The following is a 144,179-nucleotide window of genomic DNA, read 5'->3' as shown; positions in this document are numbered from 1 at the left end:
AAGCTTATTGAAAAATTTATGTGACTGAACTTCATTTTTGAGCCAGTCTGCTGAATCTTGTCATAATGTTGTGTGTTAGTTAACGGTGTCGGAGTTGAAAGGTTTCGTCGGTTTAAATGAAGTATACTAGCAGGGCGACTCACAGCAGGTTAAGGGATTATTCACGTTACAATTGAATAATGTACTATATAACTTGGTTAATGCCATGAATCTGATAAAAAAGCCAGTGTCATGCAGGATTCTAAAGAAAAACGTAGGCCAATGAGAAGATTTCAATTGCATTAATTTAGTAAACTCACGGGACTTAGTGTGTTGACAATTGTAAGACATTCTTTCGAGAATATGTGTGGCCCTTAAAAGGGCCATTCTTTCCCATACGTGGGCAGGCGCTATGCGTGGATGGATCTTCTCAATTATCAGCCGGCTCCTCGTCACTCATGTCAATGTCGTCGATGACGAATTCGGCCAAGACGTTCCGCAGCCGCCCGATTTCCTCCACCTTCTGTGTGGCATAGTCGTAGTACATGTTCCGGATCCCCTCGACCACGGCCAGGCGCAGGCGCAGCGGGTAGCGGAGCGACTTCCGATTGTTGTTCCGAGCCTTCTTGTACCGGAACTGGCAGCTAAGGAGTCGTTCGTTCAAGATGACGATCTGGTCGCATGCGCGTCGAAACTTTCGTTCTGCCTGCTCGAGAGTTGCCTGCAGCTCGGCGATGGTCATGAGGTCCTCGAGAACTTCGGTAGACATGGTGATAGTCAGCTTGGTAGTAGTCTTTGGAGATAGAATTGTGTTTGAAGTATGGTTCCACTGCAAAAGTTTATATACCATATTCAGTAATTCCTAAAACAACAGACGGCTTTTTTAAATATATAAAAGTTAAACGAAGCCGAAAACCATGTTTAATCAATAGTTTGTATGAGTGTCGGTTCCATTCAAGTAGGCCGTCTTGGAGGTTCACACCTCGGCCGGTGAGAAGAGGCGAGTAGGCTCAGGGTTGGGGCCGAGTCGTTAAGGAATCCCGGTGTTGTTGATAAAATTTACGGTTTTGTAACACCTTTGCGGTTTAAGGCGAGACACGCGCCGAGATTTGACCATCAATAGCACATAGGTTTTAAAAATACAACTTTATAAATCAAAAGTGTCATTAGGAGAAAAAAATGTTAATTTTCGTGAAACTGAACAACAGAGATATTTTGGTTTCTTTATTGCCATCTCAGTTATATAACATTAACATTGAATCCTGCATACCGAAAAGGCACCAGTGTATGATTAACCACCCCGTGAGCTATATGCCTAACACTACAATGTCCTGTATAAACCTTCCCGTGAGATTATATACCTCTCCGTAAGCTAATTACCTTACACTACAATGTCCTGTATAAACCTCCCCGTGAGCTAAATGCCTAACACTACAATGTCCTGTAAAAACCTCCCCGTGAGCTATATACCTAACACTACAATGTCCTGTATAAACCTCCCCGTGAGCTATATACCTAACACTACAATGTCCTGTATAAACCTCCCCGTGAGCTATATAACTAACACTACAATGTCCTGTATAAACCTCCCCGTGAGCTATATACCTAACACTACAATGTCCTGTAAAAACCTTCCCGTGAGATTATATACCTCCCCGTAAGCTAATTACCTTACACTACAATGTCCTGTATAAACCTCCCCGTGAGCTATATACCTAACACTACAATGTCCTGTAAAAACCTTCCCGTGAGATTATATACCTCTCCGTAAGCTAATTACCTTACACTACAATGTCCTGTATAAACCTCCCCGTGAGCTATATGCCTAACACTACAATGTCCTGTAAAAACCTCCCCGTGAGCTATATACCTAACACTACAATGTCCTGTATAAACCTCCCCGTGAGCTATATACCTAACACTACAATGTCCTGTATAAACCTCCCCGTGAGCTATATACCTAACACTACAATGTCCTGTATAAACCTCCCCGTGAGCTATATACCTAACACTACAATGTCCTGTAAAAACCTTCCCGTGAGATTATATACCTCCCCGTAAGCTAATTACCTTACACTACAATGTCCTGTATAAACCTCCCCGTGAGCTATATGCCTAACACTACAATGTCCTGTAAAAACCTCCCCGTGAGCTATATACCTAACACTACAATGTCCTGTATAAACCTCCCCGTGAGCTATATACCTAACACTACAATGTCCTGTATAAACCTCCCCGTGAGCTATATACCTAACACTACAATGTCCTGTATAAACCTCCTCGTGAGCTATATACCATACACTACAACGCCCCGTATATACCTCCCAGTGCGCTAACTACCTTACACTACAATGTCTTGTATAAACCTCCCCGTGAGCTATATACCTTACACTACAATGTCCCGTATGTACCTTCCCGTGAGTAACAGAACTCCGCTTATATCTCCCCCTTAAGCATGTTTGTAACAGTGTCCCGTATATACCTCCCCGTGAGTGATATACCTTACAGCGTCCCGCATATACCTCCCCGTGAGCTATATACTTTACATCGCTCCTCATATACTTCCCCGTGAACATTTATACCTAACATTGTCCAACAAACACATCCCCGTGAGCTATATACCTAACATTGCCCGACATATACATCCACGTGAGCTATATACCTAAAATTGCCCGACATATTCATCCCCGTGAGCTATATACCTAAAATTGCCCGACATATTCATCCCCGTGATCTATATACCTAAAATTGCCCGACATATTCATCCCCGTGAGCTATATACCTAACATTGCCCGACATATACATCCACGTGAGCTATATACCTAAAATTGCCCGACATATTCATCCCCGTGAGCTATATACCTAAAATTGCCCGACATATTCATCCCCGTGATCTATATACCTAAAATTGCCCGACATATTCATCCCCGTGAGCTATATACCTAAAATTGCCCGACATATTCATCCCCGTGAGCTATATACCTAAAATTGACCGACATATTCATCCCCGTGAGCTATATACCTAAAATTGCCCGACATATTCAACCCCGTGAGCTATATACCTAAAATTGCCCGACATATTCATCCCCGTGAGCTATATACCTAAAATTGCCCGACATATTCATCCCCGTGAGCTATATTCCTAACATTGCCCGACATATTCATCCCCGTGAGCTATATACCTAAAATTGCCCGACATATACATCCCCGTGAGCTATATACCTAACATTGCCCGACATATTCATCCCCGTGAGCTATATATCTAAAATTGCCCGACATATACATCCCCGTGAGCTATATACCTAACATTGCCCGACATATTCATCCCCTTGAGCTATATATCTAAAATTGCTCGACATATAAATCCCCATGAGCTATATTACTAACATTGCCCGACAAATACATCCCCGTGAGCTATATACCTAAAATTAGCCGACAAATACATCCCCGTGAGCTATATTCCAAACATTGCCCGACAAATACATCCCCGTGAGCTATATTCCTTACATTGGCCGACAAATTTATCCCCGTGAGCTATATTCCTAACATTGCCCGACAAATACATTCCCGTGAAATATATTCCTAACATTGCCCGACATATACATCCCCGTGAGCTATATACCTAACATTGCCCCACATATAAATCCCCGTGAGCTATATACCTAAAATTGCCCGACATATACATCCCCGTGAGCAATATACCTAAAACTGCCCGACATATACCTCCCCGTTAGTTCCATTATGTTGAAAATATAGGGCATTATCTTGACTGCCCACTCAATTAATAAAAGTGTTAAAGTAGGTGTATTTCTTCATACAATCAGTCAAAACTCATTTACGGGTTACCAATGCATGGAAGCGTATATCGTATATACTGATGATGTGATCATTAAATTTTGTCGACTTGTTTTATGTGGACGAGTTATAACACTTTTTATATTAATAAAGTGGATGTATCGACTTAACATTAGTCAACAAACCTAGTTGAACATTATAGCAAGGTCACGGACAGCAATATACTAAATGAAAAATTCACGTTAAAATTAGTAAAATTCATGTTACGAAGAATGGCATTAACTTTTCTGTTTGTAATAAAACCAATATCAAATAACAAAATGCAGGCCGTAGACAAATGAGATTACTTTTATTGCCAAAATTGAGTCAATTAACTGGATTTCAATAATAGACTTGGTGTGGGATGTTGTGAAGGTTTTTTTGACAAGTGTAAGACATTCTTTCGAGAATATGTGTGGCCCTAAAAAGGGCCGTTGTTTCCATACTGGGACAAGCGTGAGTTTGAACTGGAGCGTCTCAATTGACGGCCGGCTCCTCGTCACTCATGTAAATGTCGTCGATAACATAAGTGGCCAAGACCTTTCGAAGGTGCTCGATCTCCTCTACCTTCTTCGTGGCATAGTCGTAGTACATGTCCCGGATCCCCTCGACCACGGCCAGGCGCATGCGCAGAGGGTAGCGGAACGACTTCCGATTGTTGTTCCGGGCCTTCTTGTACCGGAATTGGCAGCCAGAGAGCCGCTCGTTAAGGAAGACGATCTGGTCGCATGCGCGCCGAAACTTCCGTTCTGCTTGCTCGAGAGTGGCTTGCATCTCGGTGATGGTCATGTGGTCCGCAAGAACTTCGGTAGACATGGTAATAGTCAGCTGGGTAGAAGGTTTTGAAGATTGAATTGTAATTGAAATATGATTCCACTGCAAAAGTTTATATACCATATTCAGTAATTTCTAAAACAACAGACGGAAACACTTAAAAGGAGCCGAAAACCCTGTTTAAACAATATTTCGGATAAGCGTCGGTTCTCTTGGTGTAGCCCATGTAGAGCGTTCACACCTCGGCCGGTGAGAAGAGGCGAGTAGACCCTGGGTTTGGACCGATACGTTAAGGAATCCCGATGTTTTTGGTAAATTACGGCCGTTAACACCTCTGCGGCTTGAGGCGGGACACGCGTTCGAGAGTTGTCCAACAATAGCACATGGCTTTGAAATACCATAAATACGGCCTTTAACGTCTGAATGATTAATTGATTTATTGAATGAATGACAACAATAGCAAAAACAATAAAAATAATAATAATAATAAAAATAATAATTATTATACTGCTACTGCTACTGCTACTGCTGCTGCTGCTACTACTACTACTACTACTACTACTACTACTACTACTACTACTACTACTACTACTACTACTACTACTACTACTACTACTACTGCTACTGCTACTACTACTACTACTACTACTACGACTTCTACTACTATTACTACTATACATACGTAATAGTAAAAGTAATGGCTATTAATAAACATCAAACACCTTGATGCATCGTCACAGTCTCACAGACAAGAGTAAATGGCCCCAAAATTAGAAATTGCATTGTTGATATGATTTTTATAAATTAAAAAAAAAATGCCATTTTTAAGAATGTTTTTTGTGTGTGATCGTTTTTGTTTTCAATGTGTTACTTACTCTGTTGGCAGCGACGTGAATGAGGCCACAAACCATGGGAGAAAATGCTTGTAGTTATATGTGGAATTGTGCAGCACTGTGTCACCTCCCTTGATGAAATATGTACAAAATGGGACAAAAACCAGAATTCATCAAACGTTTCTTATTTTATTACGATACCAGTGTGTTTACCACGTGATAAGTTACGTCATAAATGCTACGTCAGAAGGCAACATTTTGCCCTTGAGTATGTACGGTTAGTTTTAGTAAATAGTTTGGATTCGCCCACAAATAAACGTTTGAATCGTGGTCACCTATTTTAAAGAGCTGAATACTGTTAAGCTCCTATTTTAAAGAGCTGAATAGTATTCAGCAGCTATTTTAAAAGCTGAATACTGTTCAGCACCTATTTTAATCAGCTGAATAGTGTTCAGCACCTGTTTTAAAGAGCTGAATAGTATTCAGCAGCTACTTTAAAGAGCTGGATATTGTTCAGTACCTATTTTAAAGAGCTGAATAGTGTTCAGCACCTGTTTTAAAGAGCTGGATAGTGTTCAGCACCTGTTTTAAAGAGCTGGATAGTGTTGTTCAGCACCTATTTTAAAGAGCTGAATACTGTTCAGCACCTATTTTAAAGAGCTGAATACTGTTCAGCAATGATGTTCTTGATAAAATATATTCAAAGTGTTCACAGTGTTGCATGCTGTAATGCGTGTGACATATTTGCCTTAAAGGGCCTCGCTCATGTGTTGTATATTGCAATCTTTTTCTGACGAAATAAAGTTTGGCAAATAATCAGGATTGTTAAAACTAATATATTGACGGCTGAACCATTTAATAAATGTTGATATATGCTCTAAAATTATCTTTGAAGTCCATGATTATGAATAGCGTTAGTAACGCTTTTCAACAAAATGCTTAAAGATCCTTGTGGGCGAGCGGTTTGTTGTCAGTGTTTTCTTATCTGAAGCTGCGTTGGTCCGCAACCCACTTAAGCCACATTGTTTCTGTTATTTCGGTATCAATGAGTTAAATAATTTTAATATTAGAGTTTTCAGATGCATTGTCGTGAAAGAAATAGTCCAAAAACCATGAGCGCGTCCCTTTTAAAATGCACTTATGTTTTAGGAATACACAACTTAAACGTTGTTCATAGGTTACTCTAATCAATAATCATGCAGTGTTTCATCAAATGATTTAGTAATCCCTTTTCTTTTCTGACAATGATTTGATTTCCGCAGCCTTATCCTGTGACCAGATGTTCGCGTCAAGCCGATTTCACGGGAAGATCTGCCGTATCTTGCGGCCGGATGTTCACGTCAAGCCGCTTCCACGGAAAGGGCTACATGTGTAGCTAGGAATTGAGTCGCACGCAGAACAGGTAGTAGATGAACACGGCGGCGAAGATGCCGAAGACGCAAGCAACCACGATTGCCGCTACCACCCCGTCGGACAAGTTGCCATCCCTACAAGAAATGACATTAACTGTTGCCATCCCTACAAGAAATGACATAAACTAGGTTATAAAACTTTTGGTCCAAAGGAGGAAAATAAATAGTTTGATTAAATTAATAGACTGAAATTAATTTATGATAAGTATTTGTGATTCATGTTGTTTTATCAACGGTTTGTGGGATGGGAAGAGACACGGCGGCCATGACGCTAAAGATGCAGGACGCCGGTCGCCGCTATCATCCCGTCAGTTTTTGTTGGACTTTTATCCCTAAATCAGACTGGTTTTTATATTCTTTTATATGCGCTAGTCATAAGTCCTTTAAAACTGCAAAAAAATAACATGGTTTTGCAACATATTACTACAATAGACCAATTTGCAGGCAAAATATCACTGATTTCCAGACCCAATATCATTTATGAGAAGAAAGGATTACTTGTGTACTACACATTAAATGATGTTAGAAATTTATTTGAACGTAACTAGTATAAATTCGACCACATCCGGTGTAGGAGTACAAACAATGCGGTGAAATGTAAACAAACAAGAGGGCCATGATGGCCCTAAAACGCTCACCTAAGCAAAGGGCCACAACTCTGTGATAAAGCATTAATAAAAATGTTATGTTAAGTGATGACGAAGCATTGTGTTATATTTGTAAATGGTCATGCAATGAAGCTACCTGTAAAGTTTCAGTGAATTTAGCCTGGTAATTTCATAGATATATTTAAAGCAAAACAGTAAGTCGATCATTATGTTGTTGTTGTTGTTGTTGATCAATCGTGACATCTTGTTGTATTTTTGTAGAGGGTCGCCCAAGGAAGCTTCCTGTGAAGTTTCACTGAATTCGAACTAGTAGTTTTAGAGAAGATGTTTTTAAGCAATTGTTGACGAACGGACGGACTGGCGGACGGACGACGGACAAAGACTGATCACAGTAGCTCACCTTGAGCACATCGTTCTCTGGTGAGCTAAAAAAAGTAGATCAAGTATACCTGTCATCTTCAGTCTTTTTGGTAAATCACAAACCATTCAGCTTCAAAAACTACGCAGATGTTTTGCGATGGTTTGATTCAATGGTGTGTGTTCAAAAGAATGAAAAAGGGCATGTGGCATACAGTAGTCAAGAGTGTGTAAATTGTCCTTAAGTAGTTGTCGTTAACCCCGATACTTAATTTCGTTTCCACCAAGAGGATATCCGACGATTGGTTCAAGTTAACTCAGAGTAGAATACAATTATTAGTATGAGACCAAGGACAGTATCAGAAGAAAGGTCCACTTGTGTACTTAACATAAAATAACGTTAGAAATTTGGTTGAACGTAACCATACAATTACAATTGTGAATATAATTATAGCATAAAACCAAGGACAGTATGTCTAAAATTTTACATTATACAACGATTGTAAAAAAGGTGTTATAACATTGTATTAATTACTTCCGTTGGGATGATTTTGCGCAAAAGTGTGGTCTTGTGTTGTTGGGGAAACCGGAGTACCCGTACGAAACCTTCTTGTCCGACTTCCTAGCTACAAATCAAACTCACATGCGATTAGGCCGGTAATCGAACCCGAGTCGCCTAGGTGACCACTGCGCTAACCAGACAACCAAGGACAGTACACTAGTACATACCCATCGTAGGATGATGATGACCTGTAAGATGACCTGTACCTTGACCTTCTACTTCCTCTCCCACGGGCCGCGCTCACCCCGGTGTCTAAAATGGGTTCAACGTACATATTTTCATATTAAGAGTTTGAACGTTGCAGAAAAAAGCCGCGTGAATAGTTGGTACACCATCACAAATAAAATTAGCGGCCATCTTGGACGCCAACATGGAGTTCTGTGTTGTGGCGCAGATTTGACAACCGCAACAAGCAGATCCAAATACAAGAAACACTAATGGTTATTTTGATATATAGAACATAACGTGGTATTTTAGACAACCGTCCCTTGTCCTAAATTCAGTGAAAGTTGAAGTACTAAATGTGGTTACGGAAGTGATCGTTTTGTTACCACTTTTACCGTGTTACCCGTTTTTATGTGCATTGTAAACCTTAGCGTACATTTATAATGAGCAATGTTAAATGAATGTCAAACACATAACTTAAGTTTAAAAGCTGCTTGAATTAATAAATCCATTCTTTAGGTATGTTATAAATACATTTTACTGAACATGTAAAGAGGAATGAATACCTTCAAGAGCAAGGAGAAAAAATACCAGGAATACCAGTCCTATAATTAGTCCAATTTTCATATTTCATAAAACAAATGTTTAACCTTCTTTAAATCATAAATATGGCCGACTAATTTTTTGAAACACCATTTCAATAATAGGAATTAAACAAATAATTGCACTGCGATTAGCAGTCCAGGGCGGTACCGAAAATAATCCACATTAATTCATTTAATAGCTCTTATAAAACAATTTGATTTTTAACACGTAAGCTTTATATTGGGAACTTTGAACATAATTATTTATTTGTACAAATCCACATCACTTAAGTTTTAGGGTAGGAACATTGGAAATATTTACATGTACAAATCCGAATCAAATAATTATGAAGCATAAAAAATATATTAGTTTATTCTTAACAATAAAGTGCTGGAGTCGATTGATTGTAGTAATGTGACTAGCTGTGATATTATTCCACAATTCCCTTCAATATAGAACAATTGGCATAATTATTTTGACATACAGGTCAGCAGACACTAGTAGATTTAAACCATATGGATGCACCCCTTGAGCGGTCATTGCGTAAAATGCATTTTAAGCGTTTTGACATCCCGTTTCTATTGTAGGTTTACATGTCATGTTGGAAGTTTGCTTAACACCAAGGTGAGTTGCCGAATTAGTATGTGTGATAATATTATTTCCAAACATAATCGCGACATTAGGAGGTTCACGTTTCTTGTTGTAAACAATTATTTCAGATTTTTTTCACGTTGATATCGATTCTCCATGACTGACAGTATATATATATATAGGAAATAATATTATCCATCGTTCGCTGTAGGTTGAGTGGAGACAATGTTATCAGAGCTATGTCGTCTGCGTATGAAGGGTTGCTAGTCTTGGTTATTGTACGGTGCAGCCATGGTTACTGTTTTTCTAGATCTTTTAGTAGTTGGTCCACGTATATTAAATAATAAAACGTGTGGAAATAAAGATAAATTGAGTTGAGTTAAGTTGACGTACAATTTTCAATTAAAAGTTGTATCTTCAGTGTAATACTTATGAAAATACTAAGAGAAATAGTAATAGTAAGAAAAATAATATACTGCAAATGATTTCCTTTATAAGAAATGTAATTTAATACATTAGAATAATGGATATTATATGATTTACTAAAACAGTTAAATAATGACACATTACTCCACGGGTACTTTTTTTAGATTTTAGATTTGCTAGTATTTAATTTATACGAGCATTGGCAAAAATCTTAGCGTCGCATCATTTTGCAAAATTCCATCAAGTTGATAATTGGTCACGTATTCCATCATTAAAAAACAAGAAAATCTAAACTATTTGGTATGAAAATAAAGAATAAAACAGATGTGCGTTTGGTAGGATGTACCAGCCATACCACCTCAGACGTCACTCTAGCCCACATTGTTTGATCTTTTTATGCATATTCGCATACTATCTCTGGCCAGTTCGATTAAGCACCAGTTAATTGTAATCACGGCCCCCAGGTCCGGGAAATAGCGGGGACTTTGACTTCCGGTCCAGCTTATCCCAGGTGAAATCCACGCCCTGCGGGGACAAACTGCTGGTAAAATTCTCGCCAAATACCCCGCATCCCGGGGTCACATATGTTAGGCCCATCCCCCCCCCTTCGATCGCCACTGCGGGGCCACATGAAAGGTTAAAGCACCGCCCATTTCCCCCGCTTTCCTCGTTATTACCCCGGACTGCGGGGAGTCGTGATTACAATTTACTGGACAGGGGCATTACCAATTCAAGTAAATGACGTCAGAGTGACACAATCTGGATTTATAGCTACTTATTTTAATATAAAACTTAAATTTACAAAATGTAAACACCTTTGATTTCCTAAAAGACTTGAATTGAAAACATGATTGCATAGATGGAAACACCTGTTCCTAATAAACACTCTGTGACAAATGCAACACCTCGTGTGACAAAACTTAATATAACCATTGGTGACACTTGGTAACTGTCTCGGGTTGTATTCAATATTGATCTTAACTAGATCTAAGATTGATGTAGCTAATCGGATTGTGTAGTATAGATACCCAACCTAAGTTAATGAAGCTTATGCTGTTTGACAATGAGATTGACCTAATTTGCACGTTAAATTTCACACATTCTCTTATTCGGAACATCTCGGCCATTCTCCATCGAAACCTCGGATGTTATGGACGCTTTACAATATCAGAAATCGTTATATTCAACTAAACTGCAAGTAGACCAACTTTAACTTATACATACAAAATTCACGTTAAAACACTACAACTAATTACTACGACTATTTTAAATTTTACGAACTATTTCTTGAACTGATGTTCCGGTATACATACGACGTTATTTTCGTTGAAAAATGGCCGAGGTGTTCCGAATGACCTTTTTTAAGACAATTTCGCAATTGGATGCAATAAAAGTATTACGGAATAAAATATAGCTGCAAATACATTAGGAGTGCTTCTAATGTAAATATTGTATTACCTTATGCATATTTATTTAACATACGTTTTCAAGAGTTGTAACTGATATACCTGAAGACTCAGGCCGCAACAATTAATGCCCCACACTCTGGTTTGGCCGTTTTTTGCTGGTATTACTGATCTAGCTGATGGCACAGAATGTGAACAGAAATGATTTAAGCGTATTGGAAAATGAAAACAAAAGTAAGGTTCCCCAGGTTCGGGGAATACCGGGGACTATGACTTCCGGTCCAACCAATCCGGGGTAAAATCCCAGCCCTATGGAGACACACGGCTGGTAAAACTCCGCCAAATGCCCCCGCTATCCCCGGTATACCCCCTGACCTGGGAGGGGGATGGGTGGGGGCGGGCGGGGGTTACAATTGACTGCTTCATTACCTAACGTTCCGTTTGCAAACTAATGACGACATAAAATAAGTAACGTCAATGACAGTGACAACAATAGAAACATGTTAAATAGGCTTGAACGCATCCTTTTATCATACCTCCTAATGGAAAAATGTCAACTAAAATGATGTGGCATCAGCGAAAAATGAGGAAGTGTGTTGTTTGTTTTGTTTGTGTGTTTTTGAAATGTGCCTCCTATGCTCGATGAGTCCAGCCCGCCCCTAAAATCGTCCAAGTGTACATTACTTTAGATAAAAAAGTAATAAATTACGCCCAAAGTGCACCATTTCAGCCTATTTTTAAAACACAAAAACAAATGTGTGGTAGGACCCCTATACACACTTTAAACTAGATAAATTTTCGTTCTGAGGGTGAGGCGCAAATCAAAATGTGACTTCCTTAAGCTACGCTCCCTCTTACGTCAAACCCTGGCCCATGATAATAAGACATAAACTTATATCACGAATTATTTTGTTTTGCCTTATATGTTATTTGTATTTGTACACGTAAATATTTCCAATGTTTCTACCCTACAACTTAAATGGTGTGGATTTGTACAAATACTTATTTTCAAGGTTCCTTACCTACAGATTACGTGTCAAATTGTTTAATAAGAGCTATTTAATTATGTACGTGAAGTTAGCGGCCTAGCGGCCTAGCGGCGTGAAGTTAGCGGCCTAGCGACCTAGCGGCGTGAAGTTAGCGGCCTAGCGGCGTGAAGTTAGCTGTCTAGCGGCCTAGCGGCCTAGCGGCCTAACGGCGTGAAGTTAGCGGCCTAGCGGCCTAGCGGCGCAATATGGTATTTTATTTCAAAGTATGAATATATGCCTTTTCTTCTTAAACAATGATTAATTAACTGATTCTGTGCACAAAATATCAATTTCAAGCCATTTTCAAAATATTTTTCAAAAAAGGTTATCAAACATTTTTCTATTTTATAGCATGCAAACATGCCTGCTCTGCTAACAAAATGATATATTTGCTATTTATATGCACTAATCATCAGTCTGAAGCGATTTTCAACATTTTTTCAAAGAAGTCGATCAAGCGATCCAGCGGTCTATGATATCATACTTCAAAGCATGAAAACATGCCTTTGCTTCTTAAACAATGATAGATGAACTGTTTTTATGCACAAATTATCAATTTGAAGCGAGTTTCAACATTTTTTTTAAAAAAGGTGATCAAACATTTATATATTTTGAAGCATGCAAACAAGCCTGCTCTTAAAAAACAATGATATATTTGCTGTTTTTATGCACAAATCATCATTATGAAGCGATTTTCAACATGTTTTCAAAGAAGTCGATCAAGCGATTCAGCGGCATAGTGGCCTGAAGTTAGCGGCCTCGCGGCCTAGCGGCCTAGCGTCCTAATATGGTATGATCTTATTTCAAAACATGAAAACATGCATTTTCTTCTAAAACAATGATTAACTTGCGGTGTTAATGAACAAAAAAACTCGTAAAGTTTCACACTTACTCGAATTGCCACTATCTGCATGTTGCAGTTGTCAAATCTGCGCCACAACACAAAATCCAAGATGGCGTCCAAGATGGCCGCCAATTTTATTCGTGACAGCGTACCAACTATTCATTCGGCTTTTTTTTACCCAACGTACAAACGCTAAATACTGTTGAAACTATTTTAGACACTAGTGTGGGCGCAGCCCGTGGGAGGAGCAGTAGAAGGTCAAGGTACAGGTCATCTTACAGGTCATCATCATCCTATGATGGGTATTTATGATTGTACTGTCCTTGGTTTCATACTAATGATATGGTATTTTTTATTTAGTTATAAAAGTTCAACTGACGGGATGATAGAGGCGGCTGACAGCCTACATCTTAAGTAGCTATCGAGTTTCTCCCCGCTCCACTCATCTCGGATAAACCAACATACATCAGAAATACTTACAGTCGAATCCCGTTGGTTCGAAATTAGAGACCGGCCTTAATACCTCGAGTCCCGGGAAATTCGAGCCAAGCGGGAATGCTTACGTTCAGTAATGAAATCGATCCTTTACATCCAGTTCGAGTCAAAGGGGAAATCGAGCCAAACGTGTTCGAGCCAACGGGGTTCGATTGTATCATTAACTATTTGATTCCATTAAGCTATATAATCAACCTATTTCATCCTTTTGTTCAAAAGTTTTAATATCCTAGTTAACGTCATTTTTTTCTAGCGGTGGCAACTTGTCCGTCGGGGTGGTAGCGGCAATCGTGGTGGCCTGCATCTTCGGCATCTTCGCCGCCGTGTTCATCTACTACCTCTTCTGCGTGCGACTCAAGTCCTGGCTGGCCCTTTATGTGAAAACGGTCAGACGTGACCATTCGGACGCCGGACATGGCATCCCCGTCCGTGATAGCGGCTTGACGTGAACAGCCGGCCGACGGATATTGTTGCGGAATGATTATTTATCAGAGTAATCTATGAACAGCGTTTTAGTTACGTATTCTTTGAATATAAGTGCACTATAAAGAAATTATGTCATGTTTTAAACACTATTTCTTACAAGTTGATGCAACTGAAACACTAATATATCAATTACTAAACTAATTGATACCGAAGAAAAATGCAATTAAAGTATGAAAAAAGATGGTTTTAGTTGGGAGTGAACCAATGCCAATTCGAATAAGAAAACAATCGAACACTGACAACAAAACCGTTTGCCCATGAGGCCTCTAACATCATCCGAAGGATAAATTAACCTTTAAGCATGTTGTTGAAAAGCGTTACTAACGCTATTCATAATCGTGGACTTCAAAGACAATACTTCAGCATATATCAACATTTTTGAAGGGTTCTAGCCGTCAGTATCATGGTTTTGATAATTCTATTGATTTGCCACACTTGATTTCGTTATTGCAATTTTGAATACATGAGCGAGTTCCTTTAAGGCAAATACGTCACACGCATTGCAGCACAAAAAGAGTTTATTTTACATGAGCGAGATCATTTCATATGTCACACGCATTGCAGCACAAAAAGAGTTCATTTTACATGAGCGAGTACATTTCATATGTCACACGCATTGCAGCACAAAAAGAGGTCATTTTACATGAGCGAGTCCATTTCATATGTCACACGCATTGCAGCATTAAACACTGTGACCACTTTGAAAATATTTAATAAATCAAGATAAGAATTGCTGATCAGTATTCAGCTTTTTAAAATAGGTGCCGAACAGTATTCAGCTCTTTAAAATAGGTGCGGATCAGTATTCAGCTCTTTAAAATAGGTGCGGATCAGTATTCAGCTGTTTAAAATAGGTGCCGATCAGTATTCAGCTGTTTTAAATAGGTGCCGATCAGTATTCAGCTCTTTAAAATAGGTGCTGATCAGCATTTAGCTGTTTAAAATAGGTGCCGATCAGTATTCAGTTGTATAAAATAGGTGCTGATCAGTATTTAGCCCTTTAAAATAGGTGCTGATCAATATTCAGCTGTTTAAAATAGGTGCCGAGCAGTATTCAGCTGTTCAAAATAGGTGCCGATCAATATTCAGCTGTTCAAAATAGGTGCCGATCAGTACTCAGCTGTTTAAAATAGTTGCCGATCAGTATTCAGCTGTTCAAATAGGTGCCGAAAAGTATTCAGCTGTTTAAAACAGGTGCTGATCAGTATTCAGCTGTTTTGAAATAGGTGTCGATCAGTATTCAGCTGTTCAAATTAGGTGACCATGCAAACCAGATTTTTACCAAAACTTACCGAACATACTTGTATCGTAGCAAAACGTTTAAAACGTTTGATGAATTATTGTTTTAGTCACATTTCGTATTAATGTCAAGGAAAATTCTGCGTATAAATACAAGCATTTTCTCCCATGGTTTATGGCCCAATTCATGTCATCATTTTACTGGCAACAGAGCAACAAAATGAAAACAAAACTCAATAAAATAGGATCATAATTATTATTATTATTATGTTTTTTTTTTATTATTATTATTATTATTATTATTATTACTATTATTACTATTATTATTATTATTATTATTATTATTATTATTATTATTATTATTATTATTATTATTTATATTATTATTATTTCATTTTTTTATCATCATGATCATGATCATCATCATCATCATCATCATCATCATCATCATCATCCTCATCATCATCATCATCATCATCATCATCATCATCATCATGTTATTATTATTATTATTATTATTATTATTATTATTATTATTATTATTATTATTATTTTTATTATTTGTTCTTGTTGTCATTCATTCAGTCAATCCTTTAGACGTTAAAGGCCGGGTGTATGGTATTGCAAAGCCATGTGCTATAAACGGACAACTCTCGTAAGCGTGTCCCGTCTCAAGCCGCAGAGGTGTTAACGGCCTTAATTTTTACCAACAACACCGGGATTCCTTAACGACTCGGTCTAAACCCACGGTCTACTCGCCTCTTCTCACCGGCCGAGGTGTGGACGCTCTACATGGGCCACATCAAGAGAACCGACGCTTATCCGAAATATGGTTTAACATGGTTTTCGGCTCTCTTTAAGTTTTTCCGTCTGTTGTTTTAGAAATTACTGAATATGGTATATAAACTGTTGCAGTTGAATCATATTTCAAATACAATTCAATCTTCAAAGCATTCTACCCAGCTGACTATCACCATGCCTACCGAAGTTCTCGCGGACCACATGACCATCACCGAGATGCAAGCCACTCTCGAGCAAGCAGAACGGAAGTTTCGGCGCGCATGCGACCAGATCGTCTTCCTTAACGAGCGGCTCTCCGGCTGTCAATTCCGGTACAAGAAGGCACGGAACAACAACCGGAAGTCGTTCCGCTACCCGCTGCGTCTGCGCCTGGCCGTGGTCGAGGGGGTCCGGGACATGTACTACGACTATGCCACGAAGAAAGTAGAGGCGATCGAGCACCTTCGAAAGGTCTTGGCCGCTTACATTATCGACGACATTTACATGAGTGACGAGGAGCCGGCCGTCAACTGAGACGCTCCAGTTCAAAGTCACGCTTGTCCCAGTATGGGAAAAAAACGGCCCTTTTTAGGGCCACACATATTCTCGAAAGAATGTCTTACAATTGTCATACTGCCTCCACACCAAATCCATTACTGAAATCCAGTTATTGACTCAATGTAGGCAATACAAATAATCTCATTTGTCTACGGCCTGCATTTTGTTATTTCATATTAGTTTTATTACAATCAGAGAATCTAATGCCATTCTTCGTAACATGAATTTCATTCATTTTAACGTGAATAATTGATTTAGTACAAAGCTGTGAGTGAAATTGCTATAATGTTCAACTAGGTTTGTCGACTAAAGTTAAGTCGATACATTCACTTAATAAATGTAAAAAGTGGTTCTTTAACTTGAAGACATATAAACAAGTCGACAAAAATCCATGATTATATCATCAGTATATACGATATACGCTTACATTTTAACCCGTAAGGTTTTTTTGACTGAAATGTATGATGAAATACAACTACTACATGTATTGGCAGTCCAGATAATTCCGTACGCTTTCAACATAATAGATGGCCAGACTGTGTCAAGATAATGCCCTACATTTGCATCATAATAGATGGCCAGACTGTGTCAAGATAATGCCCTACATTTGCAACATAATAGATGGCCAGACAGTGTCAAGATAATGCCCTACATTTGCAACATAATAGATGGCCAGACTGTGTCAAGATAATGCCCTTCATTTGCAACATGATAGAAGGCCAGACTGTGTCAAGATAATGCCCTACATTTGCAAAATAATAGATGGCCAGACTGTGTCAAGATAATGCCCTACATTTGCAACATAATAGATGGCCAGACTGTGTCAAGATAATGCACTACACTTGCAACATAATAGATGGCCAGACTGTGTCAAGATAATGCCCTACACTTGCAACATAATAGATGGCCAGACTGTGTCAAGATAATGCCCTACACTTGCAACATAATAGATGGCCAGACTGTGTCAAGATAATGCCCTACATTTGCAACATAATAGATGGCCAGACTGTGTCAAGATAATGCCCTACATTTGCAACATGATAGATGGCCAGACTGTGTCAAGATAATGCCCTACACTTGCAACATGATAGAAGGCCAGACTGTGTCAAGATAATGCCCTACACTTGCAACATAATAGATGGCCACACTGTGTCAAGATAATGCCCTACACTTGCAACATAATAGATGGCCAGACTGTGTCAAGATAATGACCTACATTTGCAACATAATAAATGGCCAGACTGTGTCAAGATAATGCCCTACATTTGCAACATGATAGAAGGCCACACTGTGTCAAGATAATGCCCTACATTTGCAACATAATAGATGGCCAGACTGTGTCAAGATAATGCCCTACATTTGCAACATGATAGAAGGCCAGGCTGTGTCAAGATAATGCCCTACATTTGCAACATGATAGATGGCCAGACTGTGTCAAAATAATGCCCTAAATTTGCAAAATAATAAATGACCAGTCTGTATCAAGATAATGTTTTAAATTGTCAACTTGATAAATGGCCAGACTGTGTTAATATAGTGCCCTACTTTTTCACATAATTAATGCATTCCATGGCCAAATTTTATATGGAAACAGGACGAACTTATTGTAATGCACTTGCAGATCTCTTCTAGAGCGATTGTTCACGTCTCATGCAAGGAACCGGACTACGCTAGCTGCCTATATATACATTACGCGTCCATGGAAAACTGGCTGGCTACAAATGCTAACTTCTTCCTAGTCAAATGAACTGAATCTTATGTTGAGGCATAATAATCACATCCGGTGGTCGAAAAATTGTCCTTTGCTAGGTTTGCGCATTCTATAACAAACATTATGTCCGCTAAGTCATTTGAGCCAGACATATGAAAACGATTGCTGTTTATAAACATTCCATCAATAACACAGCCAAATACTAGAAATAGTGAGTGTGTGCAAAATCCAGCCAATATCAAAAATATGGACAATCAGACAGACGCAGACCTAGTATCATTATTACAGACAGCTGCCAAAGCTACAGTATTAATGTAAATATATTTTTTAATGTAACAATCTTTGTTAAATGCGTACCTTTATAGTCTGTGTTCTTATTGTTTACGGTTATTTGGCTGTGCACTGTAACGTTAACAGTTGTTTACGGGGAGGTGTTTGCGGGGCGCTGTAACGTAAAGAGTTGCTCACGGGGAGGTATATGCGAGGCACTGATACGTAAATTGTTGCTTACGGAGATGTATATTCGGGGCACTGATACGTAAATTGTTGCTCACGGGGGGGGGGGGGGGGGTATCCGGGGCACTGTCACGTAAATTGTTGCTCACGGGGAGGTATATGCGAGGCACTGATACATAAATTGTTGCTTACGGAGATGTATATTTTGGGCACTGATACCTAAATTGTTGCTCACGGGAGGGGGGGGGGGGTATGCGGGGCACTGTTACGTAAATTGTTGCTCACGGGGAGGTGTAAGCGCGGCACTGATACGTAAATTGTTGCTCATTGGGAGTTGTATGTGGGGTACTTTAACGTAAACTGTTGCTCACAGGGAGATATACGCGGGGCACTGTAACGTAAACAGTTGCTCATGGGGAAGTATATTCACGGCACTGTAACGTAAACAGTTGCTCATGTGGAGGTATATACACGGCACTGTAACGTAAACACTTGCTCTCGGAAAGGTATATGCGGGGCACTGATACGTCAATTGTTGCTCACGATGAGGTGTATGCTGGGCACTGTAATGTAAACATTAGCTCACGGGGAGGTATATGCGGGGTACTGATACGTAAATTATTGCCCACGGGGAGGTATATGCGGGGCACTGTTACGTAAACAGGGCTCGCAGGGGGGTCTTATAAAATACTATGCTATTTTCTGCTTTTACAAGTGTGAAATATTTTGGATTTGCTATTATTTTAATGATGGAATCCTTGGCCAAAATTTCGATTTGATGAGATTTTGTAGAACGATGCAACGCTGTGTGCATCGTGAGTATATGTTTTGTAAACATTTTTTAGTAATTACTAATTAGTAATATTCAACATTTGTAACCAGAGAGGAACCAATACATGTTGATGATTTAGACTGCCCTTTTACGATCACAGAATTTTTTAAAACCTTTTCAAATTTAAAAAAACATAAAAGTCCTGATATGCAAAATAATGTTGCTGATTTTTTCATTGATTCTACGCATTTTATTTCTCCCTATCTTGTTAAGATTTTTTATTTTAACTTTGACAAAGGAATTTATCCTGAGGCTTGGTGTAAAGGCGTCATAGTTCCTACCTTTAAGAAAGGTGATCGCTCTTGTGCTGCTTACTATAGAGGGATAACTTTAGTAAATAGTATTGCTAAAATATTTTCAATTACCTTACGGAATAGAATAAATAAGTGGTGTGATTGTGAACATATATTAAACTCATCTCAGTTTGGGTTTAGAGATAGCCGTAGCACAACTAATTGTATTTTTATATTACATACTATTACTCAGAATGTTATTAATAATAAACTAAGTTGTATTGTGCATTTATAGACTACGAAGAAGCGTTTGATACTGTCATACATGAAGCGCTTTGGATTAAACTTTTTAAATCTGGTATGAGTTGCAAAATGCTTAAAATGATTCAAGCTATTTATCTCAATGTTAAGACTTGTATTAAAGATTCTGCTTGTATGTCATATTCTGAAATTTTAATGTTACTCTTGGTGTTAAGTAGGGCGAACCCTTATCTCCATTATCGTTTATACTATTTATAAATAACATTTAAGATTGAATAGATTTTACCAATCTTACGGAAAAGAATAACGCTAGCTATCCATAGTATGCCACTATTTGCTGACGATATTGCGTTATTCACTACCAGTGCAGATAGTTTACAATTACAACTAGACACAATATATCAATATTCATGCAATTTGGGTTTAAAGATAAAATTTATGTAAATAAAGCTAAAGAATGTAAACTAAAGTATGTGTTTTTGAGAAAAGGAAAAACATTTGTACATTCAATTGGTCTATCAATGGTATTATGATTGAAATTGTCAGTGAATTCTGTTACCTAGGAATTAAGTTTCATTACACTGGTAATTTATCACGGGTAATAAATACTTTAAATGAACAAGCTTTGAAAGCATATAACCATTTAGTATCGATATTGATGTTAAAACAAAACTCTCTTTGTTTGATGCGCTTGTTGTACCAATTATTTTATATGGCTTTGAGGTATGGGGGATTTACAACACAAATGATGTCGACAGGTTGCACTCAAAGTTTTGTTAATTGCTGTTAGGAGTTCGCCCCCAAACTTCAAATGCAGCTGTTTTGGTGAGCTAGGTAGACTCCCATTTGTCTGTCAAACAAAGAGCTTTAAGCTACTGGGTTATGAAATACCCAGATTCACTTATGATTAACGTTTTTAATAAAAAGGGTAATTTATATAATGGTTTAAAGGGGTTGTTTCACGTATTGGCACCAAAAAAAATAATTCTGTAACGAATCTCAGGACAATTATCTTATAGAATGTGCGACGCTTTGATATCATAATTGTAGACAAAAAGTACCAGAATGTAAAAAGTAAATTGTGTCGGAGACCGGGTTCGAACCCGTGTCGCCAAAATTGCAATCTAGCGTCGTACTCACTGAGCTACAAAGGCTTACTCTAATAGGGTGACATAATTAAGCTATACACCTACCTCGGTAATATCACGTGATAACACCGACTAGCCAATCACGCATAAGGAATGAATTCTACCTGGTAGACATACCCAGTAATCTTTTATAATGGAAAAATACGAAATAACTGCTAAACTTAAATAAATTGTAAACTATGGGGTACTTCAGTTAGTAAGTTTCAATGCATTGTACACATCGATGCCAAGTTTATGTCAGTTTTCGACAATTTTCTTTTTTCGCTATTTTATCATACGTGAAACAGCCCCTTTAGATAGAATTGTTGCTTATTACATAAATATAAACCTGTTTATCAGTCAAACGGATGTTTGAATTTAATGCTGATATCAATTATTTACCAAATTTGATGCAAAGACTGAGAGATCAACACGTACAACAATGGAGTGATATATTGTCTAATCAACCCAAAATGGAATACTACAAAACATTTAAATTCGAATGTAAATACGAAAAATACCTAGATTGTGTTTATAATACTAAATTTAGACAAAAGTTGTCACAATTTCGATTATCTTCTCATAATTTGGAAATTGAAAGAAGTAGATTTGAAAGAAGTAGATTTAATAATATTATACGGGCAGAACGTTAATGTATATTATGTGCACAGAATACTGTTGAGTCAGAAATTAGTTCACTTTCTACTATGTTGTTCCGCTTATAGTGATATATGAAGAAAACATGGAATAAAATCACACTGGCCTAGCTTACTTAAATTTAATAATTTATTTTAAGGTTATAAACAATGTTGCTAGATTTATTTTCCAAATTTTGGCTGCTTCTTAATTTTACTTAAAGAATAATTATAGTAATGTCAATAATATTGATTATAATTATAGTTATTATGAAAATGATAGAAATGACAATAATAAATCATGATATAGTTTGTATAACTCGTTAATTACTTAGTATATTGATTATTTCAATTGTCAATATATATACATTTTCATATGCATTTTATATCATTGTAATATTTGTTCATGTACGTGTCATGTGTCTTGGCCATATCGATATTTATGCAATGTGTAAATGGCCAAAAGCAAGATGCCGATTTGCCAATAAAAAACTTGTAAAAACTTGTATTATTCTATATAAAATACTGATTGATGATTTAGTTTACAAATTTACACCGGCTCATTGATTTCTAGTTATACGACTATACCCCAGCAGAGCTATTGAAAAAGTGTCTTCTTACGCTTGTAAGCGGATCGTGCACGAGAATTTCGATTAATCTCATCAGCCGATACAATGTATTAAGAAAGGCTATGATAATAATAATCTTATGTTTATCTTTCGGAAAAAATATTTCTATTTATCAATTTATAAATCTGTATTTATTCATTAGTACATTTATTTCCTCAATAGTTTATGCAATACACTTATTGTCGTATAAGTAAGATACAGTTTCCCGTTTTTTTCGTTATTTCGTCGAGAAAAACGTATAGTGTATCTATTACTTAGAAATCTCTCGAGACGAGGTAGATCCGTCAACAAGCCTTCAACAAAATAAGGACAGAAAGTAAATGTTAATTATTTCCACAGAAATCTTTTGAGTCAGAATTTCAGTTTCTACTATGTTGTTTCACTTAAAGGGATATACGTAGAAAACATGGAATTAAATCAAACTGGCCTAGCTTAGTTTAATTTAAAAATTATATCATATGCTATGCTGTTTTTTGGTCATGCACGTGTGTGTCTTGGCAATATAAATATTTAGTTTGTGTAATCGGCCAAAGGCAAAATGCTGATTGGCCAATAAAGACTTGTGACCTGTATTAAACAAAATAGATGGATACTTTAACTTCGCCGTACCAGGACAGTACACGCTATATTAACATAATTCATATAATCAGTGCCATGACAGCAACCACTCTAAATTTTAAATAACAGAAACTAAATTGACGGTGGAAGGATTATATTGTATTCAAACAATGTATTCTAGCCCCTGGACATGTGTACAATTAGGTTTGAGTGAACGGAGTCATATGTGGTCAACCTTGCAGATATATACCTGTGTTAGCTATACCTTGGTCTTTCTTTTGGGTTTTGCTTGGATTTAATATTGTGTTGGATTATGCGGAACTGTTTCCATTGAGTTTTCGCTATGTTTGACTTGCTGGTTGTGAAATAAATCGTTCAGAACATTGGATAATTCAAAAGGTACCAGGTAAGGTAAACAGTTTAATGGCGAAATATTTACAAGAATATCAGCTTTATCTACATTTTTCTGTCAAACGATTTTATAAATTAGTGCTCTGTCCGGAAGTATTTAAAATCAGTTTTATATAGTTCAAATAGTCGCTGACGTCTCTCCACCATTTATTGACGCACACCTGCACTATACGGATCATTTCCATGAAAAGTCAAGCTTGAACTGTTTACTCTAAATAGGTCACTTTATATTGCAAAAACTACAATAAAATGGGAAAAAAAATAATTGAGTACTCTTTATGTTCATAATGAAATCAATTTTTGTTTAAGAGAAAAAATAATCTTCGTTTTATTAATTAATAAATATATATATTGAATTTTAGAATTACAAGAATTGCAAACAGGCTTTATCTGTTGGTTTAAGAAATACATCAAGAAAAATAAACATTATACTATTTGTTTAATTAAACTTTTTATTGTATAAGTGACTGCTTCATGCCAATGGTTCATCACTTTTAGCATCAATGGTACCGGAATTGTCCAATCATCCAACTGGAAGTGATGCCCCTTGCAGTGGAGTTGGCTAGGTGACCAGATGGCTATGGGCGACAAGTCACTGATGATAACTGGGCTGTACCAGGTGAACAGTGTATCCTCGATGGGATTTAACAATCTTTTATAATATTCACATAGCATTTGCAAATTCTTACAGTGAAAATACTAAAAGATGCCAGCATACTTTCCCAATACTTCTTTAACCAAACCCGAGTAGCAAAAACGTTTTTGTATATGTCAAAATATAATATTTTAACTAAATGTTTCACATTGGAGAGGCTTCATTTGTACAAGTCTAAACGTGGTTTATAATAAACTGGTAGGAAAGGCTCATTAAATGAGAGTGCAAAGCAATATTATTAAACATTTTTAATTCATATTTATATATATTTCTAATAAACATAATTTAATTGGTTTTGAAATAACATTTCGTTATGACTACTTTTCACACGTTTATCAATTGCTAATTTAAATATGATACTTGCTTATTTAATTTATAAACCACTAATTGAAATAATTTACTGAATCGGATTTTTTTATCGATAACAATATTACAGCGTCAACGGTACCTGAAGTGGCCAACCATCCAACCGGAAGAGATCCCCTTTGCAGTGGAGTTGGCGAAGAGGCGTAATGCGGCTACAGTTGCAGTCAGGTTTGCGTAATGCTCTGTGGACAAAAAAGATAAGTATCATTTTGCTTACTTTTATGTATAAGTTTTGGTTTGCACTATTTGGCTCAGCATTGTTATTTTTTAAACAATTCATCTTAAAAGAATGTTTGCACTAAGTAGGTCACTTAATATTTCATAGCCTGATGATGAATTAATTAAAATATATGGTCAACATTTGTAAAGGTTCTAATTAATTACACTATTTTATTAAACGTATCAATGATTCTTCGAATAAATGATGCTTTTATCCAAATTCACGAAAATTGAAAAGACATTTTCTGTTGGTTTTAGAAATCTTACAGTGAAAATGCTAAAAGGTGCCAGCATCCTTTCCCAAGATTTCTTTAACCGAACCCAAGTAGCAGAAAATGTTTTACATTTTCGTGAATATCAAAAGAGAATATTTTTAAATCAAATGTTTCACTTTGGAGGGGCTTCATTTGTATGAGTCTCAACGTGGTTAATAATAAACTGGTAGGAAGGGCTCATGAAATAAGAGTGCAAAATAATATAAAACTGATTTAATTCATATGAAAATATTTGTTTAATGAACATAATTTAATTAAATTGGAATGATATTTGTTTATAACTACTTTAATTCACACGTTTAACAATAGTTTATTTAATTATGGGTCTTTCTAACTTTATATATAAACTACTTATTGAAATAAATTACTGAATCGGTTTTTATATCGGTAACAATGTTACAGCGTCAACGGTACCTGAAGTGGCCAACCATCCAACCGGAAGAGATGCCCTTTGCAGTGGAGTTGGCGAAGAGGCGTGATGCGGCTACAGTTGCAGTCAGGTTTGCGTTAGGCTATATGGACAAAAAAGATAAGTATTATTTTGCTTACTTTTATGTATAAGTTTTAGTTTGCACTATTTGGCTCAGCATTGTTATTTTTTAAACAATTCATCTTAAAAAGAATGTTTGCACTAAGTAGGTCATTTAATATTTCATAGCCTGATGATGAATTAATTAAAATATATGGTCAACATTTGTAAGAGTTCTAATTAATTACACTATTTTATTAAACGTATCAATGATTCTTCGAATAAATGATGTTTTTATCCAAATACACGAAAATTGAAAAGACATTTTCTGTTGGTTTTAGAAATCTTACAGTGAAAATGCTAAAAGGTGCCAGCATCCTTTCCCAAGATTTCTTTAACCGAACCCAAGTAGCAGAAAATGTTTTTCATTTTCGTGTATATCAAAAGAGAATATTTTTAAATCAAATGTTTCACTTTGGAGGGGCTTCATTTGTATAAGTCTAAACGCGGTTTATAATAAACTGGTAGGAATGGCTCATGAAACAAGAGTGCAAAATAATATAAAACTGATTTAATTCATATGAAAATATTTGTTTAATGAACATAATTTAATTAAATTGGAATGATATTTGTTTATAACTACTTTAATTCACATGTTTTACAATAGTTTATTTAATTATGTGTCTTGCTAACTTTATATATAAACTACTTATTGAAATAAGTTACTGAATCGGTTTTTATATCGATTACAGTGTTACAGCGTCAAGGGGACCTGAAGAGGCCAACCATCCAACCGGAAGAGATGCCCTTTGCAGTGGAGTTGGCGAAGAGGCGTAATGCGGCTACAGTTGCAGTCAGGTTTGCGTAAGGCTATGTGGACAACAAAGATAAGTATTATTTTGCTTACTCTTATGTATAAGTTTTGGTTTGCACTATTTGGCTCAGCATTGTTATTTTTTAAACAATTCATCTTAAAAGAATGTTTGCACTAAGTAGGTCACTTAATATTTCATAGCCTGATGATGAATTAATTAAAATATATGGTCAACATTTGTAAAGGTTCTAATTAATTACACTATTTTATTAAACGTATCAATGATTCTTCGAATAAATGATGCTTTTATCCAAATACACGAAAAATGAAAAGACATTTTCTGTTGGTTTTAGAAATCTTACAGTGAAAATGCTAAAAGGTGCCAGCATCCTTTCCCAAGATTTCATTAACCGAACCCAAGTAGCAGAAAATGTTTTTCATTTTCGTGTATATCAAAAGAGAATATTTTTAAATCAAATGTTTCACTTTGGAGGGGCTTCATTTGTATAAGTCTAAACGTGGTTTATAATAAACTGGTAGGAAGGGCTCATGAAATAAGAGTGCAAAATAATATAAAACTGATTTAATTCATATGAAAATATTTGTTTAATGAACATAATTTAATTAAATTGGAATGATATTTGTTTATAACTACTTTAATTCACATGTTTAACAATTGTTAATTTAATTATGGGTCGTGCCAACTTTATATATAAACTACTTATTGAAATAAATTACTGAATCGGTTTTTATATCGATAACAATGTTACAGCGTCAACGGTACCTGAAGTGGCCAACCATCCAACCGGAAGAGATGCCCTTTGCAGTGGAGTTGGCGAAGAGGCGTAATGCGGCTACAGTTGCAGTCAGGTTTGCGTAAGGCTATGTGGACAACAAAGATAAGTATTATTTTGCTTACTTTTATGTATAAGTTTTGGTTTGCACTATTTGGCTCAGCATTGTTATTTTTTAAACAATTCATCTTAAAAGAATGTTTGCACTAAGTAGGTCACTTAATATTTCATAGCCTGATGATGAATTAATTAAAATATATGGTCAACATTTGTATAGGTTCTAACTAATTACACTATTTTATTAAACGTATCAATGATTCTTCGAATAAATGATGCTTTTATCCAAATACACGAAAATTGAAAAGACATTTTCTGTTGGTTTTAGAAATCTTACAGTGAAAATGCTAAAAGGTGCCAGCATCCTTTCCCAAGATTTCTTTAACCGAACCCAAGTAGCAGAAAATGTTTTTCATTTTCGTGTATATCAAAAGAGAATATTTTTAAATCAAATGTTTCACTTTGGAGGGGCTTCATTTGTATAAGTCTAAACGCGGTTTATAATAAACTGGTAGGAATGGCTCATGAAACAAGAGTGCAAAATAATATAAAACTGATTTAATTCATATGAAAATATTTGTTTAATGAACATAATTTAATTAAATTGGAATGATATTTGTTTATAACTACTTTAATTCACATGTTTTACAATAGTTTATTTAATTATGTGTATTGCTAACTTTATATATAAGCTACTTATTGAAATAAGTTACTGAATCGGTTTTTATATCGATTACAGTGTTACAGCGTCAAGGGGACCTGAAGAGGCCAACCATCCAACCGGAAGAGATGCCCTTTGCAGTGGAGTTGGCGAAGAGGCGTAATGCGGCTACAGTTGCAGTCAGGTTTGCGTAAGGCTATGTGGACAACAAAGATAAGTATTATTTTGCTTACTCTTATGTATAGGTTTTGGTTTGCACTATTTGGCTCAGCATTGTTATTTTTTAAACAATTCATCTTAAAAGAATGTTTGCACTAAGTAGGTCACTTAATATTTCATAGCCTGATGATGAATTAATTAAAATATATGGTCAACATTTGTAAAGGTTCTAATTAATTACACTATTTTATTAAACGTATCAATGATTCTTCGAATAAATGATGCTTTTATCCAAATTCACGAAAATTGAAAAGACATTTTCTGTTGGTTTTAGAAATCTTACAGTGAAAATGCTAAAAGGTGCCAGCATCCTTTCCCAAGATTTCTTTAACCGAACCCAAGTAGCAGAAAATGTTTTACATTTTCGTGAATATCAAAAGAGAATATTTTTAAATCAAATGTTTCACTTTGGAGGGGCTTCATTTGTATAAGTCTCAACGTGGTTTATAATAAACTGGTAGGAAGGGCTCATGAAATAAGAGTGCAAAATAATATAAAACTGATTTAATTCATATGAAAATATTTGTTTAATGAACATAATTTAATTAAATTGGAATGATATTTGTTTATAACTACTTTAATTCACACGTTTAACAATAGTTTATTTAATTATGGGTCTTGCTAACTTTATATATAAACTACTTATTGAAATAAATTACTGAATCGGTTTTTATATCGATAACAATGTTACAGCGTCAACGGTACCTGAAGTGGCCAACCATCCAACCGGAAGAGATGCCCTTTGCAGTGGAGTTGGCGAAGAGGCGTGATGCGGCTACAGTTGCAGTCAGGTTTGCGTTAGGCTATATGGACAAAAAAGATAAGTATTATTTTGCTTACTTTTATGTATAAGTTTTAGTTTGCACTATTTGGCTCAGCATTGTTATTTTTTAAACAATTCATCTTAAAAAGAATGTTTGCACTAAGTAGGTCATTTAATATTTCATAGCCTGATGATGAATTAATTAAAATATATGGTCAACATTTGTAAGAGTTCTAATTAATTACACTATTTTATTAAACGTATCAATGATTCTTCGAATAAATGATGTTTTTATCCAAATACACGAAAATTGAAAAGACATTTTCTGTTGGTTTTAGAAATCTTACAGTGAAAATGCTAAAAGGTGCCAGCATCCTTTCCCAAGATTTCTTTAACCGAACCCAAGTAGCAGAAAATGTTTTTCATTTTCGTGTATATCAAAAGAGAATATTTTTAAATCAAATGTTTCACTTTGGAGGGGCTTCATTTGTATAAGTCTAAACGCGGTTTATAATAAACTGGTAGGAATGGCTCATGAAACAAGAGTGCAAAATAATATAAAACTGATTTAATTCATATGAAAATATTTGTTTAATGAACATAATTTAATTAAATTGGAATGATATTTGTTTATAACTACTTTAATTCACATGTTTTACAATAGTTTATTTAATTATGTGTCTTGCTAACTTTATATATAAACTACTTATTGAAATAAGTTACTGAATCGGTTTTTATATCGATTACAGTGTTACAGCGTCAAGGGGACCTGAAGAGGCCAACCATCCAACCGGAAGAGATGCCCTTTGCAGTGGAGTTGGCGAAGAGGCGTAATGCGGCTACAGTTGCAGTCAGGTTTGCGTTAGGCTATATGGACAAAAAAGATAAGTATTATTTTGCTTACTTTTATGTATAAGTTTTGGTTTGCACTATTTGGCTCAGCATTGTTATTTTTTAAACAATTCATCTTAAAAAGAATGTTTGCACCAAGTAGGTCACTTAATATTTCATAGCCTGATGATGAATTAATTAAAATATATGGTCAACATTTGTAAGGGTTCTAATTAATTACACTATTTTATTAAACGTATCAATGATTCTTCGAATAAATGATGTTTTTATCCAAATACACGAAAATTGAAAAGACATTTTCTGTTGGTTTTAGAAATCTTACAGTGAAAATGCTAAAAGGTGCCAGCATCCTTTCCCAAGATTTCTTTAACCGAACCCAAATAGCAGAAAATGTTTTTCATTTTCGTGTATATCAAAAGAGAATATTTTTAAATCAAATGTTTCACTTTGGAGGGGCTTCATTTGTATAAGTCTAAACGCGGTTTATAATAAACTGGTAGGAATGGCTCATGAAACAAGAGTGCAAAATAATATAAAACTGATTTAATTCATATGAAAATATTTGTTTAATGAACATAATTTAATTAAATTGGAATGATATTTGTTTATAACTACTTTAATTCACATGTTTTACAATAGTTTATTTAATTATGTGTCTTGCTAACTTTATATATAAACTACTTATTGAAATAAGTTACTGAATCGGTTTTTATATCGATTACAGTGTTACAGCGTCAAGGGGACCTGAAGAGGCCAACCATCCATCCGGAAGAGATGCCCTTTGCAGTGGAGTTGGCGAAGAGGCGTAATGCGGCTACAGTTGCAGTCAGGTTTGCGTAAGGCTATGTGGACAACAAAGATAAGTATTATTTTGCTTACTCTTATGTATAAGTTTTGGTTTGCACTATTTGGCTCAGCATTGTTATTTTTTAAACAATTCATCTTAAAAGAATGTTTGCACTAAGTAGGTCACTTAATATTTCATAGCCTGATGATGAATTAATTAAAATATATGGTCAACATTTGTAAAGGTTCTAATTAATTACACTATTTAATAAACGTATCAATGATTCTTCGAATAAATCATGCTTTTATCCAAATTCACGAAAATTGAAAAGACATTTTCTGTTGGTTTTAGAAATCTTACAGTGAAAATGCTAAAAGGTGCCAGCATCCTTTCCCAAGATTTCTTTAACCGAATCCAAGTAGCAGAAAATGTTTTACATTTTCGTGAATATCAAAAGAGAATATTTTTAAATCAAATGTTTCACTTTGGAGGGGCTTCATTTGTATAAGTCTCAACGTGGTTTATAATAAACTGGTAGGAAGGGCTCATGAAATAAGAGTGCAAAATAATATAAAACTGATTTAATTCATATGAAAATATTTGTTTAATGAACATAATTTAATTAAATTGGAATGATATTTGTTTATAACTACTTTAATTCACACGTTTAACAATTGTTTATTTAATTATGGGTCTTGCTAACTTTATATATAAACTACTTATTGAAATAAATTACTGAATCGGTTTTTATATCGATAACAATGTTACAGCGTCAACGGTACCTGAAGTGGCCAACCATCCAACCGGAAGAGATGCCCTTTGCAGTGGAGTTGGCGAAGAGGCGTGATGCGGCTACAGTTGCAGTCAGGTTTGCGTTAGGCTATATGGACAAAAAAGATAAGTATTATTTTGCTTACTTTTATGTATAAGTTTTAGTTTGCACTATTTGGCTCAGCATTGTTATTTTTTAAACAATTCATCTTAAAAAGAATGTTTGCACCAAGTAGGTCACTTAATATTTCATAGCCTGATGATGAATTAATTAAAATATATGGTCAACATTTGTATAGGTTCTAATTAATTACTCTATTTTATTAAACGTATCAATGATTCTTCGAATAAATGATGTTTTTATCCAAATACACGAAAATTGAAAAGACATTTTCTGTTGGTTTTAGAAATCTTACAGTGAAAATGCTAAAAGGTGCCAGCATCCTTTCCCAAGATTTCTTTAACCGAACCCAAGTAGCAGAAAATGTTTTTCATTTTCGTGTATATCAAAAGAGAATATTTTTAAATCAAATGTTTCACTTTGGAGGGGCTTCATATGTATAAGTCTAAACGTGGTTTATAATAAACTGGTAGGAATGGCTCATGAAACAAGAGTGCAAAATAATATAAAACTGATTTAATTCATATGAAAATATTTGTTTAATGAACATAATTTAATTAATTTGGAATGATATTTGTTTATAACTACTTTAATTCACATGTTTAACAATTGTTTATTTAAAACTTCTTATTGAAATAAGTTACGCAATCGGTTTTTTATATCGATACCAGTGTTACAGCGTCAACGGTACCTGAAGAGGCCAACCATTCAACCGGAAGAGATGCTCTTTGCAGTGGAGTTGGCGAAGAGGCGTAATGCGGCTACAGTTGCTGTCAGGTTTGCGTTAGGCTATGTGGACAAAAAAGATAAGTATTATTTTGCTTACTTTTATGTATAAGTTTTGGTTTGCACTAGTTGGCTCAGCATTGTTATTTTTTAAACAATTCATCTTAAAAGAATGTTTGCACTAAGTAGGTCACTTAATATTTCATAGCCTGATGATGAATTAATTAAAATATATGGTCAACATTTGTATAGGTTCTAATTAATTACTCTATTTTATTAAACTAATCAATGATTCTTCGAATAAATGATGTTTTTATCCAAATACACGAAAATTGAAAAGACATTTTCTGTTGGTTTTAGAAATCTTACAGTGAAAATGCTAAAAGGTGCCAGCATCCTTTCCCAAGATTTCTTTAACCGAACCCAAGTAGCAGAAAATGTTTTTCATTTTCGTGTATATCAAAAGAGAATATTTTTAGATCAAATGTTTCACTTTGGAGGGGCTTTATTTGTATAAGTCTAAACGTGGTTTATAATAAACTGGTAGGAATGGCTCATGAAATAAGAGTGCAAAATAATATAAAATTGATTTAATTCATATGAAAATATTTGTTTAATGAACATAATTTAATTAAATTGGAATGATATTTGTTTATAACTACTTTAATTCACATGTTTTACAATTGCTTATTTAAAACTTCTTATTGAAATAAGTTACGGAATCGGTTTTTTATATCGATACCAGTGTTTCAGCGTCAACGGTACCTGAAGTGGCCAACCATCCAACCGGAAGAGATGCCCTTTGCAGTGGAGTTGGCGAAGAGGCGTAATGCGGCTACAGTTGCAGTCAGGTTTGCGTAAGGTTATGTGGACAACAAAGATAAGTATTATTTTGCTTACTTTTATGTTTAAGTTTTGGTTTGCACAATTTGACTCAGCATTGTTATTTTTTAAACAATTCATCTTAAAAGAATGTTTGCACTAAGTAGGTCACTTAATATTTCAAAGCTTATGATGAATGAGTTAAAATATATGGACAACATTTTGAAAGGTTCTAATTAAATACACTATTTTATTTAAGTTATCAATGATTCTTCGAATAAATCATGCTTTTATCCAAATACACGAAAATTGAAAAGACATTTTCTGTTGGTTTTTGAAATCTTACAGTGAAAATGCTAAAAGGTGCCAGCATCCTTTCCCAAGATTTCTTTAACCGAACACGAGTAGCAGAAAATGTTTATTTCATTTTCGTGTATGTCAAAATATAATATTTTAAAATAGAATGTATCACATTGGAGGGGTTTCTTTTGTTTAAGTCTAAACGTGGTTTATGATAAAACTGGTAGGAAGGGCTCATGAAATGAGAGTGCAATATAATATAAAACTGAACATAATTTAATTAAATCGGAATGTTATTTGTTTATAACTTCATTTTGTACTTTAATTTACATGTTTAACAATTGCTTACAAAATGTATTTAATTATGGCACTTGATTTCTTTATATATAAACTACTTATTGAAATAAGTCACTGAATCGTTTTTTTTATATCGTTATCAATGTTACAGCGTCAACGGTACCTGCGTGGCCAACCATCCAACCGGAAGCGATGTCCTTTGCAATGGAGTTGGGGAAGAGGCGTAATGCGGCTACAGTTGCAGTCAGGTTTGCGTAAGGTTATGTGGACAACAAAGATAAGTATTATTTTGCTTACTTTTTGTATAAGTTTTGGTTTGCACTATTTGGCTCAGCATTGTTATTTTGTAAACTTATCAATGATTCTTCGAATGAATTATGCTTTTTTCCAAATACACGAAAATTGAAAAGACATTTTCTGTTGGTTTTAGAAATCTTACAGTGAAAATGCTAAAAGGTGCCGGCATCCTTTCCCAAGATTTCTTTAACCGAACTCGGGTAGCAGAAAATGCCTATTTCATATTCTCGTGTTAATATGTACTCATTTAATATTGCACATTGGATGGGCTTATTTTGATATTTGTTGATTAGCTCTTTAATGCATATGGTTAACATTTGTTTATTTGATGATGAAACTTGATTTAATTATATATTTAACGTTGTTGTTTTTAATATAGGTCATTGCGTACGTTCAATGTTTCAGCGTGTGTCCCACTATCCGGTTTGTAATCGATGCTCCATGCATTAAGCTTTGGATGACATATCATGTATGGTACTTGGACAGGAGCAGGTGAGCATTGTGTATAAAACTTGAGGTTGAAAGAAACGATATAACAATGATTCGGTTAAACATGATCCATTGTAATATTGATGAAAAATGCTAACAATCATGGTACAGTACAGGTGACACTAGTATAGTTGATTATCAATTCTGTCTTTCTGTGCTATACTTATTTAAGCATTGTTGTCAGCGTTCATACGTTACAGCCTTGTTTAGAACCATCGCACAATTAGGTTACATACCTCCATATCATACTTAATACTGATAAACCCCGGCAGGCATCGCTCCATACTGTATTTATCTTTATTAATGTAAAATATATGTAATTCATACTTACCTTTGTCTATTCATGGAAAGATATTTTGAAGTTTTCAAACCTTGGCATTTTAGGCCAGTGCTTAGCGCCATCCTGATATTACAGACGGGCTAGCCCTGTGTCCATCATGCCAAGATCATTAATAGTCACTAAGTGCTGTTAGTAATATTATCCTGGATAAAGTCCATTTTTTCAAGCATTGTTCATGCAAAATATTTAATAAGTACCAAGTTATTTAGTAAATTATTGATGTACAGGTTTAACATTATTTGCATAACATGTACTGATCTCAAACCTGTTGTTTTATGGCACTAACACAGCAAAACGTAATAACTCTTGTCGGGAATTTCACAAAGTTCACATATTTTCTTTGTAATTCAGCGTGTACACCGCCATTTTACCTTTGAATCTTGGGTAATCCTGAGATAGTTTTTGACCTTTCAAGATTTCAAAACTTGACAAGTTATTCTTACTTGAGCGTTTGAATCATGTCGTTCCACAAGGTGATAATGTCTCTTAGTTAATAATCCATTATTCACATGAAATGCACTGATAATTTATTGTTGTAATCCAGTGTGATGCTTTAAATCCTTTTTCGGAAACTTCACGGTCATTTGACAGTTCGTCCGCCATCTTGAATATTTTACAATGGCTGTCAGCCAATCGGGTCATTTGACCCGATTCTGGGTCATTTTCGGTCGGGTCAATTTGGGTCAGGTCATTTTTGACCGAGATTTTCGGGTCATTTAACCATAGGAGTATATAAGGCCGTGAATTTTCAGTCTCAGGACAGTCGAATTTGGATCATTGAACAAGCTGCCTGCATATTATTCTTAAAAGGTTAAAATCAACCTGAATATTTAAATAGACAATAAATAAGTAAATATAAACTACTTACAAGTAATAAAATAACAGGCATTGATTTTATATTGAGTTTGTAAACAACTTTATACTGATAATAATATTTTACTGTCTTACTACGACGTGCTGTGCCAACGTTCATATAAGCCAACGCGTTTTGCTGTGTACGGTGCCGCTGATTACTACCGTGTATTATATCTGATGTTTGATGTCTTGATGCATATATTTATTTGCTCCAAAAATAAAACGTAAAACGTTCATTGCGTCGTCATTTTGGCTAGGTCATAACAATTATTGCTTCAAATACTTGGTCACCCTAAAAGGGACAGTTGATAGCGTTGACGGACCACGGGGCTATGTCGTAACATTTATTGCTTCAAATACTTGGTCACCCTAAAAGGGACAGTTGATAGCGTCGACGGACCACGGGGCTAGGTCGTAACATTTATTGGTGGCAGCGGTGGGATCTGATATAATAGCAGATCCAGCGATACGAACTACGCCAGACGAAGGGGGTTGTAACATAGTCACGTACTAGACGCGATAGGTCAGGGGTTTAAAATTATCAAGAATTAAAGGAGTTCGCGTCATGACTGATCCAAGGGAGGTCGATAGCGGGGAGGTAATATTTAATAACCCAGAGGCGGCCGACGATGCCGACGAGTATGCCACACTGGACTCCGCGTCCGAGGACCGGGTCTACAACCAATGACCCGCCAGGTGATTGTGACGAGGGGCCATTACGCGAGGTTATGGTAGGTGTCACGGGGGCTTTGAAGGACGTCGTTAGGGAGTTACAGTCCATCAAAAGAGGGATGGCTAAGTGTAAAGATGGGTCGGGAGAGACGAGGACATTTTGCACAAATAACAGCAATGTAAGTGAGTATGACAGTAGTAATTCAAGGAACAATCGCAAGGAAGGTAATAAGCATATTTCAGGTCAGGCCCTTAACGCAGATGCTCCGTCTTATGTGCGCTGGGGGACGACGTACTACGGCGCCGGCCGAACGGAAAGGGATGTTGACCACACGTGGGATGCGGGTAACCCGACGGGGACACCATATGGCTACAACGCGACGGGGTCGACGCAACGGGAGGGATATGCTGTATCAAGCTCCAGGAACACGAGAGCAGGCGGAAGTAGTTGGGAATCGGACCGGATGTACCATGGGCCATACACGCAGCCTGATAGGATACGCGATGCCCCCTATTTTCGCGAAGGAACTGCGAGGTACCCACCAGTTAAGCTGCCGGTGTTCACTGGTAAAGAAGACTGGGCCACCTGGCTGGCGCAGTTTGAAGCCATAGCCAGTCGTTTCCGCTGGTCCGAAGACGAGAGGCTTGATCAGCTACTGCCTAGGCTGGAGGGGGCAGCAGCACAATTTGTATTTTCCCAATTAAAGCCTAACACAGTGAATAACTACAAAGAACTTATTATTGAGCTAAATAGTAGGTTCAGGGCCGTAGAAACAGCCCGGTCATATGCCGCTAAATTTAGCAGACGGACGCAACGACAGGGGGAGACAGTAGAGGAGTACGCATCGGACCTCAAAATGCTGTACGACAAGGCCCACGGGTTTAGAGACCGGAAGACGAGGGACGAGGACCTCGTGCGGCGGTTCTTGGACGGGGTCACAGACGAGGAAATGCGGTTCGAGCTGGAGTTTAATAAAGAACCTAGGACGGTCGATGAGGCAGTTTACTTTGCAGTCAATTGGTTACAGATTCGGGGAAGAGATAGAGCTGACAGAAAAGGGCGTTATCAAGCAAGAAGAGCATACGAGCCGCAGTGGGACAAGCATAATGGTGACCATAGGGTACCCGAACGGCGAGACACCTCAAGACAGTTCAATGGACAGAGGAAAGAGAATGGACTAGGGACAGATCAAAAGCGAGATGAGCTGCAAAATAGTCTACTGAAAGAACTGATAAACCGGCTCGAGCGTTTGGAAGGTCACGTTAACGCTGACACAAAGAAATTAGACACCAAAAAGAAAGTTGAGTGTTATAACTGTCACAAGCAGGGTCATTACGCACGTGAATGTCCGGACCGGAAGGAGCGAAGGGTAAATACCAGCCGACCGCTGTCAAACCAAAATGAAAACCGTTTAAACGACCAGGGACCACCCCGAATGGCCTAGGGGAGGTCCACATCAGCAGTAAAGCAGGCCTTAAAGTTACAGCCATAACGCAGCAAGAAGACGGTGAGGGGACGACAGTGGGGAGTGAAAGGACCGTGAGGAGGAGCTCTATTGCAGACGGGGTATACGTACGAGGGTCTGTTAACGGAGTACCGGTCACGTTCACTGCGGACACTGGCGCCTCACGGACGATACTATCTACACGGGCGTACGAAGCTATACCAAAGGACAAGCGGCCGCCATTAGAAAGGGCGTACTGCTTAGTGGGTGCGGGGGGCAACCCGATTAAGAAGGCAGGTAAAGCCAAATTCAGCCTGAGTTTAGGGACTCTGGAGCTTGAACGAGAGGTTATTGTGGCCGAAGTTGAAGACGACGCTCTACTGGGGTATGACATCCTAAGGGGAGGGGAGAGCGGTCCCGCAGACATTTTGCTTAGCCAAAATAAAATACTCTTAGAGGGAGTTGATGTGCCAGTATTTCAGGTGGGGCGGGACAGGAAAACCAGACGGGTTACTGTAGCCGACGACATCAGCGTCCCTGGACTTGCAGAGTCGGTGATAAGTGTGTATGTAGAAAGGTACGAAGAAGATGACACCGTGCAGGCTGATTTTATTGTTGAACCAGTAGATAACTTTAGGGACAACTATCCATTACAAATGGCAGCTACTCTAGTGGATGTAAACCAGGGGCCAACTTGTAAAATCAGAATTCTCAACCCATTCCCAAGCGATTTCTTGTTGCGACAGAACGCCGAAATTGGGAGAGCCGAAAGGGTTGAACGAGTGGTCAGTGTGGTTGCGGCCGCTGAGGACGACGATGGTCAAGGGAATATGACGTCGGTGAGAAGAATTAGGCTAGGAGAGAGGTCTTCACCGGCCACTAACCAATTTACTAGGGCAACGGAAGCGGAGGTACCAAAACACCTCGTCGACTTGTACCGGAAGTCCACGGCAGGGAAGTCGGACTATGAAAAAGGCGTGGTTGCCGGTCTCCTCCAGAAGTACCAGCAGAGTTTTTCCACTGCCGAATGGGACCTGGGGCTTACGCATTTAGCCGAGCACACAATTAAGACGGGCGACGCCCCGCCAATAAAGCAACGGCCGAGGCGCGTCCCACTTGCATACGCAGAGGAAGAGAAGAAGGCCATAGACGAACTGCTACAAAAGGGGGTTATCCAGAAAAGCACTTCACCATGGGCGTCGCCTATTGTTTTAGTTCGAAAGAAGAACGGTTCTGTAAGGCCATGTGTAGACTACCGACAGGTTAATGCGCTGGTAAAACCGGACGGTTTCCCGCTCCCGAGAATTCAAGACTGTTTAGACGCAGTCGCAGGAGCCACATACTTTAGCAGTTTCGATCTGACAAGTGGATACTTTCAGATACCACTCAAAGAAGAGGATGTCCCAAAGAGCGCTTTCTGTTGCAAATACGGGCACTTCGAAATGACACGTATGCCATTCGGTTTAAATAATTCAGCCAGTACCTTTCAGCGCACGATGGAGATTGCACTGCAGGGCCTCCAGTGGGAAACATGCTTGGTGTACATCGACGATATAATCGTCTACGGGACCACTTTCGAACAGCACATTCACAGGGTGGAGCAAGTACTAGATCGCATGAAACAGGCGGGGTTGAAGCTGAAACCCGAAAAATGTAACATGTTGCAGCACAAAGTCCTGTTTCTTGGTCACGTGGTTTCAAATGACGGAGTTCTCCCAGATCCGACCAACACCAGTAAGATAGTCGACTGGCCAGTACCTCAGAACACAAAACATGTGAAACAGTTTGTAGCCACGGCATCTTATTATCGAAGGTTCGTAAGGGACTTTGCCACCATGGCCCGACCCCTAACGGAACTTACCAAGAAGGACCGGAAGTTTGAGTGGGGAGATGCTTGTCAGACCGCCTTCGAGAATTTGAAAAGGGCACTGACTGGGCCGGAAGTAATGGGGTATCCATTGAATGAAGGGGGTATCTTCTACCTAGATACAGACGCCTCCGGGGTAGGGATAGGCGCGGTCTTGTCACAAATGCAGAAGGGGAGAGAAAGGGTGGTCGCCTACGCCAGCAGAAGTACGAATAAGGCGGAAAGCAACTATTGTATAACCGAGCAAGAGTTGCTGGCCATAGTTTACTTTATGCAGTACTTCCGCCAGTATCTTCTAGGCCGCCATTTTGTGGTTCGCACAGATCACCAAGCTCTGGTCTGGCTGTTTAAGCTCAAGGAGCCCAACGGGAAGATTGCAAGGTGGTTGGAAATCCTGTCCCCCTATGACTTCGCTGTTGAGTATCGTAAAGGGCAACATCACGGCAACGCGGATGGGTTAAGCAGATGTGAAGACCCGAGGGAGTGCCATTGTCACATCGTGGACATGAGTGAGCCGCTCAAGTGTGGCCCCTGTGCAAAGTGTCGGCGACGGGCGGAAATCATGTGCCATTCCGAGATTCAATGCGGAGGACCGGAAGTGAGCGTGTCAGATGATTTGGAAGATGCATGTGTACTCATGGACGCTGACGTTGTGCCTAAAACTCCGACAGGAGAGACTGTCACTGCTAAGCGGACGCTTGACGAAGAAGACGTTCCGGAAGGTGCTACTGAAGGGGCCGGAGCTCTGTCGAAGCCTATTGTATTAAAAATTGAGACCCCGCTACCAGCCATAGCTCGAGCACTGACGGTCGATGACGAACAGGAACCTGGCCCATCTAATCAGGGTGACGAGATATCGCGGGCGAATTGGACACATACGTATAGTCTTACTGAACTGGGAAGGATGCAAGATGAGGACGCGAGCATTGGGCCGGTTTTGAGGGCAAAGCGCGCCGGTGTGAAACCGAAACCGGAAGACATTGTTGCCATGTGTCCTGAGACGCGCCATTATTTCATGATTTGGGACAGTCTAAGGACCGTTGACGCCGTGGTCTACCGTAGCTTTTGTAAACTAGACCAGACAGATAACTACACGCAGCTGATCGTGCCACGCGTACTGAGGGAGGAGGTTCTTAGAGGAGCCCATGAACCAGTCACTGCCGGACATATGGGGGTTAAACGAACCAAGGGTAAACTCGCACGGAATTATTACTGGTTCGAAATGAAACAAGATGTAGAACTGCACATAAGATGTTGCGACGTTTGCGAAGCCGATAAAAAACCACCAAAGACGCCCAGGGCTCCCATGGGACACGTTAGAACCGGTGCCCCGTGGGATATAATAGCCCTTGACTTCATGGGTCCATTTCCGGTGACGAGCAGGGGTAACCGCCATATATTAGTATTGACGGATCTCTTTACAAAATACATAGAAGTTGTCCCAGTACCGAGCCAGACCGCTGAACAATGTGCAAAAATAGTGGTTGACCACGTGGTTAACCGCTGGGGAACCCCATTGGCCATCCACTCTGACCAGGGAACGGCTTTCGAGAGCCGGCTCTTTAAGGAGCTTTGCGAATTATTGGCAGTGAAAAAGACCCGGACTAGCGCACGTAATCCACAGGGAAATGGTCAAGTGGAGAGAGCCAATCGGACTATTGTCAAGATGGTTAGAGCGTTCTTGTCCGAGGAGCAGGACGACTGGGATGTACATCTTGGTTGTATCGCCAACGCATACAGGGCAACGCCTCATCAGGCTACTAAACTTAGTCCAAACATGTTGGCCCTCGGTAGGGAGGTAAGACTTCCGGCGGATCTTCAGTACCCTACAGTAAGGGACAGTGATGAGCATATCCGTAGTGAGGCAGAATACATTGTTAGTTTAAGACAGACTATGCAGAGGGCCCACGAGGTAGCGAGAACACATCTAGGTAAGGAGGCCGAACGCAGTAAGGAGGTGTACGACCGGAGGTTAGCTTTCACGAAGTACAAGGTAGGCGACATAGTATGGTGCCTACACGAGACTCGTCGGGTTGGGGTAAATCCAAAGCTCCAGAAGGCTTTCGACGGGCCATTCGTTATAATAGAAAGTCGATCTGCGTTGAACCACGTGGTTCAATTGGACAAACGCGGCGCAAAACGTTTGCTCCACCATAATAAGCTTAAGTTGTATAGGGGAAAAACTGCACCGAAGTGGGCTAGCCAGTTGGCATCGCGGTTGCGGACCAAAGAGTAGCTATAACTTTACGCTTTTCGCTCCCCGGTCGTTTAACCGTACTTATTCCGGGCGACTGAGATACATTTAACTTCAAAAATGACGGACTTGTGGCTAGCCGTTGGCACAGCATTGGTAGTATTTTAGGGGGCAAACCTTGCATTTTTATTTTATATTTTGTAGATGAAGGCATCCAACGGCGGTATTATGTGGCAGTGCGCCAGATGTGGCAAACAGGATAGGAAGAACCGGATGGCTGCACACATACTAAAAGACCACATACCTCTACATCAGGTGCCTTACCACTGCTTGCTGTGTCAGTTCAGATGCCAGGACAGTAGCACATTAAGAGACCATGTGAGCCGGTATTCACGGCATGTCAACCAGGAGAAAAACATGAGAAAGCCTATAAATTATGCGCAGTACCTGATCAAAGCAGAGCGACCCATCCACGTCACAAGCCATGACATGTTTCAGGTGGCCGATCGCTTGTCGATAGATCTCCTGAGGGATGATTCCGATGGGGAAAACCAACCACCGAGTATGTGGCCTTCCTGGATGGAGCCTGAATCACCGAGAAGCACGAGCGGACCAGTAGGCGCGAAGGGGGATGGGGTGGGCATACCAGACCTTGACCAGTTGATACGGGTGTTAGGAGTATGGCGAGACATCAAACGTCGGTGGGTCGTTTCCCGAGCTACGCCCAGCCAACAGGACGAATAACACCACTTACGCGGAAAGACCGCCGACAGGAAACCCTGTTAAAACGACCCCGGGAAATGTCATTTTTGGGGGATTGGATGGCCCATCACCGTCAGTCGAAAGAATGGGAACACCCAATAGGGCCCATACATACTCCCGAATCCAGGGTTCTGCCAGGTCGACGGGCGGTAGTTGTGACCAGGTTATTGAGGACACGGCGGTCCTCCCAAGTGCAGAGGACCATCTCGATCCGCTATTTTGTGGGTTTGACACTCTATCGCCAAGGACACCAGCGAAGACGCCGCCTCCGAAGTCACTGATGATGCCGAAGGGCCTAGGGGGAAGAGACCAAGCGACACAGGCAGGGAGCAGCCGAAAAGATGACACATCAACACAAACAACCCTAGAAGACCGCCTGGCTAACGTATTTGAGGCCGGCATGAAGAGAATAACGCAAGCAATAGATGAGGGGATAAAAGCTGTGGTAGGGTCACAAAGAGCTGCAGAAGCGACCCTGCAGGAGGTGAAGCGCATTGAGAGGAACGTTCGCTACCTATACAGATCAGTCGCTAAAGATGAGGAGGAAGAAAACACCGAGGAGCCGAAAGTCAAAAGCGTGGTGATGAAGCGCAAGTCTACCACAGAAGATGACCGTAAACACAAGAAAACGCGATAGAAATGACATTTATAAGTGAAATAACAGTTAAAGTGTTCATCTAGTTGTAGTGTTATTTAAGTTTTTTTTTATCTCTATTGTTAACGTCAAGTGCAAAAGTGTTAAAATGTTTATCATATGTATATCTCATACTATTGATCTCAATGTTATTAAAGGCAGCAGGAGCTTAGCCTCTATTTGGAGGGGGTATTGATAAACCCCGGCAGGCATCGCTCCATACTGTATTTATCTTTATTAATGTAAAATATATGTAATTCATACTTACCTTTGTCTATTCATGGAAAGATATTTTGAAGTTTTCAAACCTTGGCATTTTAGGCCAGTGCTTAGCGCCATCCTGATATTACAGACGGGCTAGCCCTGTGTCCATCATGCCAAGATCATTAATAGTCACTAAGTGCTGTTAGTAATATTATCCTGGATAAAGTCCATTTTTTCAAGCATTGTTCATGCAAAATATTTAATAAGTACCAAGTTATTTAGTAAATTATTGATGTACAGGTTTAACATTATTTGCATAACATGTACTGATCTCAAACCTGTTGTTTTATGGCACTAACACAGCAAAACGTAATAACTCTTGTCGGGAATTTCACAAAGTTCACATATTTTCTTTGTAATTCAGCGTGTACACCGCCATTTTACCTTTGAATCTTGGGTAATCCTGAGATAGTTTTTGACCTTTCAAGATTTCAAAACTTGACAAGTTATTCTTACTTGAGCGTTTGAATCATGTCGTTCCACAAGGTGATAATGTCTCTTAGTTAATAATCCATTATTCACATGAAATGCACTGATAATTTATTGTTGTAATCCAGTGTGATGCTTTAAATCCTTTTTCGGAAACTTCACGGTCATTTGACAGTTCGTCCGCCATCTTGAATATTTTACAATGGCTGTCAGCCAATCGGGTCATTTGACCCGATTCTGGGTCATTTTCGGTCGGGTCAATTTGGGTCAGGTCATTTTTGACCGAGATTTTCGGGTCATTTAACCATAGGAGTATATAAGGCCGTGAATTTTCAGTCTCAGGACAGTCGAATTTGGATCATTGAACAAGCTGCCTGCATATTATTCTTAAAAGGTTAAAATCAACCTGAATATTTAAATAGACAATAAATAAGTAAATATAAACTACTTACAAGTAATAAAATAACAGGCATTGATTTTATATTGAGTTTGTAAACAACTTTATACTGATAATAATATTTTACTGTCTTACTACGACGTGCTGTGCCAACGTTCATATAAGCCAACGCGTTTTGCTGTGTACGGTGCCGCTGATTACTACCGTGTATTATATCTGATGTTTGATGTCTTGATGCATATATTTATTTGCTCCAAAAATAAAACGTAAAACGTTCATTGCGTCGTCATTTTGGCTAGGTCATAACAATTATTGCTTCAAATACTTGGTCACCCTAAAAGGGACAGTTGATAGCGTTGACGGACCACGGGGCTATGTCGTAACATTTATTGCTTCAAATACTTGGTCACCCTAAAAGGGACAGTTGATAGCGTCGACGGACCACGGGGCTAGGTCGTAACAATACAAATTACCACTGGTAGACTATAGATTAACCTTGGGTTTATGTTTTGGGTACAGTGTTCATGTTAATTTTTAAGGGAAGTTTGGATTTTCACAAATAATTTTTATACCCTTCATTCAGTTGATACAATTGTTTACGGCCATCAGACCTCCATGTTAACGACGTAGAACTTTTGTGTTTTACTCAGATATGAAATGACGTTCATTAAATGGATTTCATTCTTAACGGTTGTACACAGCCATCTAACAATAAGATTACATAATTCCATATTATCATAAATACAAATTTTACCCTTGATCGATTTTATTTTTATCATCATGATGTTTTTTAACTCAATATTTCAGTGTCCAGGGAACCGGAAGTATCCCACCTTGCAACTCGAAGTGATACCTCTTGCAACCTGAACGATGCTCCGTCGGTGTCATTTGAAATGGTACGATATGATCAAAACATTGCCTCATTGAATTTGAGAACTTAAATAAAGATGATATTTAATGGAAAAATCACTCTAGTTTGTTCGAGTGGCATTCGTACAACAAAGATATAACTTTTAATTGATATTAAAGTTAATGAATAAAATTATAATGGAGATGATTATAACGATGATTGTGGTGCTGTTGGTGATGATGCTGATCTTGTTATGCTAAAGTATAATGACTTTGTCGTCAAGATACCTAAACATGATTGATAGTTTGTTGTTTAATACAATTTCAGCCCGAAGGCCGCACATACCTGTTTTCCATTAAGCACGATTGGCCCTGTGTGACGACTTAACTGATGACACAATGGGTAACACCTCACTGATGACACAATGGCTTGATTGCTAAACTGGATCCGGCCTTTTCACGGGAAACGCAATGGAAAATGAAATATTCAACACACTGATGCTGTATTTTTGGGCCTTGTGTTGATCGATATGACTTTTACATTTATGTGACAATCTTATATCCATGGAAGAGACATTATAATGGTTATGTTACATTCTTATACTGAAGTGACTTTCGTATGTTGATTTGACATTCTTTAATTGATGTGACATTTTCATGTAATGTGAATTCTTATATCAATGTGACTTTTTAGTCAGTTAAACAGTAAGTTATTGCGCGAGGTCTTTAAGATACAGACGTAAATTTTTATTATTCGAAAAAGGGATGTTTGATATATGTTTATACATGCATGCATGTCCGGATAGATACCGTAGTTCCTATATTCTGAGGAATGGATGAGGGGTTATCTTTTGAAGTTTAAAGTGACACTCGTTTTCAAAATCAATGAATACACAGGTATAACAAACATAAATTTTGAGTGATACACCTTTAACTACTTACTGAATAGTGCATTTAGGGAAACTATTAATTTTTAGTAACAAGATTGTAACCGTGTACTTAATAGCTGAAAACGCAAAAATATTAATAGATTGGTGAATGCTAAAAGATTTACAGTGATCTTCTACAGTCTAATAAGGTAGATATACCATGTTCTCTGTGCATTATTTCAAATTAAACTTAGTATCATTTATAAGAACCATTGTTTTCGAAATATATTCATCCTTTTTGGTATATCAAAACGATTTTTTTTAATTGTGGTAAAATATATTTGGGAGTAAGAGTGCATCTTTAAGCCCCGCGTGCATCGCTACGGTAACACGTTTCATCCACCGGGTGTTTTTCGTGGGCGGCTGTCATTCCTATGAAGGATATATGATCAAATCTGTATTACCAATAGTAAGAATTAAGAGGCGCAATTAAGACTCTTTAAAACTTTGTAATTATTTATTTTTGACGACTGGTAATATACAGGTTTGATCAGGGCATGTGCCGGATGGGCCGGCAATATTTAGACAGAATGGAACATTATGCTCGAGCTTTTCAGTGTTGTTAAAGTATTTATGTAGAGAATTTAAAAGAAAATATATGCGTTTGTGTGTGCCACACTGCTCCAACATGTGCCAAAATAAATATCGAAGTCTTGCCCATGTTTGTCTTTTGTGCGGAGGGACGTAAAGACTATCTTTTACAGTATTGTTTTGTATTTAACTATTTTGATTTCGTTTGAACTTAATAAATATTAAACTATGTTTTCGTTATGTTTAATTCTTTGAGGAACTAATATTTCAGTTTTTTGGAATACCCTATAAAGGTATTGAGAAAGGACCAAATGTGAATTGGTTACCCTACAGGAGAGGTGTTTGCGTGCAACTACTATTTAGCAAGGGAAATTGCCTCGTTTTAAGAAAGCCGACATGGAACTTGTAGTGGCACTCTTATGATAAATTTTGACTGATAAACCTTGAACTACTTACTAAATCATGCATTTATAGAAACTATAAATAACTGATAACAGGATTGTAACCGTTCATTAAATAGGTGAAAACGCACCCCAAAAAAGATTCGTGAGTGCTAAAAAATTTACTGTGATCTACTGTGGTCTCATAAGGTAGAAATACCTTGTTTTCTGCACCTTTCTTTTCAAATTAAACTCGGTATCCATCATAAGAACCATTTTTTTTCGACATTTATTCATCGTTTTGGTATATTAAAACAATTCGGTACATTGTGGTAAATCTTATTTGGGAGTAAGATTGAACGTTTTGACAACTTTTTTTATATTTTGTCTTGACAGTTGAAAATAAAAAAATCGCAGTTTTTTACATTTAAGAAAAAAAAAATATGCATTTTTTTAACCGTTATGTCATAAAACATAATTTTTCGAACAGAAATATGAAAATCTGCGATCTGATCTTTTGTCAGCAGTCGTTTATCATTGGTTTGCAGATACTAACACAAAAATGTACTCTTTCCAAGACAAAAAAAAAAAGTTGTAAAAACGGTATATCTGTGAGAAGGCAGCTTTAAGTAATTGTGTATACCAAAGCAATAATGTAGAAAAAAACATACAAGAGATTACACTTATCAACGCTCAACCCAATGCGAAAAGCGTGGACATATGGGGACTTTAGACAGCGCATGAATCCTGACAGGTGGGAATTTGAAATATAATAATCATATGACGCAGAAAACATCATTTAACGAATGCTCACTTCGCCATTCTTGAAATTATAAGTTATTGTCATGATTTAAGCGAATCTACTTGAAGTCTTTCCAATATACTTGATATGTGCAATCAGTCGAACGACCTTATAGAGCATTGTATAATCAGTGTTGAGTCATTTGGTTTACTTCTCTGGATATATTAGTGAACTCTATATATATTCACCTCAATGTACAGTGTAAGTATCAGTTATATAATAGATACAAACTATAAAATTGGTGTTCGTCCTAGCGAAACGGTTTCTGTAAGAAAAATCAAAATCTCATCTCCACCCACATTTAAAATAACTGAATGAAAATCTAGCAATAAATTCATATTGACAAAAAGGGACACATCTTGACATTCAAGTGATCAAAGCTGGTTATTTAATTTGCTTGAAAAAAAAACCTGACAACAGAGAATGAAACAAATTTGGCTGTCCTGGGGTGATGGGCTTTGTCTTGTTAGTTAAAGTTTATCAAGGTCTGCCCGCGCCCGTTGGCTGCATTATGGCTTGACCCCGCAGTGACCCATCACGACTTAAATTGTGTCTAAATGCTATAAGTAACATCAGATAGAAGTGACACTAATTTACAGTCAAATCCAGACATTGGAAGACTTGAAGGAATAGAGTGAGATACAAGAGATCCGGATGCGATACCCTAGCTCTTTGCGAAGAGACCTCTTGGTTCTTTAACGTGCTCGGTGTGAAGCACCGATACACGGGATACAACCTTTCTGGGTTGAACCAGTACTGAGTACACCACTTTTCCAAACACTACCCTTTAAATGCCAAGCGCCAGGCACGGGAGCTACTTGTACTAGCTTTAAACGTCTTTCGGTATGACGCGGCCCGGGATCGAACCCACGACCTCCCGCCCTGTAGGTTGACGCCTTAACCACAAGGCCACGGAGGGGTGATTGGGATGGGTTGTAATTCGCACACGTACAACGTCAATTCGGGGAGTGCGCCGATATGATTGTTATTCATTCTAGGTGTTTGGCGCATAATGCACAGCCCCGTTAAGAGCTACCCTGATCTTTCACATGCGCCAGCGTATAGCACTGTGACATGGAACCCTCATTCAACCTCCCATCTGGTAGATAAGTATATTTGAGTGGTGCCGTGGAGAATCAAACCTGCAACCCCTGGATTGACAGTCAAGTGTGTTATCACTAGACCACGGATCTGCTACTGGGGTGATAGAATATTATGTCCTTTAATGCATATGGGCATTCAAAATATGTACATGTACCTGTAGAGGAAGTCAATGCTACACTAGCAAAACGAAAGGTTCACAGCACGTTTTATTACAAGAAACACTATAAAGTTTGTATCACAATATAAAAAGGTGTGAAAATATGTCATTCATTCAAACTTTTACACATTTTCTTCATCTAAATATGTATTTCAGTTTTGCAATAATTTCCATTTCAAATTATGACATACAAATACATAAACATATGTTTAAGCTTGATATTTCTAATTTTAACACTTCCACCGAATATTTTGAATAATTTGTAAGCCACAGAAAGGTCATATTTAGTGTTCGAAATTATATTTTGTCCAATGGGATGGCAGTATTTTTTCAAACCTGTCGTATATTCATTTGTTAAATGAATTTTTATCATGTGAATCGGTAGATTTAAACAGAGGCTGGGCCAGTAGACAAATATAATTTAGATCACTAAGTGGGTTAAAGGGTTTTTATCATTATCCTTTTTCCAAACTTAAACTTAAATCATTACTTAGTTTCATTTTCAATAGAAGTAAACTACATTAATATTAGTACAAACAGAATTGTGTGAACAGGAAAATTTTAAGCGTGAAACAACACAGCACACACTACAGTACATTCTACACTACTTTTGTTAGTAATCTCATATACTGAATTGCGTATGGATAAAAAAGTTAGAACATTAAAACACACCCTAATGGTACAATATTTTGTGCTATTACCGGGAGGGCTTCACTCATTAGTAATATAACTTGAAGAAACTAAAGATTGGATTTCACATGAAAAAATCTGAATGGTACATGTATGTGAACATGTGTATATTCCAGTAATGGCTTGTTTTCTACAGCAGACATTTAATCAAAATTTCTGGCATGTCGATGTTGGCTTTAAAAATTATGGCAAAAAAAAAAAAATGGTATCAAAAATAATAATAATGGAAGTTGAAAAAAATAATGGCTTTGCAATGTTTTTTCAACCATAAAACCAGTGAAGTCTTTAGGACTGAAACTCATTTTAAAACGACAAATCTATATGTCATAATTATACATGCACCCTTTGGTGACAAAACATGAAACATATATCAAAATAATTTCTTTCAAATTCTCATTAAAGCATCACTCATATTTACGCAACAATTACACACAGTAAATTATAATACTCTTCCAGGTTTGTTCACAGAAAGCCAAACACACAATCAAAATGATTATAACTATATTGTGAATAGTCGTGACCTTGTGGAATGTTTGATATATGATATATTAATCACTGTATGCATGTAAAAAGCCATCAAGCAATTTGTTCCATCATTTTATGACGAGAGCATCTCAATTCTCCATTTAAGGGACTTGCTCAATTATATGATTTTATCATCGAGTTTAAAAAAAAAAAGAGTTTGAAAATAAAACTGACAGATACTCCTTTGAACAGAATGTTGTAAAACAAAGCCGAAAATAATTAAATTTTCAATATCGTTATCATGACTTTTGATGAAATATAGTATTTTTTTCCATATTTTTCAATAATTATAAACAACATGAACTTATTTGAACATTTGAATGTGTTTTATCATATCAATAACCATTTCCTTCATTTTTTTCGAACAATGAACAAGTCCCATTAAGTGAAAAAAACAACTCCCATGTAACTCACACAAATTTAGAATTATTCAAGAAATAAATATAAGTAACATGTTATTAAAGAAAAAAATCTGTGATGTATAACAAATAAATTAGAAAATATATCTATCTAAAGAAATGATAAGGAAAAAGAGAAGGTATTTGATACAAGGTTGGTGTCCCTGCCATTTGCCTCTGATCAACACGTAATACAACATTTTGCTAATGCATATTTTGTTCCGTTCGATGAGCACTTTTATGAGCTACCATTTATATATAAGTTTTTCATAACAGCAGGGATGATAATGAAACGAAAATCCTGATCCTGAAAATCAATTCACTGTAAGGATTAGATTTTATATCTTGAAATATCTTTAATGTAGTGACTTTTGACAGAAATTGTGTAAACAATTGTTAACACAATATTTGCAACATGCACGGCCATTTTAACCACAAATGCTCTTCTAATAACATTTGAACAATGTGATGAAGATTTGCAATCTCAGTCTCAATACATTAGTGTATATTGCCCCAGGGTTTAGGGTCTTAGATCCATGTTGAGATTGTTTTAAAAGTCATTTATATCAATGTTCTTTTTACTACGTTACATTTACTGCAAAAACATCCAGGAATAAACAATGTTAGAAAATTTACAGAAATCTGAAATAGAAAGCCGTCTGTCCTGATTTCAGGATCGATCCAGAAAATTATCATCGCCGTCAGTCCTGATTTCAGGATCGATCCAGAAAATTATCATCCCCGAATTAACACTTAATGACTCATAAACAAATAATTCTACAAACAATCTAACACAAAATAATTCGAAAATACAACTTAACCAGAAAAAAAAAAAGATTTCTTATCTAAAAATGTTCTTTCAACCAATAATTATACACAAACAACAATTTTCGCAAAATAAAAGCATGGCACATTTAACTTTTAGAACCTGATGATAATTAAAAACTGTAAACATTTCATAACAAAACTATCTGTAACTTTGTCTTAAACTTTCCGTAGCGCTGTCATGCAACAATAAATGTAAACCAACTGACATGTAACAATAATTCGGTAACTTACTATCTTCAACAATACTCGTTTTACATAGCGATGTCACTGAATACACAACGAAACTAACAAGTGAAAAATAAAAAGAGGACACAGATAATGGACTACTAGATAGTTTGAAATCATAGTTTTGCTAACAGTGAATATCAAAATACTACTAAAGACTTGTTTCTTAAAAAAGATGTTGCATTTGAATTTTCATTTTATTAAGGGCATTAAAAAAACATTTGGTTAAGGTCACATGAGCCTATCTACAAAATAGGCAAAGGGCGCAGACCCTTCTGTTTTTATAATCATTTGGTAAAAAAAATAGCCTCAGCCAAAATTTATAATTTTATAAAAGACAGGTAGCGCTTTTAAGAAAAAAACATTTTCATATACTGATTGCCATACATATATATGGCTACAACTAATATTTTAACCACAAACAACCAAAATATAAGTAACCTATACAATTTAACTTAACCTTAACAACCAGGTTGCATCTTAAAATTCATCATCATAAAACCTTGATTTCAAACTACTCAGTACACTACACATTGGATGGTTGATCACTGGACGTTTCTCGACTCTCACGTCGCGTCTACAGTTCGTCCTTCTTATCGATCCATTCTTTAACACTGTCTAAATCACTGTCAACCTCATCCTTGTTAAAACTGGGCAGAGCACTGAAATATAACATTGCATTATAATCATGATGTTTTTTTCCCTGCTTCACAGGCAAACAATATTAAAAGTTACGGGGTTAGTAAGTGACCGTATATGGGCTATACGGGGCAAAGGAAACCATATGGTTTCCTGCGAACCTACTAACCCCGAACATATATATCACGTCGTTAACCTGTTTACATGTTTCAATTATTCATTGGAATATTCATCAGAATTGGACAATAGACGCTATTTTGGTACGATATAAACTTGGTGACTGACCCAATATGGAAAAATATGGGGTCACCGTGTAACAAGCCGCGGTGACCAGTGGACCAATGGCGTTGTGTCATTTATGTTTGAGGCGTGATATAGGTTGATGAAAAAAAAGGTGACCCAATTCAGAAGTTTGTACTGGTTTTGTTCTTTAGGTGCTGTAGGTGTTTTTCTTTTGCTGTTTAAATTCCCTGTATTTAAAGTGACACTCTTATTCAAAAACAATACATTCACATCTATAACAAACATATTTTTTGACTGATAGACCTTTAACTACTTACTAAATAATAAATTTATGGAAAATATTAATTACTGATAACAAGATTTTAACCGTGTATGCAATAGAAGAAAGCTAAAAAATATTAAATGTTTGGTGAATGCTTAAAGGTTTACTGTGGTCTGCTATAGTCTTATAAGGTAGAAATACCGTGTTTTGTGCTCACTTATTTCAAATTAAACCCGGTATCCTTCATAAAAACTATTGTTTTCGACATATTTTCATCATTTTTTTAAATATTAAAACAATATTATTAATTGTGGTAAATCTTATATGGGAGTAAGAGTGAATCTTTAAAGGAAATTGTGAAATGTAAGGTGTGCATTAAAATCAGCTTCATTAACTAACTTTTTATAAAAATTCAGCATGTTCAAGCTTTATTAGGGACTACCATGAAAACTGGGAATTTAAAGGGACTAGAAACCAGATGATACAATTGGAAGAAAAAAAGAAAAAAAGAAAATTAAAAAAAAATACATAAAATTGATATTGTTGTGTACAATGCATTGAATCTTACTAACTGATGTATTACATTGCTTATGACACATGTAACATTCACATTTTTAAAGTATTTTCCAATTCAAATTTTATTTGAATTGTATTTCACGTAAATACCAGTAATTTTAAAATAGCATTGGTTTATGTATCTGTACTTTTCACGTGACTATCACATGCTAAATATACACACTATAAACTGGGAAAACATTATGCGCAACCATTTTTAAATGGGAAATTCAGCTGAGACAGAGACAAAATATTCTTTGAATCAGTAGAAGTGGCGTATTATCAGCCACATACTAGCTCATATCGATAATTCTAGCCTTGTTTTGAGGATATACTATATTTGCTTATTTTAGAGCATCTGGTCTCTAGTCCCTTTGATCATTTATTCCTTTGAAATGGAATAAAAATATATATGATGGCTGTTAGCAAACCTGCTGGTTTTTATATTTCTAGGCTTGTTTTGAGGAAATACTGACTCACTGTCAGACTGTATTTGCCAATTTTTGGTCCATCTGGTGTCTAGTCACTTTAATCATTTATTATATTAAAATGGATTTAAAATATATATATTCGCTGTTAGCAAACCTGTTTGCTGCTTTTAAACAATGTTTACTTACTTCACCATAGCTGCCGTGACTCGGTCCAAAATACCACCTACAAAAACAAATAAATAAATCTTAACTCACATACATTTGAAAAGACTATTAAATCTAATGATTACTTTTATTGATTTTCAAATCATTTTATCGATATTGTGTTATTTTAAAGGATGAAAAAGCCTTTGAAATCAATGTTTAACAATACACATGCAGAAATTTTCATTTAAGGGCTCACTAAGGGAGGCATGCATGAAATAAAACTTCTCAATGTTTACATGTGAACTTGAAAGAAGACAAATGTCTTATCATTATTATTTGTTGCAAAACATACCTTTTGTTGCTAAGATTTTATGATTGTTTAATTACCAGGGTAATTTGACACTAAACTTATGAAACAGATAAGCGGAGACTTAAATTTAAGTATAGGGCTGGTATCCATGAAACATCTTACGTCATTTCATTATTTAAGTCAAATTTTTAAAATATTTAGCCCAATTTAAAAAAAATATAAGTGATTTTCGAATAAAATTTTGTATATTCAATAACAACGTATAATGATAACGTATTTCAGATATTATTAAGAAATTATATCAAATAAGCAGTGAAATACTTAACTAAGGAAAATGACTTACCGGTACCGGTAAGTTAGTAAATGACTTATGTTTTATCAATATCGGACCTTGACTGATATTCATAAAAAATCTCAAGTCATTTTCCAAAATTATTTACTTCACTTGTCATTCACTTCACTTGTCATTTTATATATTAATTTCTGAAAAAGTGTATTTTCATCGTCTTTCTTCTAAACACATGCATTGATATTAAAGTACTTTTGGGTTAATTTGACTTTGAAATGTTTTAGAAACTGACTTAACGATATTTATGAATACCCAGGCCCTGATGATTGTTAAATTAAACAAACCTGGTTGGCATACAGCATCGCAGACCTTGCAGAGATGGCAGAACTTGCAATACTGAAATACAAAACAACATGGTAATAATTATAGACATTTAAGACATTTCCGTGTAAAAACCTTTTCTTTACAAATCAAATAAACAGTGTATACATAGTTTCGTTGTGAGATGCACAAATTCCATAATCATATTTGTGACAAACTGTGGGAGGCGCCAATGAAATTTCTTTTAATCAAACTATAGTAGAGTTTTAGCCAGGATTTAAAAGGACAGGTTGATGCAGGAAAGGGACAGGTTGATGCAGCAGGAAAGGGACAGGTTGATGCAGCAGGAAAGGGACAGGGTGATGCAGCAGGAAAGGGACAGGTTGATGCAGCAGGAAAGGGACAGGGTGATGCAGCAGGAAAGGGACAGGGTGATGCAGGAAAGGGACAGGGTGATGCAGCAGGAAAGGGACAGGTTGATGCAGCAGGAAAGGGACATGGTGATGCAGCAGGAAAGGGACAGGGTGATGCAGGAAAGGGACAGGTTGATGCAGCAGGAAAGGGACAGGTTGATGCAGCAGGAAAGGGACAGGGTGATGCAGCAGGAAAGGGACAGGGTGATGCAGGAAAGGGACAGGTTGATGCAGCAGGAAAGGGACAGGGTGATGCAGGAAAGGGACAGGGCGATGCAGCAGGAAAGGGACAGGTTGATGCAGCAGGAAAGGGACAGGTTGATGCAGCAGGAAAGGGACAGGGAGATGCAGCAGGAAAGGGACAGGGTGATGCAGGAAAGGGACAGGGTGATGCAGGAAAGGGACAGGTTGATACAGGAAAGGGACAGGGTGATACAGGAAAGGGACAGGGTGATGCAGGAAAGGAACAGGTTGGTACAGGAAAGGGACAGGGTGATACAGGAAAGGGACAGGATGATGCAGGAAAGGGACAGGTTGATGCAGCAGGAAAGGGACAGGGTGATGCAGGAAAGGGACAGGGTGATGCAGGAAAGGGACAGGTTGATGCAGCAGGAAAGGGACAGGGTGATGCAGCAGGAAAGGGACAGGGTGATGCAGGAAAGGGACAGGGAGATGCAGCAGGAAAGGGACAGGGAGATGCAGGAAAGGGACAGGGTACTAAGGGTATAAAGGGCACACTGAATCAAGCTATGAAACACTAGCACATTATGAATCTCACACAAAATGTTAGAAATTGTGTTTAATTGAATTAATATTTGGTTTCAACTGAAAGACTATCAAGTGTGTATGTATTCCTGTAAAGTGTGTATGTATTTATAATCTTATTATAAGTTTTAAACAAACAAAATAAATGCTTGACACTCATGAGCATTTTATTCTATAAAGGCAGAAGGGTGCCTTTGCTGGTCTCCATGAGGGCAGAAGGGTGCTCCTGAAAAAGGGCAGGGTGCAGGACCCTTCCATAATCCTTAAAGGGACTGTACACCAGATTGGCACCAAAAAAAGTTTTTTCTGTAACGAATCCCAGGACAATTATTTAATAAAATGTTTTATTCTTTGATATCATATTTGATAAATTGCTGTCGCCAAAATTGCAGTCCAGTGTTGTATCCACTGTGCTACTGAGACTTACCCTAAACATTTGGAATATTTAAGCTATATACCTAACTTGGTAATACCACGTGATAACATCGACTAGCCAATCACACATAAGGGATGATGTCTACTAGGTAGACATACCTAGTAATCTTTTTGAAGGGAAAAATACGAAAAAACTGCGAAAATAAACTAATTGTAAACTATGTGGTACTTCATTTAGCAAGTTTCAATGCATTGTACACACGATACTAAGTTTATGTCAGTTTTCGACAATTTTCTTTTTTTCTCGCTATTTCATCATACGGAGTACAGCCCCTTTAAGCTAAAACCCTTCCATTGACTACATTTATCCTAAACGAATAAAAGAAATATGGACAAAACAACTTATAGGGCCTCAAATAAGAAAGCATCCTTTCCCTTTCTTGCAGCACCCTCCTTAAAAACTGGCTTAAATCCTACTTCAAGTTTATAATAGTTACAAACTACAACAAAAGTAACAAATTACAATGTATTATACATGTACTCAAGTTCAAAACTGCAGAAAATTTCCCAGAGAAGCTAATGTAATTCAAAACAAAATGATATAAAAATATTATAACAATATGAAAACAATTCTTGGTAAACCGGAGCTTATAATCAATATGTAATGCAACTACAGCTAAGGCATATCATTTTTCTGTCATAAATTACTTCACAGCTACTTCACAATGCAAGTAACGACTCATTTTTCGAAATTCTTGGCCGTAATTATTAGACAATGATGTGAATTTGCCGTTAGATAAAAAGAATCTTGCATATGTTAACCTTGTGTGTTTGAGTGTTGCCACTTGACTTTGTTTCTCTGATCAAATATTTAATTGATTATTTCTGTGCTGCATTAATATTAAATTCACAGAAGTAACGAGTGAACGTAAAATAATAATATATTGAAAGTAATTAAAATGAAATAAAAATAAATAACTAAATGTAGTCGCATTAAATATTTCTCTTCCTGTATCTGGCAACTGGTGTTTTTTATGAGTGTTTATTTAAATTCAAACGTCCTTACAGTAATCACCGATTGCAAAAAACACACTTTAAATTGACTTTCAATGGCTTCATTACTTTATATCCTTGATGTGTGAGCATCTATTTAAATGACTGATCAAGCGATAATTGACATAGCTATCTGCGTTAACTGGCATATTGTCCCATTGTACTTATTGTCATTAACTGCGTGACGTAGATGACACATAGCACAAAGTTGGCGCATGGTAATTTTACATACGATTTAGGATCGCAGTTGAGATTTTTTTTAAAAAATTAAAATAAATCCACGATTTGTAATACCAACAATATTGTCCTTTTTAAAAAAAAGAAAAAAAAGTCACACTAAGTTTCGTGGTTTTTCAAAAAAAGGCCAATTTCGTGGGTACTGAAATTCATGGATTTTCTTTTTTTAGAAGTTTAAGCCCACAAATTAAATGTTTTCACAGTATAATCCTTACCTTGTACATATGGCTGTTAGGCTGGGAAGTAGGGGTCACACAAGGACACATATCTAAGAAGATCAATTTTATTATTCATAATCCTTACCTTGCACATGTGGCAGTTTGGCTTGGTAGCGGAGGTCTCACAAGGACACTGCTCATCACACAGTGTGCAGAACTGAAAAAATATAATCACATCTTTTTACATATACTGTATATGTGGGATCTTTGATTACAAATTCAAAAAGTTTCAGGACCATATCCAATGGACATTTACTCATACAATGCTACAACTCTTTTCTGGGATGAAAGAAAACTAGAAATGTATTGTATTTAGCGCTGATTTTTTAGGCCAATTTCCAATGCTTACACATATATTTTTATACTAAAGTTAAAAAGAAACTTTTGTTGGAAAAAATGTTGAGGACCCCAACCTTATTTTCTTATGGAAGACTGCGTTTTGTTAAAGAACAACTCCTTATAACATTAGTTTCTTTTTTGTCTTTCTTTTAAGTATTCTTGTTCATTTCTAAACAAAATTTGAAATCCCAACTTCAGTCAAAATGACACAACTTTCCCAAATAGAAAGACCATGACCCGCATCCCAAACTGATGGGAAAACAATGATTGTACATTTTGAATACTGTCAATGTATTCCATTATGATTGGGGCTTTAATTACATGTATATTAAAGGTAAATTTCAGATATTTTTTTCCAAATCAATGTCTGAATGATAATTGAATGAAAAAGTTATTTCATTGTTTTATTCTATTATACATGCATAAAAGCAATGATTAATAGATTTGCACAGTTGCAGCACAATTAGATTTTTTTTTACAAATATTTAACAGCTTAAATTAATTAAGATACAACTGCTTAATAAATTATTTTTAAATGCAACATGTCAAAGTATAAATGGATCAAAAAGCATACAACTGCTTAATAAATTATTTTCAAATGCAACGTGTCAAAGTATAAATGGATCAAAAAGCAATCAATATAAAAACCAATATTAACTGTCATGAAGACAAGTATTTACATGTACAATGTACATGTACATTTTACAATATAAAGCATGTCCAATGGCCTGTCTATTCTCAGCTCGATCTATTTTAAAAGAAATTGTCAGAATTTCTCTTATTTATTTTAAAATTAAATTAGAGAACATGTCCTGTCCATAAAGTTCCTTCAATATTGACATACTTGACTTCTTGAGCAAAAAAGGGATTAATAATAATTATTATCTTTCAAGATACTAAAGTCAATAGTATAGTGGTATGTAACCATGCGATATCCAATCAGAATGTGACACACTTTTAAGGTGTTCTCAAACTATAATTTTAAATCTCTTTCAAAAAAGTTTTTATCAAGTGTTTTGCCTCTCCAGTAGCACTGCGATTAAGTCAACATCAGTAATACATTTTATCAGAATTATTAACTCATCAAAGCATTTAAAACATTAGTATACAATGCTGATTTTGGGTAAATACTGTAAATAATTTTGAAATGACCCCCGAAGAGTCGCCCCTACCTTGCAGTGGTCACAGTAGGTACACAATGAACCCTTTGCATATTCTAACTTCTCCTCATCGACCTTCGCTTCCTCTTGGTCCATTTCTTTCACTTTCTCTGTCCCTGCCGAGTGACAGAAAACTATAAACACAGAAAACACAATAAGAACCACGGAAATCTTTGCGACGTTCATGTTGCCGGTTGTCAAGGTAGGCTACTCTGAGTGTAAGTAGCAGGCAACACTTCGAATATTTCCTCATTTTTTTTCTAAAAGACACGTATATATGCAACTGAACATGTACGTAGTCTCAAAGTTTGCTTGGGGTCTGACACATGTCATTTTTTCTTTTCTTTCGTAGCGATGGTCGAATAATGATACATATCAAGTATCTAGTTATAAAGTAAGTCACTATACTAGAGTAGCAGGTTATAAAATGTACATGCTTGCATGTATATTGTAGATTTATTGTATTAAATGCTGTACAGTACAGCTTACCTAATTGTGTGGTGGTAGGGGGGGGGGGGGGCGGGGCAATTTTCTTTCCCAAATATAGTTTAATTTAAATGGTATAAAGATAACATAGATTAAGTAAATATCGAATTGGTTAACAAGTAATCTAGTATACCTGATATGAGTCCTGAACGACTTTAAAGGCCTAGTTTAAGCCCTCTATAAGTGACCTTCACCCTGTTCTATATCTATGGAACGGACTATAGATAGACTGACCACGTATCTTCTCTTGTGGATAGGCGACAAAGGCCGCGACGTTCATCAAGCGTGGACTCTGACTGAAGCCGAGAAAAAGAGCCTGAAATCCATTTACAAGAAATTTCAAGCTCACGTCCCGCCAAAACTCAACCCAATTTTCGCGCGCTTCAGATTCAACAACGAAGTTCAAGGAGCTGACACTATCGACAAATTTGTCACTCGACTACGACTACGCTCACGTGACTGTAAGTTCAACGCAAACGAAGACGAAATGATCAGAGACAGGATCGTTTTCGGCACGAACAATTCAAGAATAAGGGAAAAACTCATCAATGAAGGAGAGAAGCTAACGCTTGACAAAGCACTCCAGATAGCTCAAAGCTTTGAGTACTGCCAGACTCAAATGGCAACCATGAATTTGACGTCAACGCAAACGGACACACCGCCAGTCACCCCAACACCCGTGGACGCCATACACAGACGTAACGGACGTAAGCCACCGCCAGACAACCACCAACAGCAGCGCCAACCACCACAGCAGCGCCAACAACAACGTTCATATCAACGATATGAGAAATCATGTGACAATTGCGGACGAGTGCACGGACCTACCAAAACTCAGTGCCCAGCATTTGGCAAATTGTGTAACAAGTGCCAAAAACAAAATCATTTTGGACATATGTGCAGAAGTAACCAGAATTACCACAAATCTGTACATGACATTGACGCTAGTGCTGTAGACGGTGCATATGGATATTCATGTGACACACCGGAATACTACATCGACATGGTAAGCACACGTTCTTTATCACAATCGCCAGACCGTGCCTTCGTTCCCATCACTCTTGGTCCTAGCAAAGTACCAATACATTTCAAAATTGATACAGGCAGTGAATGCAACATAGTTTCACATGAAACGTTCAAACGCCTAAAATTAAGTGCCCCTCTCGAGCCCCCCGACAGCAAACTGACCTCTTACTCAGGCGACCTTCTCAAGGTTCTTGGAAAAGTGAGTCTTCCCTGCTGCCACAAATCTGATACAATCATGGCTACAATCTATGTTGTTGAGAATCGTGCCCCTCCATTGTTAGGACTCAGATCATCACTAGAGTTGAATTTGATCAAGCTGACCTACTCTGTAGAAAACTCCCCCAAAGAGCCCCAAGTACTGACTAGGGATTCTGTAATGTCCGAATACAAAGAGCTTTTCCATGGAGTTGGGGAAATTCCAGGGTTTGCGAAATTACACCTTAAGGAAAATGCAGTCCCCGTTGTGAACCCCCCGCGAAAAGTGCCCGAAGCTCTTAAACCACGACTTAAGGACGAACTCGACCGCATGGTCAAAGACGGAATTGTCACTAAGGTCACCGAACCCACTGACTGGGTAAATTCGATAGTTTTGGTAGAAAAGCCAAAGACAGGTAAACTTAGGGTTTGCATTGACCCAAAGGCTCTAAATGACTCAATCCGTAGACCGCATTACCCAATGCCGACTTTAGACGACGTGACGTCAGAGCTATGTGGGGCTACACATTTCAGTATTCTAGATATTACGCATGCGTATTGGAGTGTCAAACTAGATCACGAGTCTTCCCTACTTACAACGTTCAGTACGCCTTTCGGCAGATATAGATACCTAAGGCTCCCATTTGGCATCACATCTTCAGGCGACATATTTCAGCAGAAATGCAATGAAATCTTTGAAAACTTGCCCAGAATTCATGCCATAGTAGACGACATTTTGATACATGGTCGCTCACGGTCAGAACACGACGAAAATTTGCGAAAAGCGCTCAATAGAGCACACGAAATAGGCATTAAATTTAATCCCGACAAATGCGTTATCGGAGCGACAGAAGTCCCTTTCTTTGGTCACGTCATTTCTAGTCATGGCCTCAAACCCGACAATGCCAAAATAGACGCCATTGTGAAACTCAAAACGCCGGACTCCCGCGCAGAGTTAGAAACATTCCTCGGCATGGTCAATTACTTGGCCAAATTCGCGCCAAAACTCGCCGAAACCACATCCCCTCTCCGGAGCCTCTTGCAGAAAGATATCGAGTTCTTTTGGGATGAGCCGCAGACACGCGCGTTCGAAAAGGTCAAGGAGACGATAACAAGCTCACCCGTTCTAGGTTACTTTGACCCAAAGAAGCCCTTAGTCTTAGAATGTGACGCATCACAAAACGGGCTCGGATGCTCCTTATGGCAGGACGGTAGGCCCATAGCATACGCTTCAAAAAGCTTAACTAATACTGAGAAAATGTACGCAAACATTGAACGCGAACTCCTTGCAATCGTGTTTGGTTGTAAGCGATTCCATCAGTTTACGTATGGTAGACACGTAATAGTTCACAGTGACCACCGACCGATTTCTGCAATAATGAAAAAAACCCTGTCGGCAGCCCCTCCCAGGCTTCAGAGATTGCTGCTATCTCTGCAAAAGTATGACGTAACAGTAGAACACGTACGCGGAAAGGACATTCCCGTTTCTGATTACTTGTTAAGGCACTCAGTAAATGAAACTTACCCGACACTGATTGAAGGTTTGGACACACACGTCCATTCGGTTAAAAGACAGCTTCTTGTAACCGACTCACGACTTGAAAAAATAAGACAGGCTATTAGAGACGATCATGACATGAAAGTATTGAAACGGACTATACTACAAGGTTGGCCGGAATCGCGGTCAGACTGCGAGTCCGCGGTAACCGATTTCTGGAATCACCGGGACGAATTGTCATTCGAAGATGAACTATTTTTCAGAGGTCAAACACTCCTCATTCCAAAATCCCGGCAAGTAGAAATGGTTAAACAGGTTCGAACAGGTCACCTAGGTGTAACCAAGACTTTACAGCGCGCCAAAGACTGTTTGTTTTGGCCTGGCATGCAAAGGCAGATCACAGAACACGTGTTGCAATGCCCTATATGTTTGACTCACAGAGATTCAAATACGAAAGAACCCATGATCTCTCTAGAATTCCCAGACAGACCGTACCAAGTTTTGTCAACAGACTTGTTTCATTTGGACGGCAGAGACTATCTACTTACGATTGATCATTATTCAAGATTTTTTGAAGTTGACCATTTGACAAATACACGATCTAGTACGATTGTTCACAAACTGCAGGCACATTTTGCTCGCAATGGAATTTGCGATGTTTTACATAGTGATAATGGGCCTCAATTTTCGAGCTCAGAATTCGCTGATTTTGCAAAATCATGGAATTTCAAACATCAAACGTCTTCACCTCTTCATCCCCAGGGTAACTGCTTGGCTGAACGCGGAGTAGGTATTGCGAAGAAAATTATGAAAAAAGCAAGTGGTCAAAATGTATACCTTGCTTTATTAGAATATAGAAATACTCCACTAGATTGTGGATACACCCCTGTTCAACTACTTTGTAGTCGCAGAACCAAATCAGTTTTGCCAATCACAAACAAAGCTCTATTGCCCCAAATAGTGAATGCTAGCAAGGTGAAACAGACGGCTATTCATACAAAATCGAAGCAAAAGCAGCATCACGATTCATCATCAAGGCAATTAAAGCCCATATCCATTAATGACTCTGTTAGAGTTCAAACAGGAAAAATTTGGGTTCCTGCAAAAGTCGCGCAACAAAATGGACCGAGGTCATTCACTGTACAAACACGAGATGGAAAAATTTACCGCCGAAATCGCAAAGTTCTACATAAAACAAATGAAATTGTGTCAGACATCCTGCCTTTAGATTACAACATTTCGGCTAGCTCTCCGATTTCCCCAGATGCGCCCCAGTCGGTCAGCTCAGGTCAAATTCCGACTTCAAGCAATTCAAACAGTGAATCAGGCTCCCCTTATGTAACACGGTCTGGCAGATTTGTGTGAAGGAATGTGCGCAACTATGATCAGAACTGGGTTAACCACTAATCAGCGATCAAATGCTGATAAGCACATTTTCCTTTACCTGTGCTTTGAACAATGTAGGAGCAGTGGTTAACTAGCACGATTTATTGTTTTTACATGTAATGTATACAACTAATCCACATTGGTATTAGCATCTCATTTTGTAATGCAATAACTTATTTTATTCCAGAACGAGGAAGATGTTCTATATCTATGGAACGGACTATAGATAGACTGACCACGTGATTGGCCAGAGCCCGCGGAGCCCGGCACGCTCCAGCGTCAGTCATTAGCTATAGCTCGATAGGATAACACGCAACTGTAGATTGTGTATTAAACTGTTAATTAGACATAGCCTTTTGTACTTGCCTTCACCCTTGTGTTGACTTTACATTAGCACTACTACAAATATAAAACACACCCCCCCTCCAAATAAAATAAATTAATTTAAATAAATCTGTGTACAGTTTACAGCCTATGTGTATTAATCCTGGGAGTAAGTATTATTGGTCCCAAATTAATCTTAATCTAATTGCCGTGTGTCCTCCTATCAGATCTCCGATCTGAGTATCCTGCTGTGCAGTTTTGGGGGGTTTATTATAGAAATGAACCCTATATGGCCCAGAGCTAATAAAGAGATATACAGAACATTGACCCCTACACCAGTGCAATTAGCAGGAGATGTACATTAGCGGATTGTCATGCCAAACATTCCTTAAACTAGTGCTTTAAAAAACAGTGACAACAAGTTTTCAAAATCTAAGAATGTATTATAAATAATAGTTAAGTAATGTAACGTGCGACGTCAGCAAGGCCAACAAGATCCATTTAGGGAAAAGCATACTCGACCCTGAAGGGGTCCACCGGTCTTTCATACAGTAAATTCTCAATCCACACAGACCCCGGGCTTTGCTAATTTGCATATTACCAACCAAGTAAACATACGTACTATGAACGTACTTCCGTCTATAACGGAATGTTATACAAAACAAAAAATTAAAAAGTCGTCAAAACGTTCAGTCTGTGAGAGCGCAGCTTTAAAAACGTGATCAATGGTAAAGGATTATTTACAAAGCCAAACCGATACCCTAACCGCTCGGTGATTCGCCACTACTAACTGTTGTGTGCTACCAAAAAAGGCGCGCCGGTTGAAGAATAAAAATAAAGTTATTGTTGTTTATCTTAAAATGCCGAATGTAAAACCAATGCGATATGCCCACAGTGATGGATTTACTGACGTTTGTTTTAACAGCGATGGCAGGTATTGGGTTATTATCTTTATCATTGCCTGAGCCTGGTTTACGGTGTGAACCAAAAATATCCGAATTATTTGATCCGAAAAGTAGTTAATACTTAAGTTATATATTTGTATAAACTAGGAAATTTGTATTAACTTATCGTATCAAATTAAAACGTGTTTTAACAACTGCAAATATGTTTTTAATCATTTATAAAAACAAATAGAGGATGAACCCATCAAGTATCGAAAATTTGTTGTTGAAAATTGTTTGGTGGTGGTGGTTTATCGAATTATGGCTTTGTTGTCGCCTATGATCTCAATGTGCTGTCGACTTTGTTCGTTGTGGTCGTCTTGGTGCTTTCATTCTCTGTGAACTTGAACTCTTTACCTTTTGTAGAAAAATAGAAAGTTGCTATTGAGTTTTATTGTTGTTACTATTATAATTTTTTTTTTATTATTATAAGTATTATATTAATTTTTCTTGCGGATTTAAACTACAGCCTGTTTGTATCTCACTGAAAGTCACACAATAAAGTAACCATTTCTTGCGCACTGAAAGTCACTCAATAAGTAATCAATCCTTGCTTAACTCCAGTTGCAATGTCACGCGCTTCCCCTGCCAGTATTCCTATTGTGATGACTGAGCATGAAACACCATGCCGACATAGAATTTTGTCCATGCACTGTTGGAGTCTATTTCTTGTGTCTGAGTACTTTGAGAAATGGAAAATATAATGTTCTGATGTATCTGGGAAAATATAATGTTTTGATGTTTCAATGTTCGTAGTGATTCCAGATTAAAAAAAATATATATGATAATTTTGATATGTATTTGATATATATTTATTTCCCAATTTCTTAATGATCTTAACTATTCTTAATTTAAGAATTCATATTATTTAAAAAAAAAAAAAGCAGACTTAATCACCTTCAATTTTCTCTCCTTTTATAGCATTGTTGTTCATATCTAGGCAAATTTCCAAAAAATCAAAATTTTAGATAATAAAAATAACACATTTTCCAAATCAGAAAGGCAATGGTTTCCTTGTGAAGAGAAATTACACTGCATTGGGACATTGTCAAGCGTTAATATTGCTCATAAAACTTCAGTTATGTTCCAGACTTCCCGAAAGTTGAAAAAAAGTGGCAGACATTTGGTCTGACAAGACATAAAAATCTGTCAGACCGAAAGGAAATCTGTCAGACCGAAACAAAAAAACAAAGTAATAACATTGCTTTATTCATCAATAGCAGCTAATTTCTTTATAAAGGCTTTATCATAATCACTCTGTCAAAATTCAAAAGTTGATCTTGATATTCAAAACACTCCTCATCAATATCGGGGTTAAGGTCCTGTTTGTCACAGAGAGTGTTAAATCTCCATTTCAAGAGCCTGATGTAAGGACTGTTTCAGTGTTGGACAGGGTGACAACCTCCTGTGATGACAATGGTTCTGGTGTAGTCTGTTCGATTATATGCAGGCACATCTAGACTCTGCCTAAAAGTACAAAATTTATCATGGACAGTGGATGTACAAATAAACTTTTATCAATAAAATTAAAAAAAAATCACAAATAAAATGCCTTTCACAACATGCCAAATATTATATTAGTGGTGAATTTAGATTACACTTTTATGCCTTATTATGGATTTAGTTTTTGTTGTACAGGATATTTTCTTTTAAATTTATAAAGGTAGAGCTATTTTTAAGATAGAAGTAATAATTGCCTACCAGCAAAGTGTCCATAACTTTCTGTTTCTGGAGGTTTGAGTTTCACCATCATCATCACAGGTTATTACTTCAATGCTTTTCTTTGTCAATAACAAGTCATTTCCTATTTATTTGCCATTTCGCAAAATAATTCTTTGATGACATTTCGTTTCATATTCATTTTCCTTTCAGAGCATTCATCGATTGATAATTTTCTCTTTATTAACTAGCATTCGTAAAATGTTAGAGAAGCCATGTTTGATGCGCAAATGACTGACAGTATATAACATGCGCACCGATTGGTTCTTCTACGGGCACTGTGCCGAAAGCGACCAATGAAAACTTGTGTAACGTTTTTCTAAGGCCCTCATGCAAAAACCCGGTTACCGGGATTTTATGATAAAACCCGGTCACCGGGAATAAAAAATAGCCGGACAGTCGGACCGATTTTTGTTCAGAAATCGTCAGACCGGATCAAAATTTGCCGGTCATGTCCGTCGGACCGACGACTTTCGGGAAGTCTGATGTTCATTATTTGTACACATAACAATTTTATGCATTGGAAAGGAGGCATAAAGTAGCGGCATCGAAGTCTGTCCATTACTGTCATGTGTCAGCAGTAACTTACAGGGGTGGCTCCAGATTATTGATGTAAGAGTGGGCGTAACTTAGGGGCGCAACCTTTTAACATGTGCCACTCCCTCAGAACCATAAGTATATGGTATATTCTGTTTGCATGGGGATTTTGGGCTTACTCCCTCAAGAAAACTTGTAGTTGGAAATGGTATATTTTGAGTGTATTTTATTACCTTTTTTTCTCCCATATTGATGAAAAAAGAAATCTTTGATGATTAAAAAGGAGGCACGCACCGGGTGCGCCTCCACTTTAAATCCGCTAGTGACTTATTAAATTTTATTCAAATTTTATTCAAACTCCACACAATGCACGCAGCATGAGAGGGTGTGTTGCACATTGCATTTGTGCTCTTGCTCAAAGTCACACTAAAGAAGTCATTAAATGAATTGACTATCATGGACAATGCCAATCAAAGTATTTGTCGCCTTCCTGTAACAGCTTTTGTTCATAATGCATTTAAATTAGTCAATTGCAACTGGGTTACATGTAACATTAGTGTGCACTTTTCCATATGTACCACATCAATATCGATGATTTATTGCAATGACCTCCCAGATTACTGAATTAGCAAAAGTTAGTTATAGATTTTTCCTCAGATCCGCAAAACCCCTGGACTATAAGTATCTTCCATGGCCAAGAGTGTAAGATGGGTTCATTCCGACCGGAGCGTAGGGTGTTTTGCGGAAACGAGGTTTACCGAGTTTCTGCAAAACACCCTGCGCGAGGGTCGGGATGAACCTATCTTACACGAGCGGCTATGGTAGATGCTTTTTCTCCCACCTCAGTTAAACAAAATAAAGTAAAAATGTATTTTTTTGCCAGAACTCTTTTGTGCTTAGTGAAAATAATTGCGTACGGATATGCAATAATTTGTGGTTGTCAAGGATATTCGCGCAGTGATTAAGAGTATGTAAATGGTCTGATTGGTCTTTAAATAGTTCTAAGAAGCATTATTTCTTGAAAGGTGCGTGAAAACTGTTTTCTGGTGACATTTGAAGCGAGAAATAATTAACTCGCGTTCTAAATATTGCCACAAGACAAGGTTTCCATGATGCGCTACAGACAACAGTCTTCAACAAGGGAGGTAATTACAATGTGGTGACCATTAAAAGAAGTTCCATACGTGTATTTTATCTTCGCCTGTGGACAAGATAAGAATTTCTAGCATTAAATTAATGGATCTACTTATCTGAGGTGGGAGAAAAATATTGTTGATTATTTATAATTTATTGTTTGTTCAATTCAGGTATATTTTAACTGGAGGGACTGACGGCGATGTGAGGATATGGAAAGGTATAGAAGATGATGATGCTATATCTCATAGATGTGGGGACAAAACATTTGCTGTGGCTATCAAGGTATTTAATTACTGGCAATATTGTCATGATCTTTCTTGCATAATGGACATGCATTTCATGTTTCATTCTCCAATGATGAAAATAACGTTCTTTTATAAAGCCTACTAAATAAAAAAAAAAGCCTACCTACCTTACCTGTTTTTGAAAAGGATCATGGATGTTTACAACCCTTAACCAAACCATTTTTTTGGGCCCAACTTATATGTACTATCATTATTGTACATGAACTGTTTTTCAAGACATGTCTGATTATCTTTTACTCTGTTAAAGGAACCTGTCTAGTTTGTAACGTTTCTTGTTTTGTTCCAGGACAATCGTTACTTTGCGGCCACAGACACAAATGTGATCCAGGCATACACGTTTCCAGATGGCGGCCCTGATGGTATACTTACACGCTTTACTGCCCCGGCCAATCATATCGTGGTCAACAAGGCCGGAACTACCCTGGTCGCTGGTGCAAAGTATGATTGAATTATTGAGCTGGTTAGGGAGTAATCTTTCATCATGGTTTTTTATGCTTATAGTTGTCTTGGCGGAAAACGTCTTAGATGTGAAATAAAACATGCTTTCAGTTGTTGAAATTAGAACAAGCCAGCAAGCCCTGTACTAGTGAGTTGTTTTTAGACTTGCTCAAAATCTTAATTTGATATGCATTAAGCTGGGCTTGATAAAAAAAATCTGCCAATTTGTAACGCAACAGTTTTGGCTAGTTAATTTAAAAGCGTACTTTAGATGGCTGTGCTTTTATCTTGTTTAAAAGACCTATCTTTTCTGTTCATTTGATTGAGATGGCCATCATTTCTATCAGTTTGTACAGTCAAAATTTCAAATCGGTTAACAACTAGATATAGTATGCAAACTAAATATGAAATTTTGTTTAACTGAATCACCTTTTCAAATTGGTTAACAACTAGATAGAGTATGCAAACTAAATATGAAATTTTGTTTAACTGAATCCCCTTTTCAACTTGGCTAACAACTAGATAGAGTATGCAAACTAAATATGAAATTTTGTTTAACTGAATCCCCTTTTCAAATTGGTTAACAACTAGATAGAGTATGCAAACTAAATATGAAATTTTGTTTAACTGAATCACCATTCTTAGTACTGTATTTTTTATGTTATAATATTAGAAAGAACTAGTTACACTAAACAATCACCATTTTAAGTGCTGTAGGTAATTTTTTTTATGGTTACACTTAGCTATCACAATTCTAAGTGCTGTAATTTAAGTTCATAAAAACAAAATGAACAATTCCATCATAAATTTCAGTGACTTCATGATCAAGATAGTGGATGTTGAATCATGCAGCACGAAGACCATCCAAGGCCATGAGGCTCCCGTGCTCAGTATAGCACTAGATCCTAAAGAAGAGTTCTTGGTAGGGAACAAGCTCAAGTTAGCGGTTTAGTTTGGTTTATAATGATGTATTTTGCTGGAATGTGACTATAGCTAATAGAATTTGACATGCAAGAGTCTGTTTCGTGGGTAGAAACCCAAACTGGTGTCCATTTTGACAGGGTATAAGAAAGCTACCTTGGAGGGGATCGATCCAACAACTTCTTGGGTAAAGAGGCGGCCACCTATAATAGAAGACAAAATTAAATAAACTATCTATGAACACTAACTTCATGGGAGAAGAAATCCACCTAAAATTAAACTCCAATTCAGATAATGATGTGTATGTCTGCAAGATATTTTGTGAAGACTGCCTATCAGACTTCTACACTACGTTTTCTTATGTTTACAAATCTAATGGCTTTAGAGGGTGAATTGTTATGACACATAAACATTGTTGTTGTTTTTATAACATTACATTTTCCTTACCAAAACAAAGGGGTGAACATAATGTATTGTGAGACAACTTAAGTTTTTTCAATACCAGCATTTTCAGCATTTGCAAATACATGTTTTGTGAGTACATTTTTTTTTCTAAATTCAATTCATGGCAGGTTTTTTGTTTGATTTAAACTGTATGATCTGAACTGCATTTATTGTAAGTGAGTAGTGTCAGCTGTATAAGGCCTAAAAAAAAAAATTGTTTGGTTAGGGTTACATCCTTAAAAAAAAATAGGTAGGGTAGGTAGGCTTTTTATTTTTTTTTATTTTATTTTTTTATTAGGTTTTATATAAGAAAATAATTTTCATCATTGGAGAATGGTGTTAAAGCTATCTTCTGTATAAGCATTTAAGGTTTAAACTTATTAAAAAGCAATTTAAAAAAAAACGAGATTTTTTTTTTTTTTTTTTAATTTTTCATAATTTTTTTTCAAACTGACTATAAAAACGGTAGGGTCGGTGCCTATTCCGTAGGTAGGGTCGGGTAACCCGAACCAAATGTATTGTTTTTTTAGGCCTAAGGTACTGCCAACAGCCTTGCTTTTAAGCTAGGTTTTTAGTTTTGGTTATATGCCTGCGGGAGAAATGCTCCTTGGTTCATTCCATTGTAGGGATACCAAAACTCATTCTTTCACTTTATATTATGACAGTTGAACAAAATACGCTGTTTCTTCTTTAAAGCTGTACTCTCACAAATATACCATTTTACAACTTTTTTTGTATTCGAAAGAGCAAATGTTTTCATAAATATCTGCAAACCAATGATATAAGATTGCCGGCAAAAAATCAGATCATAGATTTTCATATTTCTGTTAGAAAAGTAATGTTTTATGACTTAAACCGTTACTATCAGAAAAATGCATAAAAACATTAATTTTCTAACTTAAATATAAAAATCTGAGATCTAATATTTTGTCAGCAGTCACATTTAACTGGTTTCCTTGGATTTTCGCAAAAAATGGCTCATTCCAAGACAAAAAATAAAATAATTGTTAAAACGTTCAATTTGTGAGAGTGAAGCTGTAAATGTCATTATGTTATACTGCAGGCATCCTCCAGTTGTGATGGGACAGTGCGGGTGTGGAAGATGGAGGATCGATCCCAGGTTGTCTCCCTTCCCGTCCTGCCCAAGTGTAGTGATACAAGGTAGAGTTCATTGTTGAAATATATTCATCTATTATTTCAAAAATAAATATACATGGAAGTTGCTGTTACATGTAAGTTTAAAATTTCTGAATTAAAGCTGCAACAGAATGAGCGTTTTGATAACTTTTCTCTTTTTCTCTCTTGGAATGAACCATTTTTATGTAAATATGTAAAAATTAGTGAGATACGATGCCTTTCAAAAGATTAGACAGCAGGTTTTTATATTTACATCTGAAAAATGATATCTAAATGGGTAAAAGCATAACTTCTGGTTTAAAAAAAGAAAAGAAAATTTCGGCAGTTTTCCAAACAATTGAGATTTGTTCTATTGTGAGTTATCTTGCATGACTCAATTAAAGGCATTGATGCCAAAATAAGCTGATTTTGAGACATTTTTTTATCTAAACTGTCAGTCTGTAAGAGTGCAGCTTTAAAACCTGACGAAAAATGTCTTATTTCCCCCAAAAAAGTGCTGTAACTTTGTACATCTTAATTTCATTCGAAAGAAAAAGCAAAAAGTGATTACCAGGTACTCCCTAACCAGTCATATTATTCTCATGAGAAATACACATGTAGTACTGGCAAATTTATAAATACTTTATAATTTATGGTTCCTTAATGTTACTTGGCTTGTCTGAAAATTCAAATGGCAAAGAACGTCTTTCTAAATATTATGAAGACAAAATGTAGGTACACAAGGGGGTTTTAGCCAGGTTTTAAAAAGGATGGTGCTGCAGAAGAGGGACAGGGCGGTAAGAGAAAACAGATTGATTCGGGTTGGAAAGAACTGGAACATGGAGGAATTCAACATGTTGAATTTGACCAAATGTGTTAGAAATTGTGTTAAAATGTAATATTTGGTGTAAACTGTCAAATATATGTAAAGTTTGTAAGTATTTATAAATCATATTATAAGTTTGAAGCAAAACAACAAAACTATTTGACAGTCTTCAGTATTGAATTGTACGAGGGCAGAAGGGTGCACATACTGGGCTCCATAAGGGTAGAAGGGTCTTACCCAAAAAGGACAGGGTGCAGCACCCTTCCATAAATCTTTAGCTAAAACCCTACGATACATTATTAAGTACTTATGGTCAGCACCAATTTTCGCTTAGTCTCACACAAATGACATGAACTTTTGTTCCAGCCTTTCACGTACGGTATGTCGAATGTGCTGGGAGCCAGATAGGGGCCAGTTCCTGTACGTGCCTGTTGAGAAGGAAGTGCGGGCCCTGAAACGGGGAGACTGGAGCCCGGCTTATACATTCACAGACGCATGCTTTACTGAGGTATTTCCTGAGTTTCAGGGCTGTCCTTCTAATAATATTGGGGCCAAAATTTGGCCCCATTCCTTATGTTAAAAATTCTGTTGTTCAGCAAATTTGTGTCAAAAATCCCTTGTAGTTAGCCAAGATATATGCATTTTTTCACCTGTAATATTCTGTAACTAGACCCTAGAATTGTGAAAATAGCGACAAAATGCCTAAAATTGTGAATTTACCATAGTATATTTCTAAAAAAGAAACAAAACAAAGCCCCTCCCAAACCCCTTTAAGATCTTTGGTTTGAAGAATTTTAAAGGGACTAGACACCAGATGATACAATTGCAAGAAAAAAGAAAATTGTCATAAACTTACCTAAATTGATATTGTTGTATACAACGCATTGATTTTTACTTACTGATGTATCGCACCGCTTGCGACATACATATTTTTCGCTTTTTTTTCCAATTCAAAATTAACTGGGTTTGTCTACCAGGTATATACCAGTAAATGTAAAAATACAGGGTTCTCAATAAGTTTCAGTTGAACCGTCTCAAAGAGTAAAGTAACCGACCAGTTTCTACTAATTCTATTTAAAATTCATTTAGTATTCCAAATTTGAACCGGCCCAATTGCCATTTGAAACGTCCATTTTGGCCGGCAGCCGGTTCTTATTGAGAACACTGAAAATAGCGTTGATATATTGATCTGTACTGATCACCTGACTTTTACATGCAAAATATACACACTACAAACTGGAAAACCATTTACTCCTTTTCTAAAACAATTCTAGGCGTGTTATGAGAAAATACTGTATTTGCTGATTTTGAGACCACCTGGTGTCTAGTCCCTTTAAGGAATAAAATTGCAGTTAGACATATCTGTACTAGTTGAGGTGAAAAAAAAAATCATTTTGTAAGACTGAAAAAAATTTGAGTCCAATTCATGGAATTGAAAATATGGTTCAATTTTCATTTTAAAAAATAGCACTGTTATAGAGTAAGCCATATCAGACTGTCTAATTATGTTTCAAATGAACCGTATTTAACATGTTTCCAGTGTGTGTCTGTGGTGGCCGTGTCCCCTGATGGTAAATATCTGGCGGCAGGCAGTTATGATGGATGGATTGCAATCTTCCATGTGGACAGTCGATCATGTGTGGACAAGTAAGCACTACGTTTTTCAAAATATAGCTTTTAACAAAAAGTCATTGAAATGTTTCGTTGGGAGACTGGCTGATCTTTCATGGTATTTTAAAAAATGCAGTGATTAAAATCTGAGGTTTGAATAAATTTATGCATTGCAAGATGTCAAAAAGGATTGGAATCAATTAAAATGGTTTTTGCCAACCAAAACAGACAGTTCAAATAGCAATTGTGATGGTTCAAATTTGGAAAAATAGTGAATTTTAAGAAGAATAAGCAGTAGCTGTTCCGTTAATAGAGATGGTTTCACCGAAATTTATTGAGAACCATGCATTATGGTTCCATTTTCGATAGTGTCAAATTTGTACTAAAATTAAATAACGCTCGAAACTACCAGACTTGGCATGGTACTAACATTTGGAGGTGATATTATTTTGTAATTTTGTACACAGTAATTTTTCAAATGCAGGTACTTGTACTGGATACTTTTTTTTGTAATAAATACTCCTTGTTACAAAATTAAACAATTCTTGCTTTATAGTTGGTAACAAGTATCGGTGTCCTAACAGCTATGCCTCTAAGTTCTAAGTTATTGCTGAGAAAGCTCGGTGATAGAAGTGCTTGAGAGGCATCTAAAAAGAACTTTTCTTTTAATCACTTCCACCAATATGTTTCAGGCATCGGAATGAAAAGGGTATCTCGATCTCATCCATGGCTTGGAACCCACAAAACAACATGGAACTCGTCTTCTGTGATACCCAGGTACTGTTTTGAACTTGATGTTCATAGCTATGTATTACGTTGTTCGGTTAGCACAGTGGTTAGCCCACTCCCTTCTCACCAAGGCCACCTGGGTTTAATCCCCCGGCCTGGGCACTATGTGAGCTTAGTTGGTGGTCACTAAGTCGGACAAGTTGGTTTTCTCCGGGTACTCAAGGTTCTCCCTCATCACTAGACCACACTCTCGCGCAACATCGTCCCAATGAGAGTGACTTATTATAAGTTAATATAACCTTTTTCACAATCATTGTAAAAAAATAATTTATAAGGATGAGAGTGGTCAGAGGGTTCAGGTGTTCACCTCTAAATCAATAGGTTTTGAGTTCAATCTGCACCAGGAGTATGTTCTCACGCCCTTTCAAAATGGACAGAAAACAGACTTGGGCGTGATTCTATAAGCTTCATGTATATGACAAAATAAATAAGTTAAAACTGCTTAAATTTAAAACTATTCCTAAGGGCTATTTCATTTAAACATATAAACCCCGAGGGGAAGGCACTTTTAAATTATGCCACCCCCCTACAGAAGCAAATTTACCCTTTTGGGGTCCAAATTAGCAAATAAAGACACCCACATAATTTTTTTATATAGTTCTAAAATAATTGCCTTCCCCCCAGGGGCTATATGTATTTACTAGAATAGCCATGAGAAGTATTTTGTAGATGTTGTTTGCACTTTTTCCAGAGTACCTACACATAATCCACAGATCTTTTTTTCAATTAATCATGAATAGATAATTGTTATTCTTTTACTTGGATCAGGACTCAATCTTTTCAGGGTCAACTGGGTGAGCTGACTGACATCACTACAGAAGTGTCAACTGGAAAAAAGGTGAGCATGTTAAGGCCACATCGCCATCATAGCTGTGATTTTTGTGTCGCCTGAAAAGACGACATATAGGTGTTACTTTTGTCGTTGGCGGTGGCGGCGGCGTCTGCGTCCCATTTTCGCTTGTCCGGGGTATATCTCCTAAACTATTAGTGGTATCAACTTGAAATTTCATATGTAGATAGATCTAATTGAGGGAAAGTGCAGTGCACAAGAACTGTTGCTCTTGCTTCCATATTTTTAGAGTTATTGCCCTTTGTTAATTTTCATGCTTAAAGTTTTGTCCGGGGCATATCTTGGAAGAATGAAGCTTCCTTGGGTGACCCTCTTGAAGAATATAAGAGGTATCAACTTGAAACTTCATAACTAGATAGTTCTCATTGCGGGCAAGTGCAGTGCACAAGAACCGTAACTCTTGCTTTCTTAGTTTTAAAGTTATTGCCCTTTGTTAATTTTCATGCTTAAAGTTTTGTCCGGGGCATATCTTGAAGAATATAATAGGTATCAACTTGAAACTTCATAGCTAGATAGATCTCATTGAGGGCAAGTGCAGTGCACAAGAACCGTAACTCTTGCTGCCATATTTTTAAAGTTATTGCCCTTTGTTAATTTTCTTGCTTAGGTTTTGTCCGTGGCATATCTCGTAAACTATAAGAGGTATCAACCTGAAACTTCTTCCGTAGGTATATCTGATTGAGGGAAAGTGCAGTGCACAAAAACCGTGACTCTTGTATCTATATGTTCAGAGTTATTGCCCTTTGTTAATTTTCATGCTTAAAGTTTTGCCCGGGGCATATCTTGAAGAATGAAGCTTCCTTGGGTGACCCTCTACAAAAATACAACTAGGGGTCATGATTGATCAACAACAACAGCAACAACAACAAAATGGCTGACTTCCTGTTTTGCTTAAAAAAAACCCATCTCCTCTGAAACTACCACTCCAAATTCAATGAAACTTTACAGGAAGCTTCCTTGGGTGACCCTCTACAAAAATACAACAAGGGGTCTCGATTAATCAACAACAACAACAAAATGGTTACCTTCAGTTCAAATGCCACCTACACTTGGTTAAATGGCAACATCATTTTCTATAAATGAATGAAATGCCAATCTAACAGCTATATTGTCAACAGTAAATAATTCGTCAGGCGACACATCCGACTCGCGGAGTTCTAGTTATCAGATAGGATAATAGTCTAAAGTCAAGTCGAGGCTCTGAGCTACTAGGGGTGATCCATTGCTTAGCTGACGTGCTTAAAACCTGGTCAGCCCCTATTTAACTGGGGCTTGCCCCTCTATCTTTTCTTCACTTGGTTAGGTTACTCTTTTTTATTTAATTCATCATTTTTTCAAAACCATATTATGAATTTTCTTTGTGTTAATATGACACATGTTCTTCAGCCTTGGACTAATATCATGTTGGCTCTTTGCAGCTTGTAAGTTTAATATCTAGATGAGGGATCATATGTTTGTTTATACCAATTGTACATAGTTTCCCCATAAGTAAATGAAGGCGATAATGCATTTAACTCATTCTTCAGTTTATTATCAGTTTCAGAGTTTATTGGCGAATCAACATAATTGCCTTTGGCCATTTACAAACTATCTACTGATGGCCAAGACACAAAAGTATAATGATATACCAATTATGTAATGACAAAAACATATCTATTAACAGAAGCAGTATCCTATTAAAGCTGCACTTTCACAGATTGAAATTGTTGACAACTTTTTAAAAAAATTGTCTTGGAACTAGCAAATATTTGCATAAATATCTGCAAACCAGTGTAAAAAGACTGCTGACAAAATATCAGATTGTCATATTTCCGTTCCAAATTTTTTATGCATTTTTCTTAAACCAGTTAGTAACGGTTTAAGCAATAAAACATCAATTTTGGAATGGAAATATGAAAATCTGCGATCTGATCTTTTGTCAGCAGTCTTTTTACACTGGTTTGCAGATATTTATGCAAAAAGTTGTTCATTCTAAGACAAAAAAATAAAAAAGTTGTCAACACGTTCAGTCTGTGAGAGTGCAGCTTTAATATAATAATATATAACCAATAGAAGAAGCTAAACTGCAACTTTTATCAATACATTCTATGACCATAACTATTCAGAATGATTTCTGACGATGCACACCAATTCTTGTTTGTATTCGCAAAATCATTGGATGCTTGGTAAATCTGTTAACTCGTTTTGACCTTCACATCGACATTTTACATTGTGATTTATTATATGCCTATCAATTTCCTTTTCCATATCCAACAATGAGAAAACAGCATGCTGTATTGAAAAATCTGTATCACTGTCGTTTTCTGTTTCCGTATCATGCTAGTATGGTGTGTAGTCTAGGAACTTCTTTAGCGTTGCAAAAAACAGTGTGACAAAAAATCTTGTTTGGGTAAACACGTATCAATCTCGACCTGCAGTCTTGAGGGATACGTGTTTGTTTACACACCAAACTCAGTGTGATACAGGTCACCAGAAAAGCATTCTATCATATTTACACCTCAACTTCCATTCCTTAAATGAACTGCCTTTCGGCAATTGCGTTCATCAATCGATGAACGCAACATCTTCGGATATGTTCGGATCGTAATTCATTGCATAACGATATACATGAAAGCTATTGATCTTGTTATTGGTTGTATTGTGTCTGCATTTCCCGTAATATATAGATCAACATTTTTAAAAGTGTTAGTTTATTATATTTTAAATATAATGGTACAAGAAATGTTTAAATTTTACGTTTTAAAGTGATTTCAAGTGGTTGATCTTTTCCCGCGTTATTGTGACGTCATTTGAAAAAAATGTTTCCGGTTATAGTCGGGTCGTTCTATAATTTACAAAATGGGTAAGAACGGATTACTTAAAGGTTTTCTTAAATGAAATGAAGAATTTTTTAAACAATTCTTGAATGAAATAATGAACTATTGGTGTAAATATAAGGAATGAATTGCGTGGTTGATGTCATTATCGGGGATATGAACGCAATTGGGTTGGTCAAAGTACGCGTCGAGTCCTTCGGACTCCACACACATTGACCAACCCAATTGCGTTCATACCCCAATAATGACATCAACCCCGCAATTCATTCCTTAAATAATATCCCCTATATTATACATCACAAAATAACAAATTGAAATAATATCAACATCGTTAATTAGATATCTAAAATTTTACACTAATTTTGTTAATGTTTTCTAGGACAAAGACAAGGGTGTAGCGGCTGGTGTGTTTGATGATGAAGATGATGACTTTCTGATCGAAGCCTCAAACAGTGGAAACATCAGCGAAGATGACGGGGTCAGGATCGCAAAACCTGCGGTCATTTTCTCAGATGATGGTAGGCTTACATGATTATTTTCGGCATTTTTGTGAGATATGACTATTTATTACATGCTTTCTGTTGATAAAAAGATTTTGTCAATATTTCGAAGAAAGCTTATTTTAGAGCCAATAATATACTTGAGTAATTGTTCTAAAAAACGAATTATACTGAAGTACATTTTTGTCTGTAGAATATTCTTCCCTTGGAATCTTGATGAAAAGTTTTGATCAACATATTGTATGATAGAATGCGTTTTCAAAAGGTGTATAAACATCTATGAATTTTAATGCTATGTGGTTAAATAAGTAGAGACTGAGATTTGACTTAGGTATTAAGTGATATTCGGGTCTGGTGTTCATGGTCCTTCATGAGATAAGTTTTTAATTACATGCTTTCCGGTGGTTCAGTTTTATCAGTGAAATATAATTGATATTTCACTGTTTCAAACATTAAGAAACATGAGTTTAATATATTTCACTGTTTTGAAATTTAAGCTCGTTTTTACATCCAAATCAACTGTCAACAAACACAGGATGGGACACAAATTCAACTAAGACATCGAAGGAATGTAGCTATAAAATACATTTATAGCTATTATTTGTCATATTTTTTCCCTTGAGCATATTATGAGAATCTTTTTGTGTATTTCTGGTAAGATAGCAAATATATTTCAGCTTGTGAACACTAAAAGTAAATATTGCACGCCTCCAATGAATAGTGCTTTTTGTGCTCACTCAGATAGAAAAAAATCGTACAATCTTACGGTGAAACAAACAATTTTAACTAAAAAAAAAACATTCAAGATATTCAAATGAAACTTGGAATACAACTTGCACATGTATAGGAAGGTGTATAACTCTAGCTTTTATCATCGTTGATTTATGCCCTTTTTTCAACTGTTAACAGCTGCAAACAGGATGAACTTTGGCGTTCACCCCCCGCCACTATGTGTATTGCAAAGTGACTGTAGAGAAATGTGAATGGTTTCCTATCCACAGTTTCTGTAGTTAAACATGCAGCCATTCTCAATATAATGTTAAAAAAGCTTTATTATGAAGAACAATCTTTCTGGAAAAGGAAAAAAATAAAACCAAAAAAGTCACAAAAACAGATATTTTTTCCCAAATGAGTGGTTGGTATTTATTGAAATGAAAGTCAAATACTTGCGTTTGCAGACAGTATGCCAGAAATGCCGCTGAAGGCAGGTGATGATGATGATGACCGGTCAAGCGTCACATCAGACAGGTCCGAGTTGCCTCCACCAGCCCCCAGGGTGGAGGGGTATCGTCCCACCCCCCTCCAGCGACCATTCCAGCCCGGGTCAACGCCTCAGCACCTCACCAGCAGGTTTATGGTAAGGTTGATTAATTGCTTATTGGTTACTGCAGTGTTGTTATTACATCATTTAAAGCTGAACTCTCACAGATTGACAGTTTTGACACTTTTGATTCTTTCATCTCAGAATCAGCTGATTTTGGCATCAATGTCTTCCATTCAATTATTTAAGATAACTCACTTTACAACAGAACTCAGTTTTCATTTTACTTAAAAGTGTTAGTTACGCGTTGAGCCATAAAACACAAAAAATAAATATGAAAAGCTGTCATCTAATATTTTGTCAGCAATCTTAGATATCTGTTTTCCAGACATTTACACAAAATTGGCTCATTCCAAGACAAAAAATAAAAGAGATTGTCGAAACATCAATCTGCGAGAGTACAGCTTTAAGTGCTTACTACAATACAGTCATTAAACTTTTATCAGGTCAAGTAAAGTAAAGTTCCAGTAACGTGCTGAAAAAAACAACAGGCAAGGTTGGTAGGGTAAACGTTTTATGTTGGAATATTATTTTATTAAACACTTTAACAGTGGAGTTATTTAATCAGTCAATTACCATTCTGCAATTTATGTAAATCTGTTCAAATTACTGATAATGTATGCACATCCAGATGTGGAACGCAGTGGGTATTATCCGTCAGTACAACACAGATGATGAGAATTCTGTCGATATTGAGTTTCACGACACGTCGGTCCACCATGCTATGCACATCCCCAACAGTGCGGGCTACACGATCGGTGACTTCTCACAGGAGGCAGTGCTCATGGCTGCTGAAGGAGATTCCGACACACCGAGGTAATATTCGGGTCTCTTTTGGTTGTTTTTCTCAATTCACAATCCCAAAAATATTAATTTTGATTCACAATCTTTGCTATGCTTTTTTCACTAACATTTGATTCAAAATTCACAATCATGAAAAAAATTAAAAATTTATGACAAGTAGAAGTAATACAGATATGTTTAAATGCAGTCCTTTGCTCTCGAAATTATTCAAATCCATGATCTTTAAGGGGCCTATACTTCGTTTCCTTTTTGGTAAATTCACTATCTTAGGTATTTTGTCGCTGTTAATCAAATTATTATTTCTTTTTGCAATTTTCCAAAGGAAAGAAGTTTTGCTGTTTGAGTCTTAAACTCAGCCCCAAGACAAAAGTGAATATAGTATCTATGTGTTTCTGGGAGGGCTGAGTTGCTGTGGCTAAGAACTGAACATTACTGTTTATCATTTTCATATCATTGCAGCAAACTGACATGCATGCACTTTTCCTCATGGGACAACACCAAGGAATGGAGCCTACCTTTGCCAGACGGTGAGGAAGCCCTCGCCCTGTGTCTTGGGGAGGGCTGGGTTGCCGTGGCGACAGATAGGAGGAATGTACGCATCCTGACAGTGGCTGGCATTCAGAAGGAGATGTTTACTATCCCTGGGCCGGTTGTGTGTATGGCAGGACATACCAGCCAGCTGATGATTGTTTACCATAGAGCCATGGGTTGGTGTTTGTTTTGAATTTTATAATTTTGTGAAAATTTGGCTGATTGTTAAACTTTGTTATGCCCCCCTTCGAAGAAGAGGGGTATATTGCTTTGCACAGGCATGTCGGTATGTCGGTCGGTCCGTCGGTAGACCAAAGCTTGTCCGAGTGATAACTCAACAATTCCTAGACGTATGGTCATCAAACTTCACATGAAGGTTGGGCCTGACCAGTAGATGACCCTTATTGATTTTGGAGGTCATCGGGTCAAAGGTCAAGGTCACAGTGACCTTTAATAGTAAAATAATTTTAAAGCTTGTCCGAGTGATAACTCAACAATGCCTGCACCCATGGCCCTCAAACTTGACATTTAGGTTTCTGGTGACCAGCTGATGACTCTGGGTTTTGAGTTCATAGAGTCAAAGGTCATGACGGTCATGACACACTTTATCCTCACACTTTAATGGTCATAATCTTAAAACAGCAACAAATCAGCTGTCATTTCGGTCCATGCATATTTCATTCAATTGTCCATATAATCCTGACAACATGGCGCTCAGGGGGGCATAATGTTTGACAAACATCTCTTGTTATAGCTGTAGTCTCACAGATTGATCGTTTTGACAACTTTTTACTTTTTGTCTTTTAAAGAGCCAATTGTTGCGTAATTGTCTGAAAACCAGTGTTATAAGACTGCTGACAAAAGATCAGATCGCAATTTATCATACATATTAAAGTTAAAAAATTGATGCATTATGGCTTAAAGCGTTACTAATGCTTTAAGAAAAATGAGCTTGTCGGCAGTTCTACTAAATATTTAAGATTTGTTCTATTGTTAATGATCTAATGACTGAATTGAAGGCATTGATACCCAAATCAGCCGATTCTGAAACAACTTTTTTCAAAAGTGTCAACACTGACAATCTGTTAACATCATCTTTACTACTCAGTAAATCATGGACACACATGTGATCTGAAATATTTTGAACAAGATTTTGACAAGTGTTTCAGCTGTACTTGTTTTATATAACTTAATGAGCACATCATGAAATGTTCACCTTTAAAAGTTAACAACAATGTCATTAACAATGTTTTTAACTTTAGAAGTTCAGAATATTCAGCCCATTGTTATTATGAGTATCACCATCTCTGTATTTGTACACAACCTTTGTTAATTGATCTTAATCTAACTGCCTTTTTGTCTTATCAGATCTCTGATCTGAGTGTCCTACTGTGCAGTTCTGAAAATTTTATTATAGAAATTGACCCTAAATGGCCCTGAGCCAATAAACAAATACACAGGAAATTGGCCCCTACTGTGACACCAGTGCAATTAGCAGAAGATGTACAGCAGGAGATTATCATGCCAAACATTCCTTAAACTAGGCCTTTAAGGTTGTCAACTATAGGATCAGTCATCGAAATTAGACTTTTGTATAAACGAGCCCGAATTCTTATATTATTGCTTGGGATCAAATTTTGAAAAAAGCCCTGCTATATATAAAATCCAGAATTTGAGCAAGACCAGAAAGTATTTAACCAGTGTAGGGCTTGAGGGCTTGTGCTTATTTCGACCACTGTAGGATTACTGGTGCTATATAAAATCCAGAATTTGAGCAAGTCCAGAAATTATTTTACAAGTGTTGGGCTTGTGGGCTTGTGCTAATTTCGACCACTGTAGGATTACTGGTGCTATATAAAATCCAGAATTTGAGCAAGTCCAGAAATTATTTTACAAGTGTTGGGCTTGTGGGCTTGTGCTAATTTCGACCACTGTAGGATTACTGGTGCTATATAATATCCAGAATTTGAGCAAGTCCAGAAATTATTTTACCAGTGTTGGGCATGTGGGCTTGTGCTAATTTCGACCACTGTAGGATTACTGGTGCTATATAAAATCCAGAATTTGAGCAAGTCCAGAAATTATTTTACCAGTGTTGGGCATGTGGGCTTGTGCTAATTTCGACCACTGTAGGATTACTGGTGCTATATAATATCCAGAATTTGAGCAAGTCCAGAAATTATTTTACTAGTGTTGGGCATGTGGGCTTGTGCTAATTTCGACCACTGTAGGATTACTGGTGCTATTTAAAATCCAGAATTTGAGCAAGTCCAGAAATTATTTTACAAGTGTTGGGCTTGTGCTTATTTCGACCACTGTAGGATTACTGGTGAAGTCTTGGTATGTTAGTGTACCAATGATTGCTTATTATTAATAAGTCCAACAAATGTATTGTTGATTATGGTCTGGGGTTAACAAGTTATTGTGTTATATATTAATTACTGTGTCTTGAACGAACATGTATTTTTAATTGGATGTGTTAAGAATTTAGATGTGTGAATTGTCTGCCGATATCTATGATTATTTTGTCTCTTGTGTAAAAAAGAATAATCAGTTTTTCTCTTTTTTTTACTTGTACATATATAGTAAAATGCAATCTTATGCTCTTAATATTCTTCAAACTCAGAAGCTTAAAGGGACTTGATTCTAAAAATAGAACCGGATATCGCTAACTTCCCTCTGCATAATAAAACAACACAACACTCAAAGGAAATCACTGCTTAAGAGTTGTGATTTTACATTGGATAAGTCGCATCTTCGATTTGGTCAAGTGAGTGTTTCCACAGTTGTCAATTGATACAAGTGACAGTATGCCTTTAGGCCTAAAAAAAAATTTGTTTGGTTAGGGTTACATCCTTTTCAAAAATAGGTAGGGTAGGTAGGCTTTTTTTTTTTTTTTTATTAGGCTTTATATAAGAATGTCATTTTCATCATTGGAGAATGGTGTTAAAGTTATCTTCTATATAAGCAATTAAGGTTTTAAACTACATATTGAAAAGCAAAAAAAAAAAAATTTTTTTTTTTTTTTTTTTCAAACTGACTATAAAAACGTTAGGGTCGGCGCCTATTCCGTAGGTAGGGTCGGGTAACCCGAACCAAATGTATTTTTTTTTTAGGCCTTATAACAATTTGTATTGGTACCAATATGAACAGACATTTGATTGTGTGTCGTAATTGGCACATTTTTAATTGTTTTTTTTTCTTTTCAGCCTAATAATTAGACCCTTATCTGTAGCCCTGTGAATTTATATGATTATAGTTTTTTTGCTAATCGCAGGTGTTCCAGGAGAGCAGTGTCTTGGCGTGAGTGTTCTTGATATAAAGGGCTGGAGGAGGGAGCTGAATTGTGAACCCCTGCCCCTTTCACCAACCACAACACTCGCCTGGCTGGGGTTGGTGTTTAAAATTTTTGTTTTGTTTACCTTGATACAGAAGATTACTTTACCACAATTCTCTAATGATGACAATAACATTCTTACATAAAGCCTATTAAAAACAAAAAAACTACCTGTTTTTGAAAAGGATGTAACGCTAATCAAAACAATTATTTTCGGCCTAATCATGCCTGTTTGTTATCACCAAACTTATTGTCCATATTTGAACCTCATTAGCTCACCTGTTTTTCGAGAGAAAAAAAATCATACTATTTTGATAGCCATGTTCCCGTCGATGGCGGCAGCATGCAAATACTTTAACAGTAGCTAAACTCAAAAACCTTTCAAGATATTCAAATGAAATTTGGTACACATGTTGCCAGAGACAATACACACATGTATATAAGGGTGCATAACTCTTGCTTTAATAACAATTGAGTTATGCTACTTGATCGACTTAAAAACCAAGAACAGATGAGCAAATGTGTTTACTTTTCGGCTCTCTTATATCATTCTTTGAAATGCAGGTTTTCAGCTGAAGGGACCCCATTTTATATGGACTCAGAGGGCATTTTACGTATGTTGAACAGACAGGCTGCCAAGAGTTGGACACAGATTGCTAACATGCGATCACACGTATGAACTTACTACACTTTGTTTACTGTATATCTAAACATTTTAGCTGAAGCATTTAAAAAAAAAAGAGAAAATAGAGAGGTTGCAAAGTGATATTTGTGGAGCTTTCTCTTTAAAATCATATCGTGTTGTTCAATTTATTTCATTACATGGTGCCCTAAGCATAAAGTCGTGAAGCCAGTATTGGGGATCTGATTGTAATGAGAATGTTTGTGCGGGGAAAGTACTTAAACTTTAAAGGCACTATGTCATCAAGGATTGTGTACATTGTACAACTTTAAAATGACATTGACGACAGCATGAGGAAAGTGCTAGTGTTAACAAGCGTACATTCACACATGCATGTGTTTCCCAACCTGGGTATCTACATTTACCAGTTTAATTTTTGAAAAATTTAAGAAATCAACTTAAGGAAGGACATGACTGAGGATAATATATGAATGCTGCCCCTGATATTATTTAAATTGATAAATACATCAATAAATAAACAGGGATGTGATTTGTCGGAATTCCGCAGATCTAATGGCCCCCCCCCCCCCCCCCCCCCCACCCCCAAATAAAAATAAATAAATTTGTTTCAGTTAATTTTCCAGTTTGCTTCATATTTTAAGTCAGGAGAGCCCTCAAAAGAGCTTCTAAAAAGCCATTTTTTCTTCTACGACAGTGTGCTATTGACCCAAAGAGCGCCCCATAAACCCATGGCCGAAAAAGTTTCAGCCCTCCAGCTGCCAAGTCAATCACATCCCTGAATAAAAACTGCTAAATATCAAGAAGCCTAAGACAAAAATATTAAGTTTAATTTCGATAAAGAATGTCTGTATCATGTTTGTATTTCAGGCTAAAGGCAAGTCAGACCATCATTGGATTGTAAGCATCCATGAAAACCCACAACAGATCAGGTTTGTGTTCATTTATAGCATTAGATCATAATGATCAAATTTGAGTGTCATATACAATCCAAAGATGTTGATGGCAGATAAAGTTTGTAATAAAAAAATTAACATCACAAGAATCCAAAAGGTTTGCATTATAAACAGAGTCAGCAAAAAAAAAATCTATATTATCTGAGCTATCAAAGAATATTTCAAGAATTGGCGGCATTCTTTGTTTTCTTAAGTTATATTTTTTTACAACTGTTAAAATCTGTGGTCACAGTAAGCACAAGTCTACAAGCCCTGTGCAGGTTGCATGCTTTCTGGGCTTGCCCAAGTTTTGGATTGTATATATTGGGACAAGCTGGAAACATTGATGCCATGCACTAGCCTAAGAATTTAGGCTTGTTCGTCCAAAATTCTTATTTTTATGCCAAAAAAAACACTTTTTAACAGTGTCAAGTCTGAATATGCATTGATTTTTAAAAACTTGTGTATCATTTCTGAGCGCTAGGAATGTATAGTTTGACACTGTAACATGTTTATTTATAGATGTATCCCGTGCAAGGGGTCTCGTTACCCTGCCACTCTACCCCGCCCAGCTCCTGTTGTGCTGCCGTTTCAAGTGCCCCTTTGTGAGCTCAACACTGAGAAGGCCCAGTATGAGGTATGTTCTACCTTAGTTATAGGTGTATCCCCGTTTAGGGGTCTGGTTACCCTGCCCTGCCCAGCCCCTGTGGTTGCACTCTTCCAAGTGCGCCTGTGTGCGCTCAAAACTCAATTAATTAGGTGTTACCCCAGTAAAGGATCTCATTACCGAGGAACCCTGCCCCTCCCAGTCCCTGTGGTTGTACTTTTTCAAGTGGCCCTTTGTTAATTCAACACGGAGAGCACCCTGTATGAGGTATGTACTACCTTAACTGAAGGCGTATCTCCTGTTTGGGGTCTCGTTACCCTGCCCTGCCCTGCCCTGCCTCTTTGGTTGTACCCTTTCAATTGGCCCTGATACTTCTTTGCCTTTGATCATTACTACAAATAAATTATCACTTCTTGTAAAAGTTCCTTTTCGCATTTACCACATCTGTTTTTAAATATTCATTGTAGTTTATACAGTAATTTCTCCCTTTTGGAGTTGTTTGTTTACATTCAGTTTTACTCACATACTGTGGTTTCATTTAGTCATTAATGCCTGATGTAAAATCTATCTAAAGAAAAAATAAATATCTATTTTTAAATTTCGGGGGATTTTTATCACCCACTGGGAGAACAATGGAAGGATGAAATTCAGGGGGATTTTTCCCTCACCGGGGGATATTGCGTCTATGCTACTTCAAGAGATTATTGGTTACTGTTGCACCCTCATGTATTACAAACCTATTTTCTTAGTATTTCATTTGGTTTAATCAATTAGTAATGAATGTTAATTTGTAGAAAATTAAATTTCCAATCCAGTGATATAAATTTTATTATGCTGTCTAAGATATTCCCACATGATATTTATAAACAAACAGAAATACATGTCAAAATTTGATTAAATTTTATTTCACTTAAATTTATCAAACTTAACACAAATATTGAATAAACAACATATTATTATATAACAGAAATGAAAAGAATAACATAATTAATAACAAAGAAACACAGTACATCAAATATGAAACGAAAGAAATCTATATAAAAGTTGAACCAAAGTCACAGTATTACATTCGGTAATGATACAAATTGCAAAAACAAATATAGTTATTATTTGGTGTATCTCTGTGCATGTGACATCGAGGACCTAGTTCGCCATCTCAACATCTTAATCAACATCAGTTTCATCGAAGCCCAGTGTTCAGAATCGTCAGTCAATCAATAAAACATGAATGCCATTATTAATGCAATGTAGTTTTAAGGTATCAGCCATGTAATACACACTTTTTTAAAAGCTAAAACCATCAACATAGCTACAATCATGGTACACTATGGGACTTATATCCAAATTTTGAAGATTTTTTCACCATGAATTAAAAAGTTATTTGTGTTTTTTTTGTGTCCACTCTCTTAACTTTATAACAACACAGAATGATATACATGTACATTTTTTATACTTCCTTTAAATTATTATCTCAAAATCAGAGACATAAAAACAATATTGCCTGGTTAAATAAACATTAGCTTACAGGAAAAGAATGTTTATATGACAAATGTATTGTATTGAAAAAAAGGAAAAAAACACAACCTTGACTGATCTTTGCGCTATTCATAAAAAAGATTTTTTGATTTTTAAAAAATTATACCAATTTTACTAAATTCACTAAATTCATAAAAAATAGTTGTAAATAAAAGAATAGCTGATGAAAATATTTTAAATATTTTCTATGATGTCTATAGAACAATTAAAAAGAAAATTTATGATAGTTTACCATGTACTTTTAAAGAGAATATACAACATGTCAAGTAACCGCACATTTTACAGCTAAAAAAAATGCTAAAATAATCAACATCTATCTTGTTACATAGTGTAAATCTTATTTTACTATAAATGTTATGTGTTTTCTTCCAAATAAATGTATTCTACCCAAGAAATTAAATCCGATTACATTGTTTAAACAAAACTGGTGGAATCAAAACTAGAATAGGTTGAAAAAAAATGATTTTGACACCTGACATACAAATAGCCACCTAATCCCTTCATCAGCTCGCCAACCACGTTGTCGAATGTTAAAGGTACAGGCCCTAGTTGGCATTCACAGCAATATTTCAATTGTTCAAGTAAAAGACCAACTTCAACTATTCTCTGTCCAATTCTCCACCCACTTGTATCCACGTTTCGTGGCAGCTCGCCAACCACATTGTCGAATGTTAAAGGTACAGGCCCGAGTCAGCATTCACAGCAATATTTCAATTGTTCAAGTAAAAGACCAACTTCAACTATTCTCTGTCCAATTCTCCACCCACTTGTATCCACGTTTCGCGGCAGCTCGCCAACCACATTGTCGAATGTTAAAGGTACAGGCCCTAGTTGGCATTCACAGCAATATTTCAATTGTTCAAGTAAAAAACCAACTTCAACTATTCTCTGTCCAATTCTCCACCCACTTGTATCCACGTTTCGCAGCAGCTCGCCAACCACATTGTCGAATGTTAAAGGTACAGGCCCTAGTTGGCATTCACAGCAATATTTCAATTGTTCAAGTAAAAAACCAACTTCAACTATTCTCTGTCCAATTCTCCACCCACTTGTATCCACGTTTCGCGGCAGCTCGCCAACCACATTGTCGAATGTTGAAGGTACAGGCCCTAGTTGGCATCACAGCAATATTTCAATTGTTCAAGTAAAAAACCAACTTCAACTATTCTCTGTCCAATTCTCCACCCACTTGTATCCATGTTTCGTGGCAGATTAATGTGACTGTTGGCATTACACTGGCTTTTTAAACAAACCCCAGCATCGCAATTAAATGTATTCGTATAATTGTGGTCAATTAAAATTTTCTTACATATGTCCCAAATAATGATTTAAGGCCTTTGTTTAGCTCTTTTGTTTATCAAACATGGTCGACTTTTTGACATGATTCTGAACCATGACCTGTGACGTCATGCGCATGATATAGTTTTATTATTTGTTGTTAATTATAACTGGCAACATTGTGGAATTTCCACGAATAGCATAGAAACTCCTGGTCTATGGTTTCTTTCTACCATAGAATCTCCTGGCCTATGGTTTCTTTCTACCATAGAATCTCCTGGCCTATGGTTTCTTTCTACCATAGAATCTCCTGGTCATGGTTTCTTTCTACCATAGAATCTCCTGGTCATGGTTTCTTTCTACCATAGAAACTCCTGGCCTATGGTTTCTTTCTACCATAGAAACTCCTGGCCTATGGTTTCTTTCTACCATAGAATCTCCTGGCCTATGGTTTCTTTCTACCATAGAATCTCCTGGCCTATGGTTTCTTTCTACCATAGAATCTCCTGGCCTATGGTTTCTTTCTACCATAGAATCTCCTGGCCTATGGTTTCTTTCTACCATAGAAACTCCTGGCCTATGGTTTCTTTCTACCATAGAAACTCCTGGCCTATGGTTTCTTTCTACCATAGAAACTCCTGGCCTATGGTTTCTTTCTACCATAGAATCTCCTGGCCTATGGTTTCTTTCTACCATAGAATCTCCTGGCCTATGGTTTCTTTCTACCATAGAATCTCCTGGCCTATGGTTTCTTTCTACCATAGAAACTCCTGGCCTATGGTTTCTTTCTACCATAGAAACTCCTGGCCTATGGTTTCTTTCTAGCATAGAAACTCCTGGCCTATGGTTTCTTTCTACCATAGAAACTCCTGGCCTATGGTTTCTTTCTACCATAGAAACTCCTGGCCTATGGTTTCTTTCTACCATAGAATCTCCTGGCCTATGGTTTCTTTCTACCATAGAAACTCCTGGTCTATGGTTTCTTTCTAGCATAGAAACTTCTGGCCTATGGTTCCTTTTTCTCGTAGTGGCGCTTGGTTTAAGGGTTGCTAAGATTGGATCTTGGTCAAGAACTGCTTCTTTTGCTTCGTTCATAACCACTGGCTTTATTTCTCCTAAATCAAGTTCGTTGGAAATTATATAGTAGTCAATCACTTTAGTTTTCCGTCTCTGAAGGTTTGTATTTGCATAGCTTAAATGGTGGCACTACCAATTTTGATATTAAAGTCACCAGCTATAAGCATTGGCAGATTGTATTTTTCTTTGTTCTTTCTGAACATGAATAAAATGATACCTACTATCCTCACACTTTGAATAGTCATAATCTTAAAACTGCCTTAAAGGCATCCAATGTCAATGACAAGTCGGCTGTCATTCCAGTCCATGCATATTTCATTCAATTGTCCAAATAACCCTGACAACATGGCGCTCAGGGGGGCGTAAGGTTTGACACATTTCTCTTGTTAATAATGCATTTATTTGCTCACTAATATATGCAATACACATATCGTCATATAAGCCAGATACATCTATTACATACCCCTACTTCATATCTGCTTATTGGTTATTGTTGGAATATTGACCCTCATGAATTACAAACCTAGTTTTTAGAGACTTAGATTTCCAATCCAGTGACATAAAATTTTATTTTGTGGTCTTAATTATTTCCACATGATATTTATAAAAAAAACACAAAAAAAAAACGTCAAAATTTGATGAAATTTTAATTTTATTATGCCCCCCTTCAATGAAGAGGGGGTATATTGCTTTTCACATGTTGGTCAGTCAGCTGTAGGTCGGTTCGTCCGTTGGTAGACCAAAGCCTGTCCGAGTGATAACTCGATAATTCCTGGACCTATTGTCATCAAACATCACATTGAGTCTGGGCCTGACCAGTAAATGACCACTATTGATTTTAGGGTCAAAGGTCAAGGTCACAGTGACCTTGAAGGCTAAAAGGTTGTCTGAGTGATAACTAAAAATGCCTGCAACCATGGCCCTCAAACTTGACTTGAAGGTTGGGCCTGACCAGTAGATGACCCCTATTGATTTAAGGGGTCATTAGACCAAAGGTCAATATCACAATGACGTTGAACTCAAACTCAACAATTCCTGGACCTATAGTCATCAAACTTGACGTGAAGGTTGGGCCTGACCAGAAGATGGCCCCTATTGATTTAAGGTGCCTGCACTCATGGCCCTCAGACTTCACATTTAGATTCGGTTGACCAGTAGATGACCCCTATGGATTTTGAAGTCAGGGTCACAACTCATATTGGTCATTAAAATTATGTCATATCTACTTATTCCCTGTGGAATAAGAGGATACTTGTTTATCTGCATATATCAGTCATCATCTTAACGTAATTAAAAACTGTACCTACTCTCCTCACACTTTGAATGGTCATAATCTTAAAACTGCCTCAAAGGCATCCAATGTCAATGACAAATCAGCTGTCATTTCGGTCCATGCATATCTTTCAATGATTTGTTTTAAACTATGGTACAAAAGTTCATCTTGTCATACTATAGAAAGATTTAAGACATGCTTAATTTTTCTATCAAAGTCAATTTATTCCAGGAAAGGCATTCACAACCCTTTGGAATCCTAAAATCTCACAAGCTTCCAGGACCCTCCGGCATCCTGGACCCAAACGCTTCTTTTCTGGTTTTTCAAAAATTTCAACTTAGAACTTTCACCCATGCAAATATTATTTACCGTACAAAACACAAAGAGCAAAAACATTATCATAATGTTTATTCATTTATGTACAACTCAGTATTTTCATGGATACATTTTATGATTCATTCCCATTTTCAGTTTCGGTTATTTATACTGATTGATCGAAATGGCTAGTCCAAATATTGGCTTTCCCTATTCGACCGTTTTTGAAAGAGTTATTGCCCTTTGCTTATTTTACATTTAAAATTGGTTTCTTCTCAACTCCTCTTACGTTTTTCATGTGATTCCTAACAAACTTTCACAGATTGATGATCATAAAGTGAAGCAGCGCATATTGTCGGGCTTTCCTGATTTGACCATTTTTGAAAGAGTTATTGCCCTTTGCTTATTTTACATTTAAAATTGGTTTCTTCGCAACTCCTCTTACGTTTTTCATGCGATTCCTACCAAACTTTCACAGATTGATGATCATAAAGTGAAACAGCGCATATTGTCATGCTTTCCTGCTTTGACCATTTTTGAATGAGTTATTGACCTTTGCTTATTTTACATTTAAAATTTGTTTCTTGCAACTCCTCTTACGTTTTTCATGCGATTCCTACCAAACTTTCACAGATTGATGATCATAAAGTGAAGCAGCGCATATTGTCGGGCTTTCCTGATTTGACCATTTTTGAAAGAGTTATTGCCCTTTGCTTGTTTTACATTTAAAATTGGTTTCTTCGCAACTCCTCTTACATTTTTCGTGCGATTTCTACCAAACTTTCACAGATTGTTGATCATAAAGTGAAGCAGCGCATATTGTCGGGCTTTCCTGATTTGACCATTTTTGAATGTGTTATTGCCCTTTGCTTATTTTACATTTAAAATTGGTTTCTTCGCAACTCCTCTTACGTTTTTTATGCAATTTCTACTAAACTTTCACAGATTGATGATCATAAAGTGAAGCAGCACATATTGTTGGGCTTTCCCGACTCGACCATTTTTGAAAGAGTAATAGCCCTTTGCTTATTTCACATTTAAAATTGGTTCCTTCGCAACTCCTCTTATGTTTTTCATGCGATTTCTACCAAACTTTCACAGATTAATGAATATATAGTGACGCAGCGCATATTGTCGGGCTTTCGCGATTCGGCCATTTTTGAAAGAGTTATTGCCCTTTGCTTATATTACATTTAAAATTGGTTTCTTCGCAACTCCTCTTACGTTTTTTATGCAATTTCTACTAAACTTTCACAGATTGATGATCATAAAGTGAAGCAGCGCATATTGTCGGGCTTTCGCGATTCGGCCATTTTTGAAAGAGTTATTGCCCTTTGCTTATATTACATTTAAAATTGGTTTCTTCGCAACTTCTCTTACGTTTTTCATGCGCTTTCTACCAAACTTTCAGAGATTGATTATCATAAAGTGAAGCAGCGCATATTTTTGGCTTTTCCTGATTTGACCATTTTTGAAAGAGCAATAATTATTGCCCTTTGCTTATTTTACATTTAAAATTGGTTTCTTTGCAACTCCTCTTACATTTTTCATGCGATTCCTATGAAACTTTCACAGATTTATGATCATAAAGTGAAACAGCGCATATTTTCGGGCTTTTCTGATTTGACCATTTTTGAAAGAGTTATTGCCCTTTGCTTATTTTACATTTAAAATTGGTTTCTTCACAACTCCTCTTATGTTTTTCATGCGATTTCTACCAAACTTTCACAGATTGATTATCATAAAGTGAAGCAGCGCATATTGTTGGGCTTTTCTGATTTGACCATTTTTGAAAGAGTTATTGCCCTTTGCTTATTTTACATTTAAAATTGGTTTCTTCACAACTCCTCTTATGTTTTTCATGCGATTTCTACCAAACTTTCACAGATTGATGATCATAAAGTGAAGCAGCGCATATTGTTGGGCTTTCCCGATTCGACCATTTTTGAATGAGTTATTGCCCTTTGCTTATTTTACATTTAAAATTGGTTTCTTCGCAACATCTCTTACGTTTTTCATGCGATTCCTACCAAACTTTTACAGATTGATTATCATAAAGTGAAGCAGCGCATATTGTCGGGCTTTCCTGATTTGACCATTTTTGAATGAGTTATTGCCCTTTGCTTATTTTACATTTAAAATTGGTTTCTTCGCAACTTCTCTTACATTTATGACTATAAAGTGATGCAGCGCATATTGTCAGGCTTTTGCAATTTGACCTTTTTTGAAAGATTTATTGCCCTTTCTTAATTTTACGCATTTCTTATGTTCCTGAGAAACTACCCTTACCATTGATTGGCTTTCGTTACAAAAAATGCCCCATGAGGCGGGGGATATAGCTGTCCGTGACCACTCTTGTTGATTATGACTTTGTCTGATTTTCATTTTCAAGTTACTTCCCTTTGTTACTTTTCATTATTATCGATAGCGCTTTAAATTAAAGTTCATGGAAGAACCAAGTTGATAAATACATTGAGTTCAAGAGCAACATTTTTAACAATTTAAGACTGCCATGTAAGCTTGTATGCTGCAGAAAACTAAAATATCATGTTGTCCTGATTTTTAAAAAGAAGTTAATCCCAAAATGAACAAAAAAATACCCCCTCCACAGCATTGTCATGACTGGGTGGCATTTCTTAATATTTCTCTGCCATTTCCCATCAGGTCAGCCTTCAAGTATACATTCAGTGATAGCTATAGTTGCATATATTTGACTACATTTAATATGAATATGATATATGTTGAAACAACCTTTGGAACAAAACAACACTAAAACAAAATCTTGATTTGCTTGTTTGGTAAAGGACACAACAAGAAAACAGTAATTACTGATTTTATGTATTATGCTGTCTTTATATGATTTCTTTAAAACCACAAACATACTTTCACCTAACAACATTGTTCACTGTTCATTTGACATCATAGGGGTACTTGGTTCAGGGGCTGTTTCCATCTTTGAGGCACTTGGTTCAGGGGTTGTTTCCGTCGTAGGGGCTCTTGGTTTAAGGTTTGTTTCCTTCATAGGGGCTCTTGGTTTAAGGTTTGTTTCCTTCATAGGGGCACTTGGTTCAGGGGTTGTTTCCGTCGTAGGGGCTCTTGGTTTAAGGTTTGTTTCCTTCATAGGGGCTCTTGGTTTAAGGTTTGTTTCCTTCATAGGGGCACTTGGTTCAGGGGTTGTTTCCTTCATAGGGGCTCTTGGTTCAGGGGTTGTTTCCTTCATAGGGGTACTTGGTTCAGGGGCTGTTTCCATCTTTGAGGCACTTGGTTCAGGGGTTGTTTCCGTCGTAGGGGCTCTTGGTTTAAGGTTTGTTTCCTTCATAGGGGCACTTGGTTCAGGGGTTGTTTCCGTCGTAGGGGCTCTTGGTTTAAGGTTTGTTTCCTTCATAGGGGCTCTTGGTTTAAGGTTTGTTTCCTTCATAGGGGCACTTGGTTCAGGGGTTGTTTCCGTCGTAGGGGCTCTTGGTTTAAGGTTTGTTTCCTTCATAGGGGCACTTGGTTCAGGGGTTGTTTCCTTCATAGGGGCTCTTGGTTCAGGGGTTGTTTCCTTCATAGGGGTACTTGGTTCAGGGGCTGTTTCCATCTTTGAGGCACTTGGTTCAGGGGTTGTTTCCGTCGTAGGGGCTCTTGGTTTAAGGTTTGTTTCCTTCATAGGGGCACTTGGTTCAGGGGTTTTTCCTTCATAGGGGCTCTTGGTTCAGGGGTTGTTTCCGTCGTAGGGGCTCTTGGTTCAGGGGTTGTTTCCGTCGTAGGGGCACTTGGTTCAGGGGTTGTTTCCTTCATAGGGGCTCTTGGTTCAGGGGTTGTTTCCTTCATAGGGGCACTTGGTTCAGGGGTTGTTTCCGTCGTAGGGGCTCTTGGTTCAGGGGTTGTTTCCGTCGTAGGGGCACTTGGTTCAGGGGTTGTTTCCGTCGTAGGGGCACTTGGTTCAGGGGTTGTTTCCGTCGTAGGGGCTCTTGGTTCAGGGGTTGTTTCCGTCGTAGGGGCACTTGGTTCAGGGGTTGTTTCCTTCATAGGGGCACTTGGTTTAAGGTTTGTTTCCTTCATAGGGGCTCTTGGTTCAGGGGTTGTTTCCGTCGTAGGGGCACTTGGTTCAGGGGTTGTTTCCGTCGTAGGGGCTCTTGGTTCAGGGGTTGTTTCCTTCATAGGGGCACTTGGTTCATGGGTTGTTTCCGTCGTAGGGGCTCTTGGTTCAGGGGTTGTTTCCTTCATAGGGGCACTTGGTTCAGGGGTTGTTTCCGTCGTAGGGGCTCTTGGTTCAGGGGTTGTTTCCGTCGTAGGGGCACTTGGTTCAGGGGTTGTTTCCTTCATAGGGGCACTTGGTTCAGGGGTTGTTTCCGTCGTAGGGGCACTTGGTTCAGGGGTTGTTTCCGTCGTAGGGGCACTTGGTTCAGGGGTTGTTTCCGTCGTAGGGGCACTTGGTTCAGGGGTTGTTTCCTTCATAGGGGCACTTGGTTCAGGGGTTGTTTCCGTCGTAGGGGCACTTGGTTCAGGGGTTGTTTCCGTCGTAGGGGCACTTGGTTCAGGGGTTGTTTCCTTCATTGGGGCACTTGGTTCAGGGGTTGTTTCCGTCGTAGGGGCACTTGGTTCAGGGGTTGTTTCCGTCGTAGGGGCACTTGGTTCAGGGGTTGTTTCCTTCATAGGGGCACTTGGTTCAGGGGTTGTTTCCGTCGTAGGGGCACTTGGTTCAGGGGTTGTTTCCGTCGTAGGGGCTCTTGGTTTAGGGGTTGTTTCCTTCATAGGGGCTCTTGGTTCAGGGGTTGTTTCCGTCGTAGGGGCACTTGGTTCAGGGGTTGTTTCCGTCGTAGGGGCTCTTGGTTTAAGGTTTGCTAAGATTGGATCATGGTCAAAAATTATTTTTTCTTCATCACTCAAAACCACCGGCTCTATCTTTTCTAATATAAGGTCTTTGGTAATTATATAGTAGTCAATGACTTTTTTTTTCCGTCTCTCTGAAGCTTCGTATGGGCATAGTTGAAATTCATCTGGTACCGAGCCTTTAATTTCTTCCATACTGATATTAAAGTCACCTGCTATAAGCATTGGTTTTTTTTCTTCTTTTTTGAATTCTTGAAGAAGCGTCATAAATTCCTTAAAATACTCCAATTTTTTAGTGATTTTATTCGGCCCATGCCAGGAAACGCAGATGAAGTCCAGTGCTGGAATTTTATTGGCCTTTACACTAGTTAAGCACAATCTTGGAACAAGATCGAAGACTGCCAGAAAAGGCTCTTCTTTTTTCATTTTATCGATGACAGATGGTAGGTTATCTTTAACATCGAACATGTCTTTGACATACATAATACTGGCTTCTTTATTTCCTATATATATATGCTCTGCCCACAGTTCTTTCCATTCTAGGTCGGAAATGTCTTTCCATGGAAACTCCTGAATCAACACAATGGGTGCCTTTTGATCATTTAAAACCTTTACAATTGCCCTCCTTCTAGTGTCATATGAAGGTGAGGGATTATTTCCCTTTGTATTCATGATCATGATTTTTAACAAAGGAGTTTGACTTGATGCTGGCGCTGTTTCTGGCCCAGTGCCTGTTTTGTTTGATATGTGTTCTTTCCTGACAGATTTGGATTCAACCGTGTCATCTTTTCCATTTGCATTCCTTGCCGGGGATTTCACAGGAGTTTGACTTGATGCTGGTGCTGATATTGGCCTAGTAGCGCTTGTTTTGTCTGATTTGTTGACTTTCCTGCCAGATTTGGATTCAACCGTGTCACCTTTTCCATTTGCATTCCTTGCCGGGGATTTCACAGTAGTTGACACAGGAGTTTGACTTGTTGCTGGCGCTGATATTGGCCTAGTAGTGCCTGTTTTGTCTGATTTGTTGAGATTCCCTTCAGATTGGGATTCATGCACCCGTGTCACCTTTTCCATTTGCATTCCTTGCCGGGGATTTCACAGTAGGTGACACAGGAGTTTGACTTGTTGCTGGCGCTGTTTTTGGCCTAGTGCCTATAGTGTCTGGGGAGTTATTTTCTGAAGATTTTTTGAGTTTTACATTGGTTTTAGCTTTTTCTGGGCGGCTACCAATAGTTCACTGCAAAAAGTGAAAGTTTTAGAGAAACACAAAAAAAATGGCAAAATCCAAGTTCAAAAAGTTTGCCCTAATAACCAAATAAAAATCCACAAGAACTTTGTCTCAAATTTTATAAGAATCTTCTTTATTCATAAACTTCATTTTGAACAGATCCTGATAAATACATTCTAAAATATCACAGTTGAAAAAAATAGTTTACTTTAATGTACCTGGGTCACCTAACAATAGAACTAGATTATTAAATAATGAATCATTGAATTAAAAAGACAAACATAATTATGTAACAAATGTAAAGAATGATATTTAGATGCAAAATATAAAAATAATACTTACAGGCTATCTGATCTATTATTTAGAACTGCAATCTCACAAATGATTGGCAATGGCACAAATGACCGGACTGTTAGTAATGGTTGCTATCAAAGAGTAATATGATACCATATCAACCCCTGTATAACTTTTATATTATGTTTTAGCATGTTTTTCCAATGATTTTAGGTCTACAAAGATATGAATTAGCTCAATGTCTGAAGTATAATATTATAGGTAAATTGAGACTTGGAAATTTTCATAAACTATTATTTATTTTTTAAAGCTGCACTCACACAGATTTACTGTTTCATAAACTTCTTTATTTTTATCCCCTGCTGAATCGAAGGTTTCCGGAGGGGGATATTGTTTTGGTGTTGTCCGTCCATCTGTCTGTCCGTCCGGTACCATATCTTGGTAGGCATTGATCAGAAAATGTTCAAACTTGGTCAGAATGTTCCCCTTGATTAAATTTCAAGAGTGGGTCACATGGGGTTAAAAACTAGGTCACTAGGTCAAATCTTAGAAAAATCTTTGGAACATACTAGAGGCATTATACATGTTCAAATATTCATGAAACTTAATCAGAATGTTTTCCTTGATGAACTCTTGGTCGTAAATAAAACCGGATCACATATGATCGAAAATAAGGTCACTAGGTCAAATCTTAGAAAAATCTTGTCCGGAACCATATCATGGTAATGATTGGTCAAGTTATGTTCAAAATTGGTCATGATGTACCCCTTGATGAAATATGGACCACTTAAAAAAGTGGGTCACATGGGTTCAAAAACTAGGTCACTTAGTCAAATCTTAGATAAATCTTTGGAACATACTAGAGGCATTATACATGGTCAAATATTCATAAAACTTAATCAGAATGTTTTCCTTGATGAAATCTTGGACTTATTTAAAACTGGGTCACATATGATCGAAAATTAAGTCACTAGGTCAAATCATAGAATTTTTTTGTCCGGAATGAAAATGATTGGTCGGATAATGTTCAAAATTGGTCATGATGTACCCCTTGATGAAATATGGACCGCTTGTAAAAGTGGGTCACATGGGGTCAAAAACTAGGTCACTAGGTCAAATATTAGAAAAATCTTTGAAACACATTAGAGGCATTATGTATGGTCTAATATTCATGAAACTTGATCAGAATGCTTTCCTTGATGAACTCTTGGACATGATTTAAACTGGGTTACATGTGATAAAAATTAGGTCACTAGGTCTTATCTTTCAAAAATCTTGTTTGAAACTATTTTATGGTGGTGATTGGTCGGATTATGTTCAAACATGGTCAGAATGTTCTCATGGGGTTAAATTTCGACTGCGTTTTAAAAGTGGGTCATATGGGTCAAAAACAAGGTAAAATCTTAGAAAAAATATTTGGAACACACTAGAGGCAATCTAATATTCATGAAACTTAATAAGACTGTTTTCCGTGATTGTTGTTGAATAGTTCAAAACTGGGTCACATGGGGTCAAAAACCAGGTCAGTAGGTGAAATCTTTGAAAAATTGTGTCCCGAACCAAAACATTGGTATTGAATAGTCAGTTATGTTCATATTTGGTCAGAATGTTTGCCTTAATAAAATCTAACAAGAGATTTAAAATTGGTCACATGGGGTCAAAAACTAGGTCAGTCATTCTGATTAAGTTTCATGGAAATTAGAGCAGATGTATTGCCTCTAGAGATCCCAAGATTTCTGTAGGCAATACATCTGCTCTAATTTCCATGAAACTTTATCAGAATGTTTGCCTCAATAAAATCTTGGAATAGTTTGAAACTAGTTGGTCATGTGGGGTCAAAAATAAGGTCACTGGGTCAAATCTTAAAAAAACCTTGTGAACACTCAAGAGGCTACTTTTTATGTCCTCAAAGGTGGGCATATTAAAATCGCACCGTCCGTCCGTTTGTGTGTCCGGCTCAATAACTCGTGTCCGGGCTGTAACTTTCCCTTGTATGGACAGATTTTAAAATAACTTGCCACATGTGTTTCACATACCAAGACGGCGTGTCGCGTGCAAGACCCATGTTCATACCTCTAAGGTCAATGTCACACTTAGTGTTTATTCACATTGGAGCATAGGTTGTCGTGTCCGGGCTGTAACTTTCCCTTGTACGGACAGATTTTAAAATAACTTGCCACATGTGTTCCACATACCAAGACGATGTGTCACGTGCAAGACCTGTGTCCCTACCTCTAAGGTCAAGCTCACACTTAGGTGTTTATTCACAATGCTGCATATAAGCACATAGAGTATAGGTTGTCTTGTCCGGGCTGTAACTTTTTCTTGTATGGACAGATTTTAAAATAACTTGGCACATGTGTTCCACATACCAAGACGATGTGTCGTGTGCAAGACCCATGTCCCTACCTCTTATGGTGAAAGATACACTTAGTGTTTATTCACAATGGAATCATGAATATAAAGTCATTAGAGTGTAGGTTGTCAAATATGGGTGGTATTTTTTTATGTTCAGAGGCAATTTAAAATAACTTGCCATATGTATTTGACATGTAAAGGCAAGATCAACTTTTCATGTACTGACCTTGTTCATAGGTCAATGTCACACTCAGGGACATTCGTCACATACTGTGACAGCTCTTGTTTGCAATTTATTTGGACCAATCTTCATGAAACTCGATCAGAATGTTTGCCTTGATGAAATCTTAGATAACTTTGGAACTGGGTAACATGGAGTCATAAACTAGGTTTCTTGGTCAATTCTACATTATAAACAATATTTTTTTTATTTCAAATAGTTGTAATCAAACTCAAACTCATATATATATATATATTTCACCAGCAATTCTTGACTTAGCCCAATCAGGCGGGGGATATCAATTCAATGAATTTGCTTGTTTGTCTTGGAATGAGCCAATTCTTTAGTTAATATCTGAAAACAAGTGATATAAGACTGCTGACAAAAAAATAGGATTTTCATATTTCCTATCAAAACTAATGTTTAATGGCTAAAAGTTCTACTAATGCTTTAAGAAAATCCATAAAACATCAATGTTTTAACATAAATATGAAAACCTACAAATTGATCTTTTTGTCATCAGTCTTATATCACTGTTATTTTTGCAAACATTGACTTGTGCCAAGACAAAAAAAAAGTAAAATGTTGTCAAAATGTTCAATCTGTGAGAAATTAATGGAGCTTTAAGTTGTGTTTATATTTAATGTGTGATATTGATTCATAAATCAATGTTCAATTTTCTTAAAATTTTCATTATTAAGGAAAAGTTAATATGGTTTTAATTAAAATTTGTATTTTCAATGAAGTCTGTGAAAATCAAGTATTCCAGAAATTATCAAGTTCTTATAACTCATTACCAGAGAGAACATTAATTTAAGAAAATTACTTAATATTATTTTATTTATTGATATATGCAAGTTTACATGATGTAATAAAGGCTCTTAATTTTTTAAGTTCAGTATTTTAAAAGTATATATAAAGCTGCTTTAAGCATAACAAAAAACAACTGTGTTACAACATAAAACGCTTGAAATCCTAATTACAATCAAACCCACAAAAGAATACAATTTATGCCTTATTAGCCAAGCTTAAGAGTGTATAATATTGTCAAAATCTTGCAGAGGATCGAAAATATAATCAATAGTGTAAACAATGACTCTTTGTCAAGTATATCTACTGGTATATTCAGGCATTCAAAGTGAAAATAAAAATGCAGAAGTCCCCAATGCAGAAGTCTATTTTGCTGTATATTAGTTACACTGTTAGTAGCTGGGGGGTATGTGATGTACACCCCCAGTGGTTTCATATCATGCGAGAGCGAAGCTCGAGCGTGGTATGAAACCACTAGGGGTGTATATCACATATCCCCCCCAGCTACTAACAGTGTAACGAATATATCTCACCGAGTAACTTTAATAATAAGATTATATTAAGATATAATGTATGTGTTATGAAAATATTCAGCGACGCTTAAATATAGTCTCAAAATCATATTTTAAGAAATACAAAAAGTTTATGTTATCAAGTTTATTTGGAATAAATGCAATAACAATGTAAATATAGTAATAACATTGTTTGACAGCATATATATTTTCTCAGTAAGGTTACATTAAATTATAACTGTACAAGAAAGATGTATCACAGTCAATAAATGTATGAGTAAGAAAAACAGCAACAGTTAACTGTTTTTAACACTGTTTTTTTTTTCAACAATTTTTTGAAGTTAACTCCTCAGCACATTTGCAGATTTCTTGTTGCATCAAGAAGACTTTGTTCAATCATCACCAAATTTGGTCAGAATGTGTATGGGCAAAACATCTTGGATAAGTTTGATAATCACACATATTGCTCTAGTCACTGAAGTATAATCGCCCTTGAAATATAGAAATTGCCTAAACTTGGTCTTGTCTGTTCATTAACTTTAGAAGCCTTTGTCCAATCATCACGAAATTGGCTAGAATGTGTATAGGCCTTACATTCCGGACACGTTTTTTAACATGGCATATTGCTTGAGTCATTCAGAGTAATTTCCCTTTAATTATTGAAATAAGCTCAAATTGATCTAGTCTGATCAATTACTTTAGAAGCCTTTGTCCAGTCATCACCAAATTTGGTTAGAATGTGTATGGGCAGAATATCTTGGATCAGGTCCGCTATCCAGCCTCAGTCTACCAATGACAGTTTCTTTATTTGATTGCCTGTTTTAGGAATTATTATTGCATACTCGCTGGCTGGTCACTTTGATGTATGGGAGATACATTGGTAAGAAATCTATGAAGATCCTCATACAAAGGCAGCAAAACCAACATTGGAGGCACTCAAGAAGTTGACGGAATATTTCATTGTTTAATGGTCCTTTTCAGGAGCTGTTATGGCGCACTCGTCTGCTGTCTGGTCACTTCGATGTCTGGGAGAGACAGGGGTATGAAGTCGATGAGAATTCTCGTGCCGAGGCCAGCAAACCTGCACAGGAGGCGCTCATGAAACTGTTTGCTGTAGGTATTAGCAGATTAGGTTCCAGCATTGATAACTGAGTAACATGTCAAGGGGTGAATGCAAATAAGCAACATTAAATAAAGAAGATAGAACCTTTTCGCTTTCACCCCTCGATGTGTTCTCTCATTATACTTCACAATTTGTGAATCTGCATATAACTTGCACAAAATTTACGAATAATTAAAAGTGAATAAAAGAGCTTCCATCTGTCTGATTGTTCAGATCCCTGTTAACATCATTGTTGTTAACTTTTAAAGGATTAATTTTTTGCAACATGCTCATATATTTAGATAAAACACCTTTAGGTAAAATAGCAGTCTCAAGCCTGGTTAGAAATACTGCAGGTCACAAATGTGTCTAATTAAATGCCAGAGTGAAAACGTTTTTGAGTGATAACTAGACAATGCTTAGACTTATGGTCTTCAAACTTGACATGGAGGTTGGGTGTGACCAGTAGATGATCCCTATTGATTAGGGTTCATAAGTTCAAAAGGGTGATAATGACCATGTAAACGAAAATCTTGTCTGAGTGATAACTTGACAATGTCTGCACCGGTGGTCCTCAAACTTGATGTGGATGTGGAGGTTGGGTGTGAGCAGAAGATGACCTCTATTAATTTGAGGTCAATTTAGCTGGGATTTTCAGTTCATGCATATTGTTTTTAATTGACCAAATATTGCTGACATCATGGCACTCAAGGGGGGGGGGGGGTCATAATGTTTGACAAGCTTGTTTTGTATTAAGAAAAGCTGGAGGTTTGTCGTCTTTGATTTCAATCCAGCAGTGTTAACGTAGGCCATAACTCAAAAACTGCTCATTTGAAACTTGGTACACATGTTGCAAGACACATATTATACACATGTGAAGCAAGGCCAATGTCTCTGGCTTTAATAATTTATCAGTAAAGCCCATGGTTTGACTGAAAAAAACTACATTAGACAACAGACTGTGTTAATGTTGGATCAACGGTGCTCTTGTTGATTCTTAATTTTGGCTGTCATTTTCAAGAAACTTTTCAGGCATTTATCTTTGTACATTTCTGATTCTGTGAATGCATTAAATTTAAGTAAAAACTTGTTTTCTCAAGAATTCATACAGTGATAATAAAAGATAAAATACAAATCTAATTATGGTGATCTTAAATGTAGAGTTAATCGGTGTAAAGTTTGGATTCACAGAAGAAAAAAAACTGAAGAAAGTATTCACCAGTAACTTTTAAATTAATCAATTCTGATGTTAACTATTCAGCTGTCGGCCCGCTCAGAGCGTGAGTTCCGAGCCCTTGAGGTGTGTGAGATGATGCGTGACCCTCACACCGTTCAGCTCGCCATCAAGTACGCCAGCCGGATGCGCTACATGCAGCTGGCCAATAGGATCAGTGAGATGGCAAGCAGGCAGGCAGAGGAGGAGCAGGCTAATGTTGATAACCAGATGTAAGTGGCTTTATTCTGGTAACACAATCGGCTGATTGCTTAGAACTTTGTTAAAGTTAACAACGTGATTAAGGAATCAAAGTTCAAGTTAACAACCTGATTAAGGACATCATTGTTAACTTTTAAACATGAAATATTTCATGATGTGCTCACATATTTAAATGTTGACAAGTACATTTGAAATAGTTGTCTCAAATCTTATAAGACATACATAAGTGTGACCTTGACCTTTGAGACAAGAGCACACAGGGCTTTTTCACCAGATTGGGAAATTTAATTGCGTAAACGTCTCAAAGTGGGAAATTCCACATGAGGATTGGAGACACCTTTTAAACATGGGTCTAGGTATCCATATGAAACTTGGAACTCATGTTACAAAAAACAGGCTCATATCTTACATGTGAGTCTACTTCAAGCTTTTTAATATGAATTGTGTACAAACACTCCATAGGGTCAAGCTTGAAAAGTCTTAAATGTATGGACTTCCAATTGATGCACATGTAGATCTTATTTGGGGAGAATTCATGTCTTTGACTTCACTTTTTTAACATGACGCAATGACAAAAGAGGGAGAGAGATCAGTTTTATTCTTCATAGAGTTGATTCTAAATCGAGGGGAAGAATTGATAACGATATATGGACTAATTGGTCCTCAAATAACATTTAAATTATACAGCATTCTTCTGTTGTTAACTTAAAAGGTTACAAAAGAATAATTTGCTCAAACATAAATTTTTATTGTAAATTTTTGAAGTTAGATTTTCCTTTTTGGGAAAAATATCTTGGAATTGTGAAAAAAATATCTGGAAATTGTGAAAATATGCAAATTTTCCCAATTGTGAAGTAGCCTAATTTCGTCCCCTAGCAAAGAAGGTGAAAAAGCCCAGGCACATTATGTGGGTGACACACACACTCAATGAGCTTTACAATTGAGTGAAGTTTTGTTAAAATACCATTTATAATTTAGAAAGTTATCCCTATTGTATAACTTTGACCTCTAAGTGTGACCTTGATCAGAGCAACAAAAATCCCATTGAGCTGTACAATTGTTTGAAGTTTTGTTAAAATACCATTTATAATTCAAAAAGTTATCCATATTGTATAACTTTAACCTCTAAGTGTGACCTTGATCAGAGCAAATTCCCATTGAGCTGTACAATTGTTTGAAGTTTCATTGAGATACCATATTAAAATAAGAGTTATTGGAAGACAAAAGAATGTGTAATTTACAGATGGACGAACAGTGCGATTTAATATGCAGCCATGATAATAATAAGTCATTACTTGAAAGATTATTGTAGAAACATAAAGCCAATGATTAGAAAACAATTGCCGTATTATATCATGTATAGGACGCTATCATAGATAGGACGCAGGCAAAAAAATAGTTGAGAAAACGGGTAAAAACCCTTAATATATAAGATAGGACGCAGCAGAAAAATGTCAAAATCGGAGCCGAAAAATTGAGGTTGGTCAAGTATTTATAACATATATATTGAAGTAAAAAACAAACAAAAAATTGTATATGAGGCATATTTTGATAACTGTCTTGTGTATTTCGATAATTATCGTCGTATTTTGGTAATTTAGCGTACACAACAGTGATATATGTCTTGACATTTTGAGAACATTTACGCATATTATAAGACTTCTACAAATGCCGTAATAGTCCCGACTGACAGTCAACCGTTGCAACCGTTGCAATAGTCTCGACATGCCTTCTGAATGACAGTCAACAGATGCAACCGTTGCAATCGCAACAAAACTGATGATTGTTTTGATAAGGCTTGTCGCTGTGCGGATTAAAGCATGTCGGCATAATTAAGTGTCGGTAATTAGCCTTGCCAGCGGAAGGCACATCGGGTAAAGTGCGAACAAACAACCATAAGGTATTACCATCACAATAGTTTGTTCTATTGATGTTTTTCTAATGACAGACAGCGGGTGTTTTTCACACCTTCGCACATTTGAAAAGATTTGATAGGGACAATAATGCTACTTTGCGTTATGCACATTCCTTAATCATACATGTGATAATTTCTTGGGTCGATTCCGGGACACCCATCGTAATGTCAACGCACACTAGGGGGGTCCGGGGGCATGCCCCCCACGGAAATTTTTTTAAATGGGGAACGTCTGTGGTGCATTCTATAGCATATCTGGGGCTATTTTAGTCGTTTTTAACGTCGGGAAAATGTACCTATTTTGACTGCCAAGACGTATTTTTTACTTGACATGGTTGTTTTTTTTTCTGCATTTTCTTGAAAAAAATAAAACCACCAGATATTTTCCCAGGCTTTAAATGAAGTGCTAACCAGGAGGATATGCAGTCTACTTTCGGTTTCATCAAAACAGGAAATAAACAACTATACGGGCACCTGTTTTCCCGCGCTTTTGAGAACATGCGTTACAAAATATTTATTTTTTCATCACATTTAAAACGTTTGCAATTTATGACACACAATATTTTTCAGACGATAAAGAAGATTTTCCAGTCGATGAGCTTTTTTCCGTTTGGAGATGCATATAATTTTGATAGAGACGTGTCAACAATCGGCTGTATAAAGCGATCACGTGACTTACCATGGTCACGTGATTAAAGCACTCTATATAACCACCTGTAAACCCCATATCGTCAGTTTTATTTCGGCGTAAAAATACACACGATAGTTCGGAAAAAAGGTCAAAACACTAAAATTCCTTATGGACGCATATGTTGTTAAAAGTATAACGACGTATCGACTTTGAAATTTGAAAGGAATATGGGATGTTTTCCGTGTTTTAATTTTGTTTTTTTTACTCATTTTGTCACTTTCTTTGAACTTACCTTCATGCTCGTTTGTTGGTAAAATGTGTGAAAAATATCAATTCATCAATTAAAAGCTATCATTCATAAGACCAAACAAATCCATATGAAAACAATGAATTTGTATACAAGAACCCTTCCCCACTCGTTAAGCACAACAATAGGCCGATAGATCAATTATCGGGTGATTGACGATGACCTCGACGACACACGTACCAATTAACGGATTAGTGTCAACATGTCCTGTGTTTTACGACCAGTGTCCCGGACAGGCAAAATAGCTGACTTACATTGGTAAAATTAAGATAATCGATTCCGATTCCGAGATTTTTTTTTTTTTTTTGGTTTTTTTTTTATGACTCCGGGACAAACATGCACCCTCCGTGACTCCGTGACAGAGATACGATTTCCGGGACAATCCCGGACGTCCGGGACGTTATCACATGTATGCCTTAATCAATTTTTTAAAACAGTTACATACAAAATGTTTTGTAAAATATCGAAACATTAAAATCATAAACAACGATTAATTGATATTTACCTCCTTTCCCGATTTCCGTTACCGCTATAACTCAATCCAGTTAAAGTGCTGACTCACATCGAGATTTTGTGAGTAGCGTCCCTTTTATAAAAAAGTAAACACTCGTGTTTTTTTCAATTTATTTCTCAATAAATCATTTTAAAGTAAACATTCAATATATTTCTGCGTGTGTTCACTTGCGTGATTTTACCTATGTCAGTTGTTCTTTTCGGTGACGCAGTACAGATACTTACTATCACCGCGTTCTTCCCCGGTCCGATATTTTCGACCTGAAATGGACTTGGAAAAAAACAGATGAAATTCTAATAGCATAGAAAGGACGCAGGCAATTTTTAAGACGAGAATTGGGGGTAAAAAATGCGTCCTATGCATGATATAATACGGTGATTCAATCGATCAAGGTTCAAGGTTCAAAGTTTATTGTACAAAAGGCCTCCAGCCCACACACACACACACAAGAGCAAACAGATATGATACAAACATGATCATAATATAAGTTACATTGACATGTAATGGTATGAAACTTAAACTTCCATAAAATACTTTATTTCTTCAAATGCATAATATATAAACATTGCTACAGTAGGTATGATGAAGGCTTTTGTACTAGACATTAAAGTATCAAATATTTCAATAGTAGGTGTGTGTTTTAAACAAGCTACAAGAAATTAAATCAATATTGAACTAGAAAGGTGCCATTTAAAGAAAGCAATGTCTGCGCATGAAAATGCAAATAAAGGGAGGTAGCTCTAAGATGTTTGTCAAGTAATCTCCTCACATCAGTTACTTCCCCACATAGTTGACAGAAAGTGTTCAGCCTTTTTTCTGCACTTAAAAAATAGCGAATTCAGGTACATAAGAAATCAAAATGATATCGGTAATAACTTAAGCTGGGTGTGTTAGAACCCCATCCCTTCTTTTTTTATAAATTTTCAATCCACCACCCATTGCCAAAATTTCTTGTTAAGTCCAACAACCACAATTTTGACATTTTGACATTTCAAAATCCAACTGCCCATAATTAACATTTTTTCAGGTACCCCACCACCCATCAAAAAATAATACAGGTGCCGTCTGCCCATCCCATACAATGAGTTATTGAATCCCTTTAAGTAACATAAAGTATCATATTGAACCTATTTGCTTCCACCAATCAAAACCCTTGTATCAAGTTAAGATGAAGTGATCAGGTGGTAGAAGAACCTATTTGCTTCCACCAATCAAAACCCTTGTATCAAGTTAAGGTGAAGTGATCAAATGGTAGAGGTTTCCAAGTCTTGTATACATAATAATGTCACATTATTGCTAGAAGTTTTTTCCCTCCACCTTGTCCAAGGTGTAATAATGATTACAGTCATCAAGAGTGCAGGTGCCCAGCAGGCGGCTGTATCTGCACTGGTGGAAATAGAACAGAAGCCAGCACAGCTGTCAGGTACTGCATGAGCAGATACTTGTATACTTATAATGATATTTTCTGTGTTGCTAGGTATGAGGATGATTATAGCAGTCAGGTTGCAGGAGTCAGGCAGGTGGCTGTCACACAAGAAATGATGAGGTGGAAATGGAAGAGCAGCCAGCATTATCTTCAGGTCTCTGAAGTGAGGATAACTGTAGACATCTAATGGATATTTTCTGTGTTGTAGGTATGAGGATGATTATAGCAGTCAGGTTACAGGAGTCAGGCAGGCGGCAGTATCAACACAGGAAGATGAGGTGGAAATGGAAGAAGAACCAGCACAGCTATCAGGTATGTGCTACGTATAGGCATGTTTTTGTGATTATTGTTGGATTTTGCTGAACAATCTTCGTCCAAATGAACTACAAGTACAAGCCATTCAGTTAAGATCATAATGTCATTCAGACTGAGAGTCTAAAGGGTATGATACTTTAAGATAAAAGCTGTACAAGAACTATTATTAATAATAGAATGGTTATTATGTCAAAGGCTTCTTTTACACTTACCTTTACAGTTAAGTTATTGTTGTTTTTTGCTTCTGAAAATTATTAATTTTGTCACAATTCTAATGGCCTGGGGTGGTATATATAAAACTTCTTAAGTTATTTCCTTACTTAAGTCATTTTCCTAATTTTATTATCTCTTTATCTCTTTAGTAGTAAGAAATAAAGAATTTCCAAAATACATTGTTTTCATTGACTTAATTGAAAAAAATACTTAAATGTTAAAAACACTTGTATATTTCTTTTAAATTGACTATGAACATTTTAAGAAATTGACTTAAGTTAGGAAATGACTTAAGATGTTTTATAAATACCGGCCTCAGGGCCCCATTCACAAAAAAGGTGGAAAAACACACTGCCTTGTATTACTAAGTCCCGGGTACTGTCTCTCCAAGGAGTGTCAAAGAAAAAGATTGGCATTGCCTGTAAACCCTTTATTATTATTAAAAATATAATTGCAATTCAAATATTTCTTCAGAATTGTATATTTTGCAGGTCCATTATTAGCTACAAAGATCAGAGAAGACAAACAAGATCGGCCATCCAACCCATTTAAATCTCGTTCAAACCCATTCAAGGTACTACTGTATGTAGAACTGTAATTCGAGAGTGGTCTAGTAGTATAGGTGTCCGCCTCTCACCCAGGAGGTTGTGGGTTTGAACCCCATCATAGTGAAGGTGGTCTAGTGGATATGGTGTCCGCCTCTCACCCAGGAGGTTGTTGGTTTGAACCCCAGCAGAGTGAAGGTGGTCTAGTGGATATGGTGTCTGCCTCTCACCCAGGAGGTTGTTGGTTTGAACCCCAGCAGAGTGTAGGTGGTCTAGTGGATATGGTGTCAGCCTCTCACTCAGGAGGTTGTGGGTTCTAGCCCATCAGAGTGAATGTGGTCTAGTGGATATGGTGTCTGCCTCTCGCCCAAGGGGTTGTGGGTTTGAACACAATCAGGGATACTTTCTCATGTGAGTTCGAACCCCATCAGAGTGAATGTGGTCTGATGGATATGGTGTCTGCCTCTCATTCAAGGTTGTGGGTTCAAGCTCCACCATAGGTACTTTATCATGGCCTTTCTTAAAGGACACAGTACTGGTTTCTGCCCAGGAATCCGACTCGAGAGAGATTCGCATCAGCTTTCAGCTGTCTTTACAATCAAGCAAAGATAAATTTGTATAAACCAACTGTAATTTGTAACAGTTATACATATGAAATATATGTAACTTTGAAATATACAAAAAATAATTTTCAAAAGTCATTGACTCTTGTGTAATGTGAAGAGGATAATTGATTGTTTGGATCTTGAATTCTGTGATAAGCCAACCCACGAAATCCACTAAAATTAATATTCCACGAATATTTATGATTTCACAGTAGTTGTTATGCCCCCCTTCGAAGAAGATGGGTATATTGCTTTGCACAGGCATGTCGGTATGTCGGTCGGTCGGTCGGTCGGTCCGTCGGTAGACCAAAGCTTGTCCGAGTGATAACTCAACAATTCCTGGACGTATGGTCATCAAACTTCACATGAAGGTTGGGCCTGACCAGTAGATGACCCCTATTGATTTTGGGGGTCATCGGGTCAAAGGTCAAGGTCACAGTGACCTTTAATGGTAAAATAATTTTAAAGCTTGTCCGAGGGATAACTCAACAATGCCTGCACCCATGGCCCTCAAACTTGACATGGAGGTTGGGCCTGACCAGTAGATGACCCCTATTGTTTTTGGGGGTCATCAGGCCAAAGGTCAAGGTCACAGTGACCTTGAATGGTAAAAGGTTGTCCGAGTGAAACGTGACAATGCCTGCACCCATGGCCCTCAAACTTGACTTGGAGGTTGGGCCTGACCAGTAACTGACCTCTATTGTTTTTTGGGCTCAATGGGTCAAAGGTCAAGGTCACAGTGACCTTGAATGGTAAAAGGTTGTTCGAGTGATAACTCAACAATGCCTGCACCCATGGCCCTCAAACTTGACTTGGAGGTTGGGCCTGACCAGTAGATGACCCCTATCGTTTTTGGGGGTCATTGGGCCAAAGGTCAAGGTCACAGTGACCTTGAATGGTAAAAGGTTGTCCGATTGATAACTCAACAATGCCTGCACCCATGGCCCTCAAACTTGACTTGGAGAATTGGCCTGACCAGGAGATGACCCCTATGGTTTTTAGGGGTCATCGGGCCAAAGGTCAAGGTCACAGTGACCTGGAATGGTAAAAGATTGTCCGAGTGATAACTTGACAATGCCTGCACCCATGGCCCTCAAACTTGACTTGGAGGTTGGGCCTGGCCAGAAGATGGTCCCTATTGATTTAAGGGGTCATTGGGCCAAAGGTCAAGGTCACAGTGACCTGGAATGGTAAAAGGTTATCTGAGTGATAACTTGACAATGGCTGCACCCATGGCCCTCAAACTTGATTTGGAGGTTGAGCCTGGCCAGAAGATGGTCTCTATTAATTTTAGGGGTCATTGGGCCAAAGGTCAAGGTCACAGTGACCTTGAATGATAAAAGGTTGTCCAAATGATAACTCAACAATGCCTGCACCCATGGCCCTCAAACTTGATATGGAGGTTGGGCCTGACCAGTAGATGACCCCTATTGATTTTAGGGGTCAAAGGTCAAGGTCACAGTGACCTTGAAAGCAAGCATAATGTTTGACAAACATCTCTTGTTAAACAATGGTGTCACAACCCTGTGTTACTTATACAATAAGAATATCATGTTTTCCCTTTGCTATAGAAGAGAATGTAAATATTAAGATGAAATGATTGTATGATATCTTTTCTGCCCAGGTTTCCACCACCCCCTCACAGAGCCCCTCCCTGACCAAGGGCACCCAGGTGTTTGACTCCCTGTCGAAAAAGAAGGAGAAAGCTAGTAGCTCCATCTTCAGCCAGGAAATCCGGTCTCCAAAAATTGTCCTGAAAAAGGTATGAGATATTTTAGTGTTTTTTTTCTGACAATTTTGGGGCCAATATTTGGCCTCATTATTATTGAAAAAACATTGAAAAAAGAATATATTCAATTTTTCTGTTAAACAAAGCAACAATCTTTTCACAGTTTTGTTAATTTCTAAAATTAAATGAAATTCCCAAATTAAGTCCCCAAATGTCCCATATTTATACACATGTAATAAAAAACAACAACAGGACAGCCGGTTTACAGTGTCCATTTTGTTGTCCATGCTGTAACTCAAGCTTTTGTCTGATCATCACTAAATTTGAACAAAATGTGTATGGCAAGAACATCTTGGCCAAGTTTGATAGTCAGCTATGTTGACCAGTCACTCCAGAGTTATTCCCCTTGAATGGCTTAAATTCGACACTTAAACTTCAGGATTTTTTTGTCCGATCATCACCAAACTTGCACAGTATTTGTATGGGCAGAAATCTTTATCGAAAATGAAAAAAGGGAAATTTCTAATTTGACTTATGAAGAGAGTTTAACTTGCATTTAAGCAAAACATTGAACCTTGCTAAAAGTTTGTGTGTCGAAGAGTTTATGTATTCTTAAGTGAACAACCCTCATGACATTTTTTTTCTCTGTCCATTTCTAATAGCATATTATTTGAAATTCTACGATAAATAGAAATTCCATTATATTTTCTAAACAACACACTTTTTTACCCAATCAGAAAACCTCAGATCTTTTAGCTTCTGACTATTGTACTGTGGTAAACAAATGATGTGGGGAGGGGGGGAGGGGGGTATTTGAATAATAAACAGCAGGAAGTATCTCGGTATGAATATAAATCAGTTTGGAAACAATTTCAAAAGGGATTTTAGGGCTATTCCATTTAAACATATAATCCCCAGGGGGAAATCTCTTAAATTATGCCACCTCCCTACATTAAAATTTTACTGGGATGGCCCTTAGCCCCTTTACCCTGCATTGAGCATAAATGTGGCATACTCGAACATTCCACCGGCTATAGTTTTCAAAATTGACAAATATCAGGTGTGGAAAGGAAAATGCACAAATTTAGTAAATAACATTGCATTCTTCCCAAACAGAAAGGTGGATCTGACACTAGTACCAAAATGGTGAATTATTAAACGCTGCATATCTTTGTTGTAGGGCGGTCAGCCTAAACTGTTCCAAAAGAAAAAGGATACAAGTAAAACAACTACAGCAACACCTGCAGAAAAATCCGCTCCAACAGACAAGTGAGTTATGGGAATTACTTTGACACTAAATAGTTTAAAGTGGGTATATCAACAACTACAGCAACACCTGCAGAAAAATCCGCTCCAACAGACAAGTGAGTTATGGGAATTTCTTTGTAAGTAAACTTTTAAGTGGGTATGTAAATAAGTACAAAAACAAATTATGTGTCAATTATCAAACAATAATTCAACAAACCTGTATCATTCACTGATAAAAAAAGTGCAACATGTTGGTAACGTGTAGCTGACATTGCAATCTTCAAGACTTAATATTTTACGGCACCTATAATTCGCAAATGCTGTTTCCTAAAAATTGTTAATCCAAAATATCGATATTCCAAAAATTACCTGGGTCCCAACGACTTCCGATTAACAGTGTTTGAATGTATGTGTGTCATGGGAAGAGCCAACCTTATGACAAAATGTTCTTATTATTTTCAAAATCCCAAACAGAACTATCTTTCCTGAGAAAGAAAACACCAAAATAATATTTATAGCTTTCCTGAGATATAGACTTTTTTATGGAAATTAGATGTAACCTATTCATATTACCAATTTTATAGATTTTTACTGTCAATTGAATGCCAGGCTTCTTCAAACTTAAAATGAATGTATTCTTATAAAGGATATCACCAGTTTGTCTGAAAGTAACTATGTATCATCACTTAAGTGCAATAAATGCATATAGAAATAGGAGCAGATATTGAGTTCTTACACTAAGGTAACAGTATGTGTAACTAGTATTATCAACTTCATGCAATATTTCTTTCTCCCTGTGCCTTGAGGATGCAGGTCCAGATTTCAAGACGGACAATCCAGATATGGACAATGATAGCTTTAACAAGCTAGTTGCAGACACATTCCATACTATAACATTTTGCAGCAACATTTCAGGCCGCTGACTGCATTTTCCTTGTTCAGACCAGAGGATGCAGGGTCGGATCCAAAGATGAATAATCCAGATATGGACGATGATGACTTTAACTAGCTAGTTGCAGACACTTTCCAGACCATGCCTTATACTATAACATTTTACAGCAACATTTCAGGTCGCTGACCCCATTCTCCCTGTTTCTAGATGATGCAGTGTCGGATCTTAAGACGAACATTTCAGATATGGACGATGAGGACTTTAACAAGCTAGCCGCTGACACATTAAATTGCCTGCCTTTAACTATAACTTGTTGATAATCCAGACATAGACAATGATGTCTTTAACAAGCTAGTTGCAATTACTATCAGGATATTTGTTAAGAATATCAACATACTCTGTGATATTTTACATCCACATTCTATCTGTTGATACAGCATGAAGGGGCAGGACTAAGGGTAAACACAGATATGAACAACAATGGCTAAAACAAGCTCGCTGCAAATATTTTCAGGGTACAGACTATGTCTATCGACTCATTTTGCGATATTTCAGGTTGGTGACCCCATTCTCCCTCTGGCTTTAGGATCTAAGGGCAGAGAACCCTGACAAGGCTGATGATGATTTTAACAAGCAAGCTCCCTACACATTCAAGACTCTGCTTACGACTATATCATTTTTTTGCGATGTTTCAGGCCGGTGACCCCATTCTCCCTATGGATAGAGGAAGCAGGATCAGAACTTTGGGCAGAGAACCCTGACAAGGATGATGATGATTTTAACAAGCAAGCTCCCTACATGTTCAGGTCTCTGCTTACAACTATAACATTTTTCTACGATCTTTCAGGCCGGTGACCCCATTCTCCCTGTGGCTAGAGGAAGCAGGGTCAGAACTAAGGGCGGAGAACCCTGACAAGGACGATGATGATTTTAACAAGTTTGCTGCTGACACATTTCGGGCTCTGCCTAAGGAGGAAAAACAGGTAAGAGTGGCATTAAGTAAGTGGAATATTGTAACAGGTAGTATTTATGGGTTATTGAATTTGTATGAAAATGAATGCACAAATTCTAGAGCGAAGTAATATTGTGCGACTTCCGAGGAGCATTATTAATCTGTGCTAGTGGAAGTGCAGGTATTTAGTCATGTTTATTTATATTAGATATGTCTGATGGTAGTGCAACATTTCTTCATTAAATTTCTATGCTGATAATCATTAATTTGATCAAACATGTTTTTTTCCCAGAGAGTATTATATTTGTCAGTTAAAGGTAAGAGTTATGTAAGTCAGTTTTTAAAGGTTTCAAAATAGTTTTTTGGATGAGATTTCCTTTTTCTTTGGCAATTAAATATGGATCTTGGGTACTATTAAGCAAATGAGAATCAATATTGTCCCAATGACTGGAAAAAACCCATGTAATTTGCAATAATGTATGATGTTATTGATCAAATAGATTGCAAAACCGACTAGAAGAGAGGCGATATTATCATAACGCATCGACAGAGATATTTGTATATGAAATGGTCATGTTATTTAGTTTAACCATATTTATTTTACAACAATTGTAAAACAAGATATTACAACATTATATCAATCACTCTCATTTGCACGATTATACGCGAGAGTGTGGTCTTGTGTTGTGGGGGGGAAACCAGAGCACCCGGAAAAAAAACACTTGTTCGGCTTGGTGACCACAAACCAAACTCACATGAACCCAAGCTGGGAATCGAACCTGGGTCACCTAGGTGAGAAGCGAGTGCGCTTACCGGACAACCCTAAAAAGACATATTATTTACTGGTGCTTTTCTGTTAATGATTTTAAGCTCTTTTCCTTTCCTCTTGACAGGGTTACGTCCAACGAAGCAAGGAGCTGAATGATCGAAGCAAGGAAAACACAGGAGGAGGTGAAGACGGGACAGAAAACAGGAAGCGGAAAAGGGAGATTGACGAAACCGGTGACGCGAGCAAGAAGCTGCGGGATGAAGATACAGATACAGTGAAGAAGCCCCTGGGACAGACGGCTAATTCCAAGTTGGCAAACTTTGCTTTCAAAGGAGACAGCTGAAAAGTTGATTTAATTCAACTGGAAAACAGTTATATTATACTTCGGCCCTGTCTTATTCAACGAATGTTTAAACACAATCATTGTTTTGAATCATAAAACTCTTTATCGTAATGATACTGATTTTGAAACCAAATGTAAGAATTGTGGAATTGCCGAATGCTTGAAAAAATGATTTTTTTTAAAATTGTTATTTTTTCATAAAGAGTTTCATAATAATTTTCCTGATCTTATGATTGATGGTGAAAATGAGGTATAGACCCCATCTTGGGGTTGTTGAGAAAAATTATGGCGAGATCATATGCTATTAAAGTGCTCTTTTCTGCAATTGTATTTATTTGTATATACTGAATCTGACATATTCATTTAAAATAAATACTAGGAAAGCCAGTTTATGATGAATTAGACATGTATGGAAAGTTTTTTGTTGTTTTTTGGTTACTCGCCGACACATTTGCTAAGTTTTTGGTCACTGCTGCTGGAAAACAATTTATAACGATATTTTTCATTCAATTGTTGGCATGATAGCTAAGCAGTTTTTGTTATATATTCAACATGCTTTTAACATTTATAGCAGTAGGCATTAATTTGACAAAATCAAATTTCAGAATGATAATTGTTTTGTCTTTACTCTCACTTAAAACACGATTCAAAAAGCAAACTGTCTCAAGTTGGAAGCCTTTGATATTTATTTTCCCACATTCTTTTTCCGAACTACCTTACTTTTCTCTATGTTTCCATATACATCTATTTAGTTGTGCCCATTAATTTGACTAAACAAGAAAGACAACTCCTGAGGGCTTACCCAAGGGAAGTTACTCTTGTGAACAGAATAATGAAAAAAAATGTGTATTGTATTTCAATGTATAGTTAGAGTTTATTGTGTACTGTATATTATTAAAGAGTATGTGCCTATTTACATAAAAACATGCACATAAAATGAGTTTTTTGTTGAATTGTTTATAGCTACTCAGTTTTAAGCAAGAAAAACATACTTGCTACTGTGATATGAGAAGTTGTTGTTGGCTGCATCATGCAAAAACTTTACCTTGGTGCTTATTTATAAAACTCTTTAAAAAAAGACATTTCTTCACTTAAATTGATTACCTAAAAATTTTGAAATCATATTAAAGGAAACGTGTTTATAACATATAAGTACTGTATATTTAAACAAATCAAAGGAAATAAAATATTTCAAATATAGCTAAGTTATTGTATCACATGACTTGTGTTAACTTAAGAAATAGACTGAAGTTACGAAATAACAATGGGGTGGTTTTCATAAAACTGCTGAAGTCATTTCTTAACTTGAGTCCATTTCCTAGAATTTTCATAGTAATGTTAAAAGATAAATAAAAGTGTTTTTAGTATAAAAGTATGCATTTTTGATAAAATCAATGAAAATGAAGTATTTCAGATATTGTAGTTATTTTATCATATGCTAAGATGAAAAAAATTGGTTTCAACTGCCACATATGTAAAATTTGCTTGTGCTGTTCTCCATGAGGCAGAAGGTTGCTCGTGCTGTTCTCCATGGGGGGTAGAAGGGTGTTTGTGCTGTTCTCCATGAGGCAGAAGGTTGTTGTGTTGTTCTCCATGAGGGCAGAAGGGTGTTTGTGCTGTTCTCCATGAGGGCAGAAGGGTGTTTGTGCTGTTCTCGATGAGGGCAGAAGGGTGTTTGTGCTGTTCTCCATGAGGGCAGAAGGGTGTTTGTGCTGTTCTCCATGAGGGCAGAAGGGTGTTCATGCTGTTCTCCATGAGGGCAGAAGGGTGCTCGTGCTGTTCTCCATGAGGCAGAAGGTTGTTGTGCTGTTCTCCATGAGACAGAAGGTTGTTGTGCTGTTCTCCATGGGGGGCAGAAGGGTGTTTGTGCTGTTCTCCATGAGGCAGAAGGTTGTTGTGTTGTTCTCCATGAGGGCAGAAGGGTGTTTGTGCTGTTCTCCATGGGGGCAGAAGGGTGTTTGTGCTGTTCTCCATGAGGGCAGAAGGTTGTTGTGCTGTTCTCCATGAGACAGAAGGTTGTTGTGCTGTTCTCCATGAGGGCAGAAGGTTGTTGTGCTGTTCTCCATGAGGCAGAAGGTTGTTGTGCTGTTCTCCATGAGGCAGAAGGTTGTTGTGCTGTTCTACATGAGACAGAAGGTTGTTGTGCTGTTCTCCATGAGGGCAGAAGGTTGTTGTGCTGTTCTCCATGAGACAGAAGGGTGTTTGTGCTGTTCTCCATGAGACAGAAGGTTGTTGTGCTGTTCTCCATGAGGCAGAAGGTTGTTGTGCTGTTCTCCATGAGGGCAGAAGGTTGTTGTGCTGTTCTCCATGAGGCAGAAGGTTGTTGTGCTGTTCTCCATGAGGCAGAAGGTTGTTGTGCTGTTCTCCATGAGACAGAAGGTTGTTGTGCTGTTCTCCATGAGGCAGAAGGTTGTTGTGCTGTTCTCCATGAGACAGAAGGTTGTTGTGCTGTTCTCCATGAGGCAGAAGGTTGTTGTGCTGTTCTCCATGAGGGCAGAAGGTTGTTGTGCTGTTCTCCATGAGGCAGAAGGTTGTTGTGCTGTTCTCCATGAGGCAGAAGGTTGTTGTGCTGTTCTCCATGAGACAGAAGGTTGTTGTGCTGTTCTCCATGAGACAGAAGGGTGTTTGTGCTGTTCTCCATGAGACAGAAGGTTGTTGTGCTGTTCTCCATGAGGACAGAAGGGTGTTTGTGCTGTTCTCCATGAGGACAGAAGGGTGTTGGTGCTGTTCTCCATGGGGGCAGAAGGGTGTTTGTGCTGTTCTCCATGCGGGCAGAAGGGTGTTCGTGCTGTTCTTTATGGGGGCAGAAGGGTACTCGTGCTGTTCTCCATGGGGGGCAGAAGGGTGTTGTGCTGTTCTCCATGGGGGCAGAAGGGTGCTCGTGCTGTTTTCCTTGGGGGCAGAAGGGTGTTCGTGCTGTTCTCCATGGGGGCAGAAGGGTGTTCGTGCTGTTCTCCATGGGGCAGGGTGTTCGTGCTGTTCTCCATTGGGGCACAACATGTGATCATGCTGTTCTTCATGAGGGCAGAAGGGTGTTTGTGCTGTTCTCCATGAGGACAGAAGGGTGTTTGTGCTGTTCTCCATGGGGGCAGAAGGGTGCTCGTGCTGTTCTCCATGGGGGCAGAAGGGTGTTTGTGCTGTTCTCCATGGGGGGCAGAAGAGTGTTTGTGCTGTTCTCCATGAGGGCAGAAGGGTGCTCGTGCTGTTCTTCATGGGGGCAGAAGGGTGTTCCTGCTGTTATCCATGAGGACAGAAGGGTGTAACCGTGTTTGTGCTGTTCTCCATGAGGACAGAAGGGTGTTCGTGCTGTTCTCCATGAGGGCAGAAGGTTGCTCGTGCTGTTCTCCATGAGGGCAGAAGGGTGCTCGTGCTGTTTTCCATGGGGACAGTAGGGTGTTCGTGCTGTTCTCCATGGGGGGCAGAAGGGTGCTCGTGCTGTTCTCCATGAGGGCAGAACGGTGTTCGTGTTTTTCTCCATGAGGACAGAAGGGTGTTCGTGCTGTTCTCCATGAGGGCAGAAGGGTGCTCGTGCTGTTCTCCATGGGGGCAGAAGGGTGTTTGTGCTGTTCTCCATGAAGACAGAAGGGTGTTCGTGCTGTTCTCTATGAGGGCAGAAGGTTGCTCGTGCTGTTCTCCATGAGGGCAGAAGGGTGCTCGTGCTGTTCTCCATGGGGACAGTAGGTTGCTCGTGCTGTTCTATATGAGGGCAGAAGGGTGCTTGTGCTGTTCTCCATGGGGACAGTAGGGTGCTAGTGCTGTTCTCCATGGGGACAGAAGGGTGTTTGTGCTGTTCTCCATGAGGGCAGAAGGGTGTTCATGCTGTTCTCCATGGAGACAGTAGGGTGCTCGTGCTTTTCCCATTGGGGCAGAAGGGTGCTCGTGTTGTTCTCCATGGGGGCAGAAGGTTGCTCGTGCTGTTCTCCGTGGGGTCAGAAGGGTGTTCCTGCTGTTCTCCATGGGGGCAGAAGGGTGTTCGTGCTGCTCTCCATGGCGGCAGATGGGTGCTCGTGCTGTTCTCCATGGCGGCAGAAGGGTGCTCGTGCTGTTCTCCATGGGGCAGAAGGGTGCTCGTGCTGTTCTCCGTGTGGTCAGAAGGGTGCTCGTGCTCTTCTCCATGGCGGCAGAAGGGTGCTTGTGCTGCTCTCCATGAGGGCAGAAGGGTGCTCGTGCTCTTCTCCATGAGGGCAGAACTTGATACAAGTAATGGTATGGCTTTATAACAATTTGTATTTGTACCAATACCAACAGAAGTTTGATTTTATGTTGTAATTGGCGCATTCTAAATTGCATTTATAACAATATTGACTCTTGTATGTAGCCCTGTGAATTTAGATGTGTTTTTTTCACAGGTGTTCCAGGAGAGCAGTGTCTTGGTGTTACTGTTCTTGATATTAAGGGCTGGAGGAAGGAGCTGAATTGTGAACCCCTGTCACCAACCACGACTCTCGCCTGGCTAGGGTAGGTGGTTAAAATTTTGTTTTGTTTACCTTGATGGGGGTGATTCCAATCCCTGGTAAAAACCTTGATGATGTTCGGTATAGATAATTTATTGGATGAGTGTTTAAGTTTGTTAGAGCTGAATGTTGTGCTATTTATATGCCTCCATGGAGAAAATGTTTTATACATGATCATCCCTGTATATACCAGTCATAGCTGTTGTTGCGTTAATAAAGAACTGACAGAAATTATTTAAAAATCATCTCTAAATTGACTTATATTCATTCACTTATTTGGATTGCATTTATTTTTGTTTTGTTATTTCAACTCATTCTGATAAGATGAGTTATTTCCATTTTTGTCTTCCAATCTTTCATTGCTCAATTTTGACCGTCAAATGTTAAATTGGTTACTTTTATATTTTCTTAGGCCTTGGAAAAAATACATTTGGTACAGCTTACCCAACCCTACCTATGAAATAGGGGCTGACCCTATCATTTTTGTGTCGCCTGAAAAGACGACATTTAGGGGTTACTTTTGTCGGTGGCGGCGGCGGCGGCCGCGTCCCATTTTCCCTTGTCCGGGATATACCTCCTAAACTATTAGTGGTATCAACTTGAAACTTCATATGTAGATAGATCTAATTAAGGGCAAGTGCAGTGCACAAGAACTGTTACTCTTGCTTCCATATTTTTAGAGTTATTGCCCTTTGTTATTTTTCATGCTTAAAGTTTTGTCCGTGGCATATCTTGTAGAATATAAGAGTTATCAACTTGAAACTTCATGTGTAGATAGATCTCATGGAGGGCAAGTGCAGTGCACAATAACAGTAACTCTTGCTTTCTTAGTTTTAAAGTTATTGCCCTTTGTTAATTTTCATACCTAAAGTTTTGTCCGGGGCATATCTTGAAGAATATAAAAGGTATCAACTTGAAACTTCATAGCTAGATAGATCTCGTTAAGGGCAAGTGCAGTGCACAAGAACCGTTACTCTTGCTGCCATATTTTTAGAGTTATTGCCCTTTGTTAATTTTCTTGCTTAGGTTTTGTCCGTGGCATATCTCGCAAACTATAGGAGGTATCAACCTGAAACTTATTCCGTAGGTATATCTGATTGAGGGAAAGTGCAGTGCACAAAAACCGTAACTCTTGCATCTATATGTTTAGAGTTATTGCCCTTTGTTAATTTTCATGCCTAAAGTTTTGTCCGAGGCTTATCTTGAAGAATATAAGAGGTATCAACTTGAAACTTCATAGCTAGATAGATCTCATTGAGGGCCAGTGCAGTGCACAAGAACCGTAACTCTTGCTGCCATATTTTTAGAGTTATTGCCCTTTGTTAATTTTCATGCTTAGGTTTTGTCAGTGGCATATCTTGTAAACTATAGAAACTTATTCCGTAGGTATATCTGATTGAGGGAAAGTGCAGTGCACAAAACCGTAACTCTTGCATCTATATGTTTAGAGTTATTGCCCTTTGTTAATTTTCAAGCTTAAATTTTGTCCGGGGCATTTCTCGAAAACTATAAGAGTTATCAACTTGAAACTTTATAGATAGATAGATCTTATTGAAGGGGATCGCAGTGCACAAAAACTGTATCTCTTGCTTCCATATTAGAGTTATTGCCCTTTGTTAATTTTCATGTTTAACTTTACCTTGCACACTGTTTTAGCTCACCTTGAGCACATTGTCTATAAATGAATAAAATGCCAATCTAACAGCTATAATGTTGACAGTTAATAATTTGTCAGGCGACACATCCGACTCGCGGAGTTCTAGTTATTGTCAGGTTTAAAAAAATAAAATAAAAAAAATAATTAAATGTGTGTTCCCATATGTTGTTTAAAACCTTTAAAGCTTTATACAGACGCTTACTTTACCACAATAACATTCTAACATAATGCTTATTATAAAAAAAACTCTTTTTTTCCGGCCTAATCATGCCTGTTTGTTACCACAAAACTGATTGTTCATATTTGAACCTCATTAGCTCACCTGTCTTTTTTTTGAGAGAAAAAAATCAGGCTATTTTGATAGCCAAGGTCTCGTTGATGGCGGCAGCATACAAATACTTTTAACAGTACTACTAGCCATACTTGTAAACCTTTTAAGATATTCAAATGAAATTTGGTACACATGTTGCTAGAGACAATACTAACTACACTTTGTTCACTGAATATCTTAAAGTTTTAACTGAAGCCTTAAAAAAAAAAAATACAGAGGTTGCAAAATGATATTTGTGGAGCTTTCTCTTTAAAATCGTATCGTGTCGTTCAATTCATTTCATTACGTGGTGCCCTAAGTGTAAAGTTGTGAAGCAAGTATTGGAGATCTGATTTTAATGAGATTGTTTGTGCAGGTAAGTATTTTTAGAAATCAACTTTAATATGGAAATGACTGAGGATAATTTTTGAATGCTGCCCCTGATATTATTTAAATTAATAAATACATCAATAAATTATTATTTGATGTTTAATGCCAAATATTGAGAAGCCTAAGAAAAAAATATTAAGTTTAATTTGGATAAAGAATGTCTGTATCATGTTTGTATTTCAGGCTAAAGGCAAGTCAGACCATCATTGGATTGTAAGCATCCATGAAAACCCACAACAGATCAGGTTTGTGTTCATTTATAACATTAGATCATAATGATCGAATTTGAGTGTCATATACAATCCTGAGTTGTTGATTGCAAATAAAGTTTCTAATAAAAAAATTAACATCACAAGAATCCAAAAGGTTTGCATTATAAACAGAGTCAGCAAATAAAAATCTATATAATCTGAGCTATAAAAGAATATTTCAAGAATTGGCGGCATTCTTTGTTTGCTTCTAAAGTTATATTTTTTTACAACTGTTAAAATCTGTGGTCACAGTAAGCACAAGTCTACAAGCCCTGTGCAGGTTGCATGCTTTCTGGGCTTGCCCAAGTTTTGGATTGTATATATTGGGACAAGCTGGAAACATTGATGCCATGCACTAGCCTAAGAATTTAGGCTTGTTCGTCCAAAATTCTTATTTTTGTGCCAAAAAAACACTTTTTAACAGTGTCAAGTCTGAATGTGCATTGATTTTTAAAAACTTGCGTATCATTTCTGAGCGCTAGGAATGTATAGTTTGACACTGTAACATGTTTATTTATAGATGTATCCCGTGCAAGGGGTCTCTTTACCCTGCCACTCTACTTCGCCCAGCTCCTGTTGTGCTGCCGTTTCAAGTGCCCCTGTGTGAGCTCAACACTGAGAAGGCCCAGTATGAGGTATGTACTACCTTAATTAGGTGTATCCCCAGTGAAGATCATTCAAGTGGCCCTGATACTTACTGGCCTTTGATCATTACTACAAATAAATTATCACTTTTTGTAAAAGTTTTCTTTTCGCATTTACCACATCTTTTTTAAATAATCATTGTAGTTATGTCTCCCCCATTTATGGGGAGACATATTGTTTTTGCCCTGTCAGTCAGTCTGTACGTCACACTTCGTTTCCGCTCAAAAACTATAGAACGCTCAGACCCAGGAACTTCATACTTGGTATGCTGGTTGGTCATGACTAGTAGATGACCCCTATTGATTTTGTGATCAGTAGGTCAAAGGTCAAAGTTGCGGTAAACTTGAGGTGAAGAAACTGTTACCGCTCAGTAACTAAAGAACGCTTGCACCCAGGATCTTATACAGTAGATGTTCACTATTTAATATGGGTGAATACACCAAACTTCACTGTTAGTCCAAAATTACAAATTTCATGTCCATCATTTATTTTTTCTCATTTACGACCACACAATAGGAGAGACAAGCCCTTTTTCAAAAAAGCAATCTCTAGTTTATACAGTCATTTCTCCCTTGTGTTGTTTGTTTACATTCAGTTTCACTCACATACTGTGGTTTCACTAAGTCATTAATTCGGGATGTAAAATCTCTCTAAAGAAATAAAAAATATTTATTTTTATTTTAAATTACTGGGGATTTTTATCACCCACCAGGAGAACGGAGGAAGGATTGAAATTCAGGTTTATTTTCCTCACCGGGGGATATTGTGTTTATGCTACTTCATAGGAGATTATTGGTTACAGTTGGACCCTCATGTATTACAAACCTATTTTCCGAGTATTTCTTTTGGTTTAATCAATTAGTCATGTGGTCTAGGCCATTTCTGCATGACATGTCAAAATTTGATGAAATTTTATTACACTTTAATATATCAAATTTAACAAAGATATTGAATAAACAACATACATTATAATTTATTTTACAAAACGTGAATCGAAACAGAAATGGAAAAAATAACAACATAATTCATAACAAAGAAACGCAGTACATCAGATATGAAACGGAAGAAATCTATATAAAAGTTGAACCTAAGTCACAGTATTACATTCGGTAATGATACAAATTACAATAAACAAATATAGTTATTATTCTACTACTAAATGAGGCCTAAAGGTTGTTGTTTTCAAAAGTAGTAACATTAAGTTGGATGTCCAGGCATTATCGTTATTATCAAAATCCTAATCATTTGGCGTATCTGTGTGCGCATGATGTCGAGGACCTAGTTCGCCATCTCAACATCTTATTCAACATCACTTTCATCGAAGCCCAGTGATCAGAGTTATTTGTGGTTTTTTTGTGTCCACTCTCTTAACTTTATAACAACACAGAATGACATACATGTACATTTTTTTTTACTTCCTTTTAATTATTATCTCATAACCAGAGACATAAAAACAATATTGCCTGGTTAAATAAACATTAGCTTACAGGAAGAGAATGTTTCTATGACAAATGTATTGTATTGAAAAAAAGAAAAAACAAACAACCTTGACTGATCTTTGCCCTATTCATAAAAAAAGATTTTCTGATTTTTAAAAAATAATACCAATTTTACTAAATTCACTAAATTCATAAAAAATAGTTGTAAATATAAGAACAGCTGATGAAAATATTTTAAATATTTTCTATGATGTCTATAGAACAATTAAAAAGAAAATTTATGATAGTTTACCACGTACTTTTAAAGAGAATATATACAACATGTCAAGTAACCGTACATTTTACAGCTAACAAAATGCTAAAATAATCAACATCTATCTTGTTACATAATGTAAATCTTATTTTACTATAAATGTGTTGTTTTCTTCCAAATAAAATTAATGTATTTTACCCAAGAAATTAAATCAGATTACATTGTTTAAACAAAACAGATGGAATCAAAACTATGGTTTTTATTTATAGGTTGAAAAAATGATTTGAAAACTGACATACAAGTAGCCACCTAATCCCTACATCTGCTCGCCAACCACGTTGTCGAATGTTAAAGGTACAGGCCCTAGTTGGCATTCACAGCAATATTTCAATTGTTCAAGTAAAAAACCAACTTAAACTATTCTCTGTCCAATTCTCCACCCACTTGTATCCACGTTTCGCGGCAGATAAATGTGACTGTCGGCATTACACTGGCTTTTTAAACAATTCCCGGCATCGCAATTAAATGTATTGATATAATTGTGGTCAATTAAAACTTTCTTACATATGTCCCAAATAATGATTTAAGGCCTTTGTTTAGCTCTTTTGTTTATCAAACATGGTCGACTTTTTGACATGATTCTGAACCATGACCTGTGACGTCATGCGCATGATATAGTTTTATTATTTGTTGTTGATTATAAATGGCAACATGTGGAATTTTCACGAAAAAATACATGGCAGGTATGCCTTTAAACCTGCATATACAAATAAATGACCCTACACTATGAGTATGTAAAAATATGTATCTATGAAGCTATCGATAATGGGTGAAACAAGCATTAATGAGGCTAAAGATATCTAAGTTAGAATGCGTATCTAAGAAGGATTAGGGAAAAAAGACCTGAATAAAATGAAAATGAGAATTATGAGATATATGAGACCACATATCGTAGAAACTTCTGGTTCATGGTTTCTTTCTACCATAGAATCTCCTGGTCTATGGTTTCTTTCTACCATAGAATCTCCTGGTCTATGGTTTCTTTCTACCATAGAACCTCCTGATCTATGGCTTCTTTCTACCATAGAACCTCCTGATCTATGGCTTCTTTCTACCATAATCTCCTGGTCTATGGTTTCTTTCTACCATAGAATCTCCTGATCTATGGCTTCTTTCTACCATAATCTCCTGGTCTATGGTTTCTTTCTACCATAGAATCTCCTGATCTATGGTTTCTTTCTACCATAGAACCTCCTGATATATGGCTTCTTTCTACCATAGAATCTCCTGGTCTATGGTTTCTTTCTACCATAGAATCTCCTGATCTATGGTTTCTTTCTACCATAGAATCTCCTGGTCTATGGCTTCTTTCTACCATAGAATCTCCTGGTCTATGGCTTCTTTCTACCATAGAACCTCCTGATCTATGGCTTCTTTCTACCATAATCTCCTGGTCTATGGTTTCTTTCTACCATAGAATCTCCTGATCTATGGTTTCTTTCTACCATAGAATCTCCTGATCTATGGCTTCTTTCTACCATAATCTCCTGGTCTATGGTTTCTTTCTACCATAGAACCTCCTGATCTATGGCTTCTTTCTACCATAGAATCTCCTGATCTATGGCTTCTTTCTACCATAGAACCTCCTGATCTATGGCTTCTTTCTACCATAATCTCCTGGTCTATGGTTTCTTTCTACCATAGAATCTCCTGATCTATGGTTTCTTTCTACCATAGAATCTCCTGATCTATGGCTTCTTTCTACCATAATCTCCTGGTCTATGGTTTCTTTCTACCATAGAACCTCCTGATCTATGGCTTCTTTCTACCATAGAATCTCCTGATCTATGGCTTCTTTCTACCATAGAACCTCCTGATCTATGGCTTCTTTCTACCATAGAATCTCCTGATCTATGGCTTCTTTCTACCATAGAATCTCCTGATCTATGGCTTCTTTCTACCATAATCTCCTGGTCTACGGTTTCTTTCTACCATAGAATCTCCTGATCTATGGTTTCTTTCTACCATAGAATCTCCTGATCTATGGCTTCTTTCTACCATAATCTCCTGGTCTATGGTTTCTTTCTACCATAGAACCTCCTGATCTATGGCTTCTTTCTACCATAGAATCTCCTGATCTATGGCTTCTTTCTACCATAGAACCTCCTGATCTATGGCTTCTTTCTACCATAGAATCTCCTGATCTATGGCTTCTTTCTACCATAGAATCTCCTGATCTATGGCTTCTTTCTACCATAGAATCTCCTGATCTATGGTTTCTTTCTACCATAGAACCTCCTGGTCTATGGCTTCTTTCTACCATAATCTCCTGATCTATGGCTTCTTTCTACCATAGAATCTCCTGATCTATGGCTTCTTTCTACCATAGAATCTCCTGATCTATGGCTTCTTTCTACCATGGAATCTCCTGATCTATGGCTTCTTTCTACCATAGAATCTCCTGGTCTATGGCTTCTTTCTACCATAATCTCCTGGTCTATGGTTTCTTTCTACCATAGAATCTCCTGATCTATGTTTTCTTTCTACCATAGAACCTCCTAATCTATGGCTTCTTTCTACCATAGAATCTCCTGGTCTATGGCTTCTTTCTACCATAGAATCTCCTGATCTATGGCTTCTTTCTACCATAGAATCTCCTGATCTATGGTTTTTTTCTACCATAGAACCTCCTGATCTATGGCTTCTTTCTACCATAGAACCTCCTGGTCTTTGGCTTCTTTCTACCATAGAATCTCCTGGTCTATGGCTTCTTTCTACCATAGAATATCCTGATCTATGGTTTCTTTCTACCATAGAACCTCCTGATCTATGGCTTCTTTCTACCATAGAATCTCCTGATCTATGGTTTCTTTCTACCATAATCTCCTGATCTATGGCTTCTTTCTACCATAGAATCTCCTGATCTATGGCTTCTTTCTACCATAGAATCTCCTGATCTATGGCTTCTTTCTACCATAGAATCTCCTGATCTATGGCTTTTTTCTACCATAGAATCTCCTGATCTATGGCTTCTGTCTACCATAGAACCTCCTGATCTATGGCTTCTTTCTACCATAGAACCTCCTGATCTATGGCTTCTTTCTACCATAGAACCTCCTGATCTATGGTTTCTTTCTACCATAGAATCTCCTGATCTATGGCTTCTTTCTACCATAGAATCTCCTGATCTATGGCTTCTTTCTACCATAGAATCTCCTGATCTATGGCTTCTTTCTACCATAGAATCTCCTGATCTATGGCTTCTTTCTACCATAGAACCTCCTGATCTATGGCTTCTTTCTACCATAGAATCTCCTGGTCTATGGTTTCTTTCTACCATAGAACCTCCTGATCTATGGCTTCTTTCTACCATAGAACCTCCTGATTTATGTTTTTTTTCTACCATAGAACCTCCTGATCTATGTTTTCTTTCTACCATAGAACCTCCTGGTCTATGGCTTCTTTCTACCATAGAATCTCCTAATTTATGTTTTTTTTCTACCATAGAACCTCCTGATCTATGGTTTCTTTCTACCATAGAATCTCCTAATTTATGTTTTTTTTCTACCATAGAACCTACTGATCTATGGCTTCTTTCTACCATAAAATCTCCTGGTCTATGGTTTCTTTTTCTCGTAGTGGCGCTTTGTTTAAGGGTTGCTAAGATTGGATCGTGGTCAAGAACTGCTTCTTCTGCTTTGTTCAAAATCACTGGCTTTATTTATCCTAAATCAAGTTCGTCTGTAATTATATAGAAGTCAATGACTCTTTTTTCTCGTCTCTCTGAAGGTTCATATTTGCATAGTTTAAATGGTGGCACCACCAAATCTTCAATTTCTTCAATTTTGACATTAAAGTCACCAGCTATAAGCATTGGCAGATTGTATTTTTCTTTGAATTGTCGAAGAAACTCTAATAAGTACGCAAAGAATTGACTTCTCTTATCCACAGACATTTTTGAATACCACCCATGCCAGGAAATGCAGATGAATTTCAGTGTAGGATATGTTTTTGTCTTTAATATAGTTAAGCACATTCTTGGAAAAGGAGTGAAGTCTGTCTGGAAAGGCTCACCAAGGTTGTTGTTTGATGTTCTCCTGAGTTCAGACAGAATATTTCTAATGTTAGTTTGTGTGAAATCAGTATCATCAAGGTCATCAGGATCATGGAACAGATTACTGTCATACAATATACACGCTTCTTTATCTCCTATTTTTTTATACTTCTCCGGCAGTGGGTAATTTTTCCATTTTGCACCGCGAATGTTCTTCAATGAAAACTCCTGTAAAAACACAACGTTTGGCTTCTTCTCATTTACAATGTTTGAAAATTCCACCCTCCTCCTGTCAGGTGCAGGTCTACCGTTATCATCTGGTCCATTTGCAGGTGCAGGTCCATTTAAATTCATGAGCAAGACTGTTACCGTAAGAGTTTCTTCTACAAAGCATCGTATACTGATTCCAGCTGTTTCCTTGTATCTTGACATTGTTCACTGTTAACAAAAAGAGTAAAATAGTTTAATGCGGCATTGAATATTTAATGGCAAGTGTAACATGTTAACACAAGAGAGAAAGAGAAACCAGCAACAAACTATAAACAACAAGACATTTATTTTCAAGCAGTTTTACAAAAGAAATTAAAGAAAAAAAAATGCTAAAATGTAAATACTTACGATAAAGAATAATGTTTCAAGTCCAAGAGTTGACCAAAATATCTTCACTGATCCTGGTACTCTCAGAATTCTGTCCACAGAATTAAATACACATGAAATATTGAACACACTACATGAGCACTATTTAAATTTGACAACACTTCCAAAAGGTTGAAATGTAATCAGAAACGTTTTAGCACTGGTGAATCTTTTATAGAAACTTTAAATTTACCCCAATACCCATGATAAAATAGGTTTGCCCTTCTATACCAAATAAGTATGTCTCAGAACATACTGGTACTTAAATTCTTTAGAACTCTCTCTTCTTTTCCCAAATTTTATAAGAATTTTGTTTATTCTTAGTATTCTATACTGGGGTTCCTGAACAAAACCTAATAATTACATTCTTCAGTGTGTGTGTGTGTAACACATGATAAATATGTCATAATTTATATGCTTCGTCAGAAGGCAACATTTTGCTGAAAATGAAGACTTAAAACAAAGATGACTTTCCTTTTACTACACCATTTTTAATGATACAAAGGGCAGTCTATACAGGAGTTTGATACGGTGATTAGTTTCATCAAACACTTGGACAAACCTGTTTCCAAAATAATGTTTCAAGTAGCTCCGTCAGACGGCCGTATTGTGAAAAGGTTTGTCGAAGTGTTTTAAGAAATTAAACTCTCAATCAAACTCTGGTAAAGGTCCGAAGTCAAGGCTCCGTAAGTGGTGTAGACTGCACTATGTTTCATTTTAAATGGTGAAGAAATATTGAAGTTATCATTCGAAGCAAATGCTGCCTTCCGACATATCATTTATGGCTCAATTTATCATGTGGTAAACACACACTTATTCTAGAAGAAACATCATAGTTGAAAAACAAAGATTACTTTAACCAATTTAAGTATTAGAATATTAAACAATAAATTATTGAATTTAAAAGACAAACATAATTATGTAACAATTATAAAGAATGATATTCAGATGTAAATATAAAAATGATACTCACACTCTATCTGATGTATTCAGTTGAAACTGTTATTTAGTAAGGCGCAATGGTACAAACAATCCAGCTTTAATAATTGGTTGGTTCAAATGATGATATCATGATGAAATATCAAAAAATGTTTATCTGTATAACTTTTATTTGTTCTAGAATATTTAATTAATGATGATAGGTCTAGAAAAATAGCCGTATTACCTCAGCTACACAAATACCCCAGTTACAAATACATTAAGGTCATAATTGAAGTATTATATTCAAGGATATTTAAAATGAGATCGTCATCATGGACATTTTTTAAAACTTTTTTTATCTGTTCAATTGTGTTTGTTGTGTGAACATGTATCATTCATAGATATATATTCGACTATCTATCAGAAAACATCTTGAGTAATTTCCTAACTTAAATCAATTTCTAAAAAAAAATGATCATAATTAAATTGAAAGAAAAATATACATAATTTAAATTAAAATGTGTATTTTCAATAAAGTCTGTGAAAATCAAGTCTTCCAGAAATTATGAAGTTCTTATGACTAGTGAGATCATTAAATTAGGAAAATGACTTTTTATGTTATTTATTGATATAAAGTCAAACCTGAATTAAGTGGCCTCCTTTGGGAAAAGGTCAAAGTGGCTGCTTAAGACAGGTGGCCACTTAATCCAGGTGGGAAATTTCTGCCACTTAAGCTTTGTTTAAACAGAGGTAGATTTTCTTAAACCTTTACTTCGCGTAAAACCAGCCATATCAGGCTTGCCAGTGTATGGCTTATCAGTGCATATCAATATATGACTATACCCCCAACAGAGCTGTTGAAAAAGTGTCTTATGGTTGTAAGCGGACCGTGCACGAGAATTTTGAGTAATCCTGCTAGCCGATACATTGTATTCAGAAAGGCCAGGATAATAATCTTATGCTTATCTTTAGGAAAGATATTTCTAATTATCTATTTATAAATCTGTATTTATATATTAATGCATTTATTTGCTCACTAATATATGCAATACACATATCGTCATATAAGTCAGATACATCTATTACATACCCCTACTTCATAGAGGATTATTGGTTATTGTTGGAATATTGACCCTCATGTATAACAAACCTATTTTCTTAGTATTTCTTTTGGTTTCATCAATTAGTAATGAATGTAAAGTTTTTAGAGAATTAAAAATTTTATTATGCGGTCTAAATTATTTCCACATGATATTTATAAACAAACAGAAAAAACATGTCAAAATTTGATGAAATTTTAATTTTATTATTTCTCCCTTCGAAGAAGAGCGGGTATATTGCTTTTCACATGTTGGTCGGTCAGTCTGTAGGTCGATTGGTAGACCAAAGCTTGTCCGAGTGATAACTGTACAATTCCTGGACCTATTGTCATCTTACATGACATTGAGGCTGGGCCTGACCAGAAGATGATTGATTTTAGGGGTCAAAGGTCAAGGTCACAGTGAACTTGAATGCTAAAAGGTTGTACGAGTGATAACTTAACAATGCCTGCACCCATGTCAAACTTGACTTGGAAGTTGGACTTGACCAGTAGATGACCCCTATTGATTTTAGGGGTCATGGAACCAAAGGTCAAAGTCACAATGATCTTGAACTCAAATTCAACAATTCCTGGATCTATAGTCATCAAGCTTGACGTGAAGGTTAGGCCTGACCAGTAGATGACCCCTATTGATTTTGGGGGTCAATGGTCGAGGTCACAGTGACCTTTAACATGAAAAGGTTGACAAAGGTTCTCCGAGTGATTGATTTAAAGGGTCAAAGGTCAAGGTCACAGTGACCTTGAATGTGAAAAGGTCTGAGCGATAACTCGACAATGCTTGCACCCATGGCCCTCAAACTTGACTTGGAGGTAGGGCCTAACCAGTAGATGACCCTGTTGATTTTAGGGATCATCTAGTCAAAGGTCAAGGTCACAGTGACCTTGAACACTAAAAGGTTGTCTTTGTGATAACTCGACAATGCCTACACCCATGGCCCTCTGACTTGAGATTTAGGTTGGGGGTGATAAGTCAGTGTTTTTTTTAGGCCTGATTTGGGGCTGAAATTCGGCCCCATTCCCCTCTCCAAAAAGTATATATTTTTCCCCTATTTCAGTAAAAAATTCCCCTCCCGACGATGTCAAAATCGTCCTCTAAAATAACTTTGCCGATCGTAATTACGGCACTTTTCAATACGGTAAACGCAGTTTGGCGCCGCATTTTACACGTAGTGATCATACGTGCTAGTCTCCCTTGATTGATCGGTATCGTTCAAGCGCTCGTAAAATTAATTATATTACGATTATACGAAAAAACAAGCGTCCCGTCAATCTTCAAAATCAAAATGTCGCACAATGATCAATTTATTAAAGAGGAAGGCAAAGCTTTAGTGATTTTTGCATTTATACATTTTCCTCTTTTGCCCTTTTACGACGCGATTTTCCCCTCCTGACGGGCCCTGGCCCCATTCCCCTAAAAGTGAAAAAAAACACTGTAAGTAGATGACCCCTATGGATTTTGAAGTCAAGGTCACAACTCATATTGGTCATTAAAATTATGTCATATTTACTTATTCCCTGCTGCTGAGAGGATGCATGCTGATCTGCTTATATCAGTCATCATCTGAACATAATTAGAAAAAATGTACCTACTCTCCTCACACTTTGAATGGTCATAATCTTAAAACTGGCTCAAAGGCATCCAATGTCAATGACAAATCAGCTGTCATTTCGGTCCATGCATATTTTTCAATGATTTGTTTTAAACTATGGTACAAAAGTTCATCTTGTCATACTATAGAAAGATTTAAGACATGCTTAATTTTTTATATCAAAGTCAATTTATTCTCAGGAAAGGCATTCACAACCCTTTGAAATCCTAAAATCTCATGATCTTCCATGGGCCTCTGGCCCACCTGGACCCAACGGTTCTTTTCAGGTTTTTCAAAAATTTCAACTTTCACCCATGCAAATATTATTTACCATACAAAACACAAAGAGCAAAAACATATCTCATTATGATAATGTTTATTCATTTATATACAAATCAGTATGTTCATGGATATACTTTATAATTCAATAACATGTTCAGTTTGTGTTATATATACTGATGATTGATCGAAATGGCTAGTCCAAATATATTCAATGATCGATTATGACTTTTGTCTGATTTTCAATCCCAAGTTATTTCCCTCTTTTACTTTTCATTATTATCGATAACAGTTTAAATTAAAGTTCATGGAAGAAACAAATTGATGAATACATGGAGTTCGAGCAAAGGAACATTTTTAACAATTAAAGATTGCCATGTAAGCTTGTGCACTGCAGAAAATTAAAATACCTTTATTTAAAAAGTCATTTTAAAAATGAACAAAAAAGTACCCCCTCCTCAGCATTGTCAAATTTTGGTGGCATTTCTTAATATTTGACTGCTATTTCCTATTATGTCGGCATTTGAGGATATTAATCACATTCAGTGATAGGTCTAGTTTCATTTTTTAAACAACATCAAATATAAATATTATACTGTAACATGTCAGAAGTAATGGAATAAAACAACAATATAACAAAATATAGAATTGCTTGTTTGGTAAAGGACACAAGAAAACAGTAAGGCCACACCAAATTGATGTTTCGTTCCGCGGATTTACCGTTCCTATTTTTTTGAAAAAGTAAAAAAAAAAAAAAAAAAAAATTTGTGCGCCGGCACCTACATTTTGATTGCCAACAAGATTTTTTCAGGTAATAATTCTTTAATAGACTGAAAAATAATCAATTATTATTTTTCTACGCTAGTTTTCGTGTTTTTGTAAAGGGAAGCTACCGATGCGTAGTGTTTTATACTGTATATCGATCGGTTTAGCATGGGTCTTTCAATCAATTCAATCAAAATGGCGGCTTCCGGTATAAACAATGTGGCACGAATTTTGGAAATTAAATCTTATTTTTGACAAAGATGTTTTGAGCATGCTTGAAGTCATTGTTCATCGTCTCATGCACTAAAGGATCATTAATTAAAGCAATAAGTATGCAATAAAGCATGTGTATCTGAGACAGGTAGCTATTATATTGCGTTGTTAGTGACTCGTTTTGAATGGAAATCGGAATGATCAACTTCGTACTATTTTATTCAAGTCATAATACAAGGGACCAAAAGTTTACCTTGTTACGACGATGCTGGACAGCTCAACTTAACAGGAACATGAGTCATTGTTTGGTCCAAATTGATGTATCAAGCTCATTTTTGATCAAATTCTGACAAAACAACAGTTTTGAACAAATATCTTTTCACAAATAGCGATACAGTGTAAACACTGGTCTGAATAGACCTAAACATAGGTAAGCCTAAGTTTTTATCACCTTAAATTTTGTTTTCATTTGCACCATAATCCGGGATTATAATGCACCAGTCAATTGTAACCACTGCCCCGCCCAACCCTCGCCCCCGGTCCAGGGGTATACCGGGGAGAGCGGGGGCAACGGGCTGTGTTTTTACCTTTCAGGTGGCCCCGCAGTGCCTAGTGAATGCAGTGGTTTTGTCTTCACACTGAAAATAGCTGGGAATAGGCCTCACCTAGGTATCCCGGGGTGCTGGGCCGTTTGGCAGGGATTTAATCCGGCAGCGTGTCCCCCTGCAGGTCGGGTATTTTACCCGGGATTGGATGGACCAATAGTCAAAGTCCCTGCTATTCCGGACTTGGCGGGGGGGGGGGGGGCATATACAATTGGCTGGTGTATAAAAGCATTAAAAGTAATTCTAAACATACCCTTGTTCTTTTTGTTTTGATAAGCACTTGTCATTGCATTTCCTGTGATAATAAAAACAAAATTTAGTCTATGTTATATGGAGTCTGATGTTTGATGATGCCCGTGTAAAAATCATTTTTTACAAATCCAAAATAAATCCTAAGTATGTCTAGATACAGTTGCATATCATGTTAAACTGATTCGGGTAGATTTATATAAGTCGTTAAATTTTTTTTACTAAAAGCAGGATTATTTTTTATTATGAATGATCGTCATATTAAAATACGTTTTAATTATATAAGAAATTTGATGTTTGTACTAAACACGGATGAATAAATAGTAGGTATTCCGACATTTTCCCAATGTCCATTCGAGGCTCAGTTCAAGATGACATTTAAATGGGTTTACGGGCATTATATTGAACAATCTTTCTTATTTATATTGATTATAAGGAAAAAAATATTTTTCGCTCTTCGCTCGCTTCGGGTTTAATGAAAACTGACAGAATTGTATTTTAATTTTTTTTTTCACTCGCTCGCTCCAATTTTATTTGGCAAAAATCCGAGGAACAAAACATTAATTTGGTGTGGCCTATATGCTGATTTCATGTATTATGCTGTCTTTGTATGATTCCAAACCACAAACACACTGTCGCACTAACAACATCGTTTGCACATCGTTCACTGTTCATTTGATATCCTAGAGGCTCTTGGTGTATGATTTCAAACCACAAACATACTATCCCACTAGCAACATCGTTCACAGTTCATTTTACATCCTTGGTCTAAGGGTTGCAATGATTGGATCGTGGTCAAGAACTTCTTCCTCGTCTTCTTCCAAAACCACCGGCCTTATTCCCTCTAAATGAAGTTCTTCGCTAATTATATAAAAGTCAGTGACATTATCAATCCGTCTCTCTGAAGCATTGTATCCACATAAGTGAAATGGTGGCAGTACCAAATTCTCAATTTCTTCCCTTTTGATATTAAAGCTACCTGCTATAAGCATTGGCAGATCGTAAAATGCTTGGAAATTTGTTAGAAACTCCATAAATAACATAAATAAATTTATTCTTTCATTCTCTTTCGTCCCATTATACCACCCATGCCAGGATATGCAGATGAATTCATATACAGGATTTGTATCTGGCATTACTTTAGTGAAACACATTCTGGGAACAGGATAGAAAATGTTTTGCATAGCCAGAATCTCATCTATGACAAGTTGGAGAAAATCATCATCATCAACACTTACAGTGTCACTATCATACATAAGACTAGCATTTTCATGTCTTTTATATTGATAACTTGGTGACAGTCGGTATAGGCGACGAATGCCCGCCCACCTAAACTGCTGAAACAACACAACGTCTGGACGTGTATCATCTATAACCCTTGAAATTGCCTGCCTCCTCCTGGTAGCTGTCGGGTTACCATGTACATTCATGATCAGGATTGTAAGAGGAGGTATTTTGTCGGCCATTGTTCACTGTTAACAAAAATGGTAAAATTGTTTAGTGCGTCATTGAATATTTAATGGAAATTGTACACATTTAAAATGCTAGTAGAACACATTTCAAAATACATGTAAGCCATTCTGTTACGGTCACCAAACAGAGAAAGAGAAACCAGCACAAACTAGGACCAACAACAACACAACAACATTTATTTACTAGCAGTTTTACAAAAGAAATATCAAAAAAATAATGTTAAAATTTAAATACTTATGATAAGAATAATGTTTAGTCCAAAAGTTTACAAAATATCTTCACTGATCCTGGTATTCTCAATGTCCACAAAATGAAATACACATGAAATTGAACACACTACATGAGCACTATTTAAATAAAACGTTGAAATCAGAAACGTTTTAGCACTGGTGAATCTTTTATAGAAACTTTAATTTTACCCAAAAACCCATGCTTAGATAGGTTTGCCCTTTTATACCAAATAGGAATGTCTCAGAACATTCTTGTACTTAAATTCTTAAGAACTCTTCTCTTCTCTTCCCAAATTTTAAAAGAATCTTGTTTATTCTAAGTTTTCTATACTGGGAAACCTGAACAAATCCTGATAAACACATTCTAGAAAAAATCATCATAGTTGAAAAACAAAGTTTACTTAACCAATTTAGGTATTAGATTATTAAACAATGAATTATTGAATTTAAAATACAAACATATGTAACAATTGTAAAGAATGATATTTAGATGCAAATATAAAAATAATACTCACAGGGTATCTGATGTATTCAATTTATTTTTTATTTAGTAAGGCGCAATGGTACAAACAATTCACCTTTTATATGCTTGGTTCAAATGATGATATCATGATGAAATATCAAAAAATGTTTATCTGTACAACTTTTATTTGTTCTAGAATATTTATTAATGGTAAGGCCACTCCTTTTTTATTTTTTGGTTTACAAGAATTTTTGGAAAAAATGTCCACTGGGTGGTCGAAAAAAAAAAAAAGGAAAAAAAAAGTCATAAAACATACTCTTAAAGAGTGAAAATCAGAGAACAACATAATAACATTGAAAATTTATATCATTTACTTGACATTTTAAATTCTTAAACTGCTATTAATGCATGTGCTAATACACTCAAAGTTTCAAAGTTCTAATTAAACCAAGCTTTGTAAACCAATTTATATAAAAGTAGTGGCCTAATAGGTCTAGAAAAATAGCCATATTACCTCAGCTAAACAAATACCCCAGTTACAAATACATTAAGGTCATAATTGAAGTATTATATTCAAGGATATTTAAAATGAGATCATCATCATGGACATATTTATAAACTTTTTTTTATCTGTTCAGTTGTGTTTGTAGTGTGAACATGTATGAGTCATAGATATATATTCGACTATCTGATAATCAGAAAACATCTTGAGTAATTTCCTAATTTAAATCAATTTCTAAAAAAATCATAATCAAATTGAAAGAAAAATATACATGACTTTAATTAAAATGTGTACTTTCAATAAAGTCTGTGAAAATCAAGTCTTCCCGAAATTATCAAGTTATTATGACTAGTGAGATTATTGAATTTGGAAACTGACTTTTTATGTTATTTATTGATATAAAGTCAAACGTCAAATTTGCTGCTTAAGACTGGTGGCCACTTAATCCAGGTGGGAAATTTCTGTCACTTAAGCTTTGTTGAAACAGAGGTGGATTTTCTTAACCCTATACTTCGCGTAAAACCAGCCATATCAGGCTTGCCAGTGTATGGCTTATCAGTGCATATCAATATATGACTTTTAATACCCCCAACAGAGCTGTTGAAAAAGTGTCTTCTTACAGTTGTAAGCGGACAGTGCACGAAAATTTTGAATAATCCCACTAGCTGATACTTGTATTTAGAAAGGCCAGGATAATAATCTTTCGGAAAAATATTTCTATTTAACTATTTATACATCTGTTTGTATTTATTATGCCCCCCTTCGAAGAAGAGGGATATATTGCTTTGCACATGTCCGTCGGTAGGTCGGTCGGTCCGTCGGTAGACAAAAGCTTGTCCGAGTTATAACTGAACAATTCCTGGACATATGGTCATTTAACTTGACATAAAGGTTGGGCCTGACCAGTAGATGACCCCTATTGATTATAGGTGTCATCGGGTCAAAGCTCAAGGACGTAGTGACCTTTAATGGTAAAAGGATTTTAAAGCTTGTCCGAGTGATAACTCAACAATGCCTAGACCTATGGTCATCAAACTTGACATTGAGGCTGGTCCTGACCAGTAGATGACCCCTATTGATTTTGGGGGTCATCTGGCCAAAGGTTAAGGTCACAGTGAACTTGAATGATAAAAGGTTGTGTGAGTGATAACCCGACAATGCCTGCATCCATGGCCCTCAAGCTTGACTTGGAGGTTGGGCCTGACCAGTAGATGACCCCTATTGATTTTAGGGGTCATCGGGTCAATGGTCAAGGTCACAGTGACCTTGAAGGCAAACTCCACAATTCCTGGACCTATGGTCATCAAACTTGACATGAAGTTAGGGCGTTACCAATTGATTTTTTGGGTCAAAGGTCAAGGTCACAGTGATCTTGAACACAAAAAGCTTGTCTGTATGATAACTTGACAATGCCTGCACCTATGGCCCTCAAACTTGACATTTAGCTTTTAGGTGACCAGTTGATGACTACTATGGCTTTGAGGTCATAGAGTCAAAGGTCATGATCATTACTCATATTCATCATTAAAATTGTGTCATATTTACTTATTCCCTGCTGCTAAGAGGATACATTTTTGTCTACAAATATCAATAATCATCTGAACATAATTAAAACTATACCTACTATCCTCACACTTTGAATAGTCACAATCTTAAAACTACCTCAAAGGCATACAATGTCAATGACAAGTCAGCTGTCATTTCGGTCCATGCATATTTCATTTAATTGTCCAAATAATCCTGACAACATGGCGCTCAGGAGGGCGTAATGTTTGACAAACATCTCTTGTTTATTAATGCATTTATTTGCTCACTAATATATGCAATACACATATCGTCATATAAGTCAGATACATCTATAACATACCCCTACTTCATATCTGTTTATTGGTTATTGTTGGAATATTGACCCTCATGAATTACAAACCTATTTTCTTAGTATTTCTTTTGGTTTCATCAATTAGTAATGAATGTAAAGTTTTTAGAGAATTAAATTTCCAATCCAGTGACATAAATTTTAGTATGTGGTCTAAATTCTGTCAGTCTCTAGGTAGGTCGGTCCGTCGGTAGACCAAAGCTTATCCGAGTGATTACTCGATAATTCCTAAACCTATTGTCATCAAACATGACATTGAGGCTGGGCCTGACCAGTAGATGACCACTATTGATTTAAGGGGTAAAAGGTCAAGGTCACAGTGACCTTGAAGGCTAAAAGGTTGTCCGAGTGATAACTAACAATGCCTGCACCCATGGCCCTCAAATTTGACTTGGAGTTGAGGCCTGACCATTAGATGACCCCTATTGATTTAAGGGGTCATCAGAAGGTCACAATGACCTTGAACTCAAACTCAACAATTCCTGGACCTATAGTCAAACTTGACATGAAGGTTGGGCCTGACCAGTAGATGACCCCTATTAATTTCACAGTGACCTTAAACATGAAAATGTTGACAAAGGTTCTCCGAGTGATTGATTTAAAGGGTCAAAGGTCAAGGTCACAGTGACCTTGAATGCGAAAAGTTTGTCCGAGCAATAACTCGACAATGCCTGCACCCATGGCCCTCAAACTTGACTTGGAGGTTGGGCCTGACCACTTGATGACCCTATTGATTTTAGGGATCATCGGGTCAAAGGTCAAAGTCACAGTGACCTTGAACGCAAAAAGGTTTTCTTTGTGATAACTCGACAATGCCTACACCCATGGCCCTCAGACTTGACATTTATTACTTTTAACAATTATAGATTGCCATGTAAGCTTGTGCACTTCAGAAAATTAAATTATCTTGTTTTTCTGATTTTTAGCTCGACTATTCGAAGAATATGGAGAGCTATACTACTCACCCAAGCGTCAGTGTCGGCGTCGGCATCACACCTTGGTTAATGTTTTGCGTGCAAGCACACATGGGTTAATATCTCAGCAACTACTTGAGGTATTGCATTGAGACTTTATACAGTGGTACTCAACCATCCAACCTACTTAATTAACCAAGTTAGATAACTCTAGTTTGCATTTAATGCAAATAATAGGCATTTATTATTTGACTTAGAAATTCTTATTAAGGTTTTGCGTGCAAGCACACATAGGTTAATATCTCAGAAACTACTTGAAGTATTGCACTGAGACTTGATACAATGGTACGCAACCATCCAACCTACTTAATTAACCAAGTTAGATAACTCTACTTGGCAGTTAATGCAAATAATAGGCCTTTATTATTCAACTTCGAAATTCTGGTTTCGGTTTTGTGTGCAAGCATACAATTAGGTTAATATCTCAGCAACTACTTGAGGTATTGCATTGAGACTTGATACAATGGTACTCAACCATCCAACCTACTTAATTAACCAAGTTAGATAACTCTAGTTTGCATTTAATGCAAAAAATAGGCCTTTATT

At 37.0% G+C, this 144,179-nt stretch overlaps 4 protein-coding genes and 1 long non-coding RNA gene across 5 annotated transcripts; 2 read left to right on the top strand and 3 right to left on the bottom strand.

The window, feature by feature from the left end:
* Positions 1-49,211: 49,211 nt before the first annotated feature.
* LOC128209752 (sarcoplasmic reticulum histidine-rich calcium-binding protein-like) lies at positions 49,212-59,811 on the bottom strand. Its single transcript, XM_052913939.1, has 5 exons — positions 59,616-59,811; positions 58,190-58,261; positions 55,067-55,118; positions 54,163-54,199; positions 49,212-52,508 (listed from the first exon to the last, which is right to left on the bottom strand). Exons 1-5 carry the CDS (start codon positions 59,787-59,789, stop codon positions 52,424-52,426), a joined length of 420 nt encoding a protein of 139 aa, XP_052769899.1. The 5' UTR covers positions 59,790-59,811; the 3' UTR covers positions 49,212-52,423.
* A 5,517-nt stretch (positions 59,812-65,328) lies between these two features.
* Positions 65,329-119,243, top strand: LOC128207982 (WD repeat and HMG-box DNA-binding protein 1-like). Its single transcript, XM_052911228.1, has 25 exons — positions 65,329-65,452; positions 69,026-69,137; positions 69,447-69,598; positions 70,412-70,520; positions 72,027-72,124; positions 73,272-73,413; positions 74,446-74,552; positions 75,209-75,293; positions 76,090-76,143; positions 79,351-79,489; positions 80,650-80,828; positions 81,424-81,608; positions 82,056-82,303; positions 85,405-85,519; positions 86,029-86,137; positions 86,975-87,036; positions 87,562-87,676; positions 104,344-104,475; positions 105,726-105,910; positions 110,901-111,004; positions 111,712-111,794; positions 113,995-114,132; positions 115,280-115,368; positions 117,087-117,222; positions 118,085-119,243. Exons 1-25 carry the CDS (start codon positions 65,379-65,381, stop codon positions 118,301-118,303), a joined length of 3,171 nt encoding a protein of 1,056 aa, XP_052767188.1. The 5' UTR covers positions 65,329-65,378; the 3' UTR covers positions 118,304-119,243.
* Positions 119,244-122,433: 3,190 nt separating this feature from the next.
* LOC128207988 (uncharacterized) lies at positions 122,434-126,005 on the top strand. The gene is made up of 3 exons (XR_008256807.1): positions 122,434-122,761; positions 125,298-125,359; positions 125,886-126,005. It is a non-coding gene; the product is annotated as an uncharacterized LOC128207988 (long non-coding RNA).
* A 5,081-nt stretch (positions 126,006-131,086) lies between these two features.
* Positions 131,087-133,425, bottom strand: LOC128207983 (uncharacterized). Its single transcript, XM_052911229.1, has 3 exons — positions 133,366-133,425; positions 132,375-132,444; positions 131,087-132,194 (listed from the first exon to the last, which is right to left on the bottom strand). Exon 3 carries the CDS (start codon positions 132,186-132,188, stop codon positions 131,424-131,426), a length of 765 nt encoding a protein of 254 aa, XP_052767189.1. The 5' UTR covers positions 132,189-132,194; positions 132,375-132,444; positions 133,366-133,425; the 3' UTR covers positions 131,087-131,423.
* A 2,940-nt stretch (positions 133,426-136,365) lies between these two features.
* LOC128207984 (uncharacterized) lies at positions 136,366-140,592 on the bottom strand. Its single transcript, XM_052911230.1, has 2 exons — positions 140,334-140,592; positions 136,366-139,587 (listed from the first exon to the last, which is right to left on the bottom strand). Exon 2 carries the CDS (start codon positions 139,579-139,581, stop codon positions 138,871-138,873), a length of 711 nt encoding a protein of 236 aa, XP_052767190.1. The 5' UTR covers positions 139,582-139,587; positions 140,334-140,592; the 3' UTR covers positions 136,366-138,870.
* Positions 140,593-144,179: the final 3,587 nt, after the last annotated feature.

This window comes from Mya arenaria, chromosome 11 (assembly GCF_026914265.1).
Source record: "Mya arenaria isolate MELC-2E11 chromosome 11, ASM2691426v1".
Taxonomy (NCBI): domain Eukaryota; kingdom Metazoa; phylum Mollusca; class Bivalvia; order Myida; family Myidae; genus Mya; species Mya arenaria.
This window is presented reverse-complemented; position numbering and strand designations above follow the sequence as displayed.

Bases quoted from the DNA above. Each gene is read 5' to 3' on its own strand.
- LOC128209752 (XM_052913939.1), bottom strand. From the start codon at position 59,789: ATGAACGTCGCAAAGATTTCCGTGGTTCTTATTGTGTTTTCTGTGTTT. The intron at 54,200-55,066 runs GTTTGTTTAATT...TTGTTTTTGTAG, and splicing joins CGATGCTGTATGCCAACCAG to GTGGTATTTTGGACCGAGTC. The intron at 52,509-54,162 runs GTAAGTAAACAT...GTTATATTTCAG, and splicing joins GTCACGGCAGCTATGGTGAA to TGCTCTGCCCAGTTTTAACA.
- LOC128207982 (XM_052911228.1), top strand. From the start codon at position 65,379: ATGCCGAATGTAAAACCAATGCGATATGCCCACAGTGATGGATTTACT. The intron at 72,125-73,271 runs GTAGAGTTCATT...CTTTTGTTCCAG, and splicing joins CCCAAGTGTAGTGATACAAG to CCTTTCACGTACGGTATGTC. The intron at 74,553-75,208 runs GTAAGCACTACG...AATATGTTTCAG, and splicing joins AGTCGATCATGTGTGGACAA to GCATCGGAATGAAAAGGGTA.
- LOC128207983 (XM_052911229.1), bottom strand. From the start codon at position 132,188: ATGTCAAGATACAAGGAAACAGCTGGAATCAGTATACGATGCTTTGTA.
- LOC128207984 (XM_052911230.1), bottom strand. From the start codon at position 139,581: ATGGCCGACAAAATACCTCCTCTTACAATCCTGATCATGAATGTACAT.